Source organism: Oncorhynchus mykiss, chromosome 20 (assembly GCF_057628025.1).
Source record: "Oncorhynchus mykiss isolate SJ-2025 chromosome 20, ASM5762802v1, whole genome shotgun sequence".
Taxonomy (NCBI): Eukaryota; Metazoa; Chordata; class Actinopteri; order Salmoniformes; family Salmonidae; genus Oncorhynchus; species Oncorhynchus mykiss.
Genome location: NC_143041.1, coordinates 39,888,772 through 40,005,472, shown reverse-complemented (window position 1 = coordinate 40,005,472; position 116,701 = coordinate 39,888,772). Strand labels below are relative to the sequence as shown.

At 40.9% G+C, this 116,701-nt stretch overlaps 4 protein-coding genes across 7 annotated transcripts in view; 1 reads left to right on the top strand and 3 right to left on the bottom strand.

Moving 5' to 3' along the window:
- Positions 1–12,436: 12,436 nt before the first annotated feature.
- LOC110499410 (tetraspanin-15) lies at positions 12,437–50,547 on the bottom strand. Its single transcript, XM_021576540.3, has 8 exons — positions 50,358–50,547; positions 42,037–42,222; positions 37,117–37,191; positions 34,750–34,845; positions 30,887–31,003; positions 26,637–26,687; positions 23,795–23,911; positions 12,437–15,756 (listed from the first exon to the last, which is right to left on the bottom strand). Exons 1-8 carry the CDS (start codon positions 50,439–50,441, stop codon positions 15,583–15,585), a joined length of 900 nt encoding a protein of 299 aa, XP_021432215.2. The 5' UTR covers positions 50,442–50,547; the 3' UTR covers positions 12,437–15,582.
- A 4,100-nt stretch (positions 50,548–54,647) lies between these two features.
- Positions 54,648–63,127, top strand: LOC110499408 (neuromedin-K receptor). The gene is made up of 5 exons (XM_021576538.3): positions 54,648–55,274; positions 57,731–57,925; positions 58,895–59,045; positions 59,767–59,963; positions 60,282–63,127. Exons 1-5 carry the CDS (start codon positions 54,874–54,876, stop codon positions 60,439–60,441), a joined length of 1,104 nt encoding a protein of 367 aa, XP_021432213.1. The 5' UTR covers positions 54,648–54,873; the 3' UTR covers positions 60,442–63,127.
- Positions 63,128–63,364: 237 nt separating this feature from the next.
- Positions 63,365–88,163, bottom strand: LOC110499407 (hexokinase-1). Of its 2 annotated transcripts, none has more exons than XM_090213065.1 (18): positions 88,000–88,163; positions 79,751–79,913; positions 75,637–75,785; positions 74,566–74,685; positions 74,242–74,337; positions 74,017–74,116; positions 72,932–73,115; positions 72,622–72,777; positions 72,248–72,481; positions 71,388–71,692; positions 69,813–69,961; positions 69,457–69,576; positions 67,494–67,589; positions 67,069–67,168; positions 65,625–65,808; positions 65,374–65,529; positions 65,036–65,269; positions 63,365–64,747 (listed from the first exon to the last, which is right to left on the bottom strand). In XM_090213065.1, exons 1-18 carry the CDS (start codon positions 88,057–88,059, stop codon positions 64,600–64,602), a joined length of 2,754 nt encoding a protein of 917 aa, XP_090069191.1. In that variant the 5' UTR covers positions 88,060–88,163; the 3' UTR covers positions 63,365–64,599. The 2 variants fall into 2 exon arrangements, with proteins under 2 accessions (XP_090069191.1, XP_036812149.1); XM_036956254.2 differs by lacking the exon at positions 88,000–88,163 and adding an exon at positions 83,948–84,362.
- A 24,330-nt stretch (positions 88,164–112,493) lies between these two features.
- Positions 112,494–116,701, bottom strand: part of LOC110499406 (ATP-dependent RNA helicase SUPV3L1, mitochondrial) — a 7,885-nt gene continuing 3,677 nt past the window's right edge. For 2 of the 3 annotated variants that reach the window (XM_021576534.3, XM_021576535.3), the window contains exons 9-15: positions 116,420–116,600; positions 116,116–116,209; positions 115,454–115,673; positions 115,255–115,335; positions 114,953–115,129; positions 113,540–113,688; positions 112,494–113,349 (exon numbers count right to left, since the gene is read on the bottom strand). In XM_021576534.3, the coding sequence (XP_021432209.1) occupies positions 112,941–113,349; positions 113,540–113,688; positions 114,953–115,129; positions 115,255–115,335; positions 115,454–115,673; positions 116,116–116,209; positions 116,420–116,600 (1,311 nt within the window). In that variant the 3' untranslated portion in view covers positions 112,494–112,940. Of the gene's footprint in view, positions 113,350–113,539; positions 113,689–114,952; positions 115,130–115,254; positions 115,336–115,453; positions 115,760–116,115; positions 116,210–116,419; positions 116,601–116,701 lie in introns of all 3 variants that reach the window. The other variant, XR_016489509.1, reaches the window with a different exon arrangement.

Sequence of the window (116,701 nt, the reverse complement as noted above, 5' to 3'; positions counted from 1 at the left end):
GGTAAATGCCTTTTTGTAGCCCTTTAATTGCACAAAAATCATATTTGATTGAGTTTGAAGTGGTCTCTGGTTGACTACCTCACAATCGTTAACAACTTTCCAACAACTGGCTTTTGGCAAGATAAAAATAGCATTGATCTGACACAAAAGGTCATCCATCAGTGTAACAACTCAGCACTGTATTTGTGTCTCTATATTTGTCTTCCCCTGAGAGGAAGGCTGTTAATAAGACACTTGTCTATCTTGTTGTTAAGTGAAGAGGCATCACAGATATGTGTACGTCTTGGAGATGCTAACTTGTGCATGTCAATAACCAGTTGTGGAAAAAGTTCACGATTGCTATACCTTTGTAAAAGTAAAGATACCTTAATTGAAAATGACTCAAGTAAAAGTGAATGTCACCCAGTAAAACACTACTGGAGTAAAAGTCTAAGAGCATTTGGTTTTAAATATACGTAAGTATAAAAAATGTCATGTAATTGCTCAAATATACTTAAGTATCAAAAGTAAAAGTATAAATAATTTCAAATTCCTTATATTAAGCAAACCAGACAGCACCATTTCCTTGTCCTTAAGCCAAGGGCACACTCCAAAAACTCATAATTTACAAACTAAGCATATGTGTTTAGTGAGTCTGCCAGATCAGCGGCAGTAAGGATGACCAGGGATGTTCTCTTGATAAGTGTGTGAATTGGACCAATTTCCTGTCCTTCTAAGCATTCAAAATAGAATGAGTACTTTTGGGTGTCAGGGAAAATGTATGGGGTAAAAAGTACATTATGTTCTTTATGAATGTAGAAGTAAAAGTTGTCAAAAATATAAATAGTAAGTACAGATACCCCCAAAAACTACTTAAGTAGTACTTTAAAGTATTTTTACTGAAGTACTTTACACCAAAGTCAATAACTATGTGCATGTATGGCATTGCTCAGACAGGGACACAAAAGAAGACTGGTGGCTGGTATTAAGCATTAGGTCCCAATTGGTTTAGTCATTGTATTTCTGGGCACGCTCCATTCTCTCTAAATATGGAAATGTCACTGAGTGCAGTAATTGGTCTTTAGATAGATAGACAGATTTGGTGTGCATATTCAAGTGGCAATACAGTGTGAAAGGAAAACAAAAGGTCCCTTCTGTCAGACAGGATTATCTGTGTAAGACATCAATACTGTAGAAAAATAGGCTCATATTTGTGATTGTGGTGATGCATTATATTCACATTTTTAGACATTAAACTGGTAATCCTCGCTCTCTCTGGGGTTTGTCTTAAAGTTGTGCTTTACGGAGAGTTAGACAATTCTAGTATAACAGTATCCATAGAGCCCTTTATAAGATGATTATTTAAACAAATACTCTTGATTCTGCTGATGTTTAACATTATTTCAGCTAAGAAGGCACCAGACAGACGCCAACTTGGGTATCATAAGTATTCAACCACCTTGTATTTTTTTCCAAATTGCGTTATTGTGATTTTTTTTTGTTCATCCACACAAAATAGTCCATAATGTCAAAGTGTAAAAGAAATTAAACTTTGTTCTTTTATTTTATTTTTTGGAAATTAATAAAAATGTAATATCTCAAATATAGTATTTTTATTTAGGCAACCTAAATTAGTTCAGGAGGAACATTTGGCTTTACAAATTACATAATAAGTTACATAGGCTCATTCTGTGTGAAATAATAGGGGTTGACATGATTTTTTAAAATGACTACTCCTTCCTCTGTCCCCCATACACCCAACATCTATAGGGTCCCTCAGTCAACTATTGAATTTCAGACAGATATAACTACAAAGACCAGGGAGCTTTGCGAAAGCCTCATAAAGAAAAGCAGTGATTGGTAGATGGGTAACAATAACAAATCAAATATTGAATACCTATTTAAGCATGGTCAAGTTAATAATGATGCCGTGGATGATGTATTAAACCACCCAGACACAAAGTTGTCCTTCTGAACTGAGCTGCAGGACAGGAAGGAAACTGTTCAGGGATGGCAACATTGAGGCCATTGGTAATTTTGAAACAGCTACAGAGTTCAATGGCCGTGATGGGAGAAAACTGAGGATGGATCAACAACATGGTAGTGACCTAAATGACAGAGTGAAAATCATCAACATATATAGAATCTAAATATTCCAAAACATGCATCCTGTATGCAACAAGGCACTAAAGTGATACTACAAAAAAACATGGCAAAGGAATACACTTTTTGGCCTAAATTTAAAGCCTTATGTTTGGGGAAAATCTAACACACCACATCATTGAGTAACAGCCTCCTTATTTTCAAGCATTGTGTTGGCTGCATCATGGTATGGGTATGGTTGACATCAGCAAAGACTGATGAGTTTTTCAGGATAAAAATAAACGGGATGGAGCCAAGCACATGCAAAATCCTAGAGGAAAACCTGCTTTAGTCTGCTTTATCTCAATCTCTTCATTCAGACTCAATCACGGACACTCCTACTGACAGTTGTGGCTGCTTTGCGTGATGTATTGTTGTCTCTACCTTCTTGTCCTTTGTGCTTTTGCCTGTGACCCATAATGTTTATACCATGTTTTGTGCTGCTGCCATGTTGTGTTGATACCATGTTGTTGTCATGTTCTGTTGCTCCCATGTTGTTGTCATGTTGTGTTGCTCCCATGTTGTTGTCATGTTCTGTTGCTCCCATGCTGTCTTGTCATGTGTTGCTGCCTTGCTATGTTGTTGTCTAAGGTCTCTCTTTATGTAGTGTTGTCTCTCTTGTCGTGATGTGTGTTTTGTCCATTTTTATTTTTAATCCCAGCCCCCATCCCCACAGGAGGCCTTTTGCCTTTTGGTAGGCCGTCATTGTAAATAAAAATGTGTTCTTAACTGACTTGCCTAGTTAAAGTTTCAATTCAATTCAATTCAATTTTTTTAAACTCCAGACACTGGGAGGAATTCATCTTTCAGCAGGACACAACACAAGGCCAAATATACAGTGCAGTCGGAAAGTATTCAGACCCCTAGACTTTTTCAACATTTTGTTACGTTACAGCCTTATTCTAAAATTGATTACAAATAAATGTCCTCATCAATCTACACACAAAACCCAATAATGACAAAGTCATTTTTTTTGTTGTTGAAATTTTAGCAATTTTAGACTTTGTTATTAGACTCGAAATTGAGCTCAGGTGCATCCTGTTTCCATTGATCATCCTTAAGATGTTTCTACAACTTGGCTAGAGTCCATCTGTGGTAAATTAAATTGATTGGATATGATTTGGAAATACACCCACCTGTCTATATAAGGTCCCACCGTCGAGAGTGCATGTCAGAGCAAAAAGGTGAAAGGAATTATCCGTTGAGCTCCGAGACAGGACTGTGTCGAGGCACAGATCTGGAGAAGGGTACCAAAAAAGGTCTGCAGCATTGAAGGTCCTCAAGAACACAGTGGCCTCCATCATTCTTAAATGGAAGAAGTTTGGAACCACCAAGACTCTTCCTAGAGCTGGCCGTCCGGTCAAACTGAGCAATCGGAAGGGAGGTGACCAAGAACCCGGTGGTCACTCTGACAGAGCTCCAATTCCTCTGTGGAGATGGGAGAACCAGAATGACAACCATCTCTGCAGCCCTCCACCAATCAGGCCTTTATGGTGTAGTTGCCCAACAGAAGCCACTCCTCAGTAAAAGGCACATTACAGACCGCTTGGAGTTTGCCAAAAGGCACCTAAAAGACTCAGACCATGAGAAATAAGATTCTCTGGTCTGATGAAACCAAGATTGAACTATTTGTCCTGAATGCCAAGCGTCACGTCTGGAGGAAATCTGGCACCATCCCTATGGTGAAGCATGGTGGTGGCAGCATCATGATGGACGGCATGTAGCCTAGTGGTTAGAGCCAGTAGCCGAAAGGTTGCTAGATCGAATCTCCGAGATGACAAGGTAAAAAAAAAACACTGTTCGTTGGCTGTCATTCTAAATAAGAATTTGTTCTTAACTGGCTTGCCTAGATAAATAAAGGTTAAATAAAAATGTGGGGATGCTTTTCAGCGGCAGGGACTGGGAGACTAGTCAGGATCGAGGGAAAGATGAACGGAGCAAAGTAGAGAAAGATCCTTGATGAAAACCTGCTCAGGACCTCAGACTAGGGCGAAGGTTCACCTTCCAACAAGGCAATGACCCTAAGCACACAGCCTTAGACATTAAATTATGTGAAATAATAGGGGTTGGCAAGTCTCTGAATGTCCTTGAGTGGCCCAGCCAGAGCCCGGGCTTGAGACCGATTGAACATCTCTGGAGAGACCTGAAAATAGCTGTGCAGCGATGCTCCCCATTTGTATTTGTATTTATTATGGATCCCCATTAGCTGCTGCCAAAGCAGCAGCTACTCTTCCTGGGGTCCAGCAAAGTTAAGGCAGTTTATACAATATTAAAAACATTCCAATACATTCAAAGATTTCACAGCACACTGTGTGCCCTCAGGCCCCTACTCCACCACTACCACATAGCTACAGTACTAAATCCATGTGTATGTATAGGGCGTATGTTGTCGTGTGTACTGTATGTGTGTGTGTGTGCATGTGTCTGTGCCAATGTTTGTGTTGCTTCACAGTCCACACTGTTCCATAAGGTTTTTTTAATCTGTTTTTAAATCTAATTTTACTGCTTGCATCAGTTACTTGATGTGGACTAGAGTTCCATGTAGCCATGGCTCTATGTGCCTCCCATAGACTGTTCTGGACTTGGAGATTGTGAAGAGACCTCTGGTGGCATGTCTTGTGGGGTATGCATGGGTGTACAAGCTATGTGCCAGTAGTTTAGACAGACAGCTCGGTGCATTCAACATGTCAATACCTCTAATAAATAAAAGTGAGCCAGGAGAGATTGACATGCATATTATTAATATTAGCTCTTTGTGTACATCCAAGGGCCAGCTGTGAGCCAATTGCAATTGTCCTTTTTTGTGGCACCTGACCACACGACTGAACAGTAGCCAAGGTGCAACAAAACTAGGGCCTGTAGGACCTGCCTTATTGATAGTGTTGTTAAGAAAGCAGAGCATCACGTTATTATAGACAGACTTCTCCCCATCTTAGCTACTACTGCATCAATATGTTTTGACCATGACAGTTTACAATCTAGTGTTACTCCAAGCAGTTTAGTCATCTCAACTTGCTCAATTTCCACATAATTTATTACAAGATTTAGTTGAGGTTTAGTGAGTATTTTATTCCAAAGACAATGCTTTTAGTTTTAGAAATATTTAGGGCTAACTTATTACTTGCCACCCACTCTGAAACTAACAGCAGCTCTTTGTTGAGTGTTGCAGTCATTCCAGTCGCTGTAGTAGCTGATGTGTATAGTGTTGAGTCATCCGCATACATAGACACTCTGGCTCTACTCAAAGTCAGTGGCATGTCGTTAGTAAAAATTGAAAAAAGCAACGTGCCTAAACAGCTAGCCCTGGGAATTCCTGATTCTAACTGGATTATATTTGAGAGGCTTCCATTAAAGAACACCCTCTGTGTTCTGTTAGATAAGTAACTCTTTATCCACATTATAGCAGGGGGTGTAAAGCCATGTTTTCCCAGCAGCAGACTATGATCGATAATGTCAAAAGCTGCACTGAAGTCAAACAAGACAGCCCCCACAATCATTTGATCATCAATTTCTCTCAGCCAATCATCAGTCATTTGTGTAAGTGCTGTGCTTGTTGAGTGTCCTTCCCTATAAACATGCTGAAATTCTGTTGTCAATTTGTTTACTGTGAAATATCATTGTATCTGGTCAAACACCATTTTTTCCAGAAGTTTACTAAGGGTTGGTAACAGGCTGATTGGTTGGCTATTTGAGCCAGTCTTAAAGGGGGCTTTACTATTCTTGGGTAGTGGAATGACTTAGCTTCCCTCCAGGGCTGAGGGCACCTGCTCTCTGGTAGGCTTAAATTGAAAATGTGACAAATAGGAGTGGCAATATTGTCTGCTATTATCCTCAGTAATTTTCCACTCAGATTGTCAGACCCCGGTGGCTTGTCATTGTTGATAGACAACAATAATCTTTTCACCTTTTCCACACTGACTTTACGGAATTCAAAAGTACAATTCTTGTCTTTCATAATTTGGTCCGATATATTTGGATGTGTAGTGTTAGTGTTTGTTGCTGGCATGTCATCCCTAAATTTGCTTATCTTGCCAATTAAAAAGTAATGGGGCGGCAGGGTAGCCTAGTGGTTAGAGCGTTGGACTAGTAACCGGAAGGTTGTGAGTTCAAACCCCCGAGCTGACAAGGTACAAATCTGTCGTTCTGCCCCTGAACAGGCAGTTAACCCACTGTTCCCAGGCCGTCATTGAAAATAAGAATTTGTTCTTAACTGACTTGCCTGGTTAAATAAAGGTAAAATAAAAATAAATAAAAATTAAAGTAGTTGGCAATATCATTTAACCTGACAGAGCTTGAGAGGATCTGCAGATCTGCAGAGAAGTATAGGAGAAACTCCCCAAATACAGCTTGTAGTGTCATACCCAAGAAGACTCGAGGCTGTAATCGCTGCCTAAGGTGCTTCAACAAAGTACTGAGTAAAGGGTCTGTGTACTTATGCAAATGTGATATTTCAATTTTTTGTTATGGTAATAAATTTGCTAACATTTCTAAAAATCAGTCTTTGCTTTGTCATTATGGGGTGTGTAGTGTGTAGATTGATGAGGGGGAAAAAATATTTAATACATTTTAGAATAAGGCTGTAATGTAACAAAATGTGGAAAAAGTGAAGGGGTCTGTCTGTATACAGTCCGAATGCACTCTAGGTACCTGAGTGGTTTATACCTGAAGTAGTCCAAAATCTATAAGTGGTACCATATCACCGTATTAAACAACATTATCAAATAAACTATTTCTAAGTATATTAACAAATACTCTATTGTCAGATAACATTTTGCATGCCTTTCATTCACATATACAGTACTCCACAATCACCCAACCCCGATTGAGATGGTTTGGGAAGAGTTAGACCGCAGAGTAAAGGAAAAGCAGCCCACAAGTGTTCAGCATATGTGGGAACTCCTTCAAGACTGTTGGAAAAGCATTCCAGGTGAAGCTGGTTGAGAGAATGCCAAGAGTGTGTAAAGCTGTCACCAAGGCAAAGGATGACTACTTTGAAGAATCTCAAATATAAAATATATTTTAAATTGTTTAACACTTTTTTTGGTTACTACATGGTTACTCCGCATGCGTTATTTCATAGTTTTGATGTCTTCACTATTATTCTACAATGTAGAAAAACCCTTGAATGAGTAGGTGTGTCCAAACTTTTGAGCGGTACTGTATTTACAGAGATACATTAACATTTCAGTAATTTAGCAGACAGTGTTATTCATAGCGACATACAATGCATTAATCTTCAGTACTGTAGCTTGCTGAGACAATCACAAATCACAGGACGGACAAGAGACCAGAGGTGACAGAACGGACTGCTCAGGTTGGAGTGTAGGTTTTGAGCATAGCCTGAAGGTACCCTCCGTACCTTCAGGCTGCTCCGTAGGCAAGCACCATGGTCTTGTAATGGATGCAAGATTTGACTGGAAGCCAGCAGTGTGCGAAGGACCAAGGTGTCATGGGAGAATTTGGGAAGGTTGAACACCAAGCGGGCTGCGGCGTTCTGGATTACTTGCAGGGGTTTGATGGCACAAGCGGGGTGCCCAGCCAACAGAGAGTTGCAGAGTTTCAAAGGAAAATCAAATCGGTTCCTAAAAGTTAGAACAACTAACACCATTTCTTGATGGGTAACAGTTGATGTTCTGGTTGTGGGTGGATAAGAGATGCATTACCCAACACAATCATCAACCAAAGGTGGTTATCTAAGTCCTGTTAGGTTTTCAAGGTCATTTTAGTCTCCACTGTTGTCTGTCGCTGTTTTATCAAACAGTAAAATGCAGACCCACGATTCTAATTTAACCACACTTGTCATGCCTCTTAATCTCCCAGTTCAAACAGTATGGGCCATGACAAGCAATTGTAAAGCAAACAGAAGGTGCGTCTCTCGGTCCTTGGAATCCCAGGGTGACATTGGGACAGCAAATAGTGTGACTTGAGTCCTGCTTAATCAAAATAGCAAGCTAGAGCGAGGACAGCGAGTGAATCCACATTACATTACATTTTAGTAATTTACAGTTAGTGCATGCATCTTAAGGTAGCTGGGTGAGACAACCACCTATCAAATCAAATGTTATTTTTCATTTGCTTTGTAAACAACAAGTGTAGACTAACAGTGAAATGCATACTTACGGGCCCCTCCCAACAATGCAGAGAGCAGAATCGGTCAGGAGCCTGTAAAATGACTGCTATCCACTGCAGTGCGATCTCACCATCTCATAGTATTTCAAATTTTTCCTCAATAGAGTTAGTGCTAGTAAGAAAAGACAAGTGCAGGTGTTATTAATCACACAATTCATCCCACATGCTATGTTTTGGAAAGAGATCCTTGTGCTTGGTGAGGGAGGGTTGTTATGGAGAGAGATCCTGGTCCCTGGTGAGTGAGGGTTGTTATGGAGCGAGATCCTGGTCCCTGATGAGGGAGGGTTGTTATGGAGAGAGATCCTGGTGCCTGGTGAGGGAGGGTTGTTATGGAGAGAGATCCTGGTCCCTGGTGAGGGAGGGTTGTTATGGAGAGAGATCCTGGTCCCTGGTGAGGGCGGGTTGTTATGGAGAGAGATCCTGGTCCCTGGTGAGTGAGGGTTGTTATGGAGAGAGATCCTGGTGTCTGGTGAGGGAGGGTTGTTATGGAGAGAGATCCTGGTGTCTGGTGAGGGAGGGTTGTTATGGAGAGAGATCCTGGTCCCTGGTGAGTGAGGGTTGTTATGGAGAGAGATCCTGGTCCCTAGTGAGGGAGGTTTGTTATGGAGAGAGATCCTGGTCCCTGGTGAGTGAGGGTTGTTATGGAGAGAGATCCTGGTCCCTGGTGAGGGCGGGTTGTTATGGAGAGAGATCCTGGTCCCTGGTGAGGGCGGGTTGTTATGGAGAGAGATCCTGGTCCCTGATGAGGGAGGTTTGTTATGGAGAGAGATCCTGGTCCCTGGTGAGGGAGGGTTGTTATGGAGAGAGATCCTGGTTCCTGGTGAGGGCGGGGTTGTTATGGAGAGAGATCCTGGTCCCTGGTGAGGGCGGGTTGTTATGGAGAGAGATCCTGGTCCCTGGTGAGGGAGGGTTGTTATGGAGAGAGATCCTGGTCCCTGATGAGGGAGGGTTGTTATGGAGAGAGATCCTGGTGTCTGGTGAGGGAGGGTTGTTATGGGGAGAGATCCCGGTCCCTGGTGAGGGAGGGTTGTTATGGAGAGAGATCCTGGTCCCTGGTGAGGGAGGGTTGTTATGGAGAGAGATCCTGGTCCCTGGTGAGGGAGGGTTGTTATGGAGAGAGATCCTGGTCCCTGACGAGTGAGGGTTGTTATGGAGAGAGATCCTGGTCCCTGGTGAGGGAGGTTCGTTATGGACAGAGACACAGACACAGTAGGTGGACTCTGGGATAAGGGCATTGTATTATCCCAGGTAAGTAGAATGCCACAATAGGACAGGTTGGTAATATTTTCAGTGTCATATGAGTGTCATCTGATGAAGATCATCAAAGGTTAGTGATGAATTCTATCTATATTTCTGCTTTTTGTGACTCCTATCTTTGGCTGGAAAAATGGCTTCTTTTTTGACTTGGCTGTGACCTAACATAATCATATGTTGTGCTTTCGCTGTAAAGCATTTTTGAAATCGGACACGATGTCACGAATACCACCGAAGGTGGCTCCCCTTCCTGTTCGGGTGGTGCTCGGTGGTCGTCGTCGCCGGTCTACTAGCTGTCACCGATCCCTTTTTCCTTTTCGTTTGTTTCTGTCTAATTGTTTTCACCTGTTCCTTGTTGGGGTTTTGGAATGGGTGTTATTTAAGTTTGTTTAGCCCGCTGGTGTTTGTGCGGGCTTGTGGTTATTTTACGTTAGTGGTGTTTGTGTACTTTTGGGTTTTCGCTGTCCGGTATTTTGGTAACAGTGGTTTTGGGTTTGTTGCGCCTGTGTTTTGGGCTTCACCCATGTTTGTACCTGATACTGTGCTTGAGGACATTAAAGCGTTTTTTCCCGTCTACCATCTGCTCTCTGCGTCTGACTCCACACCCATCACTATCCCGACGTTACACACGATGAGTAGATTAACAAGATGTTTATCTTTCATTTGCCGTATTGGACTTGTTAATGTGTGAAAGTTACATATTTCTAAAATATATTTTTGAATTTCGCACGCTGCCTTTTCAGCGGAATGTTGTCGAGGTGTTTCCGCTAGCGGAACGCCTGCGATAGAAAGGTTAAACAATCAGTTTTGTGTATCTGTACATAGATGGGAAGTGATGGGCATTAGTCCCACTATGTGTAGAGGGTGAAGTGATGGGCATTCTGCCATCTATGCATCCTTTGACGTATTAGGCTCCCACTATTTGTTTTACAGTAGCCATAGCAACATCGCCACAGATAAAGATGTCTCTTCTAGGGCAGGTACAACATCATCAGACAAACATGACAAATACGATGACTGACTCCACCCCACTGAGTGAAAAACTCTAGCAGTACCATGGGGTTATCAAGCTGTATGCAACTGGTCGTGATTGGGAGTCCCATAGGGAGGCGCACAATTGGCCCAGCGTCTTCTGGGTTTGGCCGGTGTTGGCCGTCATTGTAAATAAGAATTTGTTCTTAACTGACTTGCCTAGTTAAATAATGGTAAAAAAAAAAAACTCCCAATAAGAAATATCACATTCATTTATAGCCAATAATTGACATGTTATTTTTCAAGACATGACTGGGTATTTACAGTAGTATGACACACATTGGATACTTATATAAATATGTTAGATGTCATTCTACATGCTTTTTGTCCTCAATGCATTTGATGTCCTCTGAAAGCCCATCAGTATATCAGTGGTGGTTGGGATGAGGATGGGTGTCCTACAGACAGTAATGATGAATAGGAGTCCCCGGGAAGCAGAGCGGATGAGTGTTGTCTGAGATCTATAACAACCCCGAAAGAGGTGCCAAATTTCCACTTTAAGAACCATTTAACTGCAGACAAAACAAGCCATTTGTTCCCACAAACTCTGTTGGTAATCTGGAAGACACCAAGGCTGTATATGATTGAGTGTGTGCCATCCTTAGAGCTCATCTCCTTGATTTGTGGTGTAAACAAAATAACAATTGTTTGTTGTGCCACAGAAATCCTGTGGGTACAGGGCACCATTTCTGAAATAAAAAAATCAATTCCCAATGAGTATCTCTCAAATGTGACAGCAGAAGGATAGCTTGAGGGCCCAATCCTTCCTCTGGAAAGAAGGGTACAGATTTTAGCTGCAGGCCATTTTCAGAACTTACCTGATCAAAATAGAACTTCCACCGATGCTCTGTTGTACAAAATCCAAAAGCTGACAAAAAAAATGTTGAACATGAGAAATGTTCACTGTCATTTTACTGTTTTCTTTTTCTTTTGTATTTCTTTCCCTATATATTGTTTACCTAATACCTATTTTTTACTTATTAAAAATTGCACGGTTGGTTAGGGCTTGTAAGTAAGAATTTCACTGTAAGGTGTGAAACAGTGAAAGACCAGGGAGAGAGAGGGAGGGTACTGGACGTGCTTTGATGTCATGACAAAGACCATGCAAGAATGTCTACACCTATTGTATTTGGCGTACGTGACAAACTTTGATTTGATTTTTAATGTTTTGCTGTTAAAATTGCAGTGTTGTTGGCAGGGCCAAATAATGACAGGCTATCACACATTTGTACAAACATTTGAATAAGTGTACCAAATCCCGATTCATACATTACGTAACATAAATATCAAGTGAAATGATCCTGTCGTTAAGGGGTCAAGTGCTGAATAGTGTCATCACAAGCTATAAAGTACTTTCTAGGTGTCCTTCATGGTCATTTAGATGTTTCATCTGTACTTATGGCCATTTACCCATTGGAGCACTAACAGTACATAGCATTTTACCTCCAATGTTAATTGTGAGTGAAGGGTAAAGAGATAAAGAACAGTGAAAGACCAGGGAGAGAGAGGGAGGGTACTGGACGTGCTTTGATGTCATGACAAAGACCATGTAAGAATGTCTACACCCATAAAAAAAAAGGCTCAGTACACAGGTAATGCGTTTCTAGGAGAAATGTCAGTATTTGTCTTAAGAAAAAGTGAAGGCATCATGGAAAAAACTAACATGGGTTTTGTGTTAGAAAGGTGTTTGAAAATGTTGAAGAGGGTAAAGTATACTCATGATGACTGTAATGGGTTTGTAGTGGGACAGAGAATAACAATTACACCAAGGGTTATTTTGGGTGGTCTGGGCTCCATGAAAGAGTAAAATATTTAGTGTCACAGCCGGACGCCCTCTGCATAGGCAGACAAACCAGCAGGACAGGAAGAGCAACGAAAAACACCACTACCGAGGCTGCTCAACAGGACTGTAAATATGATTTATTTATTCACCAGATCACTATATAATGCTCAAAAGTATTACAGTGAGCTCACACACAAAAAAATAAACAGCATAAAAAAAGACAACTTTATAACCTCCACCACAACCGAACAGTAAGAAGATTTCAAAGCAAGATCTAAAAAAAAAAAAATCTGATGGCACCTTAAAAGTTTGTCACAAATACATAATCAATAGTTTTGACTGACATTAATTTGATGTCATTAGAGTCGAAAATGAGTTTGAAAATAAGTTGACCATTTGTTTAACTTCCCATTTGGTGTGGATGGATTCAAATATGAAGTCATTCATCGTTCTGTCTCAGGAGAACCACCTCATTTAGTCCTTTTCCATAGAAACAGGCTGCGGATTGCACTTGTGGTCTGGATAAGTATGTAACAGTTAGCCTTTAAAACTAGGCATGCAATCCCATACGACCATGCTTTTAACAGACATACAGTACCAGTCAAAAGTTTGGACACACCTACTCATTGAGGGTTTTGTGAAGACTAAAAACTATGAAATAACACATATGGAATCATGTAGTAACCAAAAGGTGCTATACAAAATCAAAATATATTTTGGATTTTAGATTCTTCAAAGTAGCCACCCTTTGCCTTGATGACAGCTTTGCACACGCTTGGCATTCTCTCAACCAGTTTCATGAGAAATGCCTTTCCAACAGTGGAGTTCCCACATATGATGAGCACTTGTTAGCTGCTTTTCCTTCACTCTGCTGTCCAACTCATTCTAAACCATCTCAATTGGGTTGAGGTCGGGTGATTGTGAAGGCCAGGTCATCTGATGCAGCACTCCATCACTCTCCTTCTTGGTTGAGTAGCCCTTACACAGCCTGGAGGTGTGTTGGGTCACTGTCCTGTTGAAAAACAAATGATAGTCCCAATAAGCCCAAACCAGATGGGAGGGTGTATCGCTGAGGAATGCGGGGGTAGCCATGCTGGTTAAGTGTGCCTTGAGTTCAACATAAATCACTGACATTGTCACCAGCAAAGCACCCCCACACCATCACACCTCCACGCTTTACGGTGGGCACAACACATACGGAGATGATCTGTTCACTTACTCTGCGTCTCACAAAGACTTGGCGGTTGAAACCAAAAAAATCTCAAATTTGGAGTCATCAGACTAAAGGACAGATTTCCACCGGTCTAATGTCCATTGCTCGTGTTTCTTGTCCCAAGCAAGTCTCTTCTTATTATTATTGGTGTCCTTTAGTAGTAGTTTCTTTGCAGCAATTCGACCATGAAGGCTTGATTCACACAGTCTCCTCTGAACAGTTGATGTTGAGATGTATCTGTTACTTGAACTCTGTGAAGCATTTATTTGGGCTGCAATTTTTGATGTTGGTAACTCTAATAAATTATTCTCTGCAGCAGAGGTAACTCTGGGTCTTCTTTTCCTGTGGCAGTCCTCATGAGAGCCAGTTTCATCATAGCGCTTGGTTTCTGCGACTGCACTTGAAGAAACGTTCAAAGTTCCTGACATTTTCCACATTGACTGACCTTCGTGTCTTAAATTAATGATGGACTGTCATTTCTCTTTGCTTATTTGAGCTGTTTTTGCCATAATATGGACTTGGTCTTCTACCAAATAGGGATATCTTCTGTATACCACCCGTACCTTGTCACAACATAACTGATTGGCTCAAACACATTAAGAAGGAAGAAATTCCACAAATTAACAAGAAACACCTGTTAATTAAAATGCATTCCAGGTGACTACCTCATGAGGCTGGTTGAGAGAATGCCAAGAGTGTGCAGAGCTGTCATCAAGGCAAAGGTACCTTGAAGAATCTCAAATATAAAATTCATTTTGATTTGTTTAACACTTTTTTGGTTACTACATGATTCCATGTGTTATTTCATAGTTGATGTCTTCACTATTATTCTACGATGTAGAAAATAGTAAAAAATAAAAGAAAAACCCAGGAATGAGTAGGTGTCCAAAATTTTGACCGATACTGTATACAATCATTGGCAAGAATACCAAGTACATGATGCTGCTCTGCAAAGAGCTTAAGAGGCTCACTAGCAGATCCCACAACAGGTAAATGTCACTGACTGAACAAAGCCATAAAACGTAGCTTCCAAACCATTTAACAGTACAAAATCCTAATAAAATGTGGGCAACAGACCATGTGTATGCTGTACATCATTAACAACGTTGGTATTCTTAACTCAAATGAAGCCACCTTGTGTGACTGATCATAAACTTACTGTAAGTTCATTCGATTTTTACTCACCTAAACCATTAAAGGGATAGTTCGTGATTTTAGCAGAGGCCCTTTATTTACTTCCCCAGAGTCAGATGAACTCATGGAAGTCCGGTATAAAAAGGACTTTAATAGGTAGTTTCGCGAGCCAAGGCTAACTAGCGTTAGCGCAATGACTGGAAGTTTACGCAAACAGCTAGCATCCAGTCATTGCGCTAACGCTAGATAACAATTGTGCTAATGCTAGTTAATAACTTCCTTAAAACTGCACACAGGTATCCAAATGGTATCCACTAGTTCATCGGACTCTGGGGAAGTAGATGGAGGGCCTCATTGCCAAAATCCTGAACTACTCCTTTAAATGTGTTGAACCCATGACATCTCCAATGATTATGAAAAATCAAGGTAGGTACCCTCCATAAAATTCACCATAGAAAACATATCTCTTTGAACAGCTAAAAATGTCCCATTTAATTAATTGGCATCAATACAGGAAGGAGTCTGAGGTAATAATGATTGAAATATTGGTATTCCTATGAGGGGCTGGCTAGTGAGGTACATATTTGTATTTAGTATTACAGAAAATGTTCAATGTTTTTGCTGTAAATCTATATATAAAATCGATACTTCACCAATGAGGAAAAAAAAATATTAATAAAAAGCCATTTATTTTTCACACAGCACAGGCACATACCGGTATGTATACCCTTCCATCCTAATAAAACCTTAATAAATGAACCCCTGAAAAAACAAACAATCCCTGAATAGAACCAAAAACACACACTAAAAGGTCTCTGAACAGTGGTTGTAAAACTCGAGCTGATAGCTCCAGTGTGTTGGAAGGCTGAGGCAGGCACAGCAGTGTTTTAGGCTAGTTAGATAACATGAGGCACGCTCAGTCGATCTCTGGCATGCACCTGCAACATTTGGCCATTCTGCTCTGCTTCTTGGGTTCCCTGAAGCCATCACTGTCCCCTGCGTCCAGCAGTCCATCCTGGTAGTTACCATACTCAGCAATGGCATCCTCCACTCGTGTGATGTAGAGCCAGCTAATGATCACGCCCAAGAACTGCAAACACAAGGAGATTCAGAGACGGGAAATATAGTCTTGAACTACACCCTTGTGGAAGATGACCTTGCTTTAGCAAGCACTAGTTCAATGTCAAATCAAATTGTATTTGTCACATACACATGGTTATCAGATGTTAAAACAAGTGTAGCAAAATGCTTGAGCTTCTGGTTCTGACTGTGCAGTAATATCTAACAAGTAATCTAACAGTTCCCCAACAACTATCTAATACACACAAATCTAAAAAGGGGTGAATGTACATATAAATATATGGATGAGCGATGGCCAAGCGGCATAGGCAAGGTGCAATAGATGGTATAAAATACAGTATATACATATGAGTAATGTAAGATACGTAAACATTATTAAAGTGGCATTATTTAAAGTGGCATTGTTTAAAGTGACTAGTGATCCATTTGTTAAAGTGGCCAGTGACTGGGTCTCAGTGTAGGCAGCAGCCTCTCTGAGTTAGTGATGGCTGTTTAACAGTCAGATGGCCTTGAGATAGAAGTTGTTTTTCAGTCTCTCGGTCCCTGCTTCGATGCTCCTGTACCGACCTCGCCTTCTGGATGGTAGCGGTGTGAACAGGCAGTGGATTGGGTTGTTATTGTCCTTGAGTATCTTTTTTGCCTTCCTGTGATATCGGGGTGCTATAGGTGTCATGGAGGGCAGGTAGTTTGCCCCCAGTGATGTGTTGTGCAGACCGCACCACCCTCTGGAGAGCCTTGCGGTTGAGGGCGAAGCAGTTGCCGTACAGCCCGACAGGATGCTCTCGATTGTGGATCTGTTAAAGTTAGTCAGGGTTTTTGGTGACTAGCCACATTTAATCCTCCTGAGGTTGAAGAGGTGCTGTTGCGCCTTCTTCATCACAATGTCTGTGTGGGTGGACTATTTGAGTTTGTCGTTGATGTGTACGCTGAGGAACTTAAAACTTTCCACTTTCTCCACTGCTGTCCCTTCGATGTGGATAGGGGGGTGCTCCCTCTGCTGTTTCCTGAAGTCCATGATCATCTCCATTGTTTTGTTGATGTTAAGTGAGAAAGATTGGGGTACTTTGGATCTACAGTGCATTACCAACCACTGCCTTTTTTCTTTGGGGGAGGTGGTTGTCAATAAGCAATTTGTTCTGTTTCACATCATGACATTTTGTCCTTGATACAAAATACATTTAAAAAAACGTACAAAAATTGTCTGAAGCATGCATTTAACCAAAAGCACAGACCTGAGACAGACGAGAGCTACAATGATCTATGAACAGACAGCCACAGCTTGTGCTGATTCTAGAGCTTAAGCTACATTATGTTCTCTTACTGCCAGCAGCCTCTTAGACGGTATCCTTGTGGGTGTATGTTGAAAGGATTCAACATAACATCAGTAGAAGTGCTGTAGCCAGCAAGTACCGTCAGCTATATCATTTTAGTTTCATAACTCATTGACTGAGGGGTCTGAAACTCAGACATAAGAAAAATGTCCCCCAAGTCTTGAACAGATGGCTAATCAAATCTAAGGCTGTCTGTCCACTTGTTCAACCTTGGCCTGTTTAAAATAAACAGCTATCTGACAACTTCTAGAAAACGATGTGCAGAAGTCCATGTGTTGCTGTGATTCTGGATGGCCAGATAGCGAGCAACAATGACAAGAAGCTGCCATGTGAGGAATCGTAGGTGCCTCGTTTCAGCTAGTTTTATCTTGTTGTTGATGTCTTGCTTTGAGGTGTTTTAACTCAAATTCGCTAACTAGCCACCAATTGTAACAATGTATTTGAGAGACAAGTGCTGATTTGTGCAAATGTGAATTACATTTTCATTGTCAACAATCTAAACCAACCCTGTCTGTTTAGCCCCATAGTCGCGCATAAAACGGGTTTGCTGCTCAACAACTAACCCGTCTATGAAAACCAACCTCATTTTATCAGACAGTCTCAATATATAATGTACAGTATGTGGGAGGATTGCTCAAATGACTAGATTACATTGAATGATTAATCCTATGTGGCAACATCAATAAAGCATTAGTAGCTCAATCGAAATACCCTCAAATCAATAACATATGGGATCTCAGGGAAAGACTTCATTTGACGACTCACTTTTGCCTACATGTACTATAGCTTCAGGTGGTAGAGATCATCATTTATTCCCAGAGACAGGCAGCCACAGCTCCTTCCAATCAATAGAAAGTGAGTAGACAATGGACTTATTGATTAAAAGTGCCAGTCAGATGACTTAACCCTTTTTACAGCCACTTACTGTGAAAAATAGCTGTCTTTAGTCAATACTGTCTTTGGTCAATACTGTCTTTAGTCACTTTAGTCCATACTGTCTTTGATCAATACTGTCTTTAGTCACTTTAGTCAATACCGTCTTTAGTCAATACTGTCTTTAGTCAATACTGTCTTTAGTCAATACTGTCTTTAGTCACTTTAGTCAATACTGTCTTTAGTCACTTTAGTCAATACTGTCTTTAGTCACTTTAGTCAATACTGTCAATACTGTCTTTAGTCAATACTGTCTTTAGTCAATACCCTCCAAGTTGTGTTCCCTCCAATGCTACATGTGATTGTAAATATGGGGAACCATCTACAAGGCCTTCAGAAAGTATTCACACCGCTTTACTTTTGCCACATTTTGTTGTGTTACAGCCTGAACTTAAAATAAATTAAATTTAGATTGGTCACTGGGGTTTACCATAATGTCAAAGTGGAATTATGTTTAAAAACATTTTTTTTTTACCAGTTAATTCAAAATGAAACAACCCTGAAATGTCTTGAGTCAATAAGTGTAGTAAAAATAAAGAAACCCTGTAATGAGTAAGTGTGTCCAAACTTTTGACTGGTACTGTATATATTTAAATGTGATGACGTTGAATCAACGTTGAAAACTGTTTGGATATACTAAAAGTAAGGGAATATTTTTTTTAAAATTCACCCAACTTTTAACCTAAATCCAATGTAATGGTGACATTTTTTGTTGTTTTGACTTGAATTCAGGTTACTTGACAACTCAACCGAATGTAAATCAAAAATAGACATCTGATAGACAAATGACATCTGTGCCCAAGGGGTTGTGTTTTGAAAGGAGATCTGTAGTATTTTCTTAATTGGCTCAAAATTATGGGGGAGGTGAAAATGTAGCGGCCAATAAAGAATTCTTATGATTTAATATTTAAAACAACAAAAGTCTCTCTCGATAAACTTACAATTGTATTTGCATTCATTGTTTTCAGAGGAACAGATTGCATTTGGACACATAATTAAAAACCTTTCTGATCTCCCCATCCCGGATCCGGGTTCGTGAATACAGACTCAAGCTCATTACCATAACGCAACGTTAACTATTCATGAAAATCGCAAATGAAATGAAATAAATATGCTAGCTCTCAAGCTTAGCCTTTTGTTAACAACACTGTCATCTCAGATTTTCAAAATATGCTTCTCAACCATTGCAAAACAAGCATTTGTGTAACAGTATTGATGGCTAACGTAGCATTTAGCATTAGCATTCAGCTGGCAACATTTACACAAAAAAACAGAAAAGCATTCAAAAAAATCATTTACCTTTGAAGAACTTCAGATGTTTTCAATGAGGAGACTCTCAGATAGCAAATGTTCAGTTTTTCCTGAAAGATTATTTGTTTAGGACAAATCGCTCCGTTTTCTGCGTCACGTTTAGCTATGAAAAAACCCCTGTATCCAGGATTGTGTAAATCTATCAGCAAGCTCATTAGCATAACACAACGTTAACTATTTATGAAAATCGCAAATGAAATGAAATAAATATGCCATCTCTCAAGCTTAGCCTTTTGTAAACAACACTGTCATCTCAGATTTTCAAAATATGCTTCTCAACCATAGGAAAACAATAATTTGTGTAAAAGTAGCTAGCTAGAGTTAGCATTTCGCGTTAGCATTTCGCGTTAGCATTTAGCGTTAGCATTAGCGTTAGCATCCAGCACGCAACATTAACAAAAACATAAAAGCCTTCAAATAAAATCATTTACCTTTGAAGAACTTCTGATGTTTTCAATGAGGATACTCTCAGTTAGATAGCAGATGCTCAGTTTTTCCAAAAAGATTCCTTGTGTATTAGAAATAGCTCCGTTTTATACATCACATTTGGCTACCAAAAAAAATCCATAAATTCAGTCCTCAAAACGCAAACTTTTTCCAAATTAACTCCATAATATCGACTGAAAACATGGCAAACGTTGTTTAGAATCAATCATCAAGGTGTTTTTCACATATCTCTTCATTGATACATCGTTCTTGGACACATGCTTTCTCCCCTGAATCAAATGGTAAAGTAGAAGCAGCTGGCAATTGCGCACCGAATTCGACGCAGGACACCAGGCGGACACTTGGAAAATGTAGTCTCTTATGGTCAATCTTCCAATGATATGCCTACAAATACGTCACAATGCTGCTAAGACCTTGGGCGAACGACAGAAAGTGTAGGCTCATTCGTTGCGCAATCACAGCCATATAAGGAGAGAATGGAAAACAGAGCTTCAGAAATTCTGCTAATTCCTGGGTGATGCATCATCTTGGTTTCGCCTGTAGAATGAGTTCTGGGGCACTTACAGACAAAATCTTTGCAGATTCTGAAACTTCAGAGTGTTTTCTTTCCAAAACTGTCAAGAATATGCATAGTCGAGCATCTTTTCGTGACAAAATATCGCGCTTAAAACGGGAACGTTTTTTATCCAAAAATGAAATAGCGCCCCTAGAGCTCTAACAGGTTATTAACATGTGACGTATTCTGCCCTTCACAACAAAGTCTCAAAGACACTGACGCATACAATTTTCATACTTATTGGTAACCAAAGAACAATCTCCATCTTTAAATATCTACAATAATTATCTACAATAAATATCTAAATATCTACAATATCTAAATGTCTATTTACAATTGTAAATATCTACAATATCTACAGGGATATCTACAAATGTATCCATGTAGCGCTCTCCATCCCTTTTTCTACAAGATACAAGTGGTAATATTGCTAATAAAACATAGCTAATTAACAGGACATTTTATGGAGCATGTGGTGAAGCAAGGCTCGTGGGACCATTATGAAACACCTTCTCATCTGCATCTTCACCTTCTCATCCGGAGAAAATGTTCCTTCCGGACTTAAGTGCCTAACCAATCACAGCTATGGTAGATGAGCATGTAAGTTACAAACAAGGAAGCCCTTCAGGTTCCCTTTACTCATCAAGGTCACACTTCAACAGAGAGGCTTCAACATCGAACCTACATGGACAACAATAGATTTCTTCAAGGCATTCAGCTCAAGTCAGTTATTGAGGAGATTGTTGCTTATGTTCCCCAACCTCCCTTACCCTAAAAACGGCCTCATGATTAGTTCTCAGCTGTAAGGGTGGAACAAGTTATACACTCATCGAGACTCACTGCTGTGGAAATACTGCTCTGTCTCGGCCCGTCTATAAGACACTGTGGAAAACAGCAAATTTAAGCTATGTCTCCATAGGGAATTCATGTGTATGGGAGATAAACCAAATATGTATTCTATGCAGTGGAGAAGCATTCCTAACTAGGAGACCCATCCAGCATGCCAAACACACTCATATTCCGAATGTATATACACAGCGCATTTGGAAAGTATTTAGACCCCTTGCCTTTTGCACAGTTTGTTACATTACAGCCTTATTCTGAAATGGATTACATTTTAAAACGGCTCATCAATCTAGACACAATACCCCATTCTGACAAGGTGAAAACAGGTTTTTAGACATGTTTGCAAATGTATAAAAAAATGTTTTTAAACAATACCTAATTTACACAAGTATTCAGACCCTTTGCTATGAGACTCTAAATTGAGCTCAGGTGCATCCTGATTCCATTGATTATCCTTGAGATGTTTCTACAACTTGATTGGAGTCCACCTGTGGTTAATTCAATTGATTGGATATGATTTGGAAAAGCACACCACTGTCTATATAAGGTCCCACAGTCGACAGTGTACGTCAGAGCAAAAACCAAGCCATGAGGTCGAAGGAATTGTCCATAGAGATCAAAGACAGGATTGTGTCGAGGCACAGATCTGGGGAAGGGTACCAAAATATGTCTGCAGCATTGAAGGTCCCCAAGGACACAGTGGCCTCCATCATTCTTAAAATAAAGATATCGTTTGGAACCACCAAGACTCTTCCTAGAGCTGGCCGCCCAGGCAAACTGAGCAATCGGGGTAGAAGGGCATTGGTCAGGGAGGTGACCAAGAACCCGATGGTCACTGACAGAGATCCAGAGTTCCTCTGTTGAGATGAGAGAACCTTCCATAAGGACAACCATCTCTGCAGCCCTCCACCAATCAGGCCTTTACGGTAGAGTTGCCAGACGGAAGGCACTCCTCAGTAAAAAGGCACAAGACAGCCCACTAGGAGTTTGCCAAAAGGCACCTAAAGGACTCTCATGGAGCCCTGTTTCATAATATTACCTTTTGTCCGAGCTGCTTGCCGTAGTTCTGAAGTAATTGCGAGAAGAAAAAAAACAGGCCTCATTTCAGGGCATTTTTCACCCTGTCACCTCCTATTAGTTACATTTGTGCCAACAGCTAGAATAACTCAAAAAGCTCTTAATACGATCTGAGAAACTACGCTCACAGAATTTGAAGGTGTAAATTCAATGTTGCACATTTGTCCCATTTTCCCTCTGTCCTTGATAATATGGACATGGAATTGGAAACCAATAGAAAGTGTCTAATGTGCCAATCCATGACTTGTTCTGAGAGGCTGAGTTTAGAAACTGATAAGGAGGATGCATCCTCCTCTCTAGTGGAGATATGAGACCACTATAGATATAGTTGAAGTCGGAAGTTTATATACACCTTAGCCAAATACATTTAAACTCAGTTTCACAATTCCTGACATTTAATCCTAGTAAAAATTCTCTGTCTTATGTCAGTTAGGATCACCACTTTATTTTAAGAATGTGAAATGTCAGAATAATAGTAGAGAGAATGCTTAATTTGAGCTTTTATTTCTTTCATCACATTCCCAGTGGGTCAGTAGTTTACATTCACTCAATTAGTATTTGGTAGCATTGCTTTTAAATTGTTTAACTTGAGTCAAACATTTCAGGTAGCCTTCCACAAGCTTCCCACAATAAGTTGGGTGAATTCTGGCCCATTCCTCCTGACAGAGTTGGTAAATCGGAGTCAGGTTTGTAGGGCTCCTTGCTCGCACACTTTTTCAGTTCTGCCCACAAATTTTCTATAGGATTGAGATCAGGGCATTGTGATGGCCACTCCAATACCTTGACTTTGTTGTTCTTAAGCCATTTTGCCACAACTTTGGAAGTATGCTTGGGGTCAGTGTTCATTTGGAAGACCCATTTGCGACCAAGCTTTAACTTCCTGACTGATGTCTTGAGATGTTGCTTCGATATATCCACAATTTTCTTCCCTCATGATGCCATCTATTTTGTGTAGTGCACCAGTCCCTCCTGCAGCAAAGGACCCCCACAACATGATGCTGCCAACGCCGTGCTTCACGATTGGGATGGTGTTCTTCGGCTTGCAAGCCTTCCCCTTTTTCCTTCCCCCAGTTGTTGGAAAAATGACTTGTGTCATGCACAAAGTAGATGTCCTAACCGACTTGCCAAAACTATAGTTCGTTAACAAGAAATGTGTGGAGTGACGCTAGGCCAATTGTGCGTCGCCCCACGGACCTCCCGGTCGCGGCCGGTTACGACAGAGCCTGGGCGCGAACCCAGGGACTCTGATGGCACAGCTGGCGCTGCAGTAGAGCGCCCTTAACCACTGCGCCACCCGGGAGGCTACTAAAACAATTTCTAAAAGTGATTTCCTAAATCAAACATGAAAGAGCTCACAATATAACTGAATACCTTCCATCTGTCAATAATCACTGGCATTTTTATATACCGTTATGTGGAAACCTGTACCCGCCTTCTGCTAGAGCCATTAACCAAGGTTCTGAGCCCACGACATCGCTGTATTAATCATTAATTGTGTAATATTGGTGAACATCAGATTTCAGTCTGACATGGTGGTTAACTCTTACCTGGGGGAATAAGATGCCAAGCAGCAAGCCAGCCATTATCTTATAGTTATCCATGAGCCAGATGAAGACAGCATCAGTACAACCTCTGATGTAGATGACTTCCTGCAAGGCCAGCCTCTGACAGGAGGGACAGAATGTACAGTGTAAACATGTAAATGGCAGGCCTTTATGGGGATATGGGTTCTGCAGCATCCTCAGCACCACTACTTGTAGCCTTCCTAACAAAATACATGAGGTTTTTAACTTGGTCAACATAAATAATATTCATAATTTTGGCTTTGACCGAAACACATTTAGATGCATCTGTAAATGATGGGAAAATTAACATTCATGGATATAGTCTACTGAGAAGAGACAGGAATAGGAATGGTAGGGGTATAGCACTGTACATTCAGAATCATATACCTTTTAAGAGGAGTGATGACCTTAATGTATGTCAAGTAGAGGCACTATGGGCTCAGGTACATCTGCCTCACCAGGCACCCATATTGGTAGGATGTGTGTATAGACCTCCTAGCTCTAAGGTGTCCTATCTGGATAACTTATGTACTGGGTTTGACCAGGCCACAGATAGCAACAGAGATGTATTTATCTTGGGTGATTTTAATATAAATTGGAAGGATCACAATAATTTGAATAGAACTAAATTGATGAGATATGCCAAGAACTGTGGTTTGAAACAAATGGTTAATGATACTACTAGATCATCAATTAAGTTGGGTCATCGTTCAGACACATGCATTGATCTGATCTTCTGTAATATACCATTGCAATGCTTAAAATCCAGATCAATGCCAGTGGGCTGGACAGACCATGGTTATGGTCACAATATTATGAACACCAAGGTTCCAAAGAAACCCCCTATGGCAAAAGTCTTAGCAGCCAAGTCAAAATTAGAAATTGATGAACAGAATTATAGAACATTGCGTAATTATGCAGTTAAATTGAATCGAAAGGGAAAAAAAGTTATTTTACAGCAATGCTTTAATTGATTGTAAAAATGATTGTAAAAAGGCATGGAACACAGTTAAGGGCTTACTTGGTACATCTATCTCCTCATGCCCATCTAGTGTGGAGGTTGACGGGTGAATAATAACAAAACCAGTTGATATTGCAGATTTGTTTTTACAAAGAAAATTAATTTACTGAGCAACAATGTAAACACACATTCTTCCAAACAAGCTATTGTCCAATGGATTGATGATCATATTATGAGCAACAAGATCTGCTCTTTTAGTCTACAAACGGTGTCAGTGGAGGAGGTGTTAAACCTATTGAAGTCATTACCTGATGGTAAATCTACAGGTTATGGTCTTATGGACAATTTTTTTACTTCGCTGTGCTGCTCCCCAGATTGCAGTTCCACTGAGATACATATTTAATTGGTCACTGGAAAAGGGGATGTTTGCAAATGTATGGAAGCATGCTAAACTGTCCTATTCCGAAAGACTGCAAAGAACCCATTACTCCTGCCAATAGTCGACCAATTAGTCTACTCCCTACACTCAGTAAGATATTGGAAGGTATTGTGAGTAGACAAATATGGGAGTACATGGAAAAGAATGATCTGATTACAGCCAATCAGCATGCTTATCGCAAAAACCATTCCACTACCACTGCATTGGTTGCCATGACTGACCAGTGGCTCAATGCTATGGATAATGGCAAGTTTGTGGGTGTGCTATTTTTAGATTTCAGTGCAGCATTTGATTTAGTGGATCATGAAATAATTTTGACCAAATTAATGGATTATGATTTTAAGAAGGTAGCATTGAATTGGGTACAGTCATATCTAACTAACAGGAAACAGCCCACCTATATCAATGGTTCATTTTCTTCCCCTCATGTGTAAAACTGTGGAATAGCGCAGGGCAGCTGCCTTGGGCCACTTCTCTATTTCATATATACCAACGACCTTCCATATGCCTTAGCCGAAACTCAAGCTACTATATTTGCAGATGATACTACAATTTATGCAGCAAGACAATCGGTTCAACAGGTACAGCAAGCTTTACAAGGAGATTTGGAGAATATCAGGGAGTGGGTTTGGATTGTTTTAAGGAGGAGATATGGTTCTTCTGTTGCAGTCATGCACAGTGTTCTTGGTTGGTCATCAATCAACAAGATCATTTAAAAAAAAACGTGCTTATTTTATTTCATAATATACATAATTTTAAACGGCCAAGTTCTATTCACAACGGTATTCAGTTGGTAAGACAGACATTCCGTAAATACTAGGAATAGATTGTCCACCATCTATGCGTTGTCCAGACAGAAAAAAGAAATTGGCAAAATAACATTTTGATTTAGAGCAATAAAGAACTTGAATAAATTAACTGAGCAAACTAGAAACCTTTCAATATATATAAATGTAAACATTATTTTAAAACTATTTAAATATAATACATAGAAATGTTGTGGGACTATAATAGATGAAGAATCAATATTTCTTAGATTGAGTATTTATTGGGTCATTATGTTAGTGTATTATGTATGTTTGTAATAGTGTGTTATATGTGAAAGTGTGTTTGTATTATAAATTGTATTTTAATGTTTAAAGGACTATTGGAAGATTAGTCCAAATGGGGACTAAAAGAGAGCCGAATCAAATGAAACTTCCCGCGGCTATGAATCCATGTGATATGGTGTTTCAGATATGTTTAAAAAGCAAAGATTCATTTGGTTATTGGTCGGCACTGTTCCTGACAGCGGTACACATACGTTTCACATTTAGACTTTCACATTTAGACTTTCACATTTAGACTTTCACATTTAGACTTTCACATTTAGAAATTGAGCCGGTGAGAGACATTGAGACAACATTTCGATCGGACAGTCTTACCTCATTTTCAAGGACCTTAAATCCACATAGTGTGTTGGCAACTTCATTAGGCTGAAAAGGAGCAAGATAATACTATGTCAAAGGGATGTAACATAGTTCTGAACATTATTGGCAGGTTACACAAGCATATTTGAAGTTAGGATACATCTTTTGATGAGGATTATCCAAATAATTTGGCATTTAAAGAATCAATCTCCACTTGCTTTCTCAAACAGAGAATCAAACAGCCTGGTGCTTGTGTGTACAAAGTTGTGGGAAAGTAAATAAAATGTCTAAACGTGGGAACCCTTTGACTTGTCGATCTTCTAAACAGATGTTAGAAATATTAGATCTCATGTAAAAACAGGCTCAGAAGCCCTGGTGTAGTTGAACTATTTTAGAAGTTTGGCCCTTTGGGTAGTAGCCTGGGAAAACATTCCACTCTTTGTCATGCTAATTACACAGAGTACAAGGAGTGGAATGTCAGCAAAACAGGTTCTGGATTTCAGGCTACTTGGCTCGTGGGAGTCCAGCTAATAGCTACATACCCATTATCCTTCAGAGAGAGAGTTCACAAAAATCAGTCATCGCATTAGGGAACGCAAAACTCGGCATGCTCATGTTATTAATGGACATGTAGGCCAATATCCAGCCAGAGGACAAGCTCAAAAGAGCAACCAATAAACCTAATTTAAAATATTAGCTAAGACCTTGATTTAAATATTAGTAAGCAATGTGACAGAATGCTCAGTTTTTCAACATTTTTGAAAGAAAAGGCAAGTTGAAACAAGTTGTTAAACATTGCCAAAACCACCGCTGGGGCCCACAATCCATTAAAAGGTACAAACAGTAGATGATAATAAGTGAGGGAAAACACACAACCCATCAATGCAGCCCTGAATGACCTACACCAGAGAAATCTACTGTCTTCAGCTTTTTTCTCTCAAAAACAGACACCTACCTCTTTTTATAGACAAAATGATGCGGTTAGAACTTGTCCATTATATTTTACTTGAATTAATTCCACTTGAATGATAAAGGTAAACATTATTGAGGGTATTTTGACAGAAATATCCCTGAGCAACTGTGGTCTTTCAATCTTTTGCTCATTAATGACAGCTACCATGGAGGAGAAAATGTGATATGACAGCCAGCCCATGGGCATTTTGACAGGCATTATCTTATTTTATTTTTTGGAAACTTCAGGAGAGTTGCCAAGTACAGGCATTTGAAATGTCAATAGACCAAATTTATGCTTGGCATAAAACGACAAGAACTAAGATCGACATGGTCCAGACTGTTTTTTATTCCTTTCAGAGACCGGATTTGAATTGTGGACAAACAATGCAAGATTTTTTGTCTCACGCTTTTCTGTGAAGCCTTGTGAGGTGTCAATATCTGGAGTTTAGAGATAAGAGAATACATTAAGCCAGATAGGTAGGGGATTTTCCCTGAAGGTTCTCTGCTACTATATCTCAGATCCCATCGACTGACTGAATATATATATATATATATTTTTTTTAAATGCAACCTTTATTTAACTAGGCAAGTCAGTTAAGAACAAATATACAGTATATCACAAAAGTGAGTACACCCCTCACATTTTTGTAAATATTTGAGTATATCTTTTCATGTGACAACACTGAAGAAATGACACTTTGCTACAATGTAAAGTAGTGAGTGTACAGCATGTATAACAGTGTACATTTGCTGTCCCCTCAAAATAAAATAGACAGAGTCTTTTTTACCTTGCCATTTAAAAATCAGGACAACATATTAGGATTGAGAGCCATCAACAGAACATATTAGGATTGAGAGCCAGATCCTCTTACAGCGGCATGGCAGCATAAGCCCCCTGTCCCCACCTGCCTTATGTTCTCTTTGTACTTTTTAAGAGCACAAAGTAGTGAGTGACACCCTACTCTCAGAGAGAGAGAGAGAGAGGGAGAGGAGATGGTAAAGGCTCACATCCACAGACCCCATGTTTTGTGAGTGCTACGTCTCCCCTCCCAGAGGGCCGGCGTACCGTGCCTGAGGACATGATTCCTGGCAGTTCCTGTTGCCAGTCCACCTGTTCCAGCTGATGATCCAGTGCTGCTTTTCTGACTGCAGCTGTGCACCCCTGGCCTAACTTCATCTGGCGCACTACCTTGTCCCAGACCACTGCTGATTGGTGGATTGTGTATACCTTACTTAAACATTCAATTGCTTTCTCAGCAAATGAATAATGCAACGTTTTTTCACAGTCAGATTTTTGTCAGAGTTCACAACATTAATATTTTCAATAAATGTATCTATTTAGCTATGACTGAGAACCAAATCACAGCCCCATGATATTGATTAACAAAGATCCCGATGACCCTCTTTCCCCGTGTGGAATGCTTCTGGCAATGGTTGATGACATTAAAACAAGTAGAATGTTGGCTGCTGCCTCTCACCAGATAAATTAAAAGCAATACAATTGCAAGTATTGCAAGCTGTGATAGTGAATTGTGATGGCATTTGAGCCCCTCGGCCTCAGAAACAATGAAAAACACTTTAAAATGACTGGTTTGTGTTTATATGGAACTGTTAATCAATAATAAAACATAATGCAAGTCCTTTATACTTCAAAACCTATATTTTGATGCATTGTTTAAAGTACTAAGGGCAAGCAAATTGGCTTGTCCCAGTAGTGATGAGTTCTAGTGACATTTTTCAGATTTAGAGAGATTTATTTTAAATGCTAGAAAATAAACAATATATTGTATAGCTCAATAAAAGCAAATAAAGCTATTAAAATACTTTAAAACAAATATATGTCCAAGTTGTCATTGGTGTTACCAGGGGCTCCCGAGTGGCACAGCGATCTATGGCACTGCATCTCATTGCTAGATGCGTCACTACAGACCCTGGTTCGATTCCAGGCTGTATCACAACCGTCCGTGATTGGGAGTCCTATAGGGCGGTGCACAATTGGCCCAGCGTCGTCCGGGTTTGGCTGGGGTAGGCCGTCATTGAAAATAATAATGTGTTCTTAACTGACTTGCCTAGTTAAGTAAAAGGTTAAATAAAATACTGCCTTGAAAAATCACTTATTACAAAAGGTATACAAGGACCTTGAGCATTCCCTCCAGTGGCAAACTTATCAGAGGAGTCTATACTAAAGAAATGCATGAGTTAATCCCAGCCTTCTAGTAGGTCAACCATTTGAGGATTCCATTGATCATTTGGTGTGCCTAAATAAGTGTTTTTGGTGTTACTCAATTTAAATGAAGAGAAATTATATTATGAGCAAAATCATTAAATCATATCACTTTAGTAAATTATTTTGAAATGGTTACTGACCTTAGATTTGAGCATCTGTGGCCTCCATTTAAGAAAATCCTCAATTACCTATTTGTTATTGGTGTTACTACTCCTACTGGTGACACAACGTTATCATCATGATAACAATTATTTAAAAGTCGTTAAGCAGTCATAGTCGATTTAGAATGGGAAGAGGTACCCAAATAAATTACAATGAAAAGAATGCAAATGCCAAAATGCCACCGCAATTCAAGAACGACCCTACTGTTGAATGTAGGGCTCAGAACAACACAGAGGGGAACAAATGTCATAGGAGGCATCTAGAGATACAGAGATAAAATCTAAGCTACTGTTTAATAGTTTTTGACAAGTATCCAAATGTATTAGGGGACATACAGTGCTGCTATGGATGTGGTCTCCAATAAGGCGGCAGGTAGCTGAGCGGTTGGAGCATTAGGCCAGTAACCAAAAGGTTGCTAATTCGAATACCCGAGCTGACAAGGTGAAAAATATGTCGATAAGTTCAGTTATGAGTGTAAATAACCAAAACCTGATTCAGTTCTCTTTCCACCAGACACTTGTCAGAAGAAAATGTGAACTTGTGAAATTTTATGTCACTTGGAGAAAACAGTAGCCTCGAGGTTAGAGAGGCGGGCCAGTAACTGAAAGGTTATTGGTTTGAAACACAGGGCTGATGGATAAAAGCAGGCCAGAGTGAACTGCAGTCGGAGGGTTATCCCCTATGCTACCTACTGCCGTTTTGTCCTTAAGCAAGAAACTCAACCCCCCAAAACTGCTCCATGGTCACTGCTCTGCTGAGTCGACCCTATGTTGCTCCCAGCCTGTCATGTGTGTTTGGTTGGGTACTGTGACAGATTTATTATATATTTTTTCCCTCCAAATTTGCATTAAAATGGATTTAAATAACAATATATTATATTGTAATTTGCATTATGAGCTCTCGATGGAAGAGCAGCAGAGACCTTGTTTTCGAGGCAGCAGGTGTAAGGCACTCCACAAGCCAGCGGTCCAGGAGCTGTACAGTTATGGTACATGTTCACTTCCCAGTCTTTGTACTCCTGCCCTCCACAACATTTGAACTGTAAAGACAGAACAACAGACAGAAACAAACATTGTTAATACAACTATCAAAACAGTTATAGAATGGTAGGCATATAGCAATATTCCAAAACATTCTGTTTGCAACAACACACTAAAGTAATACTGCAAAAAACGTTTGTGTTATGTTTGGGGGAATTCCAATACAATACTGAGCACCACTCTCCATATATTCAAGCATAGGGGTGGCTGCATCATGCTGTGGGTATGCTTGCAATGATTAAGGACTGGGGGGGGTTTCCAGGATAAAAAAACAAAACAGAATGAAGCAAATCCTAGAGGAAAACCTGGTTCAGCTTGCTTTCTACCAGACACTAGGAGATGAATTCACCTTTCAGCAGGACAATAACCTAAAACACAAGGACAAATCTACACTGGAGTTGCTTACCAAGACAGTGAATGTTCCTGAGTGGCCGAGTTACAGTTTTGACTTAAATCTGCTTGAAAATCTATGGCAAGACCTGAAAATGGTTGTCTAGCAATGATCAACAAACTATTTGACAAAGCTTGAAGAATTAAAAAAAATAATAATGTGCAAAATATTGTAATATCCAGGTGTGCAAAGCTTTTAGAGACTAACCCAGAAAGACTCAACCGCTTCCAAACTGCGCTACGCCACTGGCCTATACCTTGATCCCTCTTTAAAAACACACAACTTTAAAGCCTTAATTAAGAGGTCAATAACTATTTTATGCCTACATAGATACACATACCCAATATGTTTTTAACAGGTCCTTACATCATGCACAACAAGTGGCGTAACTCTTTGCTTTACCACACTCTAGCATGCCATTTGCTTAAACATTATTTTTGAAGCATAGAACTATATAAGCCTTATAAGGGGCTTTAAAAATCGTTGTTAGTTTGAACTTCAAGTACAATTTCTAACTTTTCTGCTCTGGTACAGCACGTTTGGTTACACGTTGATCTTTTGCAATTACTACAACTTACAAGAGCTGAGATAAAACAGACCCACAGTGTGTGTCTTCAAATCTCATATCTTTAAAAAGGCTCTTAAAACACGTAGAGCAATTTGCTAGTACCTATTTCAATTAGCTGGATAGGATTCTCTGAAAGTTTTAAGTGTACTTTGCCAGAAGCTATAGCATGATGGGTGTGAAACATCATTTGGTCATTTAGAACCCTGTAAAGTTTCAGTGAAGGGATCAAAATGAACACTTATTAAGAATGTCCAGAGGTAAATTCCATATTTTACTTGAATAATACGGATATTCACTATTCTGCATTCATTCATTGAGCCAACTGCTCTCATGGGGGAATGTAGGAATAAATATTAGTCCGCTTTTTAAATTTTTTTATGAGCAGCATGATTCCTATGCCAGTCCCCCAACTCATTTGAATGTCTCTCTGCATCTCAAATGCAGCTAGGGTAATTACCTCAGCATTTAGCTAGTTCCAGTAAACTAGACACTCTTAGTAGAGTGCCTTTTTAAATCGAGATTGTAAGAGAGTAATTTAGACATCAGGGCATCTTTACCTATGAACATATTTATTCCTGAAGAAACCCCCCCCCCCCCCCCACCAAAAAAACATGGTTGTAATGATGGAGAACTAATGAGGTGGAGTGGCTCTGACATGATTGAGTTACAAGCACATGAGGTAGAGAGAGCTTGTTTGTGCTTAGGGAGATTAGCAAGTAACCTTTTCTCCAGCAGATTCTACAAGCGCTATGCACCAACTCCATGGTTCACCACAGAGACCATGTAGGCAGTACAGACTAACATCAGAGTGTAGGAACTATCCCAAGCTAAAGCAATACTAGGCCTACTCTAGAGATCAAGAAACAAAAACCGGCCTGTGCTAAAAGTTAAATGTTTGTTTTGGACACACGCAAAACCTTGAAGCGAAATATCACACCGCGAGCTAGAAATCTAATTTAGCCATCTAGGGTTCTGCCAAAGAGGCTTGAGATACGTGCATCCATTTGAGTGCTATTAAAATACCCTGCTATAATTACAGCCATTAGATACATAAGCAACGACTTGGAATAGCAGAGACCTTTGCTTAAAAGCGTAAAGACTGTCATTGAACATTCACAAATGTTTTGCATGTGGTTGCAAACTCATTTTAATAGTGTCCCTTTTCACAGTCCTGTGAAGTGATTTTTTTTTAATGCAAATACATTTGCAGATGTCTCAATCCAGTGGCAGAAAGTCACGTCTCCCTAAAAAGCTGTGCCTCGGACGCCACTAAACCCATCATGAAAGACATCCTGCGGTACACAATACAATCATTTCCCCCATAGAACCTGCTTCCATCTGAGTGACCACCTCCAGAGGCCGTCTCCAACTTGGCTGGCGAAACGCCTCCGAGTTAAAAGCAAATTGAACTACACTTACTCCCTCGCACTCTAAAAATAAGTCCAACGTAGACTCAAACACTGTCTTATCTGAAGCAGTTCAACATCTCACCATAAACCTGCACTTAAGAAAAAAAATATCTGTGAAAACCCTGTCAAAGTACCTGGGGGGGGGGGGGCTACTACAAACTCTTATTCAATAGTCAGTTTAGAAACAGTTTTCCTTTCTATTGACCTGGAAGGGTTTTCGAGGCTATAAAAAGGGGACAGCAGCATTCACTCACTGCAGTTGTATTGATTTACCTCCCATCAACAAGTCCAAACTAACACCACTACCTTCCTCAGTGGGGATTGTCAAAGCGCCTGTGTTTGACGTGGTTCAGGATATGTCAAACACGTCACAGTTGGAGAGAATTGAGACAGAATGACACATTAATATTCTATTATGGGAGACAGACCTGTCCTCCAACATTCACAGAAATAAGTAGTTTTTTCCTTCAACATTTTCCATCCTACAAAACGGCTTGTTGCTCATGGAATAAAATAGAGTATAATGCTCAAAATAAATCCCAACGCTTGTGTTTGATTTAAACATAGGTGACTTTTTGATCATCAGTAGTCCTCCTGTGTAACAACTCAAAGCAGGTGTAACAGTATAATTTTAGACCGTCCCCTCGCCCATACCCGGGCGCGAACCAGGGACCATCTGCACACATCAACAGTCACCCTCGAAGCATCGTTACCCATTGCTCCACAAAAGCCACGGCCCTTGCAGAGCAAGGTCTCAGAGCAAGTGACGTCACTGATTGAAACGCTATTTAGCGCACACTAAGCTAGCCGTTTCCCATCCGTTACACTCACCCCCCTTTTGACCTCCTCCTTTTCCGCAGCAACCAGTAATCCGGGTCAACAGCATCAATGTAACAGTATAATTTTTAAACCGTCCCCTCGCCCATACCCAGGCGCGAACCAGGGACCTTCTGCACACATCAACAACTCCATTACCCATCGCTCCACAAAAGCCGCGGCTCTTGCAGAGCAAGGGGAACTACTACTTCAAGGTCTTAGAGCAAGTGACGTCACTGATTGAAACGCTATTTAGCGCCCACGCTAACTAAGCTAGCCGTTTCCCATCCGTTACACAGGGTCGCTGGTGAAAAAGAGTTCAACACATCTGGTCAAGGTTAGGTGTGAGAATGAGAACTCCAAACGCTGCATGGACAGCATCCATCGCCCTCCAACCCAGTAGGAATCTTCTAATTACAAACTGCTCTTCGCCCTTGAGTTGGCCAACCATCATGTCACAAAGTGAATAATCCCAAATTACATTTCATCAACAGAAATGGAGGGAAAAGTTTGCAAACAGTTTCAAAGAAAATCCACTTATTTTTCAAACAGAAATCTTACCTTTCTCTGAACAAAGTCCATGATGTTTTTGAAATCCAGATCATCGTAGTAATTCACCATTCCTTTCCGAATGTTTTTGTTTAAGAGATCCACTGTCTATGGTGGAAAAGTCAAATAGAGGGTGACATGTATTAAGACTGTAGGATTGAGATATTAGTGTGTAGGCAGCATTATAACAATTGAATAATTAAAACAAATGGGGAACTCTTTACTGACAGACACTCTCCCTTTATTCCTCCTCTCAATAAAAATGACCTAAATTCAGTCATGAATTTTTGATTGAAAATTATCCTGACTTCTGCATTTGACCATTGGAGGATTAGTTACTGTTGAGATTTGAAAATGCCAATTCTCTCTACAGATTAGACTAGTCATTGCTGTTTAAACGTTTAACTTAAATATTTATGAAATAGTGAAATGCTGTGCTATTATTTTTTTCTATTTGTTCTAGAACTTTCTCCCTTCTTTTTCATCTTCTCCCAAAAAGACTACTAGGTTTTCTACATCTAATCTTCAATACAGATCAAATGGAAGTGTGCTTATCACACTGATCTTGCTCTTGTCATTGACACATCAGGAAAGGGTCATAATACAAGAAAAACATATGAACTCGTTGATTTTGTATGATTGATATCAGCAGATCAAATTAAGGGTCTCACATTCTCAGAAGTTTGTGGCTTAACAATGTAAAGGCCAGAATTTCAAAACGCAATGGTAATTGGAATATCATAAACAATACATTTGAAAATGCCTACATGGAAACCACTTTGTGGCAATCTGATATCAAATGTGCGGTTAGTATCCATGCCTGATATCAACACAACTGATTTTGTCCCACTACGTTGACATATTGTAATGTACACGTTTCATAAACTTGTTGGCTCTCCAATGTAAAGCGGCAATCAGCAGTAGAAACAATAACAAAGCGTCTCCCAGCCACCGTTTGGGTAAAAAGCTGAAGGATGGGGCTGGAAAAATGTAATAACACTCAAAGTCATAGACAGAGCCATGTAAGGATCCATGATATGAACATTATAGTTTTCACCATCTTGAGGCTATATAGTGTTTGTTTACATTCACTTTGTTTACAAACACTGGAGTAAAACAAGCTTATATTTTGGGCTCTCATGGAGGCATTTTTATAAGTTACATTCTTCAAGAAGAAATGTGTACATATCATTAATGTATATGTCCAAAAAATGGATGTAGCAGCTGGTGATTGCCCCTTTAAAATCAGAACTTTGCACAAGCCCAGGTAAATGTATCCAATAAGAGACAGCATGTATATAAACTCAGCAAAAAAAGAAACGTCCCTTTTTTAGGACCCCGTTTTTCAAAGATAATTTGTAAAAATTCAAATAGCATCACAGATCTTCATTGTAAAAGGGTTGAAACACTGTTTCCCATGCTTGTTCAATGAACCATAAACAATTAATGAACATGCACCTGTTGAACGGTCGTAAAGACACTAACAGCTTACAGACGGTAGGCAACTTAGGTCACAGTTATGAAAACTTAGGACACTAAAGAGGCCTTTCTAATGACTCTGAAAAACACCAAAAGAAAGATGCCCAGGGTCCCTGCTCATCTGTGTGAACGTGCCTTAGGCATGCTGCAAGGAAGCATGAGGACTGCAGACTTGGCAATGGCAATAAACTGCAATGTCCGTACTGTGAGACGCCTAAGACAGCGCTACAGGAAGACAGGACGGACAGCTGATCGTCCTCACAGTGGCAGACCACGCGTCACAACACCTGCACAGGATCGGTACATCCGAACATCACATCTGTGGGACAGGTACAGGATGGCAACAACTGCCCGAGTTACACCAGGAGTGCACAATCCCTCCATCAGTGCTCAGACTGTCTGCAATAGGCTGAGAGAGGCTGGACTGAGGGCTTGCAGGTCTGTTGTAAGGCAGGTCCTCACCAGACATCACCGGCAACAACGTCGCCTATGGGCACAAACCCACCGTCGCTGGACCAGACAGGACTGGCAAAAAGTGCTCTTCACTAACGAGTCGCGGTTTTGTCTCACCAGGGGTGATGGTCGGATTTGCATTTATCGTCGAAGGAATGTACTTGTACTCTGGAGTGGGATCGATTTGGAGGTGGAGGATCCGTCATGGTCTGGTTTGTTCAGGGAAACATTTATCAATTTCTGTTAGTCACAGGTCTGTGGAACTTGTTCAGTTTATTGTTGTTGAATCTTGTTATGTTCATACAAATATTTACACATGTTTAAATTGGCTGAAAATAAAACGCAGTTGACAGTGAGAGGACATTTCTTTTTTTGCTGAGTTTAGAGATTAAACTCGTAATCATAGATTTTCTCTCAATAACGTGATATAATTGGGATTTACAGTACCTGATGCCTGAAAACCAGAGCCAGGATGCCACCGAGGAGCTCCAGAATAAGACAGACTGTCAAGGTGTAGAGAAACTAAAAAAAAAAAAATGTAAAAAGGTTAATCCACAGAACAGTCAAGTTTAAATGGTTTAATGGACATTTGGTTAGAGTCCTTTTGATCTGAATTTTATTTTTTACTTTATTTAACTAGGCAAGTCAGTAAAGAACAAATTCTTATTTTAAATGACGGCTTGGGAACAGTGGGTTACCTTGTCAGCTCGGGGATTCGATCTTGCAACCTTTAGGTTACTTGTCCAACGCTCTAACCACTAGGCTACCTGCCGCCCATCTTTGATCGTATCTTGCTAACCACAAAACCAACGGTTAGATCTGCCATCTAGACTGCTGCTGCTCTCTACCATTTTCATAGCAACTTTTTATATATGAAAACAAATGTACTGGAAAACAAATGTATTGATCAATCATTGATGATATTGAAGGGGCACCATTCCAAGATGTTGCTGATTGTATGTCTTTTAATATCAGGCTCAATTCAAACAGCCTGTATTGTAGTTTCCTGCATTGTAGCATAAAAAAAGTGTTCCCCAATTAAACAAAATTGCAGAATTTATTTAGGGTAAAAAATACCTTGCTTTTAGTAGAAGACAAAAAAAATCCAATATTTTTCAAAAGTGAGTCAAACTATATAAAGGAATCGAATTCAATACGTTAAGTACTGGTGTCTAATTAAAAGTGGATGCAAAAGCATCTCAAATGTGATTCATAGTCATTTGGTCATTAATTCATAAGAGTAAAGTGAAAAACGCTAAATGGACGAGGGCCTGCTACAGTACGATAACATATTTCAAAATGTTGTCAACGCGGGTGAGTAAACTGTTCCAAATTAATAAGTCAGTGATAATTATGGAGCTAGTGGACTTTCATTAGTGGTTGTTTGACTTTGCAGACAAATCAAGCTATAACAACCCAGCCAACTGTGATGCTATGCAAACATTTTCAGGTAACATTTATGGCTTAGCACATTCTTCGCATACTGATATGAGCTAAATTGTCTCGTGCCACTAGCACTGAAGACCTGAAATTATATTGAGAAAGACTGTTGTTTCAAGGAATGTACACAGTCACAGAAACACATTATAAGGCTCATTCCATGTCCATGCAGCGAGTGTTGCAGCTTGGAACTTCCTAGAATTTAACAACTGAAACCAATGGAATGGTATTGTAAAAAAGGCTGGCCCTCTTAACCTGACTGGACAAATTCTTATTTACAATGACAGCCTACATCGCTCTCAATTCCAACCAATCAGTGCGCTTGGATGCAGTCCAGATCTCCACCCCGCACACCTCAAGTCAGAGCATGTTCCCCTGCCATCTCAAGAAAATTTCTATAATTAAAGGACGCTTACATGCTATTTTTCTATCTAGAAGTGTTGTGCACCACAACTACAGTGCATTTGGAAAGCATTCAGACCCCTTCCCACATTGTGTTCAGTTTCAGCCTTATTCTAAACTGGATTATTAAATACTTTCCCCCTCATCAATCTACACACAATACCCCATAATGACAAAGTGAAAACAGATTAAGATTTTTTTGCAATTTAAAAAAATAAACTAAACAGAAATATCTTATTTAAAAAAAGTATAAAGGCCCTTTGCAATGAGACTCGAAATTGAGCTTAGGTGCATCCTGTTTCCACTGGTCATCCTTGAGATGTTTCTACAACTTGATCGGAGTCCACCAGTGGTAAATTCAATTGACTGGACATGATTTGGAAAGGCACACCACTGTCTATATAAGGTCCCACAGTTGACAGTGTACGTCAGAGCAAAAACCAAGCCATGAGGTCAAAGCAATTGTCCGTAGAGCTCAGAGACAGGACTGTGTCGAGGCACAGATCTGGGGAAGGGTACTAAAAAAATTCTGCAGCATTGAAAGTCCAAAGGAACACAGTGGCCTCCATCATTCTTAAATGGAAGAAGTTTGGAACCACCAAGACTCTTTCTAGAGTCGGCCGCCCGCCTAAACTGAGCAATTGGGGCAGAAGGCCTTGGTCAGGGAGGTGACCAAGAACCCGATGGTCACTGACAGAGATCCAGAGTTCCTCTGTGGAGATGGTTATCCTTCTGGAAGATTCTCTCATCTCTGCAGCACTCCACCAATTAGATATTTGATAGTAGAGTGGCCAGACGGAAGCCACTCCTCAGTAAAAAGGCACATTACAGCCCACTTGGAGTTTGCCAAAAGACACCTAAAAAGGACTCTCAGACCATGAGAAACAAGATTCTCTGGTCTGATGAAACCAAGATTGAACTCTTTGGCCTGAAAGCCAAATGTCACGTCTGGAGGAAACCTGGAACCATCCCTACGGTGAAGCATGGTGGCAGCATCATGATGTGGGGATGTTTTTCAGTGGCAGGGACAGGGAGACTAGTCAGGATCGAGGTTAAGTTGAACAGAGCAAAGTACAGAGAGATCCTTGATGAAAACCTGCTCCAGAGCACTAAGGACCTCAGACTGGGGCGAAAGCTCACCTTCCAACAGGACAATGACCTGAAGCACAAAGACAACACAGGAGTGGATTCGGGACAAGTCTCTGAATGTCCTTGAGTGGCCCAGCCAGACCCCAGACTTGAACCCGATCTAACATCTCTGGAGAGACCTGAAAATAGCTGTGCAGCTACACTCCCATCCTGCAGAGAAGAATGGGAGAAACTCCCCAAATACAGGTGTGCCAAGCTGGTAGCGTCCTACACAAGAAGACTCGAAGGCTGTAATCACTGCCAAAGGTGTTTCAACAAAGTCCTGAGTAAAGGCTCTGAATACTTATGTAAAATGTGATATTTTCAGGGTTTGGCAACAAATAATTTTACAAAAATTGCTTTTCGCTTTGTCATTATGGGGTATTGTGTGTACATTGATGAGGGGAAAAAACTATTTAATCCATTTTAGGATAAGGCTGTATGTAATGTAACAAAATGTGGAGGAAAAAAATCAAGGGGTTTGAATACTTTCCGGAATGCACTGTATATAAAACCTTCTAATAGACGGAGTTGGTGACCAAGTTACAGTGATGGGCCTCAACATCATGTTCTAACTGAACAGCACTATAGTTGAAAGAACCAAAACCAATCAGCATTAAGTTTATTGCAGGTGAGGGCATATCCTGCCAAGCGCTCAGATGAGCTCCAGCTAGCCGTTTTTACATGGTCATATTTCTCGCCGGATTTAGCGACCAACCATTTTTTTTCCCCCAGGTACAACGGAACCAATGAAATAGTCCCATAATTGTAAAGGCCAAGGTAAATAAAGCACAGTTAAATACATGAACATACAGTATTTGACATACAGTGCATTCAGAAAGTACCACTTGACTTACTTCACATTTTGTTATGTTACAGCCTGAATTCAAAATGGATTAAATACACCCCCCCCCCCCCCCCCATCTATACAAAACACCCTATAATGACAAAGTGAAAAAACATTTAGACATTTTTGCAAATGTATTGAAAATGAAATCTCATGTACATAAGTATTCACACCCCTGAGTGAATACCTTTGGCAGAGATCACAGCTGTGAGTCTGAGTAAGTTTTCGATACATGGATTGTACAATATTCACACATTTTTGTTTTAAACATTATTCAAGCTCTATCAAGTTGGTTGTTGATCATTGCTAGACATCCATTTAAGTCTTGCCATAGATTTAAGACAATTTAAGTCAAAACTGTAACTAGGCAATTCAGGAACATTCAATAAAGGTTGTCTTGATAAAATACTAGTGTATATTTGGCCTTGTGTTTTAGGTCATTGTCCTGCTTTAAAGTGAATGTGTCCCAGTGTTTGTTGGAAAGCAGACAACCAGGTTTTGCTCTAAGATTTTGCCTGTGCTTAGCTCGATTACATTTATTTTTATCAACAACAACAAAAATCTCCCTAGCCGATGACAAGCATACCCATAACATGATGCAGCCACCACAATGCTTGAAAATATGAAGGGTGGTACTCAGTGATGTGTTGTGATGGATTTTCCCCAAAACATAATGCGTTGTATTCAGATCATAAAGTTAATTTCTTTGCCACCATTTTTACAGTTTTACTTAGTGCCTTGTTGCAAACAGGATGCATGTTTTGGAATATTTTTTATTCTGTACAGGCTTCCTTCCTTTCACTCTGTAATTTAGGTTAGTATTGTGGAGTAACTACAATGTTGTTCATCCATCCTCAGTTGTCTTATCACAGCCATTAAACCCTGTAACTATTTAAAGTCACCATTGGCCTCATGGTGAAATCACTAAAAGGTTTCCTTCCTCTTCAGCAACTGAGTTAGGAAGGACACCTTTATCTTTGTAGTGACTGGTTGTATTGATATACAATCCAAAGTGTAATTAATAACTTCACCATGCTCAAAGAGATATTCAATGTCTGCTTTTTTTTTTTTTTTACCCATCTACCAATAGGTACCATTCTTTGTGAGGCATTGGAAAACCTTACTGGTCTTGGTTACTTGGTTATTGAATCTGCTTGCAATTCACTGCTCAACTGAGGGACCTTACAGAAAATTGTATGTGTGGGGTACAGAGATGAGGTAGTCATTGAAAAATCATGTTAAACAGCATTATTGCACACATAGTGAGTTCATATAACTTATGTGACTTGGTAAGCACATTTTGACTTATTTAGGCTTGCCATAACAAAGGGGTTGAATACATTTAAAAACATAATTCCACTTTGACATGATGGGGTTTTAACACATTTTAAATGCAGGCTGTAACAAACCAAATGTGTAAAAAGTCAAGGGGCTGTGAATACTTTGAAGGAACTGTATGTATTTGAACCAGGTCTGATGTGTAGTGAACCTGATAAACCTCATGCTTTATATCCCAGTCTTGGATGCAATTGTGTGAGTCTACTACTCACCACTTTGAGGAGCAGCAGGTTGTCCCTGAGGGAGGCTAACACACCGATGAAGGAGACAATGAACATCACCACCCCCAGGACGATGAGGATGATGGCGGGGGCCAGGAACACCCCCTGCAGGGTTTTGTAGCGCTGTCGCTCCACCTCCGCATAAATACCAATGGCTAGGATGAATCCCCCAACCAGCTACCGGAAATAGAAACATGGAGATCAGAGAATTTAGTATAGGGGACAAGAGTGGTTACCTGTACTGAAAGGTTACTTATAAAATGGGTTGATCCATCCCACCGGTATCCATGTTCCATGCCCTTTTTGAATAGTGTAACTTAGTATTATTTCACCTCATTTTAAACATTCTGTCATAAAGAGCACATTCAACTTTATAAAAAACAGATTTTTTAAATTAAGTTTAGACCGCAGCGCCACTCTGGATGCCAATTTGAATGATTTTTGAATGACAATGACATGAATATATTCAGCATGACATTCATGTGAGCATTATAATATAATTACACAACCCAAAAGTAATGTGAAATGCAATCATAACTTGACAGCAACATATTTAGACTACTCTTGTCTGGGCTTGCTAGCAGTAGCCTGTAGCAGCCCTGGGCGGAGCATTGCACCCTGGGAAGTGAAATGCACTCTGGGAATAGGTAGTATACGGTTCGTAGGCACTAACTCCGCCATGGTTCGCTGGACATGGGTAAATATATTTATTTAACCTGGCAAGTCAGTTAAGAACAAATTCTTATTTACAATAACGGCCCACCAAAAGGCAAAAGGGCTCCTGCGGGGGCTGGGATTAAAAATATAGGACAAAACACACATCACAACAAGAGAGACAACACTACATAAAGACAGACCTAAGACAACAACATAGCAGCAAAACAACATGACAGATTAATGGCATTTTTGGATGAATGCCGAAAATAAGGTCTCTGGTAAACAAAGGCTTAGGAGAGTTTACACATTTTGTTTAATGAGATTAAAAAAAGGCACAAAGGCGTCACAGTGGGGAGAACAAGTATTTGATAACCTGCAAAATGGGCAGTGTTTCCTACTTACAAAGCCTGTGGAGGTCTGTAATTTTTATCATAGGTACACTTCAACTGTGAGAGACGGAATCTAAAACAAAAATCCAGAAAATCACATTGTATGATTTTTAAGTAATTAATTTGCATTTTATTGCATGACAAAAGTATTTGATACATTAGAAAAGCAGAACTTAATATTTGGTACAGAAACCTTTGTTTGCAATTACAGAGATCATACGTTTCCTGTAGTTCTTGACCAGGTTTGCACACACTGCAGCAGGGAATTTGGCCCACTCCTTCATACAGACCTTCTCCAGATCCTTCAGGTTTCGGGGCTGTCGCTGGGCAATACGGACTTTCAGCTCACTCCAAAGATTTTCTATTGGGTTCAGGTATGGAGACTGGCTAGGCCACTCCAGGACCTTGAGATGCTTCTTACGGAGCCACTCCTTAGTTGCCCTGGCTGTGTGTTTCGGGTCGTTGTCATGCTGGAAGACCCAGCCACAGCCCATCTTCAATGCTCTTACTGAGGGAAGGAGGTTGTTAGCCAAGATCTCACGGTACATGGCCCCATCCATCCTCCCCTCAATACGGTGCTTCCTGTCCCCTTTGCAGAAAAGCATCCCCAAAGAATGATGTTTCCACCTCCATGCTTCACGGTTGGGATGGTGTTCTTGGGGTTGTACTCATCCTTCTTCTTCCTCCAAACACGGCGAGTGGAGTTTAGAGCAAAAAGCTCTATTTTTTGTCTTATCAGACCACATGACCTTCTCCCATTCCTCCTCTGGATCATCCTGATGGTCATTGGCAAACTTCAGACAGGCCTGGACATGCGCTGGCTTGAGCAGGGGGACCTTGCGGGCACTGCAGGATTTTAATCCATGACGGCATAGTGTGTTACTAATGGTTTTCTTTGAGACTGTGGTCCCAGCTCTCTTCAGGCCATTGACCAGGTCCTGCCGTGTAGTTCTGGGCTGATCCCTCACCTTCCTCATGATCATTGATGCCCCACGAGGTGAGATCTAGCCCCAGACTGAGGGTGATTGACTGTCATCTTGAACTTCTTCCATTTTCTAATAATTGCGCCAACAGTTGTTGCCTTCTCACCAAGCTGCTTGCCTATTGTCCTGTAGCCCATCTCAGCCTTGTGCAGGTCTACAATTGAACCCTGATGTCCTTACACAGCTCTCTGGTCTTGGCCAGTGTGGAGAGGTTGGAGTCTGTTTGATTGAGTGTGTGGACAGGTGTCTTTTATACACATAACGAGTTCAAACAGGTGCAGTTAATACAGGTAATGAGTGGAAAACAGGAGGGATTCTTAAAGAAAAACTAACAGGTCTGTGAGAGCCAGAAATCTTACTGGTTGGTAGGTGATCAAATACTTATGTCACACAATAAAATGCTAATTAATTAACTAATGTATGTATGTTCTACTAATTATCAACACATTCAATGTAAAAAAATATATATTCTGTCAATTTAGCTAATACACGTTATTTTTTCATAGTTGCAGAGGGAAGTGTTTAGTCTCAGGGTCCTTAGCTTAGTGTTGAGCTTAGAGGGCACTATGGTGTTTAATGCTGAGCTGTAGTCAATAAACAGCATTTTTATGTAGGTGTTCCTTTTGTCCAGGTGGGAAAGGGCTGTGTGGAGTGCAATAGAGATTGTATTATCTGTGGATCTGTTGGGGTGGTATGTGAATTGGAGTGTGTCCAGGGTGTCTGGGATGGTGGTGTTTATGTGGGCCATGACCAGCCTTTCAAAACATTTCATGGCTACAGATGTCGCATTGGAGATTCTGGCCTACTTTACCCATATTTTATTTTTGCAGAAAAAAAAATAGTGTGTAGTTCCAGTAGTTAGCTACATGGCGAGAATATAACTAACTAAGTTTATTGGCTGTCCATTGCCATTTCAATTAGCTGATTAGTTTGCTAAGCATTAGCAGAAAAGCGATACATATGATATTTTACTGAAAGTGTCAAAATATTTCCAGCAAGGAGAAGGGCTCACTCTTTAAAAGTAATGAAAGTTAATAGGAAACAATCTATTTAAAATCACATATTCACAGCACATGAATGCAAACACAGAAACACATTGGTTTAACAGTAAGTGAAAGATCAAATTTTCTTCCAGCTTCACTGTTGGTTGGAAAGCAACTGCGAGGTAGTGATAGTATTCATTTTCCATTGGGAATAGTAACTCCTGCAGCACTAATGAACCAGTATGTAATCCTGATGTAGTATTACAAAGGTGACGTTCTCCGGTGTTCATTACATCTTATACCTGTGACAACTAATCAGTGTCTCTGGGTCTATGTATGTCTGTCTATTTCCCCAGGTGGCAGGTGGGCCACAGGCAGCTGATTGGACAGCTTTCCCCACTTCAGGGCCAATTAGATTTTCTCTTCAAACATCAATGCAGCAATTCTGGCTTTGTTAGTAATTCAAAGAAACTGTCTGTGCACATAATGCCAGAGGTTTTAATTGCAAGTAGAACACTGAGCTCTGCTGTTGTGATTGTGACTGTTCTGATGCTACAGGTGGTCGGTAATTGAAAGAGACACACCAAACAGCTATGAGGCGGCACTGCGTTCTGAACTGAGATTGATACCACAATGTAGGCCTACACAGGAAAGTACAAGGCTTTTCGATCCCTTGATACTAGTCCAAATGGAGGGCGCTATATGTGGTTGCTAGGAAAAACTCATCTACATGCAAACACCCAAGGGAGGAACAGAGTTTGGCAGTAAACAGACCATAGGCCTGTAAACTCTGCACTCTGACTGGAATTTTCTGTAAGGGTTTGTATTTGTTTCTGTGCTCACAACACATTAAAATGCTGTCCTAATGTCAAACAGACCATGTGGAATTGTGCACCAAAGGGTAAGGCAGCTTGTCTGTCTGCTGGTCTAGACAGGAACATCAGCAGGGACAAGGGACCATGACCTCAAGTTGTTGTGAGTTGTAAATTAGCGGAATCTAAAAAGGCAGTACTCAAAGACAGTGCTGGTACGCATGAGTGTTCATCCAGGACAAAAAGTTAAATCTACCCTGCCCTGTCCTCTCACTGTCCGCTTAACAGAACCAATTTTAGTGGAACAAAATACCATTCCTTGGTTCTATTCGTGAACCTCTTGATAATAGCGACTTGCTTTTCAATGACTTATGTGACTTTATATGGCATGAAGGCAGGCTACTAAAAGCATCCGAGATGTAAGCATTGACGTCAGAGTCCGAACGTTTCAGTGACTGCGTGAGTGCATTAAGCATCACCACTAGATATATTTAACAGGACACTCAAGGCACATAAAATAACACAAAGGATTCTAATTGCTGAGGAATATAAGAACCTATTGACTCGCATGTGCATCAGATAATCACGTCAAATCCTTAAATGAAACACCTCCGTAAAAGACATTTAGCTTCTCTTCTTTGATATCTGAGTCGTAAAATAATATGTTTTGCTGCAAATACTAGATTTCTTTCCACAGGTCAAACTGTAAAATAATATATAATATGCATATCTAGTTGTTGAGCAAATACACACACTGTTGTTTAAAACAATACTGACAAATCCATAATCCAATACCTATCTGGTATTAGAGGGGCTAGCACGTTGACTAGCACGTTGGCTAGCACGTTGGCATGGCGCTGTGGATTCTCAACTATCTCCAGGGGCACACATTCATCAGCATGATTTTGTGGTCTGACTCTCTACTTCCCCATTCTTCCCTATGGCAAAGTACTCAGTAACTGTATCAACAGTGAGCAAAAATAATACAAATAAAACATGTTTCTATAAAAAATAAAATGGACATCAGCAGAACTACTACTATCCATGCACACACTGAAGCCTTGTGAGTATACCTATTGTCATAGAGTCAACGGACTGGAACACCCTGACAGAAATGCCTGCGAGGAGAAATCCAACAGATTAGTGAGAAAATAATGCGGGAGGTCCATGCAGCCTTTTGTTTATGTTCACAGGAGGCTGGTGGCTACTTCATTGGGGAGGACGGGCTCGTGGTAAAGGCTGGAGCGGAGTCAGTGGAATGGTATCGAATAGGGCAAACACCTGGTTTCCATATATTTGATGCTGTTCCGTTCCGGACATTATTATGAGCCGTACTCTCCTCAGCAGCCTCCTGTTGAAGGCCCTTAACATGCGTATGCCTGCTTCCTGATAGCTCTGCCGTTAAGGAGCAGTGAGGGCAATCAAAATAACATTCCTGGTATTAACAAGCCCACAATACGAAACATGAAATTATCAATCATTATTGGACTATAGGCTTTTCGTGCAGGATTCCTGATTGATGATCTGCAGGATTTCCTGTCAATTTTCCAAACACTCAAAAACACAACAATGGGTGAATTCGTCACTGAATGCAGTCCCTTCTTTGAGTAACTGTTTGATTGTACAACAAATAATCTACTGCGTGTACAATAAAATCAAAAGATATTTCCAACCAACTTTAACTTTTATGTTGCCAGACTTGGCAGGTTGTTCAGAGCCAATAATAAATGTAAAAAAATATATATATAAAAAAAATATATATATATATATATATATAATGTGTGTGTGTGTGTGTGAGAGAGAGAATGTGTGGTAGAGAAAGCACTAAAGATGCCCACATTTGAATCCATTATGCCCAGAAGTGGCCCACACAGCCATTATCAACAAAATACTGTGTAGAAATATTGTTAACCCTAACAATGTAGAAACCTTGATCTGTTCAGGCTCAAATTTACAGTTGAAGTCAGAAGTTTACATACACTTAGGTTGGAGTCATTAAAACTCATTTTTCAACCACTCCACAAGTTTCTTGTTTCCAACAATTGTTTAGACAGATTATTTCACTTAGAATTCGCTGTATCACAATTCCAGTGGGTCAGAAGTTTACATACACTAAGTTGACTGTGCCTTTAAAAAGCTTGGAAAATTACAGAAAATTGTGTCATGGCATTAGAAGCTTCTGATAGGCTAATTGACATAATTTGAGTCAATTGGAGGTGTAACTGTGGATGTATTTCAAGGCCTACCTTCAAACTCAGTGCCTCTTTGCTTGACATCATGGGAAAATCAAAAGAAATCAGTCAAGACCTCAGAATAAATATTGTAGACCTCCACAAGTCTGGTTCATCCTTGGGAGCAATTTCCAAACATCTGAAGGTACCACATTCATCTGTACAAACAATAGTACGCAAGTATAAACACCATGGGACCACACAGCTGTCATACCGCTCAGGAAGTAGACACGTTCTGTCTCCTAGAGATGAACATACTTTGGTGTGAAAAGTGCAAATCAATCCCAGAACAACAGCAAAGGACCTTGTGAAGATGCTGGAAGAAACAGGTACTAAAGTATCTATATCCACAATAAAACAGGTCCTATATCAGCATAACCTGAAAGGCCGCTCAGCAAGGAAGAAGCCACTGCTCCAAAACCGCCATAAAAAAGCCAGACTACAGTTTGCAACTGCACATGGGGACAAAGATCATACTTTTTGGAGAAATGTCCTCTGGTCTGATGAAACAAAAATAGAACTGTTTGGCCATAATGACCATCGTTACATTTGGGGGGAAAAAGGGGAGGCTTGCAAGCTGGCGAACAACATCCCAACCGTGAAGCACGGGGGTGGCAGCATCATGTTGTGGGGTTGCTTTGCTGCAGGAGGGACTGGTGTACTTCACAAAATAGATGGCATCATGAGGGAAAATAGTGGATATATTGAAGCAAAATCTCAAGACATCAGTCAGGAAGCTAAAGCTTGGTTGCAAATGGGTCTTCCAAATGGACAATGACGGCAAGCATACTTCCAAAGTTGTGGCAAAATGGCTTAAGGTATTGGAGTGTCCATCACAAAGTCCTGACCTCAATCCATTGGAAAATTTGTGGACAGAACTGAAAATGGCGTGTGTGAATAAGGAGGCCTACAAACCTAACTCAATCAAACCATCTCTGTCAGGAGGAATGGGCCGAAATTCACCCAACTTATTGTGGGAAGCTTATGGTAGGCTACCTGAAACGTTCGACCCAAGTTAAACCATTTAAAGGCAATGCTACTAAATACTAATTGAGTATGTAAACTTCTGACCCACTTGGAATGTGATGAAAGAAATAAAAGCTAAAATAGTTCTCTACTATTATTCTGACATTTCACATTCTTAAAATTAAGTGGTGATCCAAACTGACCTAAGATCGTTTTTACTAGGATTAAATGTCAGGAATTGTTAAACTGTTTTGGCTAAATCAATGTATTTGGCTAAGGTGTATGTAAACTTCCAACTTCAACTGTATTTGCTTTATTGAAACCAAATATGGACTGAATAACTGAAAACTCCCGAGCAATGATTTTCTTTACTCTCTATGCAAAGCATCAATTTATTGGTCACCAATAAATATTTAAGTCAATTTGGATTCAGATCATCCATCAAGATCACAAAACATTGGTTCCATTGAACTGTTGAAGAACATAACCATGAAAGACATGTATTGCTTGTTTGACGAATTGAAATGGCAACCTTCTGAGAGTATAGCGGGCATAATGCACTTTGTGTACTAACAATTTATTCACAAGCCATTGTAAATCTCATTCTACTGACAGATAAAATAGGATGGGCTTTAAAGATATCCTATGCACTAACTCTTCTCATAATCCTCTATTTATCCAAACATGGCATTTATTAGCACTTATACAGTCGGTCACATGCCCTTCGACGGCACACACTGTAAAATGTGCATTCCACTAGACTCTGAAGTGAGGCACCAGCAAAAACAAACAATGTAGCAAATTAATACCCATGGCATTTTTTTTTTAGCAAATAGTATTTGGTGTATTGGCAAATCGCAAATGCTCTAGAAAATATGCCATTCCATGAGACCATCTATAGGCCTACATTTTTTGTTTGTTATGGTAGCGAAACCTGTGATATTCCTTCAAATGAATCGTGTGTATCACGGCAACAGTAGCCAGTAGCCAAAATGTCACTTCCAGAGGGTGTGGTTACGATACGACGTTCAGATGCCTATCAAACCACTAGCCCCAAAATTAACCGTGTGTAGACTACAATATCGGACACCTGTCGATCCAAACTAACTTTTAAGTTATTGACAATCCTAATAAGCAATTGGATAATATTTTGTGTTTTAAACGCCAGCAAGGGCGAATATTAATGTTTTTTTTTTGCGGAATGCGCGAGTCCGTTTATACGCCCTCTGTTATTTGCATCGAGTCTGCCTGTATTTGGCGACACGGGGGATATTAAGCATAGACTACTCACCCAGAAGATAGTGGAATATACAATGAGGGCGAACTTTAGGAAGACGTAGGAGAACTTCTCACAATATCTGACATCATTAGACATGTTTGATCCCTCTTTCGATTCCGAAAGATGAACTTCCTGTTTCTCGTCCCACACACCTGGAACTCTGTTAAAGCACCACCTGCCAGCAGTAAATATTTTTTGACTGATAGTCAGACGCCCCAATTAGGACACTGCGAGGAATGAATGGGAGCACTTCTGCCACGGTGGCTTCTGTTTTAGTAGGGTCATTTAGTCGGTTTAATTCACAAGTTTCCATTTTTGCGTTTCCCTGAAAGTGCCTGTATTCCAGTTGTTAGGGCAGCATATGACGTTTTATGTTGCACTGTTGGTATAAATTCAAAGATGTAGCCTAATGTTTCTACATTACAGACCAAACATGTTTACTCGTAATGAACCTTTTAGTATTTTTTTTATATGGATGTAGCCTACATTGTGTATATAACGCCTGGTTTTAATATAGGCCTATACCAATACTATTGTTGCTTCCCCTGAGTTATAGTTCATATAAGGAAATCAGTCATCTGAAATGATATCTATAGATTTCACATGACTGGGAATACAGATAAGCATCTGTTGGTCACAAAAACCTTTAAAAAAAAAGGTAGGGGTGTGGATCAGAAATCCAGTCAGTATCTGGTTCAAATCTAAATCAAATCAAATGTATTTATATAGCCCTTCGTACATCAGCTGATATATCAAAGTGCTGTACAGAAACCCAGCCTAAAACCCCAAACAGCAAGCAATGCAGGTGTAGAAGCACGGTGGCTAGGAAAAACTTCCTAGAAAGGCCAAAACCTAGGAAGAAACCTAGAGAGGAACCAGGCTATGTGGGGTGGCCAGTCCTCTTCTGGCTGTGCCGGGTGGAGATTATAACAAAACATGGTCAAGATGTTCAAATGTTCATAAATGACCAGCATGGTCGAATAATAATAAGGCAGAATAGTTGAAACTGGAGCAGCAGCACAGTCAGGTGGACTGGGGACAGCAAGGAGTCATCATGTCAGGTATTCAGTTGAAACTGGAGCAGCAGCACAGCCAGGTGGACTGGGGACAGCAAGGAGTCATCATTGTGGTTCGACCACAATTTGCCTCATGCTGCACAACACATCTCCTTCACAGAGAGTTGATCAGGCTGGTGATTGTGGCCTGTGGAATGTTGTCCTACTCCTCTTCAATGGCTGTGCAAAGTTGGCGGGGACATCTTCAGCTTCCAGGAATTGTATACAGATCCTTGAAAAATGATCATGCTGAAACATGAGGTGATGGAGGTGGATGAATGGCACGACAATGGGCCTCCGGATCTGGTTACGGTATCTCTGTGCATTCAAATTGCCATCGATAAAATGCAATTGTGTTTATTGTCCGTAGCTTATGCCTGCGCATACCATAACCCCATACCATAACCCCACCGCCACCATGGGAAACTCTGTTGACAATGTTGACATCAACAAACTGCTCGCCCACACGACGCCATCTGTCCGGTACAGGCCATCGAAGGTGAGCATTTTCCCACTAAAGTCAGTTACCACGCCGAACAGCAGTCAGGTCAAGACCCTGGTGAGGACGACGAGCATGCAGATGAGCTTCCCTGGAACGGTTTCTGACAGTTTGTGCAGTAATTCTTCAGTTGTGCAAACCCACAGTTTCATCAGTTGTCCGAGTGGCTGGTTTCAGAAGATCCCACAGGTGAAGATAGGGAGATCCGGGGCTGGTGTGGTTACACGTGGTTTGTGGTAGTGAGGCCGGTTGAACGTACTGCCAAATTCTCTAAAACAACATTGGAGGTGGCTTATGGTAGAGAAATTAACATTACATTTTCAGGAAACAGCTCTGGTGGACATTCCTGCAGTCAGCACAGAATTTGAGAGAAATAAGCTTTTTGTGCGTATGGAACATTTCTGAGCTCTTATTTCAGCTCATGAAACATGGGATCAACACTTCACATGTTGTGTTTATATTTTTATATGTGGTTATTATTTGTATAATTGTCTATAGATGGGAAAGCGGACAATGTCACGAAAACGATGCACACGCTTCAATTGGGCAGAAGTCTGTAAATTGTGATTCTGGATGGCTAGATAGCTACCAACAATGACATGAAACTGCCATGTGGGGAATTGTAAGTAGCTCATTTCAGCTAGTTTCATCTTGTTCTTGATACCATGTCTTTTTTTTTGGGTGTTTTGACAGATTTCATGTCAATACTAATATAGCAAAAATTAGCTAGCTAGATAACCAACCTTAACGATATATTTGCAAGACAACAAGTGCTCAATGTGCAAATTTGTTTATGTTTTCAATAAACATTGGAGACTAAATATAGTTTACATGTTGTCAACCATCTAAGCCAACCACATCTGTTGTGCCCCATAGTTGTGCACGTATCGGTTTTGTTGCTAAACAACCAACCTGTATATAGCGGGGATGGGCATCTGGGTGCCTCGCGGGCATCCCTTTTGAAGGCCCTCGGATCAATTTCCTTATAGTAATAATCTAATTACCACCTGGGGGTCCCCATTGATTTTGTTAGTCAGTCTCACTCAGATATCATATTAAAAACTGCAAACATTTCTCTCCACCCTATGGCAAATGTGTGGAATTGCAAAGAATTTGCTGTAAAGCAGCTGGTGGCTCAAATGCGGCACATTATGATGAGTTCAGAATTATTTGTGGCCCCCATCCCAATCAAAGTTGCCTATGTCTGGTCTATAAGGTACTGTCAAATGCAAATGTGATAGGGTAGGCCTACTGTCAAATGTGATATGGTAGGCCAACTGTCAAATGTGATAGGGTAGGCCTACTGTCAAATGTGATAGGGTAGGCCTACTGTCAAATGTGATATGGTAGGCCTACTGTCAAATGTCATATGGTAGGCCTACTGTTAAATGTGATAGGGTAGGCCTACTGTCAAATGTGATATGGTAGGCCTACTGTCAAATGTCATATGGTAGGCCTACTGTTAAATGTGATAGGGTAGGCCTACTGTTAAATGTGATAGGGTAGGCCTACTGTCAAATGTCATATGGTAGACCTACTGTCAAATGTGGCAAAATTAGATACTATTTTGAATTTAGACAAACCAAAACTTGAACTTCATGCGGAAAGGTCTTGCCCATTTTTCAATACCATGTCAACAGAGTTACTTTTCAGAGAAAACTGGGAATTTCACAATGTGGTGGAACAATATCTAAGGAATTTTGATCTATTTTAACCCAGGTATTCTGAAAGAAGTCTGCTGAACCACTAGACCATGTCAACAATTCTATCCTTCTGTTTTGCCTGGATGAGAGGATTCATCACACATCTATTTTGATTCGTTTTGACTCGCTGGTGTTTGTCTCATGTATGGATGGTACCCGGACAGTGGATTAAATATTGTTGATTTTAGACAGTTGCAAGACACTATCATTAAACCTTTTCTAGCCACATACTGTATTGATTTTATGAGTTGTTTCATTTCTGGCAAGCTACTTGAAATAGAATGGCACTTATCTGGTATGCTGAGCCTGAGGCATTGGGGAGTAGTTGGACTCTGTAGCCTCCTCTGCATTCAGATATCATGTTTGGCTTTTCAAAACAACCCGGACATAGCACTAATCCCCAGACGTGTATAATCTAATATCAATCAATATGACATACTATAGATAGACAGACAGTTATGTTACTACATGCATGATGACCCCGGTCTGCTCTGTGGTTACCTCCAGAATTGATTACATTATTTTAATCAAATCTCATAAAGGAATAAAACTACCAAATTGAGGGCTAACCCAAAATATTATAATGCTATGCTACACTAATGCAACAAATCTCTAATGGCTTTAACCCATTTGCAATGGAGAAGTTGATACCTGAAGCCAAATGTCAGACTACATGGAATCAATAGTGCAATATTAACCCATGGGTTTAAGGATATTTGGCCACATGATGTCATTGTGGTTAAATCTCTTCACCCCTATCACTTAGAATGAGTGGAGCCATTTGGCTGAAGGAGCCCATTGCAGACTAATGTCACTCCTATCTGTGTGCCTGTTTTGCTTCATTGTGTTCTGCATGTTCCTGGACCTCTTTTGAGTGAGGCTATATTTGTAGGCTATATGTTATTGACAGCACTTCTAAAATCAGATGCTATTGTTGAAAGTGTGCATCTGTGCTATCACAGCTGTTGTATTATACTGAAACGTCAAACCCTACACGTGGATTACATTGTAGGCTCGTGCGCACATTCCAAACCGCTAGCTCTCCAATCACCGCTGGCAGCTCAGCTTTACGCACGCAGCCACTGGCAAGTCTGATAAAGTTCTGTGGCCATGAAGCGCATTTCAAAAATAGCAGGAGAGCCGGAGAGGGTCCTTGGACTTCACAACACCTGAATGGTTTTGAATTGTGATTTTTGTTCAAGAAGCGGACATCGGAACTAATCAATCATTGCCCAAAACGCTAAAGGGATTTTGTCTAGTGTGATATAGAGATGGCTACAACAACGTCGGAACCGGTCAACCTTTCAACAACCATATCTTTTCAGGGTTATGGAAACAAGACGACAAACAATCGATTTGAACAGCCGGATTGGCAAGTGGCATTGTGGGCAATTGCTTATTCACTGATAGTGATTGTGTCCGTCACAGGAAATGTCACTGTAATTTGGATAATTTTGGCCCACAAAAGAATGAGGACAGTGACTAACTATTTTATAGTAAATCTAGCATTCTCGGACTTGTCAATGGCGACTTTCAACACTGTCTTCAATTTTGTTTATGCTACACACAGCAACTGGTACTTCGGGTTGGGATACTGTAGGTTTCAGAACTTTTATCCCATCACAGCAATGTGCTCAAGCGTTTATTCTATGGCAGCAATTGCGGTTGACCGGTAAGAACATACGAGAATTGCTATTTACGTGAAACAGACTGATCTAGTCGGTAGAGACCACATAATTGTCAAGGGAAATAAAAAAATTGCAATTTCCACTCAAACCATGGTGAATGTCTTCAAATTACGCACGTTCCCAAGAAGACATATAATCAATCTTATCATCAATGTCTGTATCATTCAGATACATGCCAAATGAAGCTACTTGTCATTGAAGTGGACAATAATCCAATAATCTTCACATGCAGATTTTTAAATTATATTTCTGATTTATATTAAAACATTTTCCCAATATAGCCTACAGAGCACTGGAGATGATAAGAGTGCAATACATTATAATTCTGATACTGTTTTAATTTGCTTAACAACACGAGATTTTTTTTATATATTCAATTTATCGCTTCACCGGGTTTTATCGTCTTGTGTGTTCACCACAGTGCATGTCTGTGCGCGCATAAAAGAGCGCCCTAGCCTACCTAAATACACATATTCTGTTGATATCGGGACAATTCGTATATTATTCTGCATATAACTATGGATATACGCTGTTTAACTTTGTGTTATACACTGGCTTAAAATCTCTCTCTCTGTTTCTCTCCCACTCAATGTGTGTGTGTGTGTGTGTGTGTGTTTTCACGATATTAATGACATTTAATCAGATATTTCGTTGACAGACGGTTAATTCTGGTTGTAACATCACCCTGAAATCAGCACCACATCCTTTTTGTATTAAATCATAAATATGTTAATGAGTTCAAACTACGGTTGTATTGTAGACATTGCTGTTTTCAAAGCTCTCATGAACAGAAGTTATGTCATGTCATATTAACTCATCAAAAAAAGTAACGTCCCTTTTTCAGGACCCTGGTCTTTCAAAGATAATTTGTAAAAATCCAAATAACTTCACAGATCTTCATTGTTTCCCATGCTTGTTCAATGACCCATAAACAACTAATGAACATGCACCTGTGACACTAACAGCTTACAGAAGGTAGGCAATTAAGGTCACAGTTATGAAAACTTAGGACACTAGAGGCCTTTCTACTGACTCTGAAAAACACCAAAAGAAAGATGCCCCGGATCCCTGCTCATCTGCGTGAATGTGCCTTAGGCATGCTGCAAGGAGGCATGAAGACTGCAAGTGTGGCCAGGGCAATAAATTGCCAGGGTAATAAATTGCAATGTCTGTACTGTGAGACACCTAAGACATCGCTACAGGGAGACAGGACAGATAGCTGATCGTCCTCGCAGTGGCAGACCACGCGTAACAACACCTACACAGGATCGGTACATCTGAACATCACACCTGCAGGACAGGTACAGGATGGCAACAACAACTGCCCGAGTTACACCAGGACTGTACAATCCCTCCATCAGTGCTCAGACTGGCCGCAATAGGCTGAGAGAGACTGGACTGAGGGCTTGTAGGCCTGTTGTAAGGCAGGTCCTCACCAGACATCACCGGCAACAATGTCGCTTATGGGCACAAACCCACCGTCGCTGGACCAGACAGGACTGGCAAAAAGTGCTCTTCACTGACATGTCGCGTATTTGTCTTACCAGGCAGGGGTGATGGTCGGATTCACGTTTATCGTCGAAGGAATGAGCTTGACACTGAGGCCTGTACTCTGGAGCGGGATCGATTTGGAGGTGGAGGGTCCATCATGGTCTTGGGCGGTGTGTCACAGCATCATTGGACTGAGTTTGTTGTCTTTGCAGGCAATCTCAATGCTGTGCGTTACAGGGAAGACATCCTCCTTCCTCAGGCTCACCCTCCTTCCTCTGGTACCCTTCCTGCAGGCTCATCCTGACGTGACCCTCCAGCATGACAATGCCACCAGCCATACTGCTCGTTCTGTGTGTGATTTCCTGCAAGACAGGAATGTCAGTGTTCTGCCATGGCCAGCGAAGAGCCCGGATCTCAATCCCATTGAGCACGTCTGGGACCTGTTGTATCAGAGGGTGAGAGCTAGGGCCATTCCCCCCCAGAAATGTCCGGGAACATGCAGGTGCCTTGGTGGAAGAGTGGGGTAACATCTCACAGCAAGAACTGGCACATCTGGTGCAGTCCATGAGGAGGAGATGCAGTGCAGTACTTAATGCAGCTGGTGGCCACACCAGATACTGACTGTTACTTTTGATTTTGATTACCTTTGTTCAGGGACACATTATTCCATTTCTGTTAGTCACATGTCTGTGGAACCTGTTCAGGTTATGTCTCAGTTGTTGAATCTTATGTTCATAGAAGTATTTGCACATGTTAAGTTTGCTGAAAATAAACGCAGTTGACAGTGAGAGGACGTTTCTTTTTTTGCTGAGTTTATTACAGAATGAGGACCCTCCCATTCATTCAGGGTTTTCAGAACATTTCAGTCTTCAGCGGTCTAAGCAGCCAATGACATGCACTGTTATAGGTCTCGGACTGTACCTGACCTTTGCTTGGTTCTCTTCCACAGATACATGGCCATAATCTACCCTTTGAAACTAAGGCTATCCTCCACGTCTACCAAGATTGTGATTGGTGTCATCTGGGCGGTGGCATTCTCCCTGGCATTCCCCCAGTGTTACTACTCTGTCACCGAGTACTATCCACCACGGACTCTCTGTTTCGTCAACTGGCCTGATGACTATGGTGGGAAACACCATCTCACGTGAGACACCCACAGCACCGTTCTCAGTAATGTGTCTGTCTAGATCAGGGATGGGCAACTCCAGTCCTCGGGGGCCTAATTGGTGTCAGACTTTTGCCCCAGCCCCAGCAAACACAGCAGACTCCAATAATCAACTAATCATGATCTTGAGTTTAGAATATAATTAGTTTAATTAGCTGTGTTTGCTAGGGATGGGGGGAAAGTGTGACACCACTCCGGACCCCAAGGACTGGTGTTGCCCATCTCTGGTCTAAATGTACACCCTTAGTTCCAAAAGGGTTCTGCGGATGTCCCCATAGGAGAACCCTTTTTGGTGCCAGGTAGTACTCTTTTTTGGGTCCATGTAGATTAGAACCTTATGTGGAAAGGGTTCTATATGGAACCCAAAAGGGTTCTGCCTGGAACCAAAATGGGTCCTTCGAAGTGTTCTCCTATGGGGACAGCCAAATAAACCTGTTTGGTTCTAGATAGCACCTTTTTTTTGTTTTTATTTGTATTTTAATTTCACCTTTATTTAACCAGGTAGGCTAGTTGAGAACACCTTTATTTAACCAGGTAGGCTAGTTGAGAACACCTTTATTTAACCAGGTAGGCCAGTTGAGAACACCTTTATTTAACCAGGTAGGCCAGTTGAGAACACCTTTATTTAACCAGGTAGGCTAGTTGAGAACACCTTTATTTAACCAGGTAGGCTAGTTGAGAACAAGTTCTCATTTACAACTGCGACCTGGCCAAGATAAAGCAAAGCAGTGTGAACAGACAACACAGAGTTACACATGGAGTAAACAATAAACAAGTCAATAACGCAGTAGAAAAAAATAAAAATAGTCTATATACATTGTGTGCAGTAATACATGCTTAATTTTTTATATTCAATACTTCAAAGTCTCTAACAGAAAAGGATGTTTCAAGCCCACGTTATCACATATTTGTGTCTGTAATACTTGACCTTCAACATTTGTCTCACAGATACCAGATAGCTTTGATCATACTGATCTACCTGCTCCCCCTGCTGGTGATGTTGGTCACCTACAGCCTCATTGGCCAGACACTGTGGGGCAGTGAGATACCGGGGGAGGCCTCAGACCACTTCCAGAACCAGATCCAGGCCAAACACAAGGTCAGCTATGTCATATTGATGCAAAGCCTTGACGGAATAGTTTATAATAACCTGTGTTCTCTATGTATCTCTATTTACTGAAAGCACTGCGTCCAGTATTCTACCAGTATGGTCATTGCATATGCATACCAAACAAAGACAAACGCTTCAAATGCTTGCTTTGCACTAAATCAAGAGTTTAGACCCAGGTCTGGTGCATGTATATGCCATGGTATCAGAGATGCTCTGCTGTCTCAGTGTGTTGTCTCAGTGTGCTGTGTTGTCTCAGTGTGTTGGGCTGTCTCAATGTGATGTCTCAGTGTGTTGGGCTGTCTCAGTGTGTTGTCTCAGTGTTTTGGGCTGTCTCAGTGTGCTGTGTTGTCTCAGTGTGTGGGGCTGTCTCAGTGTGTTGGGCTGTCTCAGTGTGCTGGGCTGTCTCAGTGTGCTGTGTTGTCTCAGTGTGTTGGGCTGTCTCAGTGTGTTGGGCTGTCTCAGTGTGCTGTGTTGTCTCAGTGTGTTGGGCTGTCTCAGTGTGTTGGGCTGTCTCAGTCTGTTGGGCTGTCAGTGTGTTGTCTCAGTGTGTTGGGCTGTCTCAGTGTGTTGGGCTGTCTCAGTGTATTGGGCTGTCTCAGTGTGTTGTGTTGTCTCAGTGTGCTGGGCTGTCAGTGTGTTGGGCTGTCTCAGTGTGTTGTGTTGTCTCAGTGTGCTGTGCTGTCAGTGTGTTATGTTGTGCTCCCTGTAGGTGGTGAAGATGATGATAGTGGTGGTGACGACCTTTGCCCTGTGCTGGCTGCCCTACCACATCTACTTCATCCTGGGCAGCTTCAACATTGAGATCTACATGCAGACGTACATCCAGCAGATCTACCTGGCCATCTTCTGGCTGGCCATGAGTTCCACCATGTACAACCCCATCATCTACTGCTGCCTCAACCAAAGGTAAAGCTAGGCCACATCACAACCAAAGGTAAAGCTAGGCCACATCACAACCAAAGGTAAAGCTAGGCCACATCAAAACCAAAGGTAAAGCTAGCCCACATCACAACCAAAGGTAAAGCTAGGCCACATCACTACACTCATCTTGTGGAAGTGGTATGATACTGTATCATAGATTCAACAACCTAAAACCCACATTCAAGCTGAGCTTTTATTAATGAAACAGAAATGCAAGAGTTAATTCTAAATGTTTATCAAAGTTAGCTGGCTAACTTGCTGATCTTGCTTTGTGATATTCCCATTGGAATCTCTCTTTTCTAGGTTTCGCTCGGGGTTCCGTCACGCTTTCAGCTGGGTCCCTTTCATCAAGGTGTCGGAGGAGGACAAGATGGAGCTACAGCACACACGGACCTTCAGGATGACCCGCAGCTATCGCCCTGACAACACCAACAGCACTGTGGTCCACCACAACTCCACCTAACAAGATGACCACACCTCAGTCAAGCTCATGAAAATCTGAGGACATGAGGACATGCTAAAGCTCATGAGCTCAGCTGCTAGGAGAAGTGAAACAAATCATGTTATTATTGTGTACAGTCCATCAGTCAGTCGCACCAAACACCTTTATCGTCACACACACACCAGATAGGTGCTGTGAAATGTGTTATTTTACAGGGTCAGACATAGAAGTACGGCCCCCCTGGAGCAAATTGAGGATAAGTGCCTTGCTCAAGGGTAGGTTTCATTTACTGGCCCAACACTCTAACCACTAGGCTACCTGCTGCCCCAATGGGAAGGAAGAATAGGAAAGGGAACTCCCATGGTATAAGCACTGAGCCTTATCTGTTGCAGTATTAAGGTAGTGTTATTATTTGTGTTGTTTTAGTGTAATATTGGTTTATGTTGTGTGTCACCTGACTTTGTAGACCATATTGTGAAATGTGCAAGTGAACCTAGGTTATTATTCCAATAACAGTACAGGCAGACAATGAGCAGTGAGCACTTGCAGAGCAACATAGGACAAGCAACACGTAGCAGACAGACAGAGCAACATAGGACAAGCAACACGTAGCAGACAGACAGAGCAACATAGGACAAGAAACACGTAGCAGACAGACAGGACAAGCAACACGTAGCAGACAGACAGAGCAACATAGGACAAGCAACACGTAGCAGACAGACAGAGCAACATAGGACAAGCAACACGTAGCAAACAGACAGACAGAGCAACATAGGACAAGCAACACGTAGCAAACAGACAGACAGAGCAATATAGGACAAGCAACACGTAGCAGACAGACAGGCAGAGCAATATAGGACAAGCAACACATAGCAGACAGACAGACAGGCAGAGCAATATAGGACAAGCAACACATAGCAGACAGACAGAGCAACATAGGACAAGCAACACGTAGCAGACAGACAGACAGGCAGAGCAATATAGGACAAGCAACACATAGCAGACAGACATAGCAACATAGGACAAGCAACACGTAGCAGACAGACAGACAGGCAGAGCAATATAGGACAAGCAACACATAGCAGACAGACAGAGCAACATAGGACAAGCAACACGTAGCAAACAGACAGACAGAGCAACATAGGACAAGCAACACATAGCAGACAGACAGACAGGCAGAGCAACAGCCTAAAAAGAAACAAAACAAATTTGATAAAAGCAGCAGAGTGTTTCCACACCTCAACAGGCTACAGACAACAGATATGGAAAGCTACAGACAACAGATATCATGGAAAGCTACAGACAACAGATATGGAAAGCTACAGACAACAGATATCATGGAAAGCTACAGACAACAGATATCATGGAAAGCTACAGACAACAGATATCATGGAAAGCTACAGACAACAGATATCATGGAAAGCTACAGACAACAGATATCATGGAAAGCTACAGACAACAGATATCATGGAAAGCTACAGACAACAGATATCATGGAAAGCTACAGACAACAGATATGGAAAGCTACACACAACAGATATCATGGAAAGCTACAGACAACAGATATGGAAAGCTACAGACAACAGATATGGAAAGCTACAGACAACAGATATCATGGAAAGCTACAGACAACAGATATGGAAAGCTACAGACAACAGATATCATGGAAAGCTACAGACAACAGATATCATGGAAAGCTACAGACAACAGATATCATGGAAAGCTACAGACAACAGATATCATGGAAAGCTACAGACAACAGATATCATGGAAAGCTACAGACAACAGATATCATGGAAAGCTACAGACAACAGATATCATGGAAAGCTACAGACAACAGATATCATGGAAAGCTACAGACAACAGATATGGAAAGCGGCAATACACAGCTCGGGATTATGTTCACAAGTCGGATTGTCCTATAGCCATGTCTGCAACCTCTTCTACAGCAATATAACTGTCACCAAAATCAATATAGCACAGAACTTGACTTGTTTCGAGGCAACAGCTTTTAAGTCGTTTTTAGATAACTCAAATTGGAAACCGTTGAGCAGACACAGATTTTGTGGCAAGCAGATTGAAAGAGTTCTCAGGAACAGATGTCGTGTCCCATAGAGCCCATGTTTGCAGCCATGGTGTAAAATGTTGAAATAAGCTTTTCAACAAGTGTTTGTCAGTGCAAAGTAGTACAATTGAAATAGTCTTGGGGAGTATTCAATGGCGCAATCAAGTCAGAGAAAAAACATCAATAATTGTGTACAACATGAAAACAGCCAATCACAAAGCATGTGAATTTAAAAAGGATCATGTGATATTTGGTAACTATTAACTTTGTTGGATGTCACAGTGTGTATTTAATTTTAGTTTTGTACCATAAAGAGTACTTTCAATGTGTCTTGCGATGTGCTCAAAAATGTAATTTACATTTATATCCCACTACATGTTTTGCTGCTTATGTCAAATGATGTAGGTTTTGTTTTGTGTAGTTGATATTGATATAGTGTAATGTAGCATAGAAAAGTCACCCCACTGAGGAATTGCACAATTTAAAGTATTGTAAAATGTTACACTGTGCATTATTATAATATGCTGGTGACTTTAGAAATTAATTACGGCTGTTGATAATAGACGATTTAAGTGAGATAACTTTCCACCTTATGATAGTAGCATAATGCCAGTGTATTTCATAAATTACTTCTGAGTGTAAGTTCGTGTTAAGTTATTTCTTCATAACATCTTGCTCATGTACAGAATGCTATTTTTACATAACCATAACTGAAAAATATATATATCTTTAGACATATTGTAAGTGAAATTATTTCACAAAATAACAAAAAATATGGTTGTTGCTAAACATAGCATCCTTGTCCATGAGCTTAACTGTCTGTATTATATTATCAATGTCCTAACTATAACATCACTGGAACATTTCATGAACAAAAGCTCAGAAAGGAAGTCGACCTTTATTGGAAAAAAGTATTGCCATGATAATTAACATAGATATTCAAAGATAAGTTAAAGCTTCATATTTGCAAAGCACATCAAAATAAAGTTTCATTTAATCCCATTGCATCATTTGGACCAGCTTTAGTGCATCTCTATAATTGTACAAAATAAATGTATTCTAGACATCTGACACCAAATAAGGCAAGCATTTATCATGGTCTATCATTTATCATGTTCTAGCCTTTTTCATGTTCTAGCATTTATCGTGTTCTATCATTTTTGTACGGTAAGACTCAAACATTCAACTGCAGGATGCAAACGTATACTCCTATTTTGTTCCCTTTATTCTGTTATAAGCATCTTTTTTTTTTATTTTACATTGTACACTGTTGGAATTCAAGTCGTTATCTTGTTCACAAAAGACACTTTTATTGATCCAGTTGCTTTAGAGCGCTGGTTTTCAGGAGGGGTTGTTAGGTAAAAAGCATGATTTTTTACATTTACTTAATATGACTAAACCTGAGAGGTTTCACAAAGACTGCCAAAGCAATGTATTAAGGAACACATCCTACAGGGTGGCTGTATAGACTTTTGAACGAGCTTGTGCAATGAAAATATCCTCAAAGGTCAAGGAACAATGGTGCATTCATGACAACCCTAGAAATTCTAGCAAACAAAAGAAAAGTTGACATTTGACATTTTGGAAATACATACAGAAGAACGCAATGTTAAAAATAAAACTCAATTTTTGCAATAGAGATCTTTAACCTTACAATGATTATCCCCTATCACTCATTATGTCAAAACATCCACACTATAAAATAAATAACACTTAACATACCTAGGCAAGGTACAAGACATTCAAAGCAGAAATATTCCCTTTCTTCTCTTACATTAGCGCCCAAATACCTACAGCAGTGTTCTAACATCACAAATAAGACTGAGCCCAGTTCCTTCCATCCGGTACAGCAGACCAACACAAACAGGAAACGGGCTGGTAAATAGCAGGTGTAAGATTTAAATGGTTTAGAAGAATGTAATGTTGCGTCATTGGTGCCCACAACGGGTTGTGTCTGAAGCAGAGCGGCAGACACTTGAGCAGCGTCATCGTTAAATCAAATCATAAAATCTAATTTTATTGGACACATACTGTAGCATACCTCTCTAACCATGTGTAAGGAGAGGAAGACGAGGAAGTGGAAGAGGACGAGGAGGGGGGCAGGCCAAACAGACTCAGCTCTTCTCCTCCTGCTCACGCATGCGACATCCCACAGCGGTGATGAGGGCTGCACCCTTGCCGCTCCCGTCCTCAGAGAGAAAGAAGTTGACATTGCACTTAGGGGCCAACTCTTTCACTGTCTGGTGCATGATCCCCGAGAAGCTGTGAATGGATAGAAAAAGACATGGTTGGTCTTGCATAACACACTTAACTTTGTTCATGCTATTGTTACACTGGAACGTAAATCAATGAAGATGTAGAACTTGATAAACGAGAATAGAACGAAGATGAGCTATACCATTTTTATTTTATAACTGCAATAAAACTACACAACCATTGCTGGCCCATACTCAACATTCACCATAATATCATTGTCAACTCGAATAACTCAGTCAATGACTGTGATACATGTTATTACAAGCCAATTGCAGTCACATCATTATTACTCACTGTGGATGAAGCTTGTAGAGCGTTCCGTCCACCCCCACGGTGATGTCCATTTGGTCCAGCCCGCGGTTTTCTCGTATTTTGTCGACGACGGCGGCCATTCCAGCTCCACAGAGCTGGGCCGCCCGGTGAGACACTGTACCACACACCTCCTTGACAATGATACTGTCATCACATGTGCTGTCCAGACCTAGCTGCTGCAGAATGGACCTCACCTGCAGTAGCGCCAAGCGGTCACTGGGGGGAAAATGGAGACATTTTGTTGAGACCATTGCACAACAAAAGGTAGTTATGACACAATCAGTTACCATTTCAATCGCAGATTCAACATGGCTGCCAACCTTTCAATCTGGGAGAGGAATTTAGTTTCGAAAATGCCTCTGGTCTTTAGGGTCTCTGATATCTGCCCTCTGAAGAGGAAGCCACGCTTCGTCAAGTCGATCAGGATGTTTCGCACAATCTCCCCTAGATACATACCGCTGCACATCTTCTCATACCTGAGATGAAGAAAAAAAACATAATCAATTAGTATATCTAGATCTCTAATAACAAGACTATTCAATATCAAATAAAGAGAGAGCAGCCCAGTCACCTCTGCTTGCCAGGGTTGAGTGATAAGTCATCCACAGCTCTGTCATATTCTGTCCTGATGTCATCCAGACAGCCGTTGTCCCCGAAGGCGCCCCACTCCATGTTGACACACATCCTCCCCACATCTCCCTCCACCGTCTCAATGTTCCTCATCTCCTCCATGTAACAGGCGTTGCTGCCAGTTCCTGAAACCACAAACCATACATGTTGTTATGACTGTCCTGTGATGATCACAATGGGTCAGATCAGCTTGGCAATGATTGACAATAACCAGACCTTCTCTCACCCACAGAATAGGGGAAGAGGGAACTGGGCCGGTTTGACAGGTCACACACACCCGGTTGTAAATTGCAGGAAGAAGGTGGGGCTCTGTCTCCCCCTTTAGTATCAACCAAAGGAATGTCTTTGCTTCACAGACAGTTTTCACGCCAAAAAAATCGAACACGGTCAAAAGTGGATACTGGAACAATATTTCTAACATAACAATGTGGGGAATGGTCAGTGATTCCATAAACAAATTGTATGGACAAAATACTGTAACTTGGAAAGTGTATCCCCTTTATCTGTCAAGTTTCCATCCAATACGTTGTACATATAATATGAAACATTTGTTAAGATTAGAATGTGATTTTAGGAGGGATAAGAGAATCTATGTCCTATAAACTGTTCATAGTATGTAGCCACGCCCCGAATGAGGTCAGAGAGCGTGTCAGACTGACAGAACCGTCCCCTTTTGACGAGAGTGCATAAAAGGATTGGCAACAGAAAGTAACATTAGACCAAGAAAGACAGGGAGTTGCAGCCCACGTCTAAAGTGGTTTCAACGTTGAATCTCAGAGACCAGGAAATGTGAGCCAGGAGCTACATTTTTGAAATGGTTGGAATTTTGGACCTCAACACGAGGTAAAGAAATAATCTCACGAGCTGCAACTCTTGTCCATTGTGGTCCAAATCCTGAATACCAACACAAGGGGTAAAACAAACTCCCGTCTCAGACAATCACTGTTACATCTGATTAGCTGTCCTGAGTCAAATATCTCAGCCTTTCAGAGGAGGGCTGGTTCCGACCAAACACAATAATAATAATAATAATAATAATAATGATGTTCTGTAGTTGTCTAGATATAGGGACATTGTTACTCTCGCAATCAGCTGTTATTCTGATAATTCCTACTTTCACTTGTCCTCTCCGTCACTCAAATCTATATTGCCTTGGTCTAGAATTAGTTTTGAAAGTACTGCCTTTTGCCAGGTGCAGGAAACAAAATGTACATCATAGAAAATAAATCGATACACCTGGACACTGTCGAGGGCTCCACAATACTTTGCGAAGACACAGGAACAGTCAACAGTGTGTGCGTGTCCATTTCCTGCCCATGCTCTATCATTGGGCAGAAACCATTTCGAATCAGCATTATAGAAGTGTCTGAAAACAGATGACCAACCTGCAATTAGGCCAACCTCACAGGTGGCTTCTTCATATGCACATGTCATCATGGTCCCAACCGTGTCGTTCACTACTGCCACTACGTCCAAGTCAAACTCCTGAAGTAAACACAGATGTAAAATCACATGTACAGGACGTCTTTGGGAAACATATGCAATGGGGAGATGAGCAGAACTGAATTTATAGAAATACCACTGACAAATATTGTATCACAACTTTATAAATCATGGTAAAAACAAACAAAAAGAGCTGCCTCCAGCAACTTTTGATTGTCAATATATGCCCATAAGATCTCAGCTTGTATATATTATATACCCAAAGAACAGCCACTTACAGCAGGGGCCTTCGTTATATCTAGGGCCAAGAGATTTTCCTGCTCAGGTCCGGGCTGAGGTTAAAGAATCATGCCACCTCTCCACTTACCTCTCTCCGTTTAATCCCCTCTCTGAGAAGCCCCACAACATTCTCCCCTTCACAGTCAGTGGCCTTGAATCCTTTGGTCCAGGTGACCAGGATGCCCTGAACACAGACACAGGGATGTTCTATTAGTGATTCACACACACACACCGACACACACACACACGCACTGTGTCAAGATTTAGAGGTTTGTTGGACACTCAATAAATAAATATATTAGCTACTATCTTTAGAAAACATGCAACAGGACAAACAATGCACTTCTTTTGAGCCTAATGAAGAAAATCGGCACAACATTTAAAATGGGGATCCTGCCTTAGTTTTGAGAGTAATCTCTCTCTGTAATATATATATATTGTTGAGGGCTCCACAATACTTTGCGAAGACACAGGAACAGTCAACAGTGTGTGCGTGTCAGACGTTTACATACACTCAATTAGTATTTGGTAGCATTGCTGGTAAATTGTTTAACTTGGGTCAAACGTATCAGGTAGCCTTCCACAAGCTTCCCACAATAAGTTGGGTGAATTTTGGCCCATTCCTCCTGACAGAGCTGGTGTAACTGAGTCAGGTTTGTAAGCCTCCTTGCTCGCACACGCTTTTTCAATTCTGCCCACAAATTTTCTATGGGATTGCGGTCAGGGCTTTGTGATGGCCACTCCAATACCTTGACTTTGCTGTCCTTAAGCCATTTTACCACAACGTTGGAAGTATGCTTGGGGTCATTGTCCATTTGGAAGACCCATTTGCGACCAAGCTTTAATTTCCTGACTGATGTCTTGAGATGTTGCTTCAATATCAAAAATGTTCCCTCATGATGCCATCTATTTTGTGAAGTGCACCAGTCCGTCCGACAGCAAAGCACCCCCACAACATGATGCTGCCACCCCATGCTTCACGGTTAGGATGGTGTTCTTCAGCTTGCAAGCCTCCCCCTTTTTCCCTCCAAACATAACGATGGTCATTATGGCCAAACAGTTCTATTTTTGTTTAATCCGACTAGAGGACATTTCTCCAAAAAGTACGATCTTTGTCCCCAAACCGTAGTCTGGATTTTTTATGCCGGTTTTGGAGCAGTGGCTTCTTCCTTGCTGAGCGACCTTTCAGGTCATGTCAATATAGGACTCGTTTACTGTGGATATAGATACTTGTGTACCTGTTTCCTTCAGCATCTTCACAATGTCCTTTACTTTTGTTCTGGGATTGATTTGCACTTTTCGCACCAATGTGGAGACAGAACACACCTCCTTCCTGAGCGGTATGACAGCTGCGTGTTCCCAAGGTGTTTATACTTGAGTACTATTGTTTGTACAGATGAACGTGGTACCTTCAGGCATTTGGAAATTGCTCCTAAGGATGAATCAGACTTGTGGAGGTATACCATTTTTTTTCCTGAGGTCTTGGCTGATTACTTTTGATTTTCCCATGATGTGAAGCAAAGAGGCACTGAGTTTGAAGGTAGGCCTTGAAATACATCCACAGGTACACCTCCAATTTACTCAAATTATGTAAATTAGCCTATTATTTTCTGGAATTTTCCAAGCTGTTTAAAGGCACAGTCAACTTTGTGTACGTAAACTTCTGACACACTGGAATTGTGATACAGGGAATTATAAGTGAAATAATCTGTCTGTAAACAATGGTTGGAAAAATGACTTGTGTCATGCACAAAGTAGATGTCCTAACCAACCAAAACTATAGTTTGTTCACAAGAAATTTGTGGAGTGGTTGAAAAACAAGTTTTAATGACACCAACCTAAGTGTATGTAAACTTCTGACTTCAACTTTATGTATGCATGTACACTAATATACACACACACACACAGACACACACACACACACACACAGCAATGAGCAAGTTGTGAACAATATGTCTGAGATGTAAAAAGCTGATGAATGGCTGATTACTTTACACCTCATCCGACCCCTAGTTTAAGAAACCTTGCTGTAAAGGATGCAGTCAGCTCACCGCATCCAGGCTGGTTTGTCTACACGGGAACGAGAAGGTGAAGCCCAGAGGCAGGCGGGTGTTCTTCATGCCCATGTAGTCCAGGAAGTCAGATATGCACTGGACAATGTGGTCAAAGAGCTAGAGGGGGGGGGGGGGGTGGAGGGTATGTTTCAACAAGCACATGTTACATTTACTTAAGTTACATAGGTAACAAAGGTTGGCTGTTAGAATGTGCTTAATGCGTGTTCTATTATTTCTATGGAAATATAATAGAAGCTGTTGCCTTTTGCCTTTTCTAATGTGTGAGAAAATGTTTATTGTTTTGGTACAGAATGAGATGTCCATACTCTATTGAAAGTCCAAAACGAACTCACCTCCTCTCCGGTCCCCTGCATCACCTCCATAGGAATGGCATATATTTTGTTATGCATCTCTACTGTCCGTCGCTTGCCACTACGGATCTTCACTAACAGCACTCTAAAGTTTGTCCCTCCTAAATCCAAAGCCAAGAAATCACCCTTTTCTGGAAAACACAACATAAGAATACTATCTTTAATTAAACAAAATATTATTGGATTTTCCATTTCATTTATGAGGCGATTAAGAAAACATAAGTGATTATAAATGGTTCATAAAAGCTTATGACAAGTCTTACAATGCATTGTACTTGTTCACTTTATGTAAAGTGTTACCACTGTCATAGCCAATTGAAATTAGGGCTCAGACAAGCAGTGTGTTATCAGAGTTTAATCTCTCATTAGAATTGGATTGATTTACATCAAGGTGTGGGAGTGTTGTGCAATAATTGTGCTAGTCTTAGAAACACATTGACCTTAATCAGGGCACTGCAAGAGGGGCTGAGCCAATAAAATGCACAATGTAATGTCCTTACATGGAAAGAGGCCATCATTATACAGCAGTGTGGCAAAGCATTAAGGATCTGTCAACCTGTTGATGTGGTTCTATACTGCATGGAGATCTGTCAACCTGTTGATGTGGTTCTATACTGCATGGGGATCTGTCAACCTGTTGATGTGGTTTTATACTGCATGGGGATCTGTCAACCTGTTGATGTGGTTTTATACTGCATGGGGATCTGTCAACCTGTTGATGTGGTTCTATACTGCATGGAGATCTGTCAACCTGTTGATGTGGTTCTATACTGCATGGGGATCTGTCAACCTGTTGATGTGGTTTTATACTGCATGGGGATCTGTCAACCTGTTGATGTGGTTCTATACTGCATGGGGATCTGTCAACCTGTTGATGTGGTTCTATACTGCATGGGGATCTGTCAACCTGTTGGTGTGGTTTTATACTGCATGGAGATCTGTCAACCTGTTGATGTGGTTCTATACTGCATGGGGATCTGTCAACCTGTTGATGTGGTTCTATACTGCATGGGGATCTGTCAACCTGTTGATGTGGTTTTATACTGCATGGGGATCTGTCAACCTGTTGATGTGGTTCTATACTGCATGGGGATCTGTCAACCTGTTGATGTGGTTTTATACTGCATGGGGATCTGTCAACCTGTTGATGTGGTTTTATACTGCATGGGGATCTGTCAACCTGTTGATGTGGTTTTATACTGCATGGGGATCTGTCAACCTGTTGATGTGGTTTTATACTGCATGGGGATCTGTCAACCTGTTGATGTGGTTTTATACTGCATGGGGATCTGTCAACCTGTTAATGTGGTTCTATACTGCATGGGGATCTGTCAACCTGTTGATGTGGTTCTATACTGCATGGGGATCTGTCAACCTGTTGATGTGGTTTTATACACAGCAGGCAGACCAGAGGAAGTGTAAAATTCCCATTGAGTTATAACGCATGTCAAATGTAATTCATCTCTAAATATTTTGTCACAGAGCTAAACCACTGTGTTCAACAGGTAGAATCACAGCCCGGCTAACTAGTTTCAACACCAGTTGAACTTTTCTTACCTGATCCATCCGGTGTGCTGCGTACATATGTGGGCCACATCTTGACGGTGGCGCTGTCATGGGTCTTTTTCCCCAGGCCGTTCTGGATCTCCGTTCTCATCCTCTTCTTTACCTCCAGCAGCTGGTCATTGGTCAGTCTGAACTCATCCAGGGTCTCTGTGATCTGACGACGCTGGTCGGCCAGCCGGTAGGCCACGGCGGTCACCATGGCAGCGCCCTTGGAGCTGCCACTCTCTGAGAGCAGGAAGCGGACATCTGACTCGGGAACTAGGCGGCGGACGGTTTTGTGGAGACGCCGGGCATATCTGAGGAGATGGGCAGGGAGATTCTTAGTCAGACCAAAATCCTGACCTTAGACTCTCACGTGTAACTCAACCTTTCATGCAACTCAACAACTCAGACTTTTTGCTCGAGTACTTAAAATATAACGTTGATATCTGTATCAGTGTCTCTTTTTTCAAAGTTCATTATAGTATACCCCTAAACCATAACAGAATCACATATCTTCAAATCAAGGTACACAATTAAGATTCACAATAAGAGCTAGGTACATTATGCCTTGTATCCAGGGGGCCCTCTAGTGGTATAGGCTATTCACTGTATCCACAGGGCCCTCTAGTGGCACATGCTAATCACTGAATTCAGGGGGCCCTCTAGCGGTATAGGCTAAACACTGGATCCAGGGGGCCCTCAAGCGGTATAGGCTAAACACTGCATCCAGGGGGCCCTCTAGCGGTATAGGCTAAACACTATATCCAGGGGTCCCTCAAGCGGTATAGGCTAATCACTGTATCTACGGGGCCCTCTAGCGGTATAGGCTAATCACTCTACGGGGCCCTCTTCTGGTATAGACTACTCACTGCGGGTGCATCTTGTAGAGAGAGCCGTCGATTCCCACAGTAGTGCGAAGACGAGGATTCCCTTTGTTGTCCTTTAGCCTGGAGAGGATGCCACCCAGAGTGGCAGCAATGAGGTTGGCTGATCTATGGGAGACTATGGTGCATACGTGCTGCACGGCGATGCAGTCATCTGCAGATGGTTCTACACCTAGGCGACCTAGGATCTCCTTGGCTTTGGTAAGGCCTTCTTTACTCCTGGACAATGACAGGTACCGAGAAGGGATGAGCTCAGTGGTGGTAAATAACATTAAAAGGTGTACAGTAGTAGTGTGCAGTCTTAAAACATGATACAAGTCGTCTGGACACAAAGGAAAATATAACTGATTGACACCTACTTTTCAATGGCAGAAACATGTTTTGTTTCAAATGTCCCTTTGGTAAGAAGTTCAGGGGTTATCCGACCCTCAAACAAAAATTCTTCTTTGGCCATCTTGACCAGGATGAGTCGCACAAGTTCGCCCATGTACATCCCACTGACCATCTTCTCAAACCTGGAGAGAAAAATATACAATGCATTACTAAACACTGAGAGAAAAGGCAACACGTAAGACAACAACTACTACCTAAACACTAGACTGATATTTTCAAGTCTTCAAGTCACTCGGTAAGATCTACTTTATAGTTTAATAATAACAGCAGACATACAGCTGTTTTCCTGGATTCAGAGATCCCCGGTCAATCTCTCTGTCAAACTCTGTGCGAATGTCCTCCAGCATCCCATTGTCCCCGAAGGCTCCCCACTCTGTGTTGATGCACATCCTGCCCTCGTCTCCCTCCACCAGGTCAATGTGCCTCAGCTCCTCCATGTAACAAGCATTAGTACCTGTGCCTGAGATGACATACCGAAGCAATGGTGAGGAAGAATCTGCCTTCAACTATTTGCAACACTGATACACAATGTTACAACACTGTACACAGCCAATAATATAACATTTGAAATATCTCTATTATTTTAAAACTTTTGTCATGTTTACTGATTGTTTATTTCCCTTGTGTTTGTTGTCTATTCCATTTGCTTTGGCAATGTAAAACATGTTTCCCATGCCAATAAAGCCTTTCAATTGAAAGACTGTTGAGTAGCTAGAGGTAAAGACTCATAATACTGACAATGAAACAGCCATTCTGAATGAAGGCGGCAAATGAATGCCAGGCTGACCTATGACAACCCCCACTTCACAAAGCTGGTCGTCATAGCCACAGGTCATCATGGTTCCCACTGTGTCATTAACAACGGCCAGGACATCCACATCAATTCCCTATAAACAGTGTTGGCTGCAGTTTTAATTTACAGCTGCATGTTTTAAAATTCTGTTGTATATCCAGAAATGAAGGAGAATGAGGAAACACCAAGAGACAACATATTAGTAGCGAGAGTACTACTTCCTGTATATACAGTGTAGCTTTGTATATTCATGATGCTCCATTCTTGTGCGTTTTACTTTATTACTTGTGTTACTCTATTTTTTTTAAATAAAAAAAAATAATAATTTAAACCTTTAAAAAACTTTTTTAAGCGGAATATTTTTATTTTAATATTTTTATTTTCATTTCACGGTAAAGGCTACACCCGTTGTATTCGGCGCTTGTGACAAATAACATTTGATTTAAGAGTGTAACCAATGAGCTTCAGCCCGACTTGAACAAAACTGGGGTAAAAGGATGATAAGAAGGGAAACACTGAAATCCAACAGCCCTGTATCTCTCTGTTGGGAGGTAAGTGGATGTCCTACCTATGATGATACCAACTTCACACCGCTGGTCATCAAAGCCACAGGTCATCATGGTTCCAACTGTGTCATTGACCACTGCCATGATGTCTGCGTCATAGTCCTGAAAAAAAGCACAGGGTTACAATTATACAACCGTGGTGCAACAGATTTCTTTCTAATCATTGCTTATGACTGAACTTCATTGTCGTTGCATCAGGCAAGGATGCTTGAAAACATCAAACCTACCCCACGCTTTTTGATGGCCTTATTCAGAAGTGCCACAACGTCCATTCCCTCAACTCCACTGGCTTTAAAGCGTTTAGTCCAATTGAGCAAAAAACTCTGCAACAGACAAACAGGAAGTTAGGCTAAAGATGAATGAGCTATAATATATGAACAGTCTTTGAAACGGATACTCTTAGGTGTACTGTCCTATTGGTGTGTTCATTTTGAATCCCAGCCCCCTGTCCCTGCAGGAGGTCTTTTGCCTTTTGGTAGGCCGTCATTGTTCTTAACTGACTTTCCAAGTTAAATAAAGGTTAAATAAAAATAAATAAATAATTCTCTCACCTCATTTAGTTTGGTTTGTGCACAGGGAAATGAAAAGGTGAAGCCAACTGGAAGCTTCTTGTCCTTGATATTCTGCTTCTCCATGAAGTCACCCAGGCACTCTGCAACATGGTCGAACAGCTGCAAAAGGAAAACAATTCAGTGAGGGATATTTATCTCGAAAGCAATGTATGGACAAGGAGAGACTGCAATACACACTTTGGTTGTGTTTCCCTTGCCACTAGGCTTTTAGGGCTATCACTGACGCACTGAAAATGATTAAAAATCATTGAATAACGAAGTAAGCTTTAAACAGCATTTTTTGTTGTTGTTCGGACCCGTTACACCTTATTGTTCATTTTAATCCTGCCCACAGCACCCAAGTAATCATTTTGTAATGCCCATGGTCAACTTGGTTTGACATTCAATATCTCTATGGGGCTAGTTAGGGACAATCAGTAAATTACACATTGTACATGGGGCAATATTTTAAAATGTCAATAGCTTCAAATGTCAATGACTTAAAAACCTCAAACCAACTATAAAATTGTAGAAATTCAAATATTGAAAGCATTTAATGAGACAACTAGAAGGTGTGCAACCTGAAATGATTGTCTCATTTACATTGTGCAATTTATTGACGGTCCCAAACTATCTCCAGGGATAGGCTATCCACAGTCAAACTAATTTTCGCACCCCAGCTAATTGGCAACATAATTGGGCTAACTCTTCCCACCTGCGAACACACACAAGAGACACCGACATCAAACCACACCCCGAAATCACCGCTGTGAAATATATTTTCAATAACAACATTTTTTCCCAGCTGTTTGAAGCTGGTGTACAAAACCGAAAGTAAAATACGCAAAAACAAAACTTAAGAACTAAGCACAGAAATAGCACACAAAGAACCTATCTACAGCCGCTTAGACTTGCTTTCAATGCAAATGACATATCTATAACATATTTCTGTGTGAATTTGATCGGGTTTCCCAAAAAGTTGCATATTGCAGTTTTAAGTCTACTTATCTCAAGTCTGAATCGGGCCCTTAGACATTTACATATGGTTTGAGTTTGAAAGGTACTCCGTACCTGAGTGCCGCTGCCATGGATAATGTCCTCAGGAGTGTCATAGACCTGGCTCTCCATCTGAACCGTCTGCTTCTTCTCATGGGACACCTTTACTCGCAGGATGCGGAAAGCCGAGCCTCCCAGATCCAGAGCAATGAAGTCCCCCTTCTCTGTAACAAGCAAAAACAATATGGATGTGTAACGTTCGTCGCATCTTCAAATGCATTTTATTATTATTCTGTGTTCCTCTGTTTTATGTACAGACGGAGGATCTTAATTTGAGCCAGTTTGCTACAGCTGGAAAATAATCCTGCAGCAACAGGAAATGTGAATTATTGTGTGGATTATAATGAATCATCATTTTTTTTGGTAGGGGTTGATGCATTGCAGGAAAATTCTCCTTCAACAGGGTGTTTAAATTAAGATCCTACATCTGTACTTTGTCTTTCTAAGAACACAACCAAATAAATGTTACCCTGGTGGGATAATAAAGTTAATATAATCTAATCTAATGTGGACACAGCAAGAACATATGAGCCACTGGCCCATGGTATAGGTATGTAGGTTATAAATGTAGTTCTACAGTCACATTCCACAGAGACTGAACTCCTTGTGTTGCCCATGCCTGGGTTGACTATCCTTGTGTTGCCCATGCCTGGGTTGACTATCCTTGGCATTGCCATGCAAGAGTATATCAGTTTGGCTAAAGCTCCTGGCAACTCTTGCCAAAACTCCGCTCTCCTGGGAATGAAAGACATTGTCAAACTGTCTTGAGAACATGTTACAATTAAAGCAGTAGTACTTTATGGGCATGACAACTTCTCCTTTGAAAACCAACAGAACTGAAAAGTAAAAAAACAAAACAAGAGGAAATGCAACATTTGAACCCTAAAGGCCTACTGCATATATGATCTCTTACTCCATTCACAAGCTAATACCCTGACAGTGTGATGTATGCCACATTTGCTGTGATTTACTTCAAAGTGATTGTTTGACAGGAAATGCTTTTTTTAAATTTATTTTTTTACATCCAATCCTAAAACACTGAGTGCAGACAGATTAACAACCTAATTCACCCTACTGCTGTCGCCTGACAACAATAAATCATTGCTAGGTTGGCTATCAGCTAGTTTTCACAGTCTGACAAATTGGTCTTCTGATAGGGGAAAGTGAGAAAGCTTCAACGACCACTCGTCTCTGAATTGCGCTTTCCTGATAGGATGTTAATAGATACTTTTTAGCCTACCAGTAGTTGATTCATTAGATAATGATTGCACTAAACAGTTGCACTAACTTCAGTCAGCGTAGCGTTGCAACATTAGGCTATGTCAAGAGGTAGTCAAACCCATTAGACTTCCTTAACTGCTTGCTTCCTTGTTAATAAATGAACAAATATTTAAAGTGTGAATGACAGCAGAATTCAGCAGCCTGGATGTTACTTATTAACACAGTAACAGTAGGAGTCTTAAAGGAGCAGCTATACTGTATTTACAATATCCATCTTTATTAGTATCGTATTACTTACAAATGAAGACGCTGAAAATCACATGAAAGTATAGATGGCCTAGTGAAAAGCATTGTTTGAAATCTAATTCTCCACTCCCTTCCACAATTCCCTATGGAATAAATGATTGAAGGAAGTACCATGTCACTGACCGCAGGAAACATTTGTGTTGCCGTAGCTGATAGACGTATTCCATATAGTTGATAACACACAACACATATAGTTGATCATGTTGACCATGCTCACACATACAGTGGGGCAAAAAAGTATTTAGTCAGCCACCAATTGTGCAAGTTCTCCCACTTAAAAAGATGAGAGAGGCCTGTAAATAAATAAATAAATAAATACTTTTTTGCCCCACTGTAGCTCCCCAAGCTAATGCCTATAGGCTTCAGCTCAATGGCTTACCACAATCTTGTGGCACACAGGAGACCCGGGTTCCAACCCCGCCGGTCGCACACATAACACAGCCTTCCACCGAGTACAGGCGGTAGAATCAGACACTGACTGCCTGTAAAAATCTGGAGGTGGGATTATGTGTAATCTATGATGTAATCACAAGCTTTTGATAGGGTGCTGCAGGGCTTGAATATAGAATGCTTACACGCTGCAGCAAAGGCAGATTCTACCATGGTTACATGGCAAGCTTGTCGCTGCAGTAGGCCTACAGCAATTCAGACGACAACAGTTCCTTCATCATTGAATGAATGCATTGATGAACCCACTGGATGCTTCATTTGTCAATTTGAAACAGTTGATCAAAAAATGTATCAACCTTCTGCTACTATAGATTAAGACACACCAGTTGTCACCAAATTCTAGCAAAGTTTACAAGTGTTGGACACAATAAGATGCAATTCTTCATGAATCAAACATTATTTCAACTTGCTGTATCAGGAACATCAGATAACCCTTTTCATTAAAATGGTTTGATTTGAATGTTGGCAGATCGAATGTGCTGCCAACTCATATTGACCTGCCCTGAAAGATCATAGGAGAATTGATGAGGTGAGATGTATGAGATTGTGTCCTTTAATATTGGTAAAATTAAATGTAGGTTGTACTGAGGAAATCAGATCCTCAAATGTTTATTGTGACTGTAACTCTAGCCAATGAGAGAAAAAAACTGAAACAATGCCACTTGACCATCTGGGGTGTAAATCATTCCACCAATTCTGTTGCAAAGCGTTTCTTAAACGAAAGCAAATGGAATGAAATGGCGAGGGACTTATCTGAATTTGTCCAATAAAAACTCTAATTTTAACATTTCAGGCTAATGATTACACCCCAGGATTCTTTCTCACACCTAGATGCGTAGAGATGTACGATCTTCATTTCAGCAGTTTCTCACAGCAGGAAAATAATTCTGCAGCAGAGGAAATGTGAATTATTAATGGACATTTTTGTCGGGGTTTATAAATGTTTTGGTTGAGCTAACCTATCATATAAGGCGTAAAAGAAATGCCTGAAAATAGTTCCCCTACATCCTGGTCTTGACAAGAAGAAGAAAAAAACTGTTGGGGGAGGTTCTCTTCTGCACTGTTCAACCAATCCAGTAAATGTGGAGGAGGAGTTAAGATGCAGTGTTGCCTTGTTAACGTCCAAAAGCTGAAGTAGCGTCACATGGGCTGCGTTTCAAAACTCATAAAAGACAGACCCTCCTCCACTCACCCTCGCCTTATGCCCTTGGGGAATCCCCGTGGCCATCTTTGTCGTTGGTCCAAATGATTAGCCAAGCAAGGGAAGTTGGCAACATAAGCCCCTCAGCCCTCGTTTTTGATCGAGTTTGCGAGTGTACAATTATGTTCACTACGGGCCTGAAACACCCCATAATTCAATTCGTGATGACTGTACATCCGCTAAGAAAACTCAGCCAAAATTTAAAACCAACATTAATATGGAGAAGTCAACATACAACTGTAAATAAGTTAGAAATTGTGTTACTAATGCACATGATGACTCAAACACATATGATAACAGTAGATGTTTTTGTTTGGTTTAGCTTTTGGAAACGATAACTTGCCAACATAACTTTCCCTGACATCACACTCATACATCAATTTACCCGATATAGTAGGATAACTAACATTCGATGTCTGTGGATGCGTTGTCTTCTAGCCAAGATATGAAGTGTAATCATAATTGAATGTCGCGCATATAATGCACACACACAACAGTTCCATAATGACTGAAAACACAACAGTGGGATGAACGAGTGACAAATTTCCAGGCAAGAGTGGTCCATTTAAAATTTATTTATTCTTCCCTCGCTCCTTTCCCTGCAAGTGTCAACTCGTCAGACGTCATAATACGTTATCAGAGGTGTCCACTTAATTTGAGGGCTGAGGGGAGAAGGTGTGTCTTAAGTGTTTGGAATGCAGCTTGTTGGGGGACTCAGCAGAGGTCAAATCAAGTCTGATATTCTAAAGTGGAAATTACGAACTTTAGAAGCCTTTTTTAAAGTTTGAATACACTACAAGTTTGTATTTCCTGGTGTGCAGTAAATGTCCTGAAACTAATTAAGATCCTACACCAGTAACTGTACAAATCTTTAACATGTTACATCTTGTCCCCTTTAAAGAAAGGCATACATTTCCCACAATTCTTCTTCATCTGAATATCTATGCTCACCTGAACCGTCGGGAATGGACCTGACGAAGGTGGGCAGCATCTTGACGGTTGCTGTGGGGTTGGTGTCCTGGCCCAGCCCATTTCCCAGCTCCATCCTGAAGCGCTTCATGATGTCCAACAGCGTCTCGTCGGAGAAACGCATGGCGTACAGGTACTTATCGATCTGAAAGACATCAACACATCATCATCATCAATCACTCATGGCTCACATCAACACCATTATCCCAGAAACCCTAGACCCACTTAATTTGCATACCGCCCCAACAGATCCACAGATGATGCAATCTCTATTGCACTCAACATTGCCCTTTCTCACCAGGACAAAATAAACACCTATGTGAGAATGCTATTCATTGACTAAAGCTCAGCGTTCAACACCATAGTGCCCTCAAAGCTCAACACTAAGCTAAGGACCCTGGGACTAAACACCTCCCTCTGCAACTGGATCCTGGACGTCCTAACGGGCCACCCCCAGGTGGTAAGGGTAGGTAACAAAACATCCGCCACATTGATCCTCAACACGGGGGCCCCTCAGGGGTGCGTGCTCAGTCCCTTCCTGTACTCCCTATTCACTCATGACTGCATGGCCAGGCACAAGTCCAACACCATCATCAAGTTTTCATATTACACAACAGTGGTAGACCTGATCACCAACAATGATGAGACAGCCTATAGGAAGGTCAGAGACCTGGCCATGTGGTGCCAGGACAACAATCTCAACGTGATCAAGACAAAGGAGTTGATTTTGGACTACAGGAAAAGGAGGACCGAGCATGCCCCATTCTCATCGACGGGGCTGTAGTGGAACAGGTTGAAAGCTTCAAGTTCCCTCGGTGTCCACATCACCAACAGACTGTCATGGTCCAAACACACTAAGACAGTTGTGAAGAGGGCACGACAAAGCCTATTCCCACTCAGGAAACTGAAAAGATTTGGTATGGGTCCTCAGATTCTCAAAAGGTTTTACAGCTGCACCATCGAGAGCACCACTGGTTGCATCACTGCCTGGTATGGCAACTGCTCGGTCTCCGACTGCAAGGCACTACAGAGGGTAGTGCGTACGGCCCAGTACATCACTGGGGCTAAGCTTCCTGCCATCCAGGACCTCTATAGCAGGCGGTGTCAGAGGAAGGCCCTAAAAATTCTCAAAGACTCCAGCTACCCTAGTCATAGACTGCACGGCAAGCGGTACCGGAGAGCTAGAGTCTAGGTCCAAAAGGCTTCTTAACAGCTTCTACCACCAAACCATAAGACTCCTGAACAGCTAATCAAAGGGCTACCCAGATACCTCTTTACGCTGCTGCTACTCTCTGTTTATTATCTATGCATAGTCACTTTAACTACATATACATATTACCTCAATTACCTCGACTAACCGGTGCCCCCGCACATCGACTTTGTATCGGTACCCCGTGTATATAGCCCCGCTATTGTTATTTTACTACTGTTGTTGAATTATTTGTTACTTTCTATTTTACATTTTTCACTTAACACATATTTCTATTAAAACTTCATTGTTGGTTAATACCTGTTGTATTCAGCGCATGTGACAAATAAGGTTTGATTTGACAACCACCTTCTTCTTGAGGGAAATGTTTTATTCAGTTTAATCCACTCATCATTCATACATCAACATTCAAAACATTAAGATTATTTTATCTGCTTTCTCCTTGAAAGGGAACACAATGGGCTCACAAACGACACCAAAAGTTACAAAACATTCAAGTAATACTAGTAATTCAGCTGTCCTTTTACATACTGGGCCTAGTGACATGAAGGCCACACCTCTGACCCTTAATCTTGGGAGAGTGAGCCGTTCTCTCTAAAGCCTTTCCACATCTGTCCTTGTGAATGAAGGCAGCACTAGTGAAATAAAACAGGAGTTTATTTGAGGACAGAGCTCTATTGAGCTACCTCGAGACATTCCAGTAACGAGCTAGACAGTACCGGTCTGTAACAAGAGGAATAAAACTGAAAGGAATTTATGTGAGATATAAAATGATTGGGTTAGCACTAACTGTATAAACTTTACTATTCCAATGCAGGAAATATAAAAAGCAAGTCATGATGATTGTCATACAGAACATAGTCAGCATTGCTATAAAAAAATTAGCAACACACACCATACAGTGCCTTCACACCCCTTGACTTTTTACACATTTTGTTTGTGTAACAGCCTGGTTCAGATTGAGGAAAAAAAAATAAAACAAATATATGCAAATATTGTACAATCCAGGTGTGCAAAGCTCTCAGAGACTTACCCAGAAAGACTCAAAAACGGTCCTCGCTGCCAAATGTGATTCTAGCATTTATTGTCTCAGGGATGTGAATACTTAAGTACATTTTCAATAAATTTGCTGAAATGTATAAAAACATGTTTTCACTTTGTCATTATTGGGTATTGTATTTAATACATTTTCTAATCAGGCTGAAACAAATCAACATTGTGGAATAAGTCAAGAGGTATGAATACTTTCTGAAGGCACTAAATATATCAGTCATTTAAGAAGAATGCGTGGAGTTCCTGTTCCAGTGGTTAAATATTACACATATTTCCTGTTCTAACCATTTCATCAGCCTTGAGATTAGGCTGATGAAATTTGGTAATACGTTTTTTTTTACAAACATGTAGTATTATTTATAGTAGTTTTGTAGACACAATTAACCCTGTAAAGAATGCTTGGCATTGACTAAAAATGGCTGCCTGTTGAACCTTCATTGCACTGTGTTCAGAATACCGTTTGAGAGTTTAACCTGATAACCAAATGTAATATGGGTGTGTTTCTCTAGCCACAAGCTAAAAGCCTTCGAGTATGCCAAACAAATATTTAGATATGTCAATGTTTTTTTTAAACTACCACAGCACACATCGCAATAAAGGAGTGAGGATATGTAAACTTAGCTTTCACTGGTGACTTTTTACAGTCATCACATTGTTTCCTGTTTCCTAAAGATGTAGAATGGGAGTGTGGCCTATTAGCACGTAGGACATATTCATCACGTAAATGAGTCAGTACAAATACACACAATCTATGTGATACCTATGCCGCATTCCTTATCCTTGATCATATTGCACATACTGTAAAAAAAAAAAGTGAGAGGATATTGCACAATTAAGGAAGATTGGATTGTACAACACCTAAATGTTTTAGATTCCTTTCTAGAGTTGCGTCAATTGAGAACACATGGGTTCTCTTTCTAGCAGTTTCCTACATTAACTGAGTTGATGAACAAAACAGCAGATTTAGAGGGGGAAATAATTCTAAAAAAATGTTTACTTGCAGCTGACCAAACACGTAAAAGCACATACATCTTTTGATCGCTGTTTTGGCCTGTTACAAAACACTAGTTGAGCCCAACAACTTGCAACGGAATGTTTCATTAATTAGCACTACAAGTCATGCAGCAGCACATCTCAGACATCCACACAAATAACCTTCAGAGAATATATAACCTGTACCTCGCTGTAATTTGTTTACACGGATGTGCCAGAGAAATCTAAAGATGTTTGATACTTCTGAATAATTGCTGGTTTTAATCTAGTGACATTACATTTACCACAAGGATATAGGCTTGCCAGCTAGAGTATGTACTTGCTAGCTTTTCTTTAGGCACATTTGCCACTAACACACCCTAGCCAGTAGTCCTACAACAGCCAAGAGAGGAGGTATGGGGCAGTTCCAACATGCACATTCTCAACGTTTGCATTCCTTTCTCTCTCAACAATGACAGAGTGAAATCATTACAGCAAGGGCCTCCAGGAAGCTGGTGGAGGCAATGTCATTCGGTGGCTGAAATCTGACCCTCTGCTCATAAGAGGTGGGTAGCTTTAGATGCTCCTGACCTCTCACAGGGTTAGAGTTACCACACCCTACACATTCATTCACAACAGACGTGGAAAAACCCGTGGCCCACTGCTCAGGGCAGCCCACATCCTGGTTTCAAGGACATTGCATTGGTACAGACAAGATGCCCTGACCAACACTGTAAACGCTGCTGCACGCTATCACAACACAGGGAAACGTAACCATGACTCTAGTCAGAGAGAATCTGGGGGCACTCGATAAGCCCAGGGCTTCAGATTATGTCACATTTTGTCACATGGCCCTGAGCTCTGTGCCTCAAAGCTGTCCTATTTTTAGGAGGAAGGTAGCAACAGCTCTTCCTGCTGTTGCAAGGTCCCTACAGGGCACTCACCTTTTTGACTTTATCATCCTTCAACTCAGTGAAGAAGTAGGCCAGAAGCTGTGCTGCGATCATCCTGTCCACCGATGTGGTGAAGGAGAAATGGAGAGCTAAAAAAAGGGAAATCCCTATAGTCTCTTCTCACTGGTGAGGAGGTTAAAACAAGCTCACAGTTTCAAACAAAGCAGTCATGTATGGGGCTCCTACACAGATCAGTACTATCGCAACACTCTCTCCCTGGGTCCAGGAAGTCAGACTATGTGGAGTAAGTTTAGCTTGCATGAGATGCACGCAGTAGGGGGGCCGGGATGGGGACTGGTTTAAGCCCTTCCTTCTGCCTGTGCTCTGATTGGCTGAACTGCTGAAGCCGGGGCCTCCCGGGCAGAACCCAGCCGAAAGGGTGGCTGGCTGGCTGCCTGCAGTACACACTCTCTTTCACAAGAACATCGGGTGGGGGAGGAAACGAGGAAGTAGAGGAGAGAGGAGGAGGGGAAAAAGAGAACCGGTCTCAATCCTTTTTTTTAAACCAACAGGCATGTTCAGCACGTTGCTGTGGTGATGGCTCATAGGGGTTAAACAGTAGGCAGGGAGGGGTTAGGTTACGTTGAATTGTCCTTGCTCTTGGGTTGAGCCTGTATCACTCGAGTGTCCTCCTCTGACCCCCAAAGCGTTTTTTCTCTTTATGTTGTCAGGGAGCTCTGTAAGCTGACTAATATATTTCTCTGGACTGCCCCTACTGGAGGCTGCTGCTGTCTGTTACTGCACTGCTGCCTACAATGGGCAGTGGTACAAGCTGCCTGAAGGACACTTGTAGGGTGTTGTAAAGGTTTAAGATGTGGCTTAGAGGTCCAGTTGTGTTGCAATGGCAAAGCAACTGACTGTATGACCACTACAAATTAATAATACGTTTGATTTTCAAATATACACAAAACAGAGAAAAAAAACGAGTTTTGTGTATTTTGGTAAGTCTGTTGTTAACAATTTAGAACGTCTCCCTGCTAAATAAGGAATTCAGGCTGAATCCAGGTTACGTTTTGTTCTCTGTCTCACACACAGTGAGTGGTGTGTATAAATGGATGTGGTTCAGCTCACGAGGGTCAAATGACACACCCCTGACGTGTGCTATTCTCTGGAACACGAGTCCTCTATCCAACCTCTCCCCCACACCTCCCTGCAATCCCTGTAATTGAGCAGGAGGGATTGTCACTGCATTTGTCTGGTAATTGCAGAGCTACCAGGGGAAGTTAAGTCATCAGAGGAAGTTAAGTTCTCTCTCACTCACTTCTTTTGAACAAGGTTCAGGGTTTCTGAACAAGGTTCAGAGTTTGCTCACACACTTTCTTTGGACACTGTGCTAACAAACCTTAAAACGAGCTTCAACGCCCTACAACACTCCTTCTTTGGCCTCCAACTACTCTTAAAATGCTAGTAAAAGTAAATGCATGCTCTTCAACCGATCAAGAGCCCGCATCCGCCCACCCGACTAACATCACTACTCTGGACGGTTCTGACTTAGAATATGTGTATAACTACAAATACCTGGGTGTCTGGTTAGACTGTAAACTCTCCTTCCAGACTCACATTAAGCATCTCCAATCCAAAAATAAATCTACAATTGTCTTCCTATTTCGCAACAAAGCCTTCTTCATTCATGCTGCCAAACATACTCCCGTAAAACTGACTATCCTACCGATCCTTGATTTCGGCGATGTCATTTACAAAATAGCCTCCAACACTCTACTCAGCAAATTGGATGTAGTCTATCACAGCATTGAGTTTGAGTTTATTTTTAATTTTTACAGGGACAGTGCACATTAATCAACGTTTCAGTAAAAGTGCCGGTTTTAGCCAGCCGGCTAATTTTCAACCGCAGTCCCTGGGCAGGTTATTAAAAGCAATTACAATATAGACAATAGCAGCATAGAACAAGCAAGACATAGCAACATAGGACAAGCAAGGCATAGCATACAGACAGAGCAACATAGGACAAGCAAGACGTAGCATACAGACAGAGCAACATAAAACAAAAAGCAGCAAGACAAAATTCATAAAAGCAACAAAGTGTTTCCACACCTCACAAGTTACAGACAGCAGACAACATGGAAAGCGGCAACACACAGCTAGGGACCATGTTCACAAATCTGATTGACCTTTAGCCATGTCTTCATGTAGTCTATCACAGCGCCATCCGTTTTGTCACTAAAGCCCCATATTCTACCTACCTCTGCGACCTGTATGCTCTCGTTGGCTGGCCCTCGCTACATATTTGTCGCCAAACCCACTGGCTACAGGTCATCTATAAGTCTTCGCTAGGTAAAGCCAGACCTTATCTCAGCTCACTGGTCACCATAGCAACACCCACCCGTGGCACGTGCTCCAGCAGGTATATTTCACTGGTCATCCCCAAAGCCAAAACCTCCTTTCTCCGCCTTTCCTTCCAGTGCTCTGCTGCCAATGACTGGAACAAATTGCAAAAATCAGAAGCTGGAGACTTAATATCTCCCTCTCTAACTTTAAGCATTTGCTGTCAGAGCAGTTTGCCGATCACTGTACCTGTACAAAGCCCATCTGTAAAAAGAACACCCAACTACCTCATCCCCATGTTGTTTTTGTTGTTGCTCTTTTGCACCCCAGTATCTCTACTTGCACATCATCATCTACACATCTATCACTCCAGTGTTAATGCTAAATTGTAATTATTTCACCACTATGGCCTATTTATTGCCTTACCTCCCTAATCTTACTATATTTGCACACACTGTACATAGATTTTTCTATTGTGTTATTGACTGTACGTTTGTTTATCCCATGTGTAACTGGGTTGTTGTTCTTGGTCGCACTGCTTTGTTTTATCTTGGCCAGGTTGCAGTTGTAAATGAGAACTTGTGTCAACTGGCCTACCTGGCTAAATAAAAGTGAAATAAAAATAGAATTAAAATATATTTCAGAATTTAGAAATAGTGATAGAAGAACAGGTTGACGGGAGAAATGTGTGTGTGTGGGGGGAACGTTAGAGAGAGACAGAGACTGAAAGCAGGGTAGAGAGAGGGCTCCAGCACACCTGCTGAACTCAATCATCGGTTTACAATGTTAAAGACAATGAAAGCAGATCTGTTACCATGTAGTTAACGCTTCAGTATTCACAGAAACCTAAATCCACTAGGCTTGGGTTTTCCATCAATACTAATAAAACAGGGAATTCATTCAAAATGTTAAAACGTATTACTCAGCTATAGTATACTATAGAGGCTGAGGTGTGATTGTTACATATTGGATATGCATGCACAGACACACAACCAATCAACACAGACTTCACAAACATAAAGTGATTTCCTGTCAGTGGCAGTTTCAGTTAGAATCACCATGGTGACAACCTAAATGATGTTTACACAGTAGATAACGGAGAGGAAATGATCCTCCAAAGAGCTGGGATGAGAAGGAATTCACACTGAGCAATAGAATGGGATTTTGATCATGTGCAATGTATGAGTCACGTTTTATGAGGTGACCATTCAAATATTCACTTTATTTTACAGCCACACATAGAGTGAACAGTTTGAACCTGGTGGGGAGAAAATCACAATAATATGTGTCCCCCTATGCTGGGGTATTCATTTTAGATTAAAAAAAAAAAATATATATATATATATATATATTAATATTATATATATTATTTTTTTTACAGAAACGTTGAAATACTAGAAGTAATACTGTAACACAAATAATTTGCATTATACTTGTATATACTTGTCTATTGTCACATAAGTGATTCAGTTCGAGTGGTCCACAGAAGGTCAGTGGTGTTCATCAACAAAACATCTTCAGGCAATGTTGTGAATAAGCCATGTACATCAATTTTCATACAAATTATCCAGCTCCCAACTTTTCTATCGATCACACAGCTAATGCCTTATGTTCCTGTCCAAGAATCCAATTAACAAACACTCACTACGATATTAAGCAATGGCTTCAGTTGAATTTGCTTTATTCAGCTAACTATAATGCACATTCATGATAAGCCTAGCATATCCCTCCACTTAATGAGATAGTTGAGTGATACGTACAGTAGGATGTGGTAAAATATCTGCATCATCTCTCACTTCGTCTATCTTCAATCTCTTCATGTTCTCCGTGGTTGAAGGAAAAGGGAAAGTCTTCTCCTCAATAAGATTAGGTAATCTCAAAGTAAATCAGTGCTACCAACTTGTTCCTCCAGATAGGATTGGCCGGGATTTGAGAGAGGGTGATTCATTATATAATCAAATGGTGACTATGCTACTTTGCCGGGCCCAGTGTGTCTGCAGTCCTTCAGAATCACATATCTATGCTAATTCGCCGGGGCCAGGGTGTCTGCAGTCCTTCAGAATCACATATCTATGCTAATTCCCCTTGTAATACTGTATTTCTAACTGAAAGCTCTTATTGTTACAACATGAAAAAAAACAAGACTACTGAATGAATGCACCCAAATATCTTCAGCCAAAGGAGCAACAAAGGCTTCATTAAATCTGCCAGACACCTTGCCTCTCTTTAGAAATGCACAAATAAATCACAGGTTGGCCCAATGCCATCTAGGGGACCATCACAATTCTTAAAATAGTCATAATCATCCTATACATTGAGGGGGCATGTACAGTATGTAAGTACATAGTGCTGTTTACATACTGGTTTTGCGAGTGTGACCTACAGCATGCAGCAGCCCCTAAACCTGAATGAGCTGAATCATTAACCCAGGAGGCTAGGTCGTAACTAGGACAGAGAGGGATTACCGTGAGCAAGGTTTTCCCTCTACTACTGTGTATGGTCTTATGACGTAGCATGCAGCAGCCCTGGTTTAACTCTTCTATTTAATCCCACTAGGGGTCTAATTTAGCCAGCATACAGTTGAAGTCAGAAGTTTACATACACCTTAACCAAATAGATTTAAACTCAGTTTTTCACAATTCCTGACATTTAATCAGAGTAAAAATTACCTGTTTTAGGTCAGTTAGGATCACCACTTTATTTTAAGAATATGAAATGTAAGAATAATAGTACATACAAGCTGAAATAAATCATTATATTTCTTTCATCACATTCCCAGTGGGTCAGAAGTATACATACACACTATTAGTATTTGGTAGCATTGCATTTAAATTGTTTAACATGCAGTGAGCCTTTCACAAGCTTCCCACAATAAGTTGGCTGAATTTTGGACCATTCCTCCTGAGAGAGCTGATGTAACTGAGCTAGGTTTGTAGGCCTCCTTGCTCACACACGCTTTTTCAGTTGTGCCCAAACATTTTCTATAGGATTGAGGTCAGGGCTTTGTGACGGCCACTCCAATACCGTGACTTTGTTGTCCTTAAGTCATTTTGCCACAACGTTGGAAGTATACTTGGGGTCATTGTCCATTTGGAAGACCCATTTGCGACCAAGCTTTAACTTCCTGATGGATGTCTTGAGATGTTGCTTCAATATATGCACATCATTTTCCTACCTAATGATGCCATCTATTTTGTGAAGTGCACCAGGTCCTCCTGCAGCAAAGCATTCCCACAACATGATGCTGCCACCCCCATGCTTCACTGTTGGGATGGTGTTCTTCAGCTTGGAAGCCTCCCCCTTTTTCCTCCAAACATAACAATGGTCATTATGGCCAAACAGTTCTATTTTTGTTTCATCAGACCAGAGGACATTTCTCCAAAAAGTACAATCTTTGTCCCCATATGCAGTTGCAAACCGTAGTCTGGTTTATGGCGGTTTTGGAGCAGTGGCTTCTTCCTTGCTGAGCGGACTTTCAGGTTGTCAATATAGGACTCATTTTACTGTGGATATAGATATTTTTGTACCTGTTTCCTCCAGCACCTGCACAAGGCTCTTTGCTGTTGTTCTGGGATTGATTTGCACTTTTCACACCAAAATAAGTTTATCTCTAGAAGACTAGAGCGTTATGACGGCTGTGTGGTGCCATGGTGTTTATACTTGCGTACTGTTGTTTGTACAGATGAACGTGGTACCTTCAGGCGTTTGGAAATTGCTCCCAATTATGAACCAGACTTGTGGAGGTATACCATTTTTTTCCTGAGGTCTTGGTTCATTTCTTTTGATTTTCCCATGATGTCAAGCAAAGAGGCACTGGGTTTGAAGGTACGCCTTGAAATACATCCACAGGTACACCTCCAATTGACTCAAATTATGTCAATTAGCCTATCAGAAGCTTCTAAAGTCATGACATAATTTTCTGTAATTTTCCAAGCTGTTTAAAGGCACAGTCAACTTAGTGTATGTAAACTTCCGACCCACTGGAATTGTGATACAGTGAATTATAAGTGAAATAATCTGACTGTAAACAATTGCTGGTAAAATTACTTGTGTCATGCACAAAGTAGATGTCCTAACCAACTTGCCAAAACTATAGTTTGTTAACAAGAAATTAGTGGTTGAAAAACTAGTTTTAATGACTCCAACCTAAGTGTATCTAAACTTCCGACTTCAACTGTAATAGGGGACATTCCAATGTTGTAACACAGGATATGAATAAGAATGAATCACTTTTACCTGACTGTGTAATTTAATCCTACAGGAGGTGAAAATTGAATATAGATTTGTAAAACATTGGTAAGTGTCAATATGTCTTACTCAACACATGCTAAATACTAAGAAATTAGGTTTCCTCAGAGGTTCTTTGGGAAAGGTGATGGGTCAGTGTGGTTCCACAAAGAACCCTTTGAGTACTTGAATGGTTCCTTGCAGTTCAAAAAAAATGTTCTTTCCTCTTTTAGTGGCATTTCAAATGTAGGGGTGGCGGCTCATGGGAATATTTTGGGGTATGGTTTGAGCACTGCTCGTTTTGTGCAACCATGAGTGAGCGTGTCATTCCAGTTTATCAATTCTGTTGCGTTATGCAATTATGACATGTTAGATAAAAGACAATGGACAGTAATGGTGTCTTGTGAAAGACTCACAAATGGCCTTGTGTCAATCTAATTCAATAGTTATCAAGTATCTCTGTTCCGGAGCTAGCACAACTGATTCAACTTGATAATAAACACAATAATAAAACCTATGGAATTTTAACAATGTAATAAGGCTATTAATCCAGAATAAAAAAGCTTGTATTGTTCTTAACTTTTTAGATTGAGAAAGGTTATTTATAGAACCATTTTCCATAAAGATTATATAAAGAGCTATAAAAAGGGTTCTATATAGCACCAAAAAGGGTTGTAACCATAGCGGAACCCTTTTTTGGTGCTATATAGAACCTTTATGGTTCTTTATAGAACCGTAGGTAAGGGTTATTTATAGCGCAATACAGGTTCCATTTAGAACCTTATGAGCATGGTTCTTTACAGAACCTTAAAAAAAGGTTCCATATAGATCCTTTGATAGGACAAACTCCACGAGACACTGCGGCGCCAGAGCCTTGACTGTGCCCTTGAGGATTCTGGAGAAGCTGAACAGTTCAAGAGGTACTGTGTAAGATGTGTTCTGTTGTGCTTTAAAACTGTGCCAAAATCTGGACTATGTGTTAGTTTGACTCCAAACTACATGTTGTCAAAGTATGGACTAGGTGTTAGTTTGACTCCTGACTACATGTTGTAACTGGCTACGAGACTATTGCAGCTCTGTGCATGTAACATTTATTGACAATTTAGATAGCTTCTGGAAACAAACCTTGTTTAATAAGGAGGATGGGATCCACCCAAATCATTTGAGTTCCTGGATCCTTTCACAGCATTATAAAGCTGTGTTGAGACAATGACTTATCAATGACCTAAGCCCAGCTCAGTTAATCCCTGCCATTGTGTCACTGAGTTGTTATAATCCTTCAGCAAATGTACATTATCCCAGGTACGTTGGAAGACACAATGTAAGGAACCTAATTTGTCCCCCTAACTGCACTGAATGACTCTGCTAATCCTACAACTATTGTATGCAGTAATCATGTGCTTATGACCCAGAGTTATACTGTTAGCACTGAGGCAGTGTGCCCTAGTAGGAAGTCCAGTGTGTGCAGCTCACCCTGCACTAACATAAATAGCATCAGCATGTCTACTTCTGCTAAGCTTCCCAGTAAAGCAATGAAAACAATCAAGAATCCCAGAAAAGCTTAAGAAACAAGAATAGCTTAAGAGACAAGGCTCATGAAATCAATACTTTACTAGTAACAGATGACATTCATATTCTGACAATCTCTGAAACTAACTTAGATAATAATTTGATGATACAGTGGTGGCAATACATGGTTATAACATCTACAGAAAAGACAGTAACTCCAAAGGTAGAGGTGTTGCCGTTTATATTCAGAACCACATTCCTGTAAAGCTTAGAGAGGATCTCATGTTAAATACGGTTGAAGTAATATGGCTACAGGTTCATCTGTCTCACCTAAAGCCCATTCTGGTGGGAAGCTGCTATAGACCACCAAGTGCTAACAGTCAGTATCTGGATAACATGTGTGAAATGCTTGATAATGTATGTGACATCAACAGTGAGGTATATTTTCTGGGTGATTTAAATATTGACTGGCTTTCATCAAGCTGCCCACTAAAGAAAAAGCTTCAAACTATAACTAGTGCCTGCAACCTGGTTCAGGTTATCAGTCAACCTACCAGGTTAGTTACAAAGAGCACATGAATGAAATCATCAACATCACATCTTTACTAATGCTGCAGAAATTAGGTGAGTAGAATGAGCCCACTGAAGAACCTCAGAACGAACTGAATCTGGCCCAAACACATCCTTACAAGGGCTGTTTCTAGGATCAGGCTGGTTTAGCTGAGCCTGACGAACACGGGACTCAATCTCCCAGGAGACGGCAGCAACGATGCAGGAGGAAGGCATCATGGTCTCAGGCTCTGAACTTTTGTTGTTTGCGGTGAACTGACGAGAGACGGCATCAGGCTTGGTATTCTTAGATCCGGGGCGATAAGTGAGTGTGAAGTTGAATCTTCCAAAAAACTATGCCCATCTGGCCTGCCGAGAGTTGGGACGTTTGGCGGTCTGGATGGAGGCTAGATTTTTATGATCTGTACACACAATGAAGGGAAGAACTGAACGCTCTAACCAGTGACGCCACTCCTCAAGAGCCAGCTTAACAGTCAAGTTCCAGGTTGCCAACGTCAACATTTCTCTCTGCAGGTGAGAGCTTGCGGGACAAGGCACAAGGATGAAGCTTCTGATCCACGGGAGAACGTTGAGACAGGACTGCACCTACCCCGGTATCGGAAGCATCCACCTCGAGGTCAAACTGGAGTTCTGGGTCTGGCTGGGTAAGGATTGGAGTAGAAGTGAAGCGGTGCTTCAGTTCCCAGAATGCTGCCTCTGACTCAGGGGACCAGAGTCAGAGGACCAGAGTCAGAGGCAGCATAAACCAGGTCTGCTGTTTATTTGAGCAATATGAGACAGAACGGAGAGATTGAGAGATTGACTTCATCACTACTTGTTTTTGTAAAAAAGTGTAGACATGCTGAATGCACCGAGGTGTCTGTTTAAACTACCAGCACACAGCTCAGACACCCATGCATACCCCACAAGACATGCCACCAAAGGTCTCTTCACAATCCCCAAATGAAGACTATGGGAGGCGCACAGTACTACATAAAGCCATGGCTATCTGGAACTCTATTCCACATCAGGTAACGGATGCAACTAGTACAGTTATTCCCAAACTGGGGTGCGCGCAATGCCGTCGGGGGTAAGCCAAATTAAAAAATATAGTCCATTTATATTTTCCAACTGGGCTATACATTTGGGTGAGTTTTTTTTTCTTGCCCGAGTAGCCTTGTTTCACTGCCAAAAATAAAATGAAACCATCTAGTGTTCATCGAAATAACAACACAATGTCAAATACAGCTAGCGTAGTCAAATAATTAACATCTAATCACATTAACCGTTACTCTCTCGTGGGAATTCCACTAACGTTTGCTCGAAAATGGATAAATGGTTAAAAAAAAGTAAGGCCCGCATCCATAGAGACACATACCAGCTCTACTGGTAGTACTGCTACTACCGGCAGTACTACACCTGCACCTGTCAACAACACAAGTTCTGCTTCCACGAGCACATCCAATACTATCAGTAATTCTTAATTTGTTGTTAGCACAGCTAGCATGGACACTGACAGTTGTGAACCTGATGCAGCCAAAGAGCTACTGCCCCCTTACCTGGGAAAGCACCGAACAACAGACAGGGACATTGGGCCATCGAAAAGGCGCAAATATGATGACAACTACATTGATTTCGGGTTCACTTATATTGGGAGTAGTGCCTTTCCTCAGCCACAGTGTGTTATATGTGCAAAAGTACTATCTCACAACTCGATGAAACCTTCACTCTTGCACAGACATTTAGAAACAAAACATGCCAATTTGAAAAATAAAGTTTTACTACTTTCGAGTAGTAAGATGTATAATACCATAAATAAGAAGGGGCTAGAAGCGTTTTTATATGGTGAGCTATATGTCAATTACATTTTTGTGAGGGCCAATTAAGGAAGATATCCTCTTCTGGAAACCAGTACAACAGGAGAAGATATTTGTAAAGTACTGGAAAGCTTTGTGACATCAAATGGACTTCGGTGGTCAAGATGTGTTGGTATCTGTACTGATGGCGCAAAAGCCATGACAGGGAGACATAGTGGAGTGGTAACGCGCGTGCAAGCAGTTGCTCCCGACGCCACTTGGGTACACTGCAGCATCCACCAAGAGGCTCTTGCTGCCAAAGAAATGCTTGACAGCTTGAAAGACATTTTGCACACTACAGTGAAAATGGTTAACTTTGTTGAAGCAAGGCCCCTGATCTCTCGTGTATTTTCTGCACTATGCAGTGAAAGGGCAGCGACCACGTAATACTTTTAGTGCGCTGGTTATCAAGGGGCAAAGTACTGACATGTTTTTTTGAATTGATAAATGAGCTTAAAGTTTTCTTTACTGACCATCATTTTCACTTGTCTGACCGCTTGCATGATGAGTTTCTCACACGACTGGCCTACCTGAATGATTTGAATCTAGGATTACAGGGACTCTCTGCAACTATATTCAATGTGCGGGACAAAATTGAGGCTATGATTAAGAAGTTGGAGCTCTTCTCTGTCTGCATTAACAAGGGCAACACACAGAGGTCTTTTCATCATGGTATCATTTTTTGTGTGCAAATGAACTCAATCTTACGGACAATGTCAAATGTGATATAGCGAAGCACCTGAGTGAGTTGGTTGCGCAATTACCCAGGTACTGTCCTGAAACGGATGACACAAACAACTGGTTTCGTTATCCCTTTCATGCCCTGCCTCCAGTCCACTTACCGATATCTGAACAAGAGAGCCTCATCGAAATTGCAACAAGCGGTTCTGTGAAAATGTAATTTAAATTAGAAGCCACTGCCAGATTTCTGGATTTGTCTGCGCTCAGAGTATCCTGACTTGGCAAATCGCGCTGTTAAGACACCCCTCACGTTTTTGTAAATATTTGAGTATATCTTTTCATGTGACAATACTGAAGAAATGACACTTTGCTACAATGTAAAGTAGTGAGTGCAACAAAAGTGAGTACACCCCTAAGTGAAAATGTCCAAATTGGGCCCAAAGTGTCAATATTTTGTGTGGCCACCATCATTTTCCAGAACTACCTTAACCCTCTTGGGCATGGAGTTCACCAGAACTTCACAGGTTGCCACTGGAGTCCTCTTCCACTCCTCCATGATGACATCACAGAGCTGGTGGACTTTAGAGACCTTGCACTCCTCCACCTTCCATTTGAGGATGCCCCACAGATGCTCAATAGGGTTTAGGTCTGGAGACATGTTTGGCCAATCCATCACCTTTACCCTCAGCTTCTTTAGCAAGGCAGTGGTCGTCTTGGAGGTGTGTTTGGGGTCGTTATCATGTTGGAATACTGCCCTGCGGCCCAGTTTCCGAAGGGAGGGGGGATCAGGCTCTGCTTCAGTATGTCACAGTACATGTTGGCATTCACGGTTCCCTCAATGAACTGTAGCTCCCCAGTGCCGGCAGCAGTCATGCAGCCCCAGACCATGACACTCCCACCACCATGCTTGACTGTAGGCAAGACACACTTGTCTTTGTACTCCTCACCTGGTTGCCGCCACACACGCTTGACACCATCTGAACCAAATAAGTTTATCTTGGTCTCATCAGACCACAGGACATGGTTCCAGTAATCCATGTCCTTAGTCTGCTTGTCTTCAGCAAACTGTTTGCGGCCTTTCTTGTGCATCATCTTTAGAAGAGGCTTCCTTCTGGGACAACAGCCATGCAGACCAATTTGATGCAGTGTACGGCATATGGTCTGAGCACTGACAGGCTGACCCCCCACCCCTTCAACCTCTGCAGCAATGCTGGCAGCACTCATACGTCTATTTCCCAAAGACAACCTCTGGATATGACGCTGAGCACGTGCACTCAACTTCTTTGGTCGACCATGGCGAGGCCTGTTCTGAGTGGAACCTGTCCAGTTAAACCGCTGTATGGTCTTGGCCACCGTGCTACAGCTCAGTTTCAGGGTCTTGGCAATCTTCTTATAGCCCAGGCCATCTTTATGTAAAGCAACAATTATTTTTTTCAGATCCTCAGAGAGTTCTTTGCGTCACTTGAGTGGGTTGAGTCACTGATGTGACCTTCCTGTCTGGGTTGGCACCCCCCCTTGGGTTGTGCCGTGGCGGAGATCTTTGTGGGCTATACTCGGCCTTGTCTCAGGATGGTAAGTTGGTGGTTGAAGATATCCCTCTAGTGGTGTGGGGGCTGTGCTTTGGCAAAGTGGGTGGGGTTATATCCTTCCTGTTTGGCCCTGTCCGGGGGTGTCATCGGATGGGGCCACAGTGTCTCCTGACCCCTGTCTCAGCCTCCAGTATTTATGCTGCAGTAGTTTATGTGTCGGGGGGCTAGGGTCAGTCTGTTATATCTGGAGTAATTATCCTGTCTTATCCAGTGTCCTGTGTGAATTTAAGTATGCTCTCTCTAATTCTCTCTTTCTTTCTCTCGGAGGACCTGAGCCCTAGGATCATGCCTCAGGACTACCTGACACGATGACTCCTTGCTGTCCCAGTCCACCTGGCCGTGCTGCTGCTCCAGTTTCAACTGTTCTGCCTGTGATTATTATTATTTGACCATGCTGGTAATTTATGAACATTTGAACACCTTGGCCATGTTCTGTTATAATCTCCACCCGGCACAGCCAGAAGAGGACTGGCCACCCCACATAGCCTGGTTCCTCTCTAGGTTTCTTCCTAGGTTTTGGCCTTTCTAGGGAGTTTTTCCAAGCCACCGTGCTTCTACACCTGCATTGCTTGCTGTTTGGGGTTTTAGGCTGGGTTTCTGTACAGCACTTTGAGATATCAGCTGATGTATGAAGGGCTATATAAATAAATTTGATTTGATTTGCCATGAGGTGCCATGTTGAACTTCCAGTGACCAGTCAGTATGTGGGAGTGTGAGAGCGATGACACCATCACTAGCATGAAAGCATAAAAGACACACCCTCACCTTGTGCCCTAGGTGGGATCCACGTCATCTTGGAGGGCGGTCCAAATGATTAGCCAAGCAAGGGAAGTTTGAAACGTAAGCCCCTCAGCCATCGTTTACAATCATCTTCACTCCGGGGCCTGAAACTCCCCATAATTCAATTGGCGACGATTGTACATCTGCTAAGAAAAGTCTGCGAATACTTAAAAACAACATCAATGGAGAAGTCGACATACAAGTGTAAGTAAAAACGAATGCAAATACATTAGACATTGTGCTAATAGTGTACATAACGGCACAAACACGTCTCGTAAAAAGTAAATATGTTTTGGTTATCTTTCGGAAATTGTAGAAATAAAACATATTCCTTCTTCAGAAGTTCCAGCAAGGCAGGCTAACGTCAGTTAATTAATTTGCTAGCTATCATACAGTAGGCGTATATTAATAATTATATATGTAATATAAGTGGACTCATAATTGACTGTAGTGCATATGAAGCATCCACACGCTACCTGTGGCTGAAAACAATCATCGCGGGATGAACGAGTGACGAAATTCCGGCCAATGGTGGACCTTTTAAAAATCATTATTTCCTTCCTCGCCCCTTTTTTTTCTCTCTCCTTTTTATCATTTTATTCAAGAACATTTCAAGTTTCATAGGCGTCACAATAGCTCTTTCCACTGTTCTTACAGAACAATTTAATAAAATAAACAATAGAAAAAATGATTAAGTTCACATTTTTAATTTTGTGTGTTGACCTAATACAAGTTAGTGATTACTTTCAAACGGTGTCTTTTGTCTCCTGAATGAGAAGATCTGATGTTGATTCAAAACATTTGGTATGTAATTAATTCATATTACTTGTACAATAAAAAAACTAAAAGGAGTGGCAAAAACCCGATTCCTCTTAAACATTTTAGAAACACACTTTAGCTGCCTTTAATGTTTGGATTTATGTAGGAAAATAACACATTCAGCAGTAAAAACAAAAACAAAACAGGTTTAGAAGTTTTTTGTTGTTGGTTTTTAAAACTGACTGGATATGGACGGTATTCATTTAAACAAGGCATAAATGGATATGAACGTGGCAAGCCCTTGGAATAGCTTCATTTACGTCAAATGTAAGCCCACAATGAACTATAAATGATATTTTAATATTACAAAAAAAACTTGGTAAAAAATACTTATTTTTAAACTGTACAGTCACCAAGTACACAGAATGATCACAACTTCAAACAGTTCTTCATTTGGCGTCTCCAGCGGCTTCAACCTTCGCCTCAGCCTTGGCATCACCGTTCTCAGCTGCCTTCTTTCCTTTGACTGGCTTTTTGGGTGCGGCTCTTTTTTTGGAGTTTGGGCGACGGTCTAGATGACAAACGTGCTGAACGTCTTGCAGGCTCATCTCCCTTGGTAGCACTCTTTCTTTTAGGCATGTTGATGATTGTTCGGGAATTGCAACACTATTTTTTTCCAATGTGAGTTGTTGGTTATCTCACTAAGCTCTTCTAGCCACGTTAGCAATGTAACAATCGTGAATGTAAAATAATGACCGAATCAATTCTTCCTCGCCTCTTGCCTTGCAAGTGTATACTTGTCAGACGTCATGATACGTCATCAGAAGTCTCCACTTAATTTGAGGGCTGAGGGGATAGGGTGTGTCTTTTTAAGTGTTTTACTGCAACCTTCGTGTTAGTTTGACTCCTGACGACGTGCTGCCCCTAGAGGTTTGATTAGTATTTCCTTGCTGTGTCTCATCTGACCAGAAATATTATATCCTCTTCTTTCTTTATACCAATTAAACGACACAAGTATAATTTATAATCCTGTGAAATCGAAAATTCCCTTGCCCCTGGAGACTACACACTGTGGATACAGCTTGTAGCGCGTTCCGTTCACCCCCACAGTGATGTCCATGTGGTTCGGCCCACGGTTCTATCGGATTGTGTCGACAACGGTGGCCACCAGGCGGAGACAATGTACCACACACACTTCCGTTTCTCAGAGGTCCCCAGCCGACCTCTCTGGGAGGAGAAGAAGAAACTGATTGAGTTGCAAAATAAACTGGATAATATATATAGATTAAATAAACTGGATTTTATATATATATATATATATATATATATATATATATATATATATATATGTATATATATTAAATAAATTGGATAATATATAGAGATGAAATAAAATTGATAATATATAGAGAAACTGGATAATATATAGAGATTAAAAGCAGAAGGAGACATTATTAGATCTAGGAAAAAATGGATTGAGGAGGGAGAACAGAATTCATCCTATTTCTTTAGACTTGAGCAATTTCACTCTACAAGTAACACTATCCACAAGTTAAACATTGATGGTGTATTACACATGACCAAAAATGAATCGCTAAATATTGTAGCAATTTTTACAGGAAATTGTATAGCTCTACTTACTATCAGGAATCCACAGATATGTTTTTTTGATTCACTAAATAATGTTCTCTCTATCAGTGATAAAGAATCTAAACAGAGTAATGAACCCATCAACGTTGAAGAGATTATAGAGTCTATCAAACATCTAAAGAACAATAAATCACCAGATGTTGATGGAATTACTTCAGAATTTTACAAAAAAAATTCTGAACAAGTAGCTCCCTTCCTATTTGAAGTCTTTTTTTAGAGTGTATTAAAAACAATGTTCTCCCTTATATAATGAGTCAGGGGTTAATAACACTGATACCTAAGCCTAAAAAAAAAGTGCTGTTTATCGATAACTGGTGTCCAATTTGTCTTCTTAATAATGACTATAAGATATTAACCTTACTACTTGCAAATATAATTAAAGAAGTCCTGGATGCAATCATTGACGAAACACAGTCTGGCTTTATGAGGAACAGACATATTTCTAACAATATCAGACTAGTATTAGACCTACTTGACTACTCAGATCTAATAACTGAGGATAGCTTCATATTATATGTAGTTTTTTTATAAAGCATTTGACACAGTAGAGCATCAGTTCCTCTTCCACTCCCTTAAGAAATGTAGCTTTGGGGATTTTTTTCTGTAAGGATATTAATACTCTATACAAATGGTAACAGCTCTATCAACTTGAAATATGGCACCTCATCGAGATTTGAGTTAAAGAGAGGAATTGGGCTTCGTTGTCCTATCTCTCTGTATCTGTTTTTATTCATCACCCAACTTCTCACAAATTATTTAAATAATAGTCCTGTACAAGGTATCTCCATAGCTGGTAAAGAAATTATAAGCCAGCTGGCTGACGAAACTACATTTTTTCTGAAAGATGCTAACCAAATTCCCATATTGACCAATGTGACACAATCCTTTTCCAAAGTGTCTGGTCTATATCTTAACATTAATAAATGTGAACTCATAGCTGTCAAAGATTGTGTGAAACCTTCATATTATGGTATTCCAGTGAAAGAAGACCTTACAGTTGAAGTCGGAAGTTTACATACACTTAGGTTGGAGTCATTAAAACTCGTTTTTCAACCACTCCACAAATTTATTGTTAACAAACTATAGTTTTGGCAAGTCGGTTAGGACATATACTTTGTGCATGACACAAGTAATTTTACCAACAATTGTTTACAGACAGATTATTTAATTTATAATTCACTGTATCACAATTCCAGTGGGTCAGAAGTTTACATACACTAAGTTGACTGTGCTTTTAAACAGCTTGGGAAATTCCAGAAAATGATGTCATGGCTTTAGAAGCTTCTGATAGGCTAATTGACATCATTTGAGTCAATTGGAGGTGTACCTTTGGATGCATTTCAAGGCCTACCTTCAAACTCAGTGTCTCTTTGCTTGACGACAATGGAAAATCAAAAGAAATCAGCCAAGACCTCAGAAAAAAAATGGTAGACCTCCACAAGTCTGGTTCATCCTTGGCAGCAATTTTAAAAACGCCTGAAGGTACCACGTTCATCTGTACAAACAATAGTACGCAAGTATAAACACCATGGGACCACGCAGCCGTCATACCGCTCAGGAAGGAGACACATTTTGTCTCCTCGAGATGAACGTACTTTGGTGCAAAAAGTGCAACTCAATCCCAGAACAACAGCAAATGACCTTGTGAAGATGCTGAAGGGACTGGTGCCCTTCAAAAAATAGATGGCATCATGAGGAGGGGAACATTTTGTGGATATATTGAAGCAAAATCTCAAGACATCAGTCAGGAAGTTAAAGCTTGGTCGCAAATGGGTCTTCAAAATGGACAATGACCCCAAGCATACTTCCAAAGTTGTGGCAAAATGGCTTAAGGACAACAAAGTCAAGGTATTGGAGTGGCCATCACAAAGCCCTGACCTCAATCCTATAGAAAATGTTTGGGCAGAACTGAAAAAGTGTGTTCGAGCAAGGAGGCCTACAAACCTGACTCAGTTACACCAGCTCTGTTAGGAGAAATGGGCCAAAATTCACCCAACTTATTGTGGGAAGCTAGTGGAAGGCAACCTGAAATTTTTGACCCAAGTTAAACAATTTAAAAGCAATGCTACCAAATACTAATTGAGTGTATGTAAACTTCTGACCCACTGGGAATGTGATGAAAGAAATAAAAGCTGAAATAAATCACCCTCTCTACTATTATTCTGACATTTCACATCCTTTAAATAAACGGTGATCCTAACTGACCTAAGACAGGGAATTTTTACGAGGATTAAATGTCATGAATTGTTAACTGTTTAAATGTATTTGGCTAAGGTGTATGTAAACTTTTGAATTCAACTGTACATATTTAGGCATAACCATTATTAAGGAGCAGAAGTCGAGAGGCTTGCTCAATTTTAAACCTCTTATTAAAAAAAAAAAAAAAGAATAAACGAAATCAATGGCTACAGAGGGACTTAATCTTTAAAAGGAAGAGTCCTAATAACCAAGGCTGAAGGTAACAAGGCTGTCTTTAAGCAAGGCGATAGACCAGATGCTTTTCAACTATCTGTGGAGAAACCGTACACATTACATTAGGAAAACTGTTGTAATGAATACTTATGAGTATGGTGGGTTGAATTTTCTGGACATTACTACCTTTACTACTTTTAAGATCAATTGGATAAAACAATTCATAAGAAGACCCACTTCTATGTGGAATTATATTCCTCATCATGTCTTGTCTACTTTTGGTGGCCTTAACTTCATGTTGGTTTGCAATTCTAATATTGACAAAGTTGCAGTGACTCTGCTTTTCATCGGTAGGTTTTCTTGTCATGATCCTTAATTTATAAGCATAATTTTTCTCTACACAGATATTATATATGGAATAATCGTGATATATTGTATAAAAATACTTCTTTGTTTTTAGAATATTGGTTCTGAAATAATATCCTATTGGTGAGCCAACTGGTAAATGCAGAGGGTCTTTTACTCAGTTATAAAGAATTCTTATCACTTTACAAGGTCCCGTAACACCTAAAGATTTTGCAATTGTTTTAGATGCCATTCCCTCAGGTGTTGCTATGTTATTCAGGAACCTGTCAAGACCTGACCCTCAGAGCCTACCTTCTGTTGACGCTGTTGACTCATCAGTAGGAAAGACCTGACCCTCAGAGCCTACCTTCTATTGACCCTGTTGACTCATCAGTAGGAAAGACCTGACCCTCAGAGCCTACCTTCTATTGACCCTGTTGACTCATCAGTAGGAAAGACCTGACCCTCAGAACCTACCTTCTATTGACCCTGTTGACTCATCAGTAGGAAAGACCTGACCCTCAGAGCCTACCTTCTGTTGACCCTGTTGACTCATCAGTAGGAAAGATTTGTTTCTCTTTTGGTCCATTCAACAACAGAGCGATACGATCCTTGTTTCAGCAGGATGTTGTATCTATATACCTTATGTCATGCCTTATTGGAACGGATTTATTGATAATATCTTTTGGAAAAAAAGTTTGGATGTTGCCACACACATGCCTACTTGTTAACAAAATTAAGGAAGTTTCCTTTAAAATTGTTCATAAATATTATCCTGCCAACCACTATATGAAGAAGTTTAAGGAAAACATCAACCACCCAGAAACAGTGTGTCATCTTTTTTGCCGTTGATTTCATGTAAGGAAACTGTGGCAAGACATCAGTAGATGTATAATTTATAATTATAATTTATAATTATAACACATTTATGAAGATTTTACACTATTGTGGAGAGATGTACTGCTTGGATTATTTACCTACAATAGAAATAAGATGAAACAATTTTATGTAATTCATTTAATTGTTCTTTTGGCCAAATTTCATATTCATGAATGTAAATTTACAAACAAAACACCACATTTTTTACCTTACAAAAATAAATGGAACTATATTTTAAGACAATTAAATACTCTACTAACAAAAAAGCTGTTAGAATTATAAGTGTTATGTATGTCCCTTAAGGTCCTTGTTTAATGTGATATTGTACACCCTAGCCCCGCCTCCAGCCCCACACCCCACACCCCTAGCCCCGCCTCCAGCCCCACACCCCACACCCCTAGCCCCGCCTCCAGCCCCACACCCCACACCCCTAGCCCAATTGTCCTTTGTATATTATTTATTTATACTTGTGTTCCCACATGTTCTTCCTGTATTGATTTGTTGTTACTTTTTTTATATATATATAAAAAAATGGACCACACCACCTTGACGATGACGCTGTCATCACGTATGCTGTCCAGACGCAGCTGCAGCAGAATGGACCGCACCTGCAGTAGCGCCAAGCGGTCACTGGGGGGAAATATAGAGGAGTCTCAAACTTGATTTTCTTGTACGCCTGGGGTGTATTCACTACATTTTACATTTTACATTTTAGTCCTTCAGCAGATGCTTTTATCCGAAGCGACTTGCATTTAGTGCATTCATTTTAAGATAGCTAGGTGGGAAAACCACAAATCACAGTCATAGTTAGTCATCTTTCCTCGACAAAGCAGCAAAGTCTATGCTAGTAAGAAAATACAGTTTAGTCACCTCAACTTGCTAAATTTCCACATTATTAATTACAAGTTTTAGTTGCGGTTTATTGTTAAGTGAATGATTTGTCTCAAATACAATGCTTTTAGTTTTGGAAATATTTAGGACTAACTTATTTCTTGCAACCTATTCTGAAACTGACTGCAGCTCTTTGTTAAGTGTTGCATTAATTTCACTTGCTGTAGTAGCAGACATGCATAGTGTTGAGTCATCCACAGGCTTTATTCAGAGCCAGTGGCAGGTCATTAGTAAATATGTTAATGAAAGAAACGCAGGGGGTGAGGGTGTGCTGTGGGATTCATCAAGATACTTTGTGAATAGGTAGATTTTTTAGACATTTTTGGAAGACTCAGAACCAAAGTAACCAAACAGAAGCATACAGAAGCAGCAAACAGAACAAAACGGGGAGGCAGTGTTGCCAACTCCTCAGTAAGGAAAGTAGCTATTGGCTGTCCTAAAAGTCACTAGAAGTAGCGAAATGACGTCACCACCTAATTTGCATAATTGGCCATGTGCATGTAATTGTAATGGATGCTGTAGGAGAGAGGAATTATGTCGTGGGAGAGACAAAAAGTGAGTAAAAAACACCCTAAATATGTTTAGAACTACAAATTAACTTTCTTCTGTCGATTCTTGTTTTTGTTTTTTATGTCACAATTCCAACCCTCCTCCTTTATCCGGGCTTGGGACCGGCAAAAGTGACCCAAAAGAGACACTCTGGCGGAGTTACTTTGTTTTTTATTTTATCAAATTTTTTAGTTTTTTAGTTTAGTTTTTTACATTTACAGTGCCTTGCGAAAGTATTCAGCCCCCTTGAACTTTGCGACCTTTTGCCACATTTCAGGCTTCAAACATAAATATATAAAACTGTATTTTTTGTGAAGAATCAACAACAAGTGGGACACAATCATGAAGTGGAACGACATTTATTGGATATTTCAAACTTTTTTAACAAATCAAAAACTGAAAAATTGGGCGTGCAAAATTATTCAGCCCCTTTACTTTCAGTGCAGCAAACTCTCTCCAGAAGTTCAGTGAGGATCTCTGAATGATCCAATGTTGACCTAAATGACTAATGATGATAAATACAATCCACCTGTGTGTAATCAAGTCTCCGTATAAATGCACCTGCACTGTGATAGTCTCAGAGGTCCGTTAAAAGCTCAGAGAGCATCATGAAGAACAAGGAACACACCAGGCAGGTCCGAGATACTGTTGTGAAGAAGTTTAAAGCCGGATTTGGATACAAACAGATTTCCCAAGCTTTAAACATCCCAAGGAGCACTGTGCAAGCGATAATATTGAAATGGAAGGAGTATCAGACCACTGCAAATCTACCAAGACCTGGCCGTCCCTCTAAACTTTCAGCTCATACAAGGAGAAGACTGATCAGAGATGCAGACAAGAGGCCCATGATCACTCTGGATGAACTGCAGAGATCTACAGCTGAGGTGGGAGACTCTGTCCATAGGACAACAATCAGTCGTATATTGCACAAATCTGGCCTTTATGGAAGAGTGGCAAGAAGAAAGCCATTTCTTAAAGATATCCATAAAAAGTGTTGTTTAAAGTTTGCCACAAGCCACCTGGGAGACACACCAAACATGTGGAAGAAGGTGCTCTGGTCAGATGAAACCAAAATTGAACTTTTTGGCAACAATGCAATGTGTTTGGCGTAAAAGCAACACAGCTCATCACCCTGAACACACCATCCCCACTGTCAAACATGGTGGTGGCAGCATCATGGTTTGGGTCTGCTTTTCTTCAGCAGGGACAGGGAAGGTGGTTAAAATTGATGGGAAGATGGATGGAGCCAAATACAGGACCATTCTGGAAGAAAACCTGATGGAGTCTGCAAAAGACCTGAGACTGGGACGGAGATTTGTCTTCCAACAAGACAATGATCCAAAACATAAAGCACAATCTACAATGGAATGGTTCAAAAATAAACATATCCAGGTGTTAGAATGGCCAAGTCAAAGTCCAGACCTGAATCTAATCGAGAATCTGTGGAAAGAACTGAAAACTGCTGTTCACAAATGCTCTCCATCCAACCTCACTGAGCTCGAGCTGTTTTGCAAGGAGGAATGGGAAAAATGTCAGTCTCTCGATGTGCAAAACTGATAGAGACATACCCCAAGCGACTTACAGCTGTAATCGCAGCAAAAGGTGGCGCTACAAAGTATTAACTTAAGGGGGCTGAATAATTTTGCACGCCCAATTTTTCAGTTTTTGATTTGTTAAAAAAGTTTGAAATATCCAATAAATGTCGTTCCACTTCATGATTGTGTCCCACTTGTTGTTGATTCTTCACAAAAAAATACAGTTTTATATCTTTATGTTTGAAGCCTGAAATGTGGCAAAAGGTCGCAAAGTTCAAGGGGGCCGAATACTTTCGCAAGGCACTGTACATCCCACCCTGAATGTAAGCCAGGGCGGGATCAGCCAGCGGCGGCTTCCCCCCTCACCAAACGCGATCACGACACGCAGGTTAAAATATCAAAACAAACTCTAATTTCAAAACAAACATTAATTTGGGGACAGGTCGAAAAGCATTAAACATGTATGGCAATTTAGCTAGTTAGCTTGCACTTGCTAGCTAATTTGGCCTATTTAGCTAGCTTGCTGTTGCTAGCTAATTTGTCATGGGATATAAACATTGAGTTGTTATTTTATCTGAAATGCACAAGGTCCTCTACTCCGACAATTAATCCACACATAAAAAGGCCAACCGAATCGTTTATTGTCATCTCTCCTCCCAGGCTTTTTCATCTTTGAACTTATATGGTGATCGGTATCTACACTTTCATAGTATTACCACGACAACCGGCAAAACATTTTGTCTTTCAATCACCCACATGGGTATAACCAATGAGGAGATGGCACGTTGGCACCTGCTTCTATAAACCAATGAGGAGATGGGAGAGGCAGGACTTGCAGCACGATCTGCGTCAGAAATAGAAAGGATTTCTATTTTGGCCCTTGGCATCGCAGATGCTCGTGAGAAGTGTGGGCGCAATAATTGAATAACATGGATTTCTAAATGTATTTTGCGACGGTCTGGTCAGCGTGTAAGAAAGATATGTGCTTTCACGTCAGAGTCTCCAAAAGTCTCCAATAACACCAGAAAAAGTCGCTAGAGGGGTCTGAATACTCGCTAAATATAGCGACTAAGTCACTAAGTTGGCAACACTGCGGGGAGGGGCCTACCTGAATTTGTCCAATAGAAACTCTAGTTGGAAGTGATGATATCACAATGGAGAGAACCCTGGTATGAAAGCCTACTTCACTTATGCAAGTGTAAACACTTACTGTAAGTAACCCTAACCAGCATTAAAAGCACATTCATTTTACTAATCTTATATTTCCCATGTGGATTTACGTTGGATCTGTCTACTATTACTACAGACCTTAGTAGCTGTACTACTTGGTCTCTCTTCAGAGGCGCTGTGATGTGGCCCCGGAACAGAAGACCTCTCCTGGTTGGTCGATGAGAATCTGTCTCACTATCTCCCTGAAGTACATACTGCTGGTTATCTTCTCAAACATGGGGGAACAGGATATGACATGAATTAGACAACATGCAAAAAAAGCTTAAATTGTTCGATATTTCACTGTATAGCCAGGGCAATAGTCTAGACCTTTTTATTTACTAATATGGGGACATTGTCATGCAGAATTTGAATCAAGCCTTTTTAAATGATTATGGGTCAGGGAAAATTCCCATAAGCATAATGAAGCATAATGTATCTCTCTTTAACATGGTTGAATAATTCATTTGTATTAGATTTAGACTGAACTATGGATAAGAAACTAATTGAATGACAATCCCTGGCAACAGGGTGTCCTCTAGTAGCACAGTAAGTTATGATATATTATTATTATTGTTGTTATAAAATTATTATTATAAAATTATGTTTGTGCATGAAGTGTTCGGTCAGATCTGGTACCAGGGTGTCCTCTACATCAGGGGTTCTTAAACCTTTTCAGCGCGAGACCCAAATGAGAAATTGACCTTCGTCCCGTGACCTAAATCGTCCTCCAAAACCCAAATGAAGAGTAACTCGCGACCCACCTCTCACATGCCCAGGGCCTACTTTGGGTCCTGAACCAATAGTTTTAGAAACCCTGTAACGTCCGTCCCTTGTCCCACTCCACCATCTCCATGTTTCTCATTTCCTCCATGTAACACACGTTACTCCTCGTCCCTAGGGGGCAGCATTTCACTCTGAGATCATACACATCTCACTGTTTTGTTGGTGTAGTGCAGTATAAAATCACCAGGGCTGAGAATAGCTAGAACCTACATACCAGCAATGAGTCCTATCTCACACTTGGGGTCTTCATATGAACACATCATTGTGCACGCTGTGTCATTCACCACAGCAAGAATATCGAGATCAAATTGCTACAGGAAACAAAATATTACATTTGGCCTATGGATACTTTTATAATTGGCGATAGTATAGTTATTTCCATCCAGACTAGCTATTACAGAGCACAGTAGGGCTTGTTCCATTTCACTCACATTCCTTGTTCTTATAAGCTTCTCGCAGCATTTCCACCACACCACTTCCTTCACAGTCTGTGGCTTTGAACCCTTTGGTCCAGCTAACCAAACTTCCCTAAGGAAGGAAGTATTACAATGGAGAGCGGTTACGTACTCGAAAAATAATGGAATGTCTTACCCTGATTAAGCAGACAGGACATTGAAATAACTGCCATTCTTTGGCATTAAGGTTGCTGATCTTTATCATGACGATTCTACTTTTACCTTATCGATTCCTGTCTGTCTGCAGGGGAAGGAGAAGGTGAAACCAAGCGGGAGGCAAGTATTCTTCACCCCCATGTTGTCCAGAAAATCTGAGATGCACTGGAAATTGTTGTTGAACACCTGGAAACAGAGAATCAGGTCAGGTTAAGGTTAGGCACCACAGGGGTATCCTGCAAAACAGGATAAATGAGTTAGCCAGCTAACTTGCCTAAATATTCTGAAATAACATTACTTTTTAGAAAGATAAGTTCGAAATGGGCATGGGCTGATCGACTCAATCAAAACACATATCTACGTTTTGATTTCTTAATGATGCAGAAAATCAATAGTTATTTCTGGTCGTTTATCAAAGTTCGCTGGATAACTCATTGATCCTCCAGTACACCCCTCAGTGGGGCGGTGGCAGCCTCACCTCCTCTCCTGTGCCCTGCATGATCTCCAGAGGGATGGCGTAGATCTTGTTGTACATGCGGACAGACTTGCTTATTCCACTCCGGATCTTCACCACCAGTACCCGGAAGTTAGTTCCTCCCAGGTCCAAAGCCAAGTACTTTCCTTGCTCTGCAATAATAAATGTGTAATCACTCGAATTTGAATTAAACAACTTGAATCTAATTATATGATTTTAAACCGCAACGTCTCATAAACTGTTTCAGTGACGGTTCAGAATAAAGTGTGATAAAGGATATTAGCATGGTAATAACATGATCATGTTCCACATTATGAATAACAAGGTAAACCTTCAATCTGTAGCCAGTCCTCTCACCTGTCCCATCAGTTGTCCTGTACACGAAGGAGAGCAGCATTTTAACGTAGGCCGTGCTGTGGGAATCCTAAGGCCTCTTTCTAAGGGTACCTGGGAGGATGGCGGAGAGAGTGAGTGAGTGAGTGAGAGAGAGGGGGGGAGAAAGAGAGAAAGAACTAGGGAGATTTAACTATCATTGTTCACAGGCAAAGAGGAAAACTGCCACTCTGAGCAGAAACCTTACACTTTGAATATATAGTCACACGATGACCATGTTTGTCAGTGCAGTTCACACCTACTGTTAAGTCACATGTAAGTGGCTTTGCAGGTAGCTAGTTCTATTGATAATTCATTGGAGACTGTCTGATGTTTTTGGAATGATAATACTCATTAAGAAAAGACTCCCATTTAAGGTGTCTAGAGTAAACATGGATTGAATCATGAACCTAGGCTCCATTGCTAAATACTTCAGACTAAATACCTCAGCTACTTCCGACTGTCCACAAGTGAAAGAGAAGGTGAAGCCCAAAACTGTCCTCTTGACTACAGTATTTATGTTGAAAATTATGTAAAAGTCATCAATTATGGGGATAGTTTCAGAACCAAATAATAATTAAACCCCTGATGACAACCACACAGCTGACTATTTGAAATGACAACATACTGTAGTTTATATACACTACCGTTCAAAAGTTTGGGGTCACTTAGAAATGTCCTTGTTTTTGAAAGAAAAGCACATTTTTGCCCATTAAATTAACATCAAATTGATCAGAAATAGTGTAGACATTGTTAATGTTTAAATGACTATTGTAGCTGGAAATGGCTGATTTTTTTAAATGGAATATCTACATAGGCGTACAGAGGCCCATTATCAGCAACCATCACTCCTGTGTTCCAATGGCACGTTGTGTTAGCTAATCCAAGTTTATAATTTTAAAAGGCTAATTGATCATTAGAAACCCCTTTTGCAATTATGTTAGCACAGCTGAAAACTGTTGATGATTAAAGAAGCAATATAACTGTTCTTCTTTAGACTAGTTGAGTATCTGGAGCATCTGCATTTGCGGGTTCGATTACAGGCTCAAAATGGCCAGAAGGCGGCCAGCATCCCTGAGTCGCCCCTTCACTGTTGACATTGAGACTGGTGTTTTGCGGGTACTATTTAATGAAGCTGCCAGTTGAGGACTTGAAAGGCATCTGTTTCTCATACTAGACACTCTAATGTACTTGACCCCTTGCTCAGTTGTGCACCGGGGCCTCCCACTCTTTCTATTCTGGTTAGAGCCAGTTTGCGCTGTTCTGTGAAGGGAGTAGTACAGAGCGTTGTACGAGATCTTCAGTTTCTCACATGGAATAGCCTTCATTTCTCAGAACAAGAATAGACTGACAGTTTCACAAGAAAGTTCTTTGTTTCTGACCATTTTGAGCCTGTAATTGAACATACAAATGCTGATGCTCCAGATACTCAACTAGTCTAAAGAAGGCTAGTTTTGTTTCTTTAATTAGAACAACAGTTTTCAGCTGTGCTAACAATAGCATAAGGATTTTCTAATGATCAATTAGCCAACATCTGTATTTCTATAGCAACTAGGCTACTTACAGTATGTACACATAACCCCCCCCAAAAAAAGTTTCTTATCAAATACAATCCTTCACACATCAGAAATGTGTCACATTCTTGATTTGGTCCTCCTGAGGCTTGGAAGAATGGAAAGAGAGCAAGTGCACAGCAAACATGTTCACTTCTGGTACCTGTAAATGATATCCTGCAACTACAAATGTGTCTACTCAAAGCAATACAACCTTAATCAGAACAATCTCATAAACTTCGAGAGGAAACTGTTTCAGTCCTTGAGCTTGTGGCTCTGTGTCCCCTCAGCTACAATGTGAGTGTTGTATGAGTGTTTTTCTTCCTCAACTAGTTGTTTTCCTAATCCATGGCCCCTCCATTGGCTCAGTAATGAGTAGCCTACCTCTAGTCTTTCTCTCACTACTCCTAGCAATGCCTTGGCTTGGGTTCCAAAGAGCACTTTCTTTTGGAACCATGGGACCTTTTACTGTGTCCAATTCAAAAGCAAAGGATGGGTTCAACAACAGAAATGGAAGCCTAGATCTATATACGGTATCAAGGTTTTCCTAGGAGGACCTTGGTTGGAGGATCCAGGGTCATCTCCGTCACAGTATAAGAGTGATCACTGCTTTAATTTCTAACAATTCAGAAGGTTGAAACATCATATCCCCTCTCTCAAATAACAGCTTCAATCAGTTCACAAATGTGATTGTTTTGTAACAAATTAGGAAATAATGAAATTCTGTCTCCATTCCCACTCTGTGGCTGTTGTGTTTTGAAACTGGCTAAAGCTAATCCCAGTTCAGAGAGAACACTTAGAACGCAGCACAAGGTCTTAGCATGGTCTAAGTGTCACATAACCTTTATCATGTGGTATGAAGTGTTCATTATAAAGACGTTATAATCAGTGTCATAAGGCAAGAAAATCACTGACATGACATCTTATAACCATTTGTGATAAAGCTTGAGGACATGTTTACATTGTCGTTACGAGTAAAATAAATCAATAGAGATTTGTCACCTCACGTCTCACATAAAATAAATACAAAGACCTTGTCAAAAGAAATTGTACTTTTATTTTATCAATCACATCACTTATACTGTCAGTTTCGAATCATACATAGATAGGAGCATATAATTAGTGGTGTAAAGTGCAAGAGACGATGTCTCATATAACATTTAAGTTTGTTACCGTAGTCTAGCCCAAGCATAGGATGGGCACAAATTGCTCAAGGAATGATGCCTCAGTGTAAAAATTAGTCATTGCTTGCTGCATGAGACGGACTATCTACGTGATGCAGTCAACGATTTTACTTTTCAAGTGATAAAAATAAAATAAGACTACAAAATTACTTTGTAATAACATATTTATTTACCCTTTGGCTCACAAGATGACTGTTTTTGAACAGTGATAGACAGGAGCTGGGACACACACAGTCCAATTGGTCAACAGCTGCATAATACCGCCTGGAATGAAGTCCCGTCAAAATAACAGGAAACAGGTCACTTTTTCTTCCTCCCTTTAATTTTATTATTCAAAGTTTCCGCAACCAGTTTGACTCCTACTTCCTCTTGACGGTGCTCCTTGGACCACTCCTTCTGCAATTGCTTTAGGAGGTCGGGAGTCAGTAAGCCCTCCTGCACTAGGCGGGAGCCTAGGGACTTGTCCAGCTGCCCAGCCTCTACTCCACTGTCCTGGGCCTTGGGAGCTCCTCGAACCCTCCTTGGGGATACTGGGCTGGGCCCCGACCTCCTCTGGCTGGAGAGGGGGTCTATCCCAGGGGTGGCGCTGGTCTCCGTTGCTCGGATAAGTCGTGTGATGTTGCGCACGCCCAACTGAATGATGCTGTCCAGCTCCTGCTGGATCTCCCGGACATGATTGGCATCCGGGAACATGTCCATGAAGCGGTAGCTGGAGACAAAAAGTCCAAAAGAGAGTGTTATTAACATCTGATTGAGAATAATTGCAATAAAGACAATCAATGACCTCATTAGGCACATTGTGTTACTACATTCGGTGATGACCTTTAGCACAACAAGAACATGTGGTCATTTTGATTGGTGAATGGTTTTGGTAAGGTAGAGTGGTGAGACGGGATCACCTGAGCCAGAGGTAGAGGTCTAGCACATCATGGACAGCCTCCAGGTGCACCAGGTCCTTGATGTTCTTGGGTGGGACCAAGGGCCAGCTGACGAGCCGACACACCCAGTCAAAGGTCAGAGGCTCATCTCTGCTGAACTGTCTGGCAAACTGGAGACGGAGAGAGCGTCACCTCAGACACTCAGTGCCTCATCATCCAGACCCAATTACCATAGGATTACCTTTAGACCGTAGTCACCGTAATGTTTCACCCAACCCACAATAGATCTTATCAACACTGCTGCCGTAACAACACTGATGTCATGTTCCTTAAAGCACAACTAACAAAAGCTTATCAATGGTGCTATAGTTACTGTACGACCGGAAGACAGCTCATATCAGAGGCAAACTGGCAACATACTGATCATGCCAGAATATGGAGTGACTCATGCAAGGACGTGTGCTTCCCATGACAAATTCTATATTCCAAACGGTAGACCCATCACTGAATGACAGGAACATTCAGAGGTTAGAGCCCGTATTCACAAAGCGTCTCAGAGGAGGAGCGCTGATCTAGAGTCAGGTTCCCCCTGTCCATACAATCTTGTTAACTCTTTACACTCTTGGGAATTGGCCTGTAGGGCTACATTTGAAATGTTTCTTACAGAATAAATATGGAAAAGAATATGCATATACACGGCAGAAATAAAAAATGAACAGTTCAGAGATCATGGGGAAATTATTTTAAAAGTTGAGGACAACAGTTCACCTGACAAGATTGAATCCAAACATTATAACGTTGATTTGCGCATTTTACATTTACTGTACTTTTTGCCACATCTTATAATGAAATCTGAAAATATGCTGGACATGGAGTTACATAATAACGATATCCATGACAATTCTGGGGTAGGTGCAACATAAGACAAAATAATGACAAGAGTTTGAGTGTGATGTCTAACTGTTGTCTCCAAGTGGACACACCTCTCCAGACTGGGCACAGTTCATAAGGAATTTAAATGTACTTTTATGGCTCAAGGAAAGAGCCTTCAACTATAAGGTGCTTTTTTGATCCCTCCTAGCTTTGCCATTGAGGAACTGAAGCAAACACATTTGTAGGTTGTTTGGAGAACAGCCCTGCATCCCCACCTTTACACAATTACTGTTGTTGTTGTTTAAGCAATCCAAAAAAAGTCCATTATAAATAGCATGTTACTTACTGTACAGCCAATGCATTCCAATTTAGGGCACTTATCAGTGTCCAAATTTGCCATGTTCAACCTGTATACGGGTACGAGTGTAAAGGGTTGATAATGGCCTAAAAGGTGATACCGTATATGACCACTCCTACATTGTGAATGCGGGCCCAGACGTTTTAACCAGTGTTGCTAATTGAATGTGGATGATTCTGCTGTAACGATGTCTCTGCTCCTACCTTCAGGAAGGAGGTGCACACAAAGGGCTGCTTCTTGTTGATGGGCGCAGTGCAGAACACATATCGAGAGCGCAGGTTGAGGGGAATGTGCTGGATCATGTCAGCCAGGAACTTGAAGTCATCAATGTTGCACACAAAGTACATACCATCAACTTGCGAGAGGCTCACAAATATATCCTGGGGATAGAAAGAAAAAGGGTTACTTTTAAATTAACACAAATAATTCTATACTAATCTGTGAATTTAACAGTAAATCTTAATTTTCATTACAGAGTAATTTGTAGTGAAGTAAAGTTACTTACTATCAGATTGGACAAGGTGGCATCAGGTAAGTGGTAGGCAAACATTTCAATCTGCTCTGCTGTAGGGTGCAGCCCAGCTATCTAGGATTCGGAAAATTAACATAATGTCATACTTCATTGTCATTAAATAAAGGATATTAAATAGTCAGATATACCACACACAGGAGATCAAAGGTCAGACACGGTCCATATTCCTCACCTCGATGGCGTGGACGGTCCTGCTGAGTATCTCCTTGAGGATAGGCAGGTCGTCGCGGTGCATGGTGGTGACCTCGCCCTCTTTAAAGATGGAGCTGAAGCGTCCGGCCCGCCCAGCGATCTGGAGAGCCTGAGACGTGGAGATGGTGTTTAGCTCCTTCTCACCCTTCTCATTGATGTTGGGTTTCACCAAGGAGTTGAAGATGATTCTCTTGATACTCCTAATGTGGGAGGGGCATGGTAGACAGAGCTTATACAGCTGTAGGATCTTAAATTTGAGCCAGTGTGCTACAGCAGCAAAATAATCCTGCAGCAAGAGGAAATGTGAATTATTACGTGGACTATAATTAATGGACATTTTTGTAGGGGTTGATAGATTTTTTTGGTAAAGGAAAAATAAATGAAAATTCAAAGTAAAAATGACAAATGTCGTACATTTCAATTACAAGTTGTACATTTCGTGCATTGCAACAACTACAACGCTGCAGCGTTGACTGAAATCAAACTAAACTGAAATCAACTAATCATGCAATAATTTTTTTTTTCTTTCTGTTTAGTAGTTTTATGACAATGTGTAGAACAATGTACTTCAAACATAATATGGATTGTCAGAGGTCAATTAAAACAATAAGCTAACAAGATCAGCTTCAACGCTCAACTCACAGGTTAAGTCCCATCCCGATGGCATCTGTTGCAACCAGGATCTTACATGGGTCCTCTGGGTCATTGAACTTCTTTGCTTGAGATAGCTTGGTCCCTGTTTAGCGGATGATTGACAGTGCTTTAATGATACACACTATTACACCTCAAGGATTGAGTGATGTCACGGCGGGAGTACATCAGCCATTTTGTTTTTCTGTCCAGCACCCGAACAAGTTGAATGTCCATATTTTTACATTTTTCACTCCATTCTAAATCTCCATCACCTCAATCACTGTGGACATATAAGAACAGAGGAAAGCCTTACCGGGTGGAAGGCTTCCGTAGATGACGGCACACTCCAGGCCTCGGCTCTCGATCTGCCTACTGATGGAGTAAATATCGTTTTTGCTGAAGCAGACAACACAGTCGCCTGGTCTCAGGTTATCCAGAGACTCCACAGCACGGTCCAGAATTGAGCACGGACTGAGCCTCTTGTAGTTACGAACCTGCCAGTAGAATATGTCAACTGTAAGACACTTGGCTTTTTTTTCTAAACACTAGAAGTCCGAGTTTTTAATTGATATTCAGCAGAATCATGTAAATGACA

Excerpts from the sequence above, each read along its gene's own strand:
- LOC110499410 (XM_021576540.3), bottom strand. The coding sequence starts at position 50,441 with ATGTCTAATGATGTCAGATATTGTGAGAAGTTCTCCTACGTCTTCCTA. Across the intron at positions 37,192-42,036 it reads ACCTGCTGCTCCTCAAAGTG|TTTCTCTACACCTTGACAGT; the intron begins GTGAGTAGTAGA and ends TTTTTTTTTTAG. Across the intron at positions 26,688-30,886 it reads CCTGCTGCCTCGAAAACAAG|CCTAATGAAGTTGCCAACAC; the intron begins GTCTCTGCTGCT and ends GCTCCTTTTCAG.
- LOC110499408 (XM_021576538.3), top strand. The coding sequence starts at position 54,874 with ATGGCTACAACAACGTCGGAACCGGTCAACCTTTCAACAACCATATCT. Across the intron at positions 55,275-57,730 it reads GCAGCAATTGCGGTTGACCG|ATACATGGCCATAATCTACC; the intron begins GTAAGAACATAC and ends TCTCTTCCACAG. Across the intron at positions 59,964-60,281 it reads TACTGCTGCCTCAACCAAAG|GTTTCGCTCGGGGTTCCGTC; the intron begins GTAAAGCTAGGC and ends TCTCTTTTCTAG.
- LOC110499407 (XM_036956254.2), bottom strand. The coding sequence starts at position 84,010 with ATGATCGCAGCACAGCTTCTGGCCTACTTCTTCACTGAGTTGAAGGAT. Across the intron at positions 65,530-65,624 it reads CTCAACCCTGGCAAGCAGAG|GTATGAGAAGATGTGCAGCG; the intron begins GTGACTGGGCTG and ends TCTTCATCTCAG. Across the intron at positions 64,748-65,035 it reads CTCTACAAGCTTCATCCACA|CTTCTCGGGGATCATGCACC; the intron begins GTGAGTAATAAT and ends ATCCATTCACAG.